The 144,179-nt window shown below is 39.9% G+C and overlaps 3 protein-coding genes and 1 pseudogene across 5 annotated transcripts; 1 reads left to right on the forward strand and 3 right to left on the reverse strand.

The window, feature by feature from the left end:
- Positions 1–21,417: 21,417 nt before the first annotated feature.
- Positions 21,418–51,683, reverse strand: ZNF354C (zinc finger protein 354C). Its single transcript, XM_082379343.1, has 5 exons — positions 51,674–51,683; positions 50,130–50,181; positions 29,411–29,537; positions 28,879–28,974; positions 21,418–25,739 (listed from the first exon to the last, which is right to left on the reverse strand). Exons 2-5 carry the CDS (start codon positions 50,160–50,162, stop codon positions 24,358–24,360), a joined length of 1,638 nt encoding a protein of 545 aa, XP_082235469.1. The 5' UTR covers positions 50,163–50,181; positions 51,674–51,683; the 3' UTR covers positions 21,418–24,357.
- Positions 51,684–58,783: 7,100 nt separating this feature from the next.
- ZNF879 (zinc finger protein 879) lies at positions 58,784–76,603 on the reverse strand (the record flags this gene model as incomplete). Its single annotated transcript, XM_082380458.1, has 6 exons — positions 58,784–67,529; positions 71,645–71,740; positions 72,195–72,321; positions 75,153–75,219; positions 76,178–76,336; positions 76,488–76,603. 6 exons carry the CDS (start codon positions 76,601–76,603, stop codon positions 66,082–66,084), a joined length of 2,013 nt encoding a protein of 670 aa, XP_082236584.1. The 3' UTR covers positions 58,784–66,081.
- Positions 76,604–84,149: 7,546 nt separating this feature from the next.
- Positions 84,150–91,490, reverse strand: LOC309624017 (transmembrane emp24 domain-containing protein 2 pseudogene; annotated as a pseudogene). Its single transcript has one exon. The product of its transcript is annotated as a transmembrane emp24 domain-containing protein 2 pseudogene (transcript).
- A 31,612-nt stretch (positions 91,491–123,102) lies between these two features.
- On the forward strand, positions 123,103–136,985 carry GRM6 (glutamate metabotropic receptor 6). 2 transcript variants are annotated; one of them, XM_082379922.1, is made up of 10 exons: positions 123,103–123,189; positions 124,124–124,340; positions 124,567–124,702; positions 125,359–125,513; positions 127,034–127,174; positions 127,277–127,481; positions 129,274–129,415; positions 129,508–130,131; positions 132,605–132,916; positions 133,665–136,985. In XM_082379922.1, exons 1-10 carry the CDS (start codon positions 123,160–123,162, stop codon positions 133,860–133,862), a joined length of 2,160 nt encoding a protein of 719 aa, XP_082236048.1. In that variant the 5' UTR covers positions 123,103–123,159; the 3' UTR covers positions 133,863–136,985. The 2 variants fall into 2 exon arrangements, with proteins under 2 accessions (XP_082236048.1, XP_082236047.1); XM_082379921.1 differs by having other exon boundaries at positions 123,162–124,340.
- Positions 136,986–144,179: the final 7,194 nt, after the last annotated feature.

The raw sequence follows: 144,179 nt of genomic DNA on the forward strand, positions 1-144,179 counted from the left end.
GTGGCTTTTACAAACAAAGATCTATGATCATTTGTGTATAGGTCTTTGTATGGTGTGTGTATTCCTTTAAGCAAAACACCTAGGAGTAGAATGGCTGGATCGTATGGGAGGTGTATATCTAACTTTTTCACTAGCAGCATACGAGACTTCCAGTTCATCTACACCGTCACCAACACTTGACACGGTCAATCTTTTAAATTTTAGCCGTTCTAAAAGATATCTAGTAGATATATCATTGTAGTTTTAATTTGCATTTCCTTACTGAATAATGATGTTGAGCATCTTTTCATATCCTTACTTGCCATAGGTAGATAAATCACTCGATCAACAAATAGATGTAGATTGATCAATAGATGATAGAGAGATATAGATTGACCAATCTTCTTTAGTGAGGTGTATGTCAAATCTTGCCAAATTTTCATTGGGTTATTTGTTTTCTTATTTACTTTGGAGAGTTCTTTATATATTATAAATACAAGTAATTTATCAGATGCATGCTTTGAAAATTTCTACCAGTTTGTGGCTTATCTCCTCATTCTCTTAACAATGTATTTTGAGGAGCATAAGTTTTTAATAAAGTTCAACTTATCAATTTGTTCTTTCATGGACTGTACTTTTCATGCTGTACTAAGAAATCTTTGCCTAACCTAAGGCCACAAAGATTTTCTTATATGTTTTGTTCTATAAGTTTTATACTCTTAGATTTTATATCTATATCTATGATATATTTTGAGTTAATTTTTATATATGAAGTGAAATATGGATCCAAGTTCACCTTTTTGCATATGGATATCCAAATGTTGCAACACTGTTTTTTGCAAAGATTATCCTTTCTCCACTAAATTACCAAAGGTCATGAAAATTTCCTCTTACTTTTTTTCCCTAAAAATTGGATAGTTTTTGCTCTCACATTTAGGGCTATGATCCATTTTGATTTAATATTTGAATGTGGTGTGACATTAGGATCTAAACTCATCTTTTTTGCATGTGGATATCCACCTTGCTGTATCATTTGTTAAAAGACTACCTTTTCCCTGTAGTCCCTGTTAAAAGACTACCTTTTCCTTGGCGTATTTTCCAAAATCAGGTTTTTCTCTAAATTCTGTTCCATTGATCTATATGTCTTTCCTTACACTAGTACTACACTGTCTTGAGTACTATGGATTTTAGTAAGTTTTGAAATCAGAAAGTATAACTCCTTTAACTTTGTTCTTCTTTTTCAAAATTGTTTTGGCTCTTCTGGGTCCTTTGTATATATTTCCACATAAATTTTTTTTTTATGATATATTTTTTTTATTTATTTATTTATTTATTTATTTATTTATTTATTTATTTATGGCTGTGTTGGGTCTTCGTTTCTGTGCGAGGGCTTTCTCTAGTTGCGGCAAGTGGGGGCCACTCTTCATCGCGGTGCGCGGGCCTCTCACTATCGCGGCCTCTCTTGTTGCGGAGCACAGGCTCCAGATGCTCAGGCTCAGTAATTGTGGCTCACGGGCCTAGTTGCTCCGCGGCATGTGGGATCCTCCCAGACCAGGGCTCGAACCCATGTCCCCTGCATTGGCAGGCAGATTCTCAACCACTGCGCCACCAGGGAAGCCCCAAATAAATTTTTAAATCAGCTTATCAAATTTGCAAAAAGGCTTCCTGGAATTTGAGAGGATTACACTGAATCTATTGATCAATTTGGGAAAAGTTGACATCTTGACAGTATTGTGCCCTCCAATCCATGAACACAGAATGTCTATTTAAATCTTCTATAATTTCTCTCAGCAACATTTTGTAGTTTTTGATATACAAGTCTTGCACATTTTTTGTTTATTTCTAAGCATTTTATTCTCTCGATGCTATTGTAAATAGAAATATGTTTTCTTAATTTTATTTTCAGATTGTTCATTACTAGTATATAGAAGTACAATAGTTTTTTGTTATTCTAATCTTGGGTTCTCCAACTTGCTGTACATGTTAATTAGTTGTGGTTTTTGTTTTTGTTTTTGGTGTGGATTCTTTAGTATTTTCTACATACAGGATCATGCCATCTATGAATATAGTTTTACGTCTTCTTGTTTCCATCTAGACTTCCTTTTTTTCATCGTTGGACTGGCTAGAACTTCCAAACAATGCTGAATAGAAGTGGCAAGAATGTGTATCCTTGTCTTGTTCTTGATCTCATGGGAAAAGCATACAGTTTTTCACCATGAAGTATGATGCTAGCTGTGGGCTTTTTGTAGATACACTTCTTTTTGACACATCAGCAAGGGGGACCTCTTCCCTAAATGGGACTTATCTATATTTAGAACCTCTCCACACTCTTCTTCCTATGATTTAAAAATTAGTAATGTGAGATATCAGCACTTCCCAATTTTAAAGTTTCCCCAGGACATGTAACTATCAGTAGCTGGTACCAACTGAACAGAGGAGGAAGTTTTCAAAAATTAAACACTGTTTAATTTTCTGCAAAGTCTTTACTTATGAATTAACAGTCTTTCCCTTATTCATCATTCTCAAGACAAATATAGAAGCTTGATCATGTATTGATAGTAAGAAAGCTGAATTTACTCTAAGAGGTTGATAAATTAAAAGGCCAAAGCTCATATATAATGTTAAGTTATACTGTGAGTCATGTGAGAAGCTGGGAGACAACCCCATTAACGCATCAGAACGCAGAACTTAGTCTCACAACTTCTCAGATACAAGTCCTCTCAAACCTTTTCCTCAAAGATTAACCTCTGAAAATAACCATGTGATTAGGATAAATGTTTGTCTCACCAATGGCTTATATGTTATTTCCTCTTTATTGTCAGTGGAATGGCATGGCAGAGCAGAGGTAAAGAGGTGTACAACCGGTTCTTAAGATATTAAGTCATAAAGTCCAGGGCTTCCACAGCATGACAACAACTTTCAGATGCCCACATCATGATAGCTGAAATAACAAGGCACAGCAAAGTTTAGAGCTGAGAGTCTGAAAGGCCTGCCTTGGTAGCTTTCTGCGATGTACCCAACAGACAGAGTCAGTAACAACTTGTCCAAGGCCCCAGTGACTATGGAGAACATGAGCTGAAGCCAGGAGTCCATCACAGAGCAAGGATTCAAATACACAGCTGGAAGCAGGCCCAGGAGCAAACACTGACAACCCTCTCACCAGTCCAGGGTAGAGATGCAGCTTTGGAACCAGGATGGCGGCTGGGTAACAAGTCTTGTTCTGTGCTCCACAACATCCTGGGGTGGGCTGGTCCTGGAGAAATGCTGAGACATGAGCAGGTTAGACCACTGGGTTTGAAGGAACAGACCTCAGTCTCCTTGGGCATCGTAGAGGACACTCAGCCCCCAGAGAACCACCGTCTTGCTCCTGAGGCCTCAAGGTCATCCAGTAACCTAGAAGCAGTTATCTTCTTCTGGTTTCTTAACATGAAAGCTTACATTTGTTTATGTTATTGATTTGAGACCCTTCTTGTTTTCTAATATAGGCGTTTACAGTTATAAAATTTCTCTCATGAACTATGTTAGCTGCATTCCATAAATTTTGATATGTTGTGTTTTCATTGCATTCAGTTCAAATATTTTAAAAGTTCACTTGTGATTTTTTTGGTCTGTGGATTATTTAAAAGTGCGTTTTAAATTTTCCAAATATTTGGGTATCTCCCAAATTTTTAATTCTGTTGATTCTAATTTAATTTCACTGTGGTTAAAAAAAGAACATATTTTGTATTATTTCAATCCTTTTAAATGTATTGAGACTTTTTTATGGCCTTGTATATGGTTTACCCATAGTTCATGTGTGTCTGAAAATAATGTGTTTTCTGCTATTATTGGGTAGAGTGTCCTGTTGATGTCAGGTCAAGTTGGTTGATAATGTTGTTTAAGTTTTCCAGTGGCCATGGTTCACCTCTCTGAATTCTAATCCTCTCCCTGATGTTGGCTAAGAATTTCTAAATATTCTTTTAGCTATTTGATGCTTTCAAGAGTTTTTTTTCCTTGTTCAGTCTTTTTAGTTGCTTTTAACAGGAGGTTTGGCCTGAATTATCTAATCTGACAATTCTGGAATCCCATTATCAATTTTTAAAACAGTGTTGTCTATTTTTATCTGTTGAAATTAGGCTAGGTACCATTTCTAATAACATTAGGCAAACTTTTTTTTTTTTTTTTTTGTTAGACAGATCTTTTTTTTTTTTTTTTTTTTTTTAGCTACTTTATTGATTGATTGATTGATTGATTGATTGATTGGCTGTGTTGGGTCTTCGGTTCGTGCGAGGGCTTTCTCTAGTTGCGGCAAGCGGGGGCCACTCTTCATCGCGGTGCGGGGACCGCTCTTCATCGCGGTGCGCAGGCCTTTCACTATCGCGGCCCCTCCCGTTGCGGGGCACAGGCTCCAGACGCGCAGGCTCAGTAGTTGTGGCTCACGGGCCCAGCTGCTCCGCGGCATGTGGGATCTTCCCAGACCAGGGCTCGAACCCGTGTCCCCTGCATTAGCAGGCAGATTCTCAACCACTGCGCCACCAGGGAAGCCCCTAGGCAAACTTTTAACACAAAGTTTTACTGGTAAAAGAGAAGAGAAGTCAAAGCCTTTAAATTCCTACCAAAGTGCCCAAATATAACAATTCTTTCTCTATTCCTAAATCAATTTAAACTAAAATTTTTATACATAAAGAATTATAATTCTATGTAGATAGTTGGCTTCCTACTACTAATGTTTCAAAAAACATTACTGGATAAAGAAAGGTCATCATATAAATATTATAAAAATGTAAAATTTCAATTAACCAGGTTAATACAGCAAAAGTTGTCATAACTTCAAGGAGAAATTGACAAAGCCTCCATCCTAAGGAGAACACTGAACATGTCTCAGTAATTAATAGATCAGTAGTAAAAAGAAAACAATAATATATAGAATATTTGAATAATACAATAAACAAGCTTGATCTAGGTAACACACATATATCTCTGTTCTCCCAACAATTGAACAACTCACATTCTTTTCAAATACTATGACATATTTATGAAAATTGATGATATATAGGGCCATTAAGGAAGAATAAGAAATTGAATAGATTCAGTAATTAATCTAACCTAACTACAGGTAATTAAATTAGAAATGAACATCTAAAAATTAATTTAAAACCTACATTTGAAATGCAAAAACTCACACTTCTAAATAACTCATAGGTCGAAAATCATATTGAAAATTAGGAAATACTTATAATTGAATACCACTTACCGAAACTTGTGAAATACAGTCAAGGAAGTGCTTGGAGGTTCTTATGGTCTTAAATACAAAAATTAGAAAAGAAAAAAGTTTGAAAATAAATTAATGAACTATGTAACAGAGTAAACCCAAAGAAAGTAGAAGGAAATAAATAACCGATATTATTTATAAGGATAGAATTTAATTAATAGAAAAGAAATTTTAAAAGATCAACAAAGCCAAAAGTTCATTCAATATTTACCGACTCTGGTAACAATGATCAAGGATTAAAGACAGGACGTACAAATCAACAACTTTAGGAATAAAAAGCAGAACTTAATATTGAAAAGGTAGAGATTAAAAGGTTTATAAATAAATAATATGAATAAATTAATGCCAAAAAATTGAAAATATTTAAAATGAATAAATTCTTAGAAAAATAAAATTTATCAACATTTACATAAGGAGAAATAGAAAAACTGGTTAGAATTATAATCATGAAAGGTATTGAATTTGCAATTCAAAATAGTCCACAAATAAAATACAAGGCTCAGACAAGCAGACAATTCTAACGTCATACAAATTCTTCTAGGTAATAGGAACAGAAGGAAGCATTTTTCAGTTTATTCCATGAAGTTAAGATAACTGTCTTACCAAAAATAGATAAGGGCCAGGAAAAAAAAAAAAAAGCACAAGAAAATTGCATGGATGCAAAAATCCTAACCCCAGTATCACTAGACCCTATCCAGTCATGGACCAAAAAGTTGCTCTATAAGACTAAGTTAGGTTTATTCCCAGAAATTAAGGATGATTTAACTTTAAACCTATTGATTTCCAGGCAAGATGGTGAACTAGCATGAGTTTCCAGCTTCCTCCCCACTGTAACTCTGGAGAAGGTACAAAACTGACATGGGATTAGTGATCTGATGAATCAACATAGATACTATGAGAATGCCTGAGAAGGCTGTTTTGAAGTGGTACAAGTGTGCCTGTGGCACAGGGTTAGTTTTCTGTTTTGTTGTTTTGTTTTGTTTTTTCAAAACTTTGGGGTGTGGAGCAGTCAGTTCCCTCAGTGAGAAGACAGTGTTAGGCGAGAGTTTATAACTTTTACGTCTTTCTTCCCATACCTTGCTTTGGACTGATCATTTTCTGCCGCATTCACCCAGAAATTATTAGCAATAGCTCAGGCTAGATGATGTCAGTTGTGACAAGTCAGGATAGCATTTAAACCCAACTAAAATGAGAAACTGGTGGAAAGAGGTGCAGATTGGTCAGCTCCCCTCCCTTCTAACCCTGAGGCAGCTGGACTGAAAGCTAAGAAGAGAGACTTCTGGTCTCAGCTCTGACATGTGAAGAGTTTGGAAGCCATCACTCCCATTCTCACAACCTCATAAAAGCTAAACAGACTGAAAATCAATGACTGTTCTTAGATCCATCAGAGAATTGAGGTCAGAGGGCACATTTTGTCACCCCGAAACTGAAGTGATAAGAGACTACAGAGAATGGCAGCCAAGATCAGCTTACTGGGAGCAGAAGCTTCTGGAGCCAGTAACTGATAGAAATATTTAAATGGTAGTTGACAAACTTCTAGAGGCAGTGTGTGGACTGGTTTAAGGGTGGGGTCCACAGTCTTAGGGAGTCCCCCACTCTCCTGTGTTTTACTTCCAGAAACCTCACCAGGTTCTCACAGTGAAGATGTGAGAAAAATCCCCTTGTGCTTCTGGCAGCAAGAAGGGAAAAGTAGTCCTTTTGAAATATGCCTAGGAGAAAAGTTACCATTTTGAAATACACCCATAGTGTCCTCTAAAATAGAGGTCCATCTTCAAGAGCAATACTTGATTAGAAACTTATCTGACCTGGAGAAAGGCAATTAGACAATGTCAGCCCCTTCCAGCCTCCTCTCTAGGGGGAGGAAGAAAAGGCTAATAATGTCTCTGAAAGTCACAGCCCAGGGACTCAGACCCACTAAGAAACAGATTTAATTAGGAGATTTTATTTATTTATTTATTTATTTATTTATTTATTTAGGCTGTGCCAGATCTTCATTGCAGCATGCAGGATCTTCACTGCAGCATGGGGATCTTTTTTTAGTTGCAGCACGCAGGATCTTTCAGGTGCAGCATGCGAACTCTTAGTTGCAGCATGCATGCGGGATCTAGTTCCCCGACCAGGGACTGAACCTGGGCTCCCTGCATCGGGAGCTCGGAGTCTTACCCACTGGACCACCAGGGCAGTCCCTAATCAAGAGATTACAGAATGCTTCCCCTCCCCCACACCTTCCCACCACATCATTAGGGCCCCAGTATAAAAATAGTGGATTACAACTGAGAGAGCTGCAAGACAGACTCTCCCTAAGAAGAAATTCTGAAGAAACCCAAAGACAACAGGGAAGCAAAAAACAAACAACACACACACACACACACACACACACACGTGGAAACTGGAGGAAAATAAAGCCTCTGGCACCTATAGCTACAGCAGATTAGAGGTCTAGGAGCCCAGCTCCTAGAGATTAACACAAAAACCTGTGTACCTCACTTCATTTTACCAGATACATCAAGTGCAGATTTTGTACCAGATACAAAAATTACAAGGCATGCTAAAAGGCAAGAGAAAACAGTCTGAAGAGAGAAAGCAAGTGTCAGAATCAGACTCAGAAAGGACACAGATTTTGGAGTTATCACATAGGGAATTTAAAATAACTATGATTTATATGCTAAGGACTCAAATTGAAAGTAGACAACATAAAAACTGATGCATGATATAAGCAGAGAGATTGAAACTCTAAAAAAAAAATCAAAAGAAAATGCTGAAATCAAAAACACTGCAGCAGAAGTGAAGAATGCCTTTGATGGGTTCAACAGTAGACTGGACAGAGCCAAGGAAAAGATAAATGAGCTTGAAGATAAGTGAATAGAAACTTCCCAAACTGAAATGCAAAGAGAAAAAAGAATGAACAAAATGGAATAGGCCCTTCTTATACAGTCTTCTTTCTGCATAGAACATGTCCTGCTTCTCAATTGCCTCAAGATCTCTGCCTAAGAGTATTTACTCAATGAAGCCCACTCTGACCTCATACCATGCTCTGGAGTACTTAAAATTTTCTAATCAATGCTTTTGTGATAGTCGGTGGTTTTCTTTAACAGCATTTATCAAAACTGTAATTTAAGGATTACTTCTGTACATGTACACTACCATCCACAATTATGAACGTATTACTACACTAGGCTTTCCAAGAAAAAGAAACTATACCTCTAGAAAAAAATTTTTTTTCAGATTTTGGACAACAGGCAACACTAACAGGCAATCCCTAAGTGAAAGGAAACAGAAGTAAGCCCTTAATAGCCCAGCTTTTTACCTGGAGGCACTTTCCAGACCATGGTTAAGAGAAAAAGAGCCCAATCAGAAAACAACAGTGTTGGGGCTTCCCTGGTGGCGCAGTGGTTAAGAATCTGCCTGCCAATGCAGGGGACATGGGTTCGAGCCCTAGTCTGGGAAGATCCCACATGCCGCAGAGCGGCTAGGCCTGTGAGCCACAACTACTGAGCCTGCGCGTCTGGAGTCTGTGCTCCGCAATGGGAGAGGCCGCGACAGTGAGAGGCCCACGCACCATGATGAAGAGTGACCCCCGCTTGCCGGACCTGGAGAACGCCCTCACACAGAAACGAAGACCCAACACAGTCAAAAATAAATAAATAAATTAAAAAATTATTAAAAAAAAAAAAAAAGAAAACAGTGTTACCGAGCTTAAAAGACATAAATCAAAGAGCTAGCTGCTGAGGTGTCAGGAATTTGTGGTGCAACTACAAGAATAGAAGGTAGCTGCAGAGAGACGTAGCTCCAGAAGTCTGCAGGGTTCTCGAGTTTTGGGCTGATATGCTGCAGATATGTGGTGAAAAAGTGCCTGAAGAAAACAAACAAGTCAAGTAGCTGGGAGCTGTGAAATAAATGAAGATTCTGGAGTTGACACAAGGCTGGGAGACACTGAAATTTCAGACAGCTGGAGATAAGAGACCTTGATGAAAGCCCAAGCATTCAGTTGATGGCTTAGAAGGACAGCCTCAGGAGCTTCTAGCCCTAAGTAAGGGGCACTTTAGACCCAACTCCTAGAGTCTGAATGTTTGTGTCCCTCCCCAGATTCATAGTCCCCAGTGTGATGGTATTTAGAGGTGAGGCCTCTGGGAGGTGATTAGGTCATTAGGTTGGAGCCCTCATGAGTGGAACCTTATAAAAGAGGTCCCGCCACCTAGAGGGGTGGGATAGGGAGGGTGGGAGGGAGGGAGATGCAAGAGGGAAGAGATATGGGGACATATGTATATGTATAACTGATTCACTTTGTTATAAAGTAGAAACTAACACACCATTGTAAAGCAATTATACTCCAATAAAGATGTTAAAAAAAAAAAAAAAAGAAATCTCAGGGATCTTCTTCAAACCTCCCACCATGTGAAGACACAAGGAAAAGACGGCCATCTGTGAACTTGGAAGCAGCCAGAAACCTTGATTTTGGACTCTCAGCCTCCAGAACTGTGAGAAATAAATGTCTGCCGTTTATAAGCCCAGTCTGTGGTTGTTTTGTTATAGCAGCCCAAACTAAGACATACCTTTAAAGGTATGTCAATGGACTAGAATAGGGCCCAGAGATAGAACCACACATACATAATCAATTTTTTTACAAAAAATCAGTACAAAAGCGGGCTTCCCTGGTGGCGCAGTGGTTAAGAATCCGCCTGCCAATGCAGGGGACACAGGTTCGAGCCCTGGTCTGGGAAGATCCCACATGCCATGGAGCAACTAAGCTCATGCGCCACAACTACTGAGCCTGCGAGCCACAACTACTGAGCCCACGTGCCACAACCACTGAAGCCCGCGCACCTAGAGCCCGTGTTCCACAAGAAGAGAAGCCACCACAATGAGAAGCCTGTGCACCACGACGAAGAGTAGACCCCACTCGCCGCACTAGAGAAAGCCCACGTTTAGCAACAAAGACCCAACACAGCCAAAAATAAATAAATAAATATTTTTAAAAATAAAAATGTACAAAAGCAATTAAATGTAGAAAGGATAGTCCTTTTCAAGAAATGGTGCTGAAACAGCTGGATATCCACGTGCAAACAAAACTAAACTAAACTGAGAAACAATAAAGCATTATATGTCTTATACCTCAATTTAAAAAATCAATGAAGCAATAAACAAACAAAAAAAGCCTTACACCTCACACCCTATATAGAAATTAACTCAGGGTGGATCATAGACTTAAATATAAAACACATAGTTATAAAACTGCTAGAAGAAAGTATAGGAGAAAATCTTTGTAGCATTGGGTTAGGTAAAAATTCCTTAGATATGATTTATAAAATTTTTTAAAGGATTTATGGACTTCTAATATCGGCTCCATATTTGTCACATGGCACACTATATTTTAGATATAGTAATCTGGAGCATTGGAAAAGATGGTTATTATTACTTATTATGAAATGTTCTTGGATCTTCTAATATAATCAGTGGATTACTTTTGCTTCGCTAGAGACACTTTAAAAATAAAAAGTGAAGCTGCATAACCGGGATAAGATATTTGCAAATCAATTATTTGACAAGCGATTTGTTTGCAGACTATATACAAACTCTCCAGCCTCAGCATTAAACAAAGAAACCCACAAACTGGGCAAAGATTTGAACAGACTCGTCACTAAAGAAGATGAATGGATGGCAAATAAGTACGTGAAAAATAATCAAAGTCATTAGTCATTAGAGAAATGTATTTTAAAACTACAATGAGATAATATTACCAACCTATTAGTATGATTAAAATGAAAAACAAACAAATAAGCAAAACAAATACACCCAGACATTACCAAGTGCTGGTAAGGATATGGAGTGATAATGCAAAATGGAATGACTAGTTGACAAGCAGTTTGGCAGCCTCCTGTTAGGTTAAACATTCATTTCCAACATGACCTAGCAATCCTATTCCTAGACAGTTACCCAATAAAAATAAAAATAACCTCTCTCTCTCTCTCTCTCTCTCTCTCTCTCACACACACACACACACACACACACACACACACACACACACACTAGAACAGGAGATCTAAGACTAAGAAGATCTAAGACGAAAAGTATAATATATGCATAATGGAAATACCAGAAGAAGAAAGGGAGAATGGAGCAGAAGAAATATTTGAAGTAATGGTGGCTGAGAATTTTCCAAAATCAAATGACAGACACTAAATCATAGACCAAGGAAGCTCAGAGAACAGGCAGGATCAATACCCCCAAATCTAACACCTACCTAGGCATTCAAACTGCAGAAAACCAACAAAAAGAAGGGGAAAATGCCAGAGGCAAAAACACATTATTTATAGAAGAACAAGAAAAATGATATCAGCTTCTCACAACAAACCATGAAAGCATGGAGAGTGGAGTGAAATATTCAAAGTGCTGAAAGAAAAAAAACCACCAATCTAGAATTCTGTATTCAGTAAAACTCTTATTTAAAAGTGAAGGAGAAATACAGAGTTACTCAGACAAACAAAAATTGAGATAATTTTTCACCAGAAGACCTTCCTTGAACAAAATGTTAAAAGAAGTTCTTTGAAGAGAAAGAAAATGATATAGGTCAGAAACTCAGATCTACATAACAAAAGGCAGAGCATCAGAGAAGGAATAGATGAAGGTAAAATAAAATCTTCTATTCTTCTCATTCTTAATTGATCCAACAGATAACTGTTTGTCCGAAGTAATAAGAGCAACAATGTATTGAGTGATTATAGCATATGGATAAGTGAAATAAATGGCAGCAATGTAATTAGGGATGCGAGAATATTGTTTTAATACTACATTGTGAAGTAGTAGTATAGTATTATTTGAAAGTGAACATAACATTAGTTGTAAACCTATATTGCAAACTCTAGGGCAACCTCTAAAATTTTTTTAAAAGTAGTACAATTGATATGCTAAAAAAGGACAGAAAATGGAATCATATAAAATGCTCAATTAAATTCAGAAAAGGCAGAAAAGAGGGGAAAATAAGAAATAAAGAACAAGTGCAATAAATAGCAGACAGTTACAAACATGGTAGATATTAATCCAATGATATCAATAATCACTTTCAATGAGAATAGTCTAAATCTACCAACTAAAAGACAGAGACTGCAAATGGATAAAAAACAAGACCCAACTATACATTGTCTACAAAGAAACCCACTTTAATTATAAACACACAGAATAAAAATAAAAGGATGAAGCATGATATACATGCTAACACTAATCAAAAGAAAGCTGGAGTAGCCATATTAATTTCGGACAAAGCAAACTTCAGAACAAAGAAAATTATCCGGAACACAGAGGGATATTACATAACGATAAAGGGATAAATTCTCAAAGAAAACATAACAATCCTTAATGTGTATGCACCTAACAATAGAGCATCAAAACAGGTGAGGCAAAAACTGATAGAACTGCAAAGAGAAATAGACATATATACTATTTCAGTTGCAGACCTCAACAACAGCAAATGATAGATCCAACAGACAGAAATTCAGTGTGCACATAGTTCAACTCAACAGCACCATCAATCAACTGGATCTAATGGACACTATAAAATACTTAATTCAACAACACAGAATACATACTCTTCTCTAGCTCACATGAAATAGTCACCAAGATGGATCACATTCTGAGCCATAAAATGCACCTTGACAAATTTAAAAAAAATAGAAATCATACAAAGTATGCCCTCATGCAAAACTTAATTAAACTAGAAATTGATAATAGAAAGACAGCTGGAAATTCCCCCAAACATTTGGAGATTAAACAGTGCACTTCTATAAAGAGCACATGGGTCAAAGGAAAAGTTTCAAAAGAAAATAAAAGTACTTTGAACTAAATGAAAGTGAAAATACAAGTTACCCATTTTGTGGGATGCAGTGAAAGAAGTGTTTAGAGGGAAAATTATACCTTTCAATGCATATATTACAAGAGAAGAAAGTTTAATGATTCAATAATTCAAGGTTTCACCTGAGGAAACTAGAAAACAGAGCAATATAAACTTTTATTGCAGAAGGAAAGAAATAAGAGGAAAAATAAACAATAAAAACTGGAGCAGAAGTCAATAAGATTGAAAACAGGAAATCAGTAAAGAAAATCAACAAAACCAAAAGCTGGTTCTTTGAAAAGCTCAATAAAATTAATAAACCTCTAGCCAGGCTGAGCAAGAAAAAAAGAGAGAAGACACAGTATTCTTGCTCACCGGGAAATAACGAAGAGAAGAATTTCTGACATGGAATATCTCATCACAGCATAATTTCTTCATGATAATTAAAAATTGAAAATGAGGCTGCAACATAAGTAAGTTTCTGAATGGATCATTTGTCAGTTAATCAAGGAAATCTGTTTACTGATGATAAGTTAATTAAATCACATTTGATTGCAGCAGCTAAAGAAATAATGAAACTTAAAAGCTTTGGCACAGCAAAGGAAACCATAAACAAGATCAAAAGACAACCCTCAGAATGGGAGAAAATATTTGCAAATGAAGCAACTGACAAAGGATTAATCTCCAAGATTTACAAGCAGCTCATGCAGCTCAATAACAAAAAAACAAACAACCCAATCCAAAAGTGGGCAGAAGACCTAAATAGACATTTCTCCAAAGAAGATATACAGATTGCCAACAAACACATGAAAGAATTCTCAACATCATTAATCATTAGAGAAATGCAAATCAAAACTACAATGAGATATCATCTCACACCGGTCAGAATGGCCATCATCAAAAAATCTACAAACAATAAATGCTGGAGAGGGTGTGGAGAAAAGGGAACACTCTTGCACTGTTGGTGGGAATGTAAATTGATACAGCCACTATGGAGAACAGTATGGAGGTTCCTTAGAAAACTAAAAATAGAACTACCATATGACCCAGCAATCCCACTACTGGGCATATACCCTGAGAAAACCATAATTCAAAAAGAGTCATGTACCAAAATGTTCATTGCAGCTCTATTTACAATAGCCAGGACATGGAAGCAACCTAAGTGTCCATCATCGGATGAATGGATAAAGAAGATGTGGCACATATATACAATGGAATATTACTCAGCCATAAAAAGAAATGAAATGGAGGTATTTGTAGTGAGGTGGATGGAGTTAGAGTCTGTCATACAGAGTGAAGTAAGTCAGAAAGAGAAAAACAAATACAGTATGCTAACACATATGTATGGAATCTAAGGAAAAAAGAAAAAAAAAAAGGTCATGAAGAACCTAGTGGCAAGATGGGAATAAAGACACAGACCTACTAGAGAATGGATTTGAGGATATGGGGAGGGGGAGGGGTAAGATGTGACAGGGTGAGAGAGTAGCATGGACATATATACACTACCAAATGTAAAATAGATAGCTAGTGGGAAGCAGCCGCATAGCACAGGGAGATCAGCTCGGTGCTTTGTGACCACCTAGAGGGGCGGGATAGGGAGGGTGGGAGGGAAGGAGATGCAAGAGGGGGGAGATATGGGGATGTATGTGTATGTATAGCTGATTCACTTTGTTATACAGCAGACACTAACACACCATTGTAAAGCAAGTATACTCCTATAAAGAAGTTTAAAAAAATTTATTCTGCTGTAAAGTCATGTCAACAACAATTAATATTTGAATCACAAGTAATGTTAAGGTGCTTTATACATGTTCCATGCTGTCAAAATTTAAAAGAAAAAGTGATATCTCCTCTCCCACAAATATTCTCTGCAGATATAGTTTCTGAGCACAAACTTCAGTTCAGCAGTGCTTTTTTTTTTTTATCTCAGTGCAGGTGCAAAGGAAATTTCTGTATTTCAAAATCCACTTAACAGTACAATGGAGGAGCATCCACCTAATCTTTTATTGGAAATAATTTGCAATGTAATGATACGTTAAAAGGAAAATATCAAACGAATAATCTAATGGATTATAAATGACTTTCAAGCAATGAATATGTGCAATTAAGATCATATGCTCGAATTGGGAGACTGGGATTGACACATATACATTACTGATACTATGTATAAAATGGACAACTGATGGGAACGTGCTGTATTGCACAGGGAACTCACCTAGTGCAGTGTGGTAACCTAAATGGGAGGGAAGTCCAAAAGGGAGGGGATATCTGTATGTGCATGGCTGATACATTTTGCTGTGCAGTGGAGGCTAATACAACATTGTAAAGCAACCATACTCCAATAAAAATTAATTTAAAAAATTAAAAACAATAAAATCATGTGCTGATGGACTGATATCTGTATTTGGCAATACCTAAATGTGAAAGAACATTTTCAAAGATGAAATACATAAAATTTCATTACAGATCAACATTCACAGATAAGCATTTGCAATCAATTTTTTACAACTTTACTAAGACAGAATTCACATGCCATGCAATTCATCTGTTTAAAGTGTACAATCCAATGCTCTTTAGTATATTTGCAGAGTTGTGCAACCATTAGTACAATCAATTGTGGAACATTTTCATCATCCAAAATGGTACTCCATATCCATTAGCAGTCACCTCATATTTTTCCAACCATCCAACCCCTTGGCAACCAATAACCTATTTTCTGTTTCTATGGATTTACTTATTCTTATCATCAAATATAAATGGAACTATACAATACGTGATCCTTTGTGACTGGCTTCCTTCACTTAATACAATGTTTTCAAGGTCGGTCCATATTGTAGAATATATCAGTGTTTCACTTCTTTTTCTTGCCAAATAATATTCCGTTGCATGAATATACCACATTTCACTTATTCATTCATCAGTTGGTGAATACTGGGTTGTTTCCATTTATTGACTATTATGAATAATGAGTATATATGTACAAATTTTTCAGAGGATGTATGTTTTCATTTCTCTTGGGTATATACTTAGCTGTGGAACTGCTGAGTCATATGGTAACTCTATATTTAAGCTTTCGTGGAAATGTCAAATTATTTTCCAAAGAGGTGACACCATGTTATACTCCAACCAGAAGTGTATGAGAGTTCCAATTTTTCTACATGATTGTCAACACTTTTTATTATCTCTCTTTTATTCTAACCATCCTCGTGGGTGCGAAGTGGAATCTCCTTGTAGTTTTGACTTACATTTCCTTGATGGCTAATGAGGTTAAGTATATTTTCATGTGTTTTTGGCCATTTGAATATTTTCTTTGGAGAATTTTCTTTTCAGATCCTTTGCCCACTTTTATTTGAGTTATTTGTCTTATTATTGAGTTGTAGTAGTTCTTTATATATTCTAGACAGTACATTACCAGATAATATAATTTGCAAAATTTCTCTTCCATTCTATGGACTATATTTGTACTTTCTTGATGGTGTCCTTTGGTCCACAGACATTTTAAATTTTGGCGATATTCAATTTATGCAATTTTTCTTTTGTTTTTGTGGTTTTGGTGTCATATCCATGAAACCATTGCCTAATCCAAGGTCACAAAGATTAATGCCTATATTTTCTTCTAAGAGTTCTATCATTTTGGCTCTTACATTTAGGTCTTTGATACATTTTGAGTTAATTTTCATATATGGTGAGGTAGGGATCCAACTTTATTCTTTTGCATCCAGTTGTCCCAGCACCATTTGTTGAAAGACTATTCCCATTGGATTATCTTGGTATAGTCAATTTTAATGATAGGGAATACTAACTTTAAGCAAAACAGTTATCCCCTCCCACAAAAGATTTGTAAAATATAACAACTGTACTCAATTGTTGTATTTTGAATTTCATCATTAAAATTTTGTGGAAATTTGTTTCTTTCTTGCAATACAATAAATATAAGTATCTACATAACATCCTTGATTTTGCTTCTTGGTCCACAAAACCTAGAATATTTACTACCTAGCCCCAGAAGTTTGCTGACTTCTGATTCCTGATCATTATACAATGTCTTCCACGGTGAATCTTAGACCAGCTACATGCTATAGGACTCAAATTAATGTATAACTTTTAAGTCACTATTGAATGACTTATGACATTTCAGAAACAACTCATATCTACAACACTAATAAATGCTTAGTATGATATACATGCAGTTCATTACAGCACAGCTATCAGCAATACTGTTTTGGAGCTCAAGTTGCAGAGCCATACACATTCTAGATCAAGAGGAGGATATTTCATATTGATGCTAGGTTGAGGACCAATAGGCAGTTGCACTGCTTGGGATAGCCTTTCACCCTATAAACTTTTTGTTGTGCTGGGATCCCAGACCCAGGGAGAGTGATATTGCCTTTCTTTTTCTCTGGGAGCAAATTCTTCCCTCGGTTTCATTACACTTGCTATCTTTCATCTCTTCACTGGTTGTAGGTGGGAGCAGATTGCCTCTTTGTCTTATAGGGGCAGTGTTATGCTGACCCTAAGAAACCAATTTTCCTTCCAGAGGGAGCAGCTTTTTCCAAGATAAGCATGGTTTCTCCTGCCTTTTAAAGGTAGTTCAACTTTTATCCCAGTCTAGGTTTTCAGAGTGTATCTCCAGTTTCAGCCCCTTCATTAACTTTGTTAAGTATCAATATAATTTATATAATATAGCAATATTATAATTTTGTTATAGTTATAAAACTATATGTTATTAAGTATAACTTATATTTAACAAAGAAAGCCCTTTAAAATATCTGTTAATTCTGGTGTGGTAAATGTGACTTCTGTGGCTGAAGGAAGAAATAACTGGGGGAAGTGGGTGGAGCAGTGGAGAACAATAAAAAGCTATCTATCATAGCAAACAGTGTTACAAGTAATCATACGACGCAAACTAATCTCTCTACAAGTTACTCTCCCAACAAGACATAAAAAGGCCACCAGCACCTTGTTTGGTGTACATCATACAACTCTTTATCTTTTACACCAGGACCTCCTAAGTACTAATTATAGGGTTGAGAGAAAGCGTTATTTTCATCCTGCATTTATTCTGACAAGGTTTATTTTCACCTATCCTGCCACAGTCTTCTTTAAAGATCTTTCTTATTAGAGGGAAGAGCAAGGGTTGGGATAGGGAATGGGAGAACTAATTCACTAGAGGACACAGGCTGTAGATCAATAAAAGTGAGAAAGCTTCTTGCATTAAGTAACTAATTGCTGGGGATTCAATGTAGGATCTTCTTGGTACAATAATGAGTGAAAATCACTCAGCAGAAACATAGACAGGTGAGGCAGTTTTCTTTGGTTTAGGATATTTCAGTGACATAAATGAAAATATTCTGTCAACTCCTCTGGTCCATACCTATATATCTACATATCTATATGTCTATATAGTTATTTTTACAGATATATAAAACTAGGATCCAGAAAGGGTATCAAACTTTCCCAAGTTCACAACAGTAAGTGGTAAAAACTAGCTCTTTTAACTCAAGTCTTTTGATTCTGAAACCAATTTTCCTTCTATATCTTAGAATTGTGTTTGAAACCAAAACATCTTCACAAAGTTTTTCTGTAGCTTCACTTGTAAACCCTACCATTTTCCCATATGGGCCGTGATATCCTTCACTTGTAAGATTTCTATTCTACCTTCATTTTTCCTCATTAGGTGTGGCCTTGCAGGGTTACAAGTGAACTCTATACCAACTAACTTCACTTTTCCATTAGCTATGAATTTTGATATAAATTCAGACTCATGTTTTTTTCTCTTGGTTGCTTTTGTCATATTAACTAAGGCACAAGATTCACCTCTTTGGTCTTGAAATGCCTAGCTCCTCCATTGTTCACCCACAGTATAATGCAACATCATGCAGACACACACAAACGCACAGGTCCTGAACAGACACAAATGTTTTTCTTGTTTTTAAAAGCTATGTTTAAAATTTACATACAATAAATTTGCATTTTCTTAGAGTTCTATGAGTTTTAACACTTTCACACTATAGATCCGTGTAAGTACTACTAACCAGGATATATAACAGTTCTATCCCCCAGAAAACTCTCTTGTGCTATTGTTTTCTAGTCAAACCCTCTCTTCACCCCTAGTCCCTGGCAACCACAGATCTAGTCTCTGTGCCTATAGTTTTTGCCTTTTACATAGTGCCATATAAATGAAATCATATAGAATATAAGCTTTGTGACAGGCTTCTTTCACATAGCATAATGCCTTTGACACTCATCCACGTAGAATGTATCAACAGTTCATACCTTTTTATTGCTAAGTGGTATTCTAATATATGGATGTACCACAGTCTGTTTAACCAGTCTATTTCTGGACTCTCTTTCTGTCCCATTAATCTACATGTCTATTCTTTCACCAATACCAGTGTCTTTATTACTGTAGCTTTGTAGTAAGACTTAAAGTTGAGTATTTTGAGTCCCTCAACTTTATTCTGCTTTTTCGAAATTGTTTTGGCTACCCTACTTCCTTTGCCTCTCCACTTAAATTTTAGAATCAGCTTGTCTGTATCTATAAAAAAACTCTACTGAAATTTTTATTCAAATTGTGTTAAATCTGTAGAATAAATTGATGAAAACTGCCATACTAACTATATTGTCTTCCAACTTGTAAACATGGTATGTCTTTCCATTTATTTAGATCTTTGTCATTCATCAACATTTTGTAGTTTGCAGTATTTTTATCTATGTACAATATTTCTTTACTTTCCACTCTTTTCCTTTCAGAGTTACTGCAAATGCAGTATCTTGTTTAAATTCATTTTCTAATTGTTCATCGCTAGTACACAAATACAAAAATTTTTACATGTTAATCTAGCATCTTGTGACCTTGTTAAGCTCATTAGTTCTAAGAGCTTTTTTGTTGATTCCTTGCGATTTTCTAAGTGGACAATCATGTCATCTTTGAATAGAGGCCATTTAATTTCTTCCTTTATAAACTGAATGCCCTTTTTTTTTGCCTGATTGCATTACAAGGACTTCCAGTATGAAGTCAGTTAGGAGTGTTCAGAGTAGGACATCATGACTTGTTCCTGATCTTAACATCATTCACTTGATCACCATTAAGCATGATGTTAGTTGTGAGTTTTTTGGTAGATATCCTTTATTAGGTTAATTTCTCTTTTATTTGTAATTTTCTGAGTTTTTGTCACAAATGGATAATTTTGTCAAAATTTTTTTCTGCATCAATTGATATGATCATGTATTTTTTTCTCTTTCTAGTTCAGTTTGGATATATGTCAACCTATCTTCAGTTTACTGACTCTTTTCCCTGTCATCTCTATTCTGCTACTAAGTCCTTCCAATGATTTTTTTTTTTTTTTGGTAAATTTTGTGACTGTAGTTTTCAGTTCTAAAATTTCCATTTGTTTCCTTTTAATATATTATCTATTTTCCTGCTGAGAATTTTGAAGTTTCCATTCAAGAATGGCCACATTTTTGGAAACATTTTTATAACACCTACTTTATAATTCCAACATTTGTGTCATCTTGGGGCAGTGCCTGTTTTCTTTTTCCTTATGAATTGTTGAAATTTTCCTGATTTTTATACTTTTTGCAATTCTGCATTATATCCTGTGTGTTTTGAATGAGACTCTGGGTCCAGATCAGGGGTGAGTCTGGGATTATATACACAACTTTATGAGATGGCTTTCCTGAGTTTTCTTTTCTATCACCACCCTGACACATTCCAGCTCCCAGGGGCCACTTCTATTCCTGGTCTTCTGGTTAAAATACCAAGGCTTTAGGTTCTCCTCTCTGGTACACACCTAACGGATATATCTACCTCCAGGTCCAAGTAGCAAAAAGATAGTGAGAGAAGAAAAGCAGTGGGGATTCTTCCAACCTTTTGGCCCACAGTTCCTCTGACCAGAGATAAGGGTTCTCCTCTCTCAGAGGTTTAGATGACTGTTCAAACACCAGTGTCCTCACCACAGGAATGTCTGGGAGTGCCAGATTGGTCTTATTTCAAAATCTGGTTTCCTTCCCAAATCTGCCTGCTATCATTACTTTTCAGGATCCTCAGGCAGCGGCTCCATGCATTCTCTAGGATTTTTAGTCAGATTTAGTGGGAGATATAAGGTGGTGTGTGCTTATTCCATAAGGTGGAACCAGAACCAACCAAAGTTATTTCCAATGATTATATCCATATGGGATAAACTCTCAAACAGGAAATTTATAAGTACAAAGGAAGAATATTGACTGGAAGTTTCATATTCATCACTTTTCCAATCACATTTTGCCTCAATTTTTTATTAAAATTTTAACATAGAGAAAAGTTTAGAGAATGACCAATGAACATAACTATATCCTCCACGAAGAGTCAACAACAGTTGACTAATTTTTGACATATTTATTTGAAAATATGCTGCAAACATCATGACTCTACAAACTTGAAAACTTTTGCATGCATCTCCTAAGAATAAGGATATTGTCCTTTATACCTCAATACCCCCATCATATCTAGGAAAATTAAACATACCACATTATCTAATACCAATTCTATCCTCGTATTTCCCCAAGTGTCCCCCCAAATGTCCTTACAGTTGTTTTTTCTGAATCAGATCCCAAATAAGAATCACACCTTGCATTTGGTTATATCTCGAGTGTCTTAATCTAGAAGACTCCATTTTTTGTTTTATTACATTGGCTTTTTGAAAAGTCCAGACAAGCTGTCATGTACAGTAACTCAAATTCTGGGTTTAATTCCTTACTATGTAATTCAACTTGTTCCTCTATTCCTTGTATTTCTTGTAAACAGGAAGATCAGTCTAGATAAGAGATTTAATTAGATTTTCATCAAAATTTTTTTGGCAAGAATACATCACAATGATCATGTGTACTTCATACTGCATCTTGTCATGAGTCACATGTCAGGTTGTCCCACTAGTAGAGAAACTCAGTTGGACAGCCAGATCTCTCCATTATAAAGGCATATCTTTCCTTTGCAATTGGTATCCGTGATCTTTTGACATCATGTAAATAATGTTTGTTAATTTTTTTTTTTCACCTAATAGGGTTTTCCCATCCATTGAACATGCCTGATTTAATTACATTAAGGGTTGCAAGATTTTTCTAAATCTATTACTCCATGTACAATGAACGATGACATTCTTCAAATAAGTACATAAAGAGCTTTTCTTTTTTTTTTCTCTATTTTTTCATTATAGGCTCATTTTAAAATAAAATACTTAGCATGTTATAACCAATTACTGTGATTATTCTTTTTGATGTTTAAATTGTCCTAAATTTGACCTGTGGGAGCTCCTTTAAATTGTCCCTGAGGTCTTTCTGACATTATCCCATTAGTCTCTCAGTGCTTTGTTTCATTAAAAAATATTCCAGGCATACCTTACATTTTCCATGTTCCAAATATGGAATCAGCCATTTCTCCAAGAAGCCCTAGTTCCTTTTAGTGGGAAATGGCATTTAGAAACCAAAATCTTCGTACTAAGTTTGGTCACTGCTATTGGGTAATCAAATATGTTTTTATCTAGAATATCTTGCAAATGGCTCTGTATGATGTTAAAAACTGGGGTTTAAAATCTTCATTTTCCTTATAAATACACTTAAATATATAGGAAAACACTTTTTTTGGCCGTGCCATGCAGCTTGCGGGATCTTAGTTCCCTGGCCAGGGATGGAACCAGGGCCATGGCAGTGAAAGCACTGACTCCTAACCACTGGGCCACCAGGGAATTCCCAAGAAAACACTTTCTAATGAGCTAAGACAAGTCAAATGCTGAATGCTTGAGTTTAATTCTAAAACCTTTCTCAGATAGAGAGTTCTAGATAATTTTACTAGAACAATTTTTTGAATGATACCAATTGTGAAAGTAAAATATAAAATTGGAGGAAGTAGGCCTGGGGGAAATGAAATCTTTCTAAAAAACATGGAAAATGTTTGGATAACCAGTTTAAACTGATGATTAGAATGTTTAATAATAAAATATTCATGTATCACTTTACACAAAAGAAGTCCTAAAAGATGTGTAACAAAAATAAACAAAAAGGCAATCTTGTATGTGGAACCCCCAAATGCAGTTTCACCATCCGGACCTCAGCTGGGTTTCAGGATTTATGTACAGTTACTAAAAAAGCAGGTATAATGAGGGACGTATAATAAAAAGGAAAAACATGATTGTAAGTCAATTATTAGGATTAAAGTCAGGGGGAACCTGTCAAACATAAAAATAAAACTGATTAAATTAATGCAATTGTGCCTAACCAGTTTACAAAACAAATAGCTTTGGGACTTGGACTCTTGGGATTTGAGGTTGGAAATGAACCTAAAATTACCACAGAAAACTGAAGACCTAGATTCTAGTCTTAACGCTACTCAATAAGCTAAATTTCTTCATTAGTAAAATGAAAGGCTATAAATAAACTAAATTAAAATCTCTCCTGGCTCTAATGAGCTACCAGGTGTATTATCAGATTCTGGAAATATATCCCTTCTGCAACCTACAAGAGAGTATTTGCATGACAGTCTCTCCACTTGTTTCAGTTTACTCCAACTTCTAAAGACTATTCAGCAATCATATCATATCAAATTAAGAAATAACAGGAAAAGGAAGAGATGTCACTGGGCAAAATTTTAATTTTCAAAACTAAATTCTAAATTAATAAAACCACATTTTTCAATTGTCAAAGACTTTTGGGAAAAATATACATATAATCCAAAATTCTGTGCATGTGTGTATATATACACATGCATACGTACACATTTATGTGTATATATGTATAAGTATAAATTGCTGGTAAGGCAGTTCATAAAAAGTGAGCTTGATTATTTCCATGTGAAAATCTAAAGAATTCCTTTCTATCTTTAGCTTCTCTTTATGAAAGAAAGCATGTCCTACGTCTGTCTGCCATTTTAGAAAATAAGGCTCCATACTTATTCACGTTATTAATAACTCAATGATTGTTTTTAAAAGAAAATTCATATTGAAGCTTACTGTTAGAAAGGGAATAAAGTCTAATGAAGGAAATAAAACTTATATTCCATTATTTTCATTTTTTTTGAACTTAGGCGTTTTACATTTTTCTATGAATTTAAAATTTTTATGTTTTTAGAAACCTTAGAATTTACTGGTTCTTATAAAATTTGACAAGTCAGTGCTCTTAATATTCGTTGATTAATTTTACCATTACTTAATGGTAACTATTTTCTCTAGAAGAAGAAAAAAAAAGACTTGATCTATCAGAAGTCTGTGCCCTATTTATTATTCTCCTGATTATTCTCCAATGAGAAATCTTAAAGTATTTGAGAGATGAATTAAACCTCACAAGGCTTATCTCCTCTAAGAAATTCTCTGATCCCATATTCCTTCCATTTATAGAGTTTTTCTTTATTGTGAACTTTTTTGTGTCTACAAAGGTTTGATCTGTAACTGTAGGCTTTCCCACATTCCATACATTTATAGAGTTTCTCTCCAGTATGGATTCTCTCATGTTCAGTTAGGAATGAATACTGGCTGAAAGCTTTTCCACACTGATTACACTGATAGGGTTTCTCTCCAGTATGAATTCTCTGATGCCTATAAAGGTTAGATTTGCAACCAAGGGCTTTCCCACATTCTCCACATGTGTAAAGTTTTTCCCCAGTATGAATTTTCTGATGTTCATTAAAGGATGAATACTGGTTGAAGGCTTTCCCACATTCATTACATTGATATGGTTTTTGTCCAGTATGAATCCGCTGATGTTCAATAAGGGTTGAGATGCGAGTGAAGTTTCTCCCACATTCCAAGCATTTACACAGTTGTTCTCCAGTATGAAGCCTCTGATGTTCAGCCAGGGATGTAAACTGGCTGTAACTTTTCCCACATTCACTACATTTATAGGGTTTCTCACCGGTATGGATTCTTTGATGTCTATGAAGTTTTGCTCTACAATTGAAGGCCTTCTCACATTCTCCACATTTATAGAGTTTCTCTCCAGTATGAATTCTCTGATGTACAGTGAGGGTTGAACACTGGCTAAAGGCTTTACCACATTCCTTGCATTGATAGGGTTTCTCTCCAGTATGCACTCTCAGATGTTTGATAAGGGTTGAACTACTGCTAAATGCTTTCTCACATTCATTACATTTGTAAGGTTTCTCTCCAGTATGAATTCTCTGATGGGCAAGAAGGGATGATCTGTGGCTGAAGGTTTTCCCACACTCATTACATTTGTAAGGTTTCTCACCAGTATGAATTCTCTGGTATTCAATAAGATGTAGACTCTGGTTGAAGCTTTTTCCACATTCATTGTAAATATGAGCTTTTTCTCCTGGGTAAATCTGGAAACATCTCATTAGATCAAAATTCTGTTTAAAATTTTCCCCAAAAGTATAATATATACTGGGTATCCTTTCTATAGGAGCACTTTGTTGTCTAACAAGAACTGTATTTATAAATAAGCCTTTCCCTAATTCAAGACTTGTCTGGTTTCCAGCTTCACTGATGGTTTTTTTGTGTGAGGCCATCATTTGCCTGAGAGGTTTCTTCTGTTGCTCTTGCTGTCTCCTGCCCTCAAATTCCAAAGCTTCTCCAAACATGACATCCAAGTGACCAAACTTAATGGATTTTTTCTTTATTATTCCCTGAGATGTTTCTTCTATAGAAATGTCCTCTTCAGGAGGCAGTGCTTCTATTTCAGGCCAGGTCTTGAAACCTGTAACAAATCAGAAGAATTAATGGCTCCTCTGTTGGAAGAGATAAACATGCATCAGTGGGACAAAAAAATTGGCAATGATACATATAAAAGAGGTTTGATACCATCTGATCTCAAATATAAACTTGAATCTGGAGAAAAACAAAATGGAATGGAAGGAGAAGTAAATAGGTTAAGGAATAGTGTGGGAGAATATAGTGGACAAATTAACAGTGACAGTGAAGACACTGCCACTTGAGAGAAGTAAAGGTAGGAATCTTTTGAGACTAATGAAAGTCTACAAGAGATGTGAAGTTCTGAAGTATGCCCAAGCCCCAAGCTCAGATCTGATTCTAAGTGAAAAGATTTAGCTTGAGCTGATTCTAAGAAACTCTGAGTTAACACTTAACTTACTTTAATCAATCCATGATTGAAAATATATTAAAATTAGATCACTGTAATTAGGTAATTGTATGTACTTAAATAAACTATACAACTTAAGTAAAATATAGGTTATTTATGTTAATAAAATCCATCCAGCTTTAGTATTAAAATATATTTTATTGAAATTAAATAGGAACAAGAAATATAGGCTATAAATCTGTATACAAATATAGATTTTTCTTAATGATCCATGGGAAACCTAACAGTTTGGATTTTCAAGGATCAACCAAGGTACTTTCTCTTTTTATCCTTTCCCACAATATGACCTTCCCTGCCCATCTAGAAACTTACCCTACTACTCTAATCTCATTTACTTACAGAAACTCAATTATTTAAGCCTAAATAATCCACCTCTTTCTTAGAATTTCAAAACACATTTTCAAAATATTTAATTACTTAACTTATATACATAAAGTCTGTGAAAATAATTCAAGTATTTGTTCAAGGAGAGCAGTGGATATGTCTTATGATGATTTGTTAATTCCTTATTGTATACAAGACAAGTACACAATTAGAATGTCTTAGATAAAAAAAAAAAATGAACGAGCACAGGGAGTGAGGTGCAAAAGTTATTCTGAAGGGCAGGTGACCTTGAAAATGAAGAGCTTCTCTCTTCTCTTACTGGACTCCTGAGACTCAATCAATCATATATTGAACAAATACTGAATAATCAGCAATGATAATATGAAATAATAAATGACCAAACAGTAATAGTTCATTTCTCCATGATGTGAGAAGCCTCAACTGCATAATTCAGGTTTGAGGTTCAGAGAATGAGGATACAAATATCAACAATATTAGTAAAGAATGGTTGTATGAAGGAAGATGGACAATAGAGATGGGCTGGATTTCAATAGAAAAAGAAAAGAGGACCCTGTGAGTCAGAAAGAAGGCCTGTCAAAGTCATCTGTGGGGAAAGTAAACCTATTTAGGGGAGGCTTATTGACAAAAGAAGGAAATCCAGGTTGGAATTAGTTAAAATTTTGGTTAAGCACAGTGAGGCCAAATATAGAGTTACTGAATAACTAGTAGAAGAATTTAGAAAAATCTAGATAACAGAAGGTGTTATAAGTTCTTAAGACAGATAATAATAAGACAAAAGTGGTCATATTTGGTAAACTGAGCAGCTTGGATCAGAGGAAGGACAGAATTGAATCTGAAAAATAATGTAGCTGCAATGATCTGGCTGGACTGAGTACTTTGAGCCTCACTGGCACTGAGTTAATCACAGAGGCAACTCAATTCAATTAAAATTGAATTTGAAAAAATTTTTAAATATTACTAAAGCCAATATATTAGATGCTAGAGGCACAAAATTCAAAGACCTGGCCTCTCCCTTAAATATGCACAACCTTATTAGAAAAATAACAAATACTAATAAATATAAACACAATAACTATAATTCATCATGATAGATACCATAATGAATGTGCTCAAAGTATGTAGAAAGTGATATATGAACACAAATGATGGAAAAATTAATGCTGACTGGGAAGTAGGAAAGATACGGAAAACCTACAGATAAGAGAGGCATTTTAGGTAGACAGATGGATCTTGAAGGATAAGTAGTCTTCCAGTGGATAAGATGGAAGAGGTGACTCAAGCTGAAGGAATAACACACAAATGATAATGAGTACGCAAATATGGCCAGAACACTGAGCTGAAGTGGAAGTGGCCGTTGATGAGACCATAAAGAATCACAGATTAAAGGTTAAACCACAAAGATGGATGCAAAATATTGGCAAATCTATGTCATATGGTGAATAGAAATGACATTGGTGATCTATTTAGGTTTCTTTCATCAGATTTCAGCTTTCTAGCTCTGTGACCAAAGTACTTTAAGATCTCTGATACTCTGTTTCTTCAGATATAAAAAGAAGTATATAAATTTGATCATCTTTAAGTGATCCGCCAATCCTGACAACCTACAGTTTTATGATAAAGACCAACTAAATTAGACTATGCTAGAAGACTGGTCAGCACACTATGGATCTCTGGACCAAATTCAGCTGCCACCTGTTTTTGTAAAGTCCTATTAGAATACAGCCACACCTATTCATCTAAGTACTGTCTCTGGCTGCTTTTGCACTACAACCACAGAGTTAAATGGTTGCAACAGAGACCTTATGGCCCCCAAAGCCAAAATATTTACTATCTGGCCCTTTATAGGAAAAGTTTGCTGACCCCTGGACTAGAAAGGCTACAGTGGTTATGTTAATGACAGCTGATTGAATATAATAGTGGGAGACGACAACCCAGTCTCCAAGAAAATAAAAGAGAAATGTTAAGAAATCAGAGACAAAGGAATGTTGACAATACTTGGAAATATGTGGGTGGTAAAAGAAATGAAAAAAATTATAAAAAATTCAAAATATGGCAGAAGGTGTAAAGTATTTAATATCTATCAGACATGAACATGTGTTAATGCAGATGGAAAGAAAACCATGAAGACCAAGAGGCCAAAGATGGTAGAAGAAAGTGAGTGAGGCTGCAAAAAAAGGGAAAAGGAAAGAGAATGCAGGGAGTGGTATGAGAAGGAAGATGTCAAGACAAGGACCTTCTTGATGCAAAGAAAACCATTACAACCAAGGAGCCTTGTCAAAGGGTCCTGAGCATTTCAATAAGGCTCAGAATTTCCAGGAAAGTTTTCAGAGCACTCCTCATGACCTGCTCATGTATAAAGACACTCGTGCCCACCCCCCAGTCACTTACTCACCTAGGCAGGTATCTTGAGGGATTTCTCTTTCCACCATACAGGGATCTTCTCCATGTTGCAGCTGGCATATCAACTTTGGCATTGAAAATGGAATCCCTGCCCATGAGTAAGGAAATGGAGTTTGAACAAATGGCATGAAAAGCAACCCCAGAACTCACTAACTGAAGCCTACAGGGCAGAGAAGCGGCATAAGCACTCCTGAGGGGGACTGAGGCCTTCAGGGGGATGGAGGAAACAATATAGGGCCCTGGCTATGAATCCCTCTAAGATGGGAGTCCTATATGTTTTTCAGAATCTAAACTGGGCTCTAGTCATTGGAGTAGGAGGGAACTGATCAGGAGGTGGGGCGGGAGGAAGGCAGAGGGTGAACAGTAGCATGAAGGGCATCACAACAAACAGGTACACTTTCAATTCTACAGAGATTTGTCCTTTCCCAGGGGCACACAGGATAGAAACCTGCAGACTCTGAACCCCAGAGGGAGCTCTCAAGTGCTCCCACGGCAGACTCTCCATGACAAGCAAGGCTCCTTACCCAGCGAGACCAGGGTGCTGTAGTTCTCCAGCATCACCTCCCGGTACAAGGTTCTCTGGGCAGAGTCCAGGTGCAACCACTCGTTCCGGCTGAAGAGCACAGCTATATCCCTAAACGTCACTGACTCCTGTAATGGCAAACCCATTCCTGTTTACCCAGGAACATCTTCTCCTCTGGAAGACTTGGTAAGAAGGTGACACTGGGATGTGTAGCAACCATTCTGAAAATGTCTCAGGATTCTAAATATTTCAAAGCAACTATTTATGTTATTTTTGGAACCACCCATCAACGATTAAACAAATATTTATTGAGTACCCACTTGAAGCAAAGACACATGGCATGTGCTGTGATATGGAAAAAAGGACAAATTTCCTGCCAAGAGGGAATTTATATCCCACCCTGGGATCTGTCAGAGTAACTGAACACATCCATTTACCTCCCTCCCACTCAAAATCCAAATTAAATGAAAGGAAAAAAACCAGAGAACATTTAGAGCAGTGCTGGAAAACTAGGGAAAATATCATTAGTAGAACAGAAATAAAAAGGAATTTCTGAGACATAAAGCAAATAATAAAAATAATATTAGTTAATGTTTATTGAATACTTACATGTTAGGGACTATGATAGAAACTTTGTATACAGTAACCCATTTAAGTTTCACAGACATTCTATTAGGAAGATACTATAATTAAACCATTTTGCAGATAAAGAAACAGTTCAGAAAGGTTACAAAATCTTCCCAAGGTAATACTGTTAGAGTGATGGAGTTCCTAACTGAATTCAGATAGACAGATCTCTAAGATATATTGTCAGATGGGTTTCCATTGACTATGAAAATTAAAAGAACCAAAGTACCTGCAAGACTATAGAGGTGCAAAAGGGAACTGCTGAGAAGGTACGTTCTTCCAAGAGAATCCCAGTTAAACCCCAAAATGTAAGAAAGCAGAGGTTGGACAGCCACCAATTCTTGTATGAAAGAGTCTAAGGGAGTAACAGCACCATGCTTAGTGGGTATTTTGTTGAGAATCTATCAAAATGTAAAAGGTATATTACTTTGACCTTGCATTTCTAAATACTTCTAGGATTCTACTACAAGGAATAATCACACACCTGTATAGGGATATTTGTTCAAGGACGTTAACTAAAACATTACTTTTAAGTTAATGGTTATGGCAGGCTGAATAATAAACCTGTAAACATTATACATATGACAAAGGGACTCTGAGGATCTGCTGAAGGGTTTTGAGAGGGGGCGATTATTCTGGATTATTATCCAGGGGGATCTATAACGGTCCTTATAAGAAGAACACAAAAGGAATCAGAGTCAGAAGAAGAGAAGGCTATATGATGATGGAAGCAGAAACTGAAGTGATATGCTTTGAAGATGGTTGAAAGGGCCACAAACCAAGGAACATAGGGGGCCACCAGAAGGTGAAAACAAGGCCAGGAAACAGATTTTCACCCCAGAGCCTCCAGAAAGAACCAGCCCTGCTGAGAACTGCACCTTAAGCCAGTGAAACTGATTTCACACTTCTGACCTCCACAACTGTAGGAGAATAAATTTATGTTGTTTTAAGCCATAGAGTTTGTGGTAATTTGTTACAGCAACAATGGGAAACTAATACAATGGTGAAAATTTGAAGACAACCTATGTTATCTATCAATAAGGGAATAGATAAGCAATTTATACTGCATATAGTCCATGAAATGTTATATAGCCATTAAATAGAATGAGGTAGATTTGTATGCCTGACCTTGGAATTTGACCGTGATATATTACTGATTCATATGAAAAAGCAAGCTGCCAGTCTATATGTGTTGAAACATTCTTTATCTATATATGCATATGTACATACAAAAATATCTGGAAGAATACAACAAGCTGTCCACCCAGATCATTCTTTGATATTTTAGAAAGGGACAGAAAGGCAACCTTTCACTTATTATTTTATACCGTTCAATTAGGCTTACGTTTTTTTACAGGGTGTATGTTTGTTTTGAAATTTTTTTAGATTCCACTTTAATTTACATGTTCACCTTTAGCTATACCTCTTTGCATTTTTAGTGGTTGCTGAGAATTATAATATACATTCTTAGTTCTTTATAGTGTATTTAGAGCTAATATATGATTTCTCATAGAATGCAAGAACCTTGCAAATATATGGTTCTTCTTCATGCTACAGTTATTACAAAGATTTTCTCAGTTCAGGACTCATCAGACAGCTCTGAGACTACTCATGGAAGGCAAAGGGTACAATGCAGCAAAATAAAGACTGTGCAAGAAAGTCTTTATGGAAGTCAGAGATATTCCATGTGCAATCTCCCCTTATCTGCACGCACAGACTATGCTGTGTCTCTGGAGCTATATAAGAAATTTTGGTTTGGGGGAGCTCAAAGGAGAAACGCTCGGCAGAGGCCTTGTGTGTATCAAGCAAGGCTTGTCAAACCATATAGGCCAGCTGCAAACCAGCAGTGAAGAAGATGACCCCGGGGGTGGTCAGTGGCATTTAAAGACCACATCCACTTCCCTTATCTTGGCCAGGAATCAAAAACAGCCATCCAGGCATCCCTGGAGACAAAGATAGAGCTTTTCCAAAGATAAAGATAGAGCTTTTCCAGTCCAGACATAAATGAATTCTATATCCACAGTAGTTATATGCACTTACATGATAAACTCCATAACACAGTATTATACTTTTGCTTTAAACAATCATATCATCTTAAAGAAACTGAGAAGAAAAATTAGTTATACATTTCTATAATATATTTATCCAGACAAATATAAATATATATATATTTATATTTATCTATTTCTAATACTCTTCATTTCCTTCTTAAGATTACATCTGGTATTATTTCCTTTTAACTTGAAGAACTTCTTTTAGAATATCTTGTAGTGCAGGCCTGCTGACAATGAATCAGCTTTGTTTTCTTTTACCTGAAAATGCCTTTATTTCATCTTCATTCTTGAAGAATATTTTCATTGGTTATAGAATTCTGGGTTGACAGTTTTTTTCTTTCAGCATATAAAAGGTCATTATTGTTTTCTGGCCACTGTTGCTTCTCATGAGGAGCCAATGGACATTCAAATATTGATTCTCCGTATGTAATGTGTTTTTTTTTCTGTCTGCTTTAAAATCTTTGGTTTTCAGTGATTTGTCTATGACTTCTCTGCCTAATATCATAGGCACTAGCCACATATGGATATTAAGTGCTTAAAATGTGGCTAGTCTGAATTGTGATGTGCTGTTATATATAAAAGACACACCAGAATATATACTAGAAAATATTTATATATACACAAGTACATATATATATACATATGATATTTCAATAATAATTTTGTACTCATTACATGTTGAAATAATAATATTTTGGGTATACTGGGTTAAGTAAAATATTAAAGTTAATTTATCTGCTTCTGTTTATTTTTTAATGTGACTACTAGAAAGTTTTAAAAAAATGTTTTAATTGAAGTATAGTTGATTTACAGTGTTGTGCCACTCTGTGCTGTACAGCAAAGTGACTCAGTTATACACATATAGACATTCTTTTTTATATTATACACATATAGACATTCTTTTTTTATATTCTTTTCCACTGTGGAATATCACAGGATATTCAATATAGTTCCCTGCACTATACAGTAGGACCTTGTTGTTTCTCCATCCTATATATAATAGTTTACATCTGCTAATCCCAAACTCCCAGTCCTTCCCTCCCATACCCTCCTCCCCCTTGGCAACGACAAGTCTGTTCTCTATGTCTGTGAATCTGTTTGTTTTGTAGATAGGTTCATTTGTGCCATATTTTAGATTCCACATGTAAGTGATATCATGTGATATTTGTCTTTCTCTTTCTGACTTACTTCACTTAGTACAATAATCTCTAGTTGCACCCATGTTGCTGCAAATGGCATTATTTCGTTCTTTTTTAAGGCTGAGTAGTATTCCATTGTATATACATACCACATCTCCTTTATCCATTCATCCGTCAATTGACATGTTTCCATGTTTAGGCTATTGTGAAGAGTGCTGCTATGAACATAGGGGTGCATGTATCTTTTTGAATTATAGTTTTGTCTGGGTATATGCCCAGGAGTGGGACTGCTGGATCATATGGTAATTCTATTTTTAGTTTTCTGAGGAACCTCCACACTGTTTTTCACAGTGGCTGCACCAACTGACATCCCCACCAGCAGTGTAGGAGGGTTCCTTTTTCTCCACACCCTCTCCAGCATTTGTTATTTGTAGACTTTTTAATGTTGGCCATTCTGACCGGTGTGAGGTGGTACCTCATTGTAGTTTTGATTTGCATTTCTCTAATAACTAGTGACGTTGAGCATCTTTTCATGTGCCTACTGGCCATCTGTATGTCTCCTTTGGAGAAATGTCTATTAAGGTCTTCTGCTCATTTTTCAATTGGGTTGTTCGTTTATTTTTGTTTTTATTTCTATTGCCTTGGGAGACTGACCTAAGAAAACACTGGTACAATTTATGTCAGAGAATGTTTTGCCTATGCTTTCTCCTAGGAGTTTTATGGTGTCACATCTTATGTCTATGTCTTTAAGCCATTTTAAGTTTATTTTTGTGCATGGTGTGAGAGTGTGTTCTAACTTCATTGATTTACATGCAGCTGTCTAACTTTCCCAGCACCACTTGCTGAAGAGACCGTCTTTTTTCCCATTTTGTATTCTTGCTTTGTTGAAGATTAATTGACTGTGTGAGTTTATTCCTAGGTTCTCTATTCTGTTCCATTGATCCATATGTCTGTTTTTGTACCAATACCACACTGTTTTGATTACTGTAGCTCCGTAGTATTGTCTGAAGTCTGGGAGAGTTATGTCCCCTGCTTTTTTCCCCCTCAGGATTGCTTTGGCAATTCTGGGTTTTATGGTTCCATATAAATTTTTGGATTATTTGTTCTAGTTCTGTGAAAAATGTCATGGGTATTTTGATAGGGATTGCATTAAATCTGTAGATTGCTTTTGGTAGTATGCCATTTTAACAATATTAATTCTTCTGATCCAAGAGCATGGGATATCTTTCCATTTCTTTGAATCCTCTTTAATTTCCTTTATTAATGTCTTATTGTTTTTAGCGTACAAGTATTTCACCTCCTTGGTCAGGTTTATTCCCAGGTATTTTATTTTTAGGGGGTGCTACTTTAAAAGTTTTTTTTTTTACATTCCCTTTCTGATATTTCATTTTTAGTGTACAGAAATGCAACCAAGGGACTTCCCTGGTGGTCCAGTGGTAAAGAATCTGCCTTCCAATGCAGGGGACGCAGGTTTGATCCATGGTCAGGGAACTAAGATCCCACATGCTGCGGGGCAACTAAGCCCGCGCACCACAACTACTGAGCCTGCTCCTCAACTAGAGAGCCTGTGTGTCCCAAACTACAGAGCCCACACACTCTGGAGTCCACACACCACAACTACAGAGCCCATGTGCCCTGGAGCCCACATGCCACAACCAGAGAGAGAAAACCTGCATGCCACAACTAGCAAGAAGCCCATGCACCGCAATGAAGAGCCCACACACCACAACAAAAGATCCCACATGCCACAATGAAGATCTGACACAGCCAAAAAAAAAAAGAAAAAAGAATGCAATGCAACTGATTTTTGAATGTTAATCTTGTATTCTGCTACTTTGCTGAATTAATTTATTAGATCTAGTAGTTTCTGTGTTGGGTCCTTAGGGTTTTCTATATATAGTATCATGTCATCTTCATATGACAATTTTACCTTTTCCCTTCCAATTTGGATATCTTTTATTTCTTTTTCTTGTCCGATTGCTGTGGCTAGGACTTCCAATACTATGTTGAATAGAAGTGGTGAGAGTGGGCATCCTTGTCTTGTTCCAGATTTTAGCAGGAAGGCTTTTAGCTCTTCACCATTGAGTATTATATTGGCTGTGGGTTTGTCATAAATGGCTTTAAGTTCAATATGTTCCCTCTATTCCCACTTTTGTAAGAGTTTTTATCATGAATGGATGTTGAATTTTGTCAAACGCTTTTTCTGCATCTATTGAGATGGTCATGTGGTTTTTTACTTTTCTTTTGTTAATGTGGTGTATTACATTGATTGATTTGCCAATGTAGAACCATCCTTGTGAAGCTGGGATGAATTCCACTTGGTCGTGGTGTATGATTTTTTTTATGTGTTGTTGGATTTGGTTTGCTAATATTTTATTGAGTTTTTTGCATCTATATTCATCAAAGATATTGCCCTGTAATTTTCTTTTTTGGTGGTGTCTTTGTCTGGTTTTGGTATCAGGGTTATGATGGCTTCATAGAATGTCTTTGGGAGTATTCCCTCCTCTTCAATCTTTTGGAAGAGTTTGAGAAGAATCAGTTTAAGTTCTTCTTTGTACGTTTGGTAGAATTCGCCTGTGAAGCCATCTGGTCCTGGACTTTTGTGTGTAGGGAGTTTTTTAAATTACAGATTCTATTTCACATCTAGTGATTGGTCTGTTCAAATCATCTATTTCTTCTCGATTCAATTTCAGTGGGCTGTATGTTTCTAGAAAGTTGTCCATTTCTTCTAGGTTGTCAAATTTGTTGGCATGTAATTGTTCATAGTATTCTCTTATGGTTTTTTATATTTCTGCGGTATCAGTTGAGATTTCTCTTTTTTCATTTCTTATTTTGTTTATTTGGGTTCTCTCTCTTTTCTTCTTGGTGAGCCTGGCCAGAGGTTTTTCAATTTTGTTTACCCTTTCAAAGAACCAGCTCTTGGTTTTATTGATTTTTTTCTACTTTTAAAAAAATCTCTATTTTATTTATTTCCTCCCTGATCTTTATTATTTCCTTCCTTCTGCTGACTTTAGGTTTTGTTTGTTCTTCTTTTTCTAATTCTTTTAGGTGGTAGGTTTGGTTGTTTACTAGAGACTTTTCTTGTTTTTTTGATGATGGCCTGTATCACTGTGAATTTCCAGCTAAGAACTGCTTTTGCTGCATCCCATAGGTTTTGTATGGTTGTGTTTTCATTTGCATTTGTCTCAAGGTATTTTTTTAAATTTTCTTTTTGATTTCCTAGTTGACCCACTGGATTTTTAGTAGCATGTTGTTTAGTCTCTATGTAGTCGTTTTTTTCTCATTTCTTTTCTTGTGGTTGATTTCTAGTTTCATGCCATTGTGATCAGAGAAGATGCTTGAAATAATTTCTATACTCTTAAATTTGCTGAGGTTAGTTTTGTGCCCTAGTATGTGGTCAATCGTAGAGAATGTTCTGTGTGCGCTTGAAAAGAATGTGTACTCCGTTTTGTTTTGTTTTGTTTTGGATGTAACGTCCTGAAAATATCAATTAAGTCTAACTGTTCTATTGTATCATTTAGGATCTCTGTTGCCTTACTGATTCTCTGTCTGGAAGATCTGTCCATTGATGTGAGTGGAGTGTTAAAGTCTCGTACTATTATTGTATTCCCACTGATTTCTCCCTTTATGCCTGTAGGTATTTGTTTTATGTATTTGGGTGCTGCTATATTAAGTGCATATAAGTTGATGAGGTAATATCCTCTACTTGTATTGATCCTTTTATCATTATATAGTGTCCTTCTTTATCTTTCTTTATAGTCTTTACTTTAAAGTCTACTTTGTCTGATATGAGTATTGCAACTCCTGCTTTCTTGTCATTTCTGTTTGCCTGAAATATCTTTTTCCACCCCCTCACTTCCAATCTACGTGTGTCCTGGGACTTCCCTGGTGGCGCAGTGGTTAAGACTCCACACTCCCAATGCAGGGGGACTGGGTTCAATCCCTGGTCAGGGAACTAGATCCCACATGCATGCCGCAACTAAGAGTTTGCATGCCACAACTAAGGAGCCCGTGTGCTGCAACTAAGGAGCCTATGTGTCACAACTAAGTAGCCAGTGAGCCGCAACTAAGGAGCCCTCGAGCCACAACTAAGGAGCCCACCTGCTGCAACTAAGGAGCTCACCTGCCGAAACTAAGACCCAGAACAACCAAATTAAAAAAAAAAAAACTATGTGTGTCTTTTGCTCTAAAGTGGGTCTCCTGTAGGCAGCACACTGTAGGCTCTTGGTGTTTTTTATTCAGTCTAACACTCTGTGTCTTTTGATTGGAGTATTCAGTCCATTGACATTTAAGGTAATTATTGACACATATGTATTTATTGCCATTTCAAACCTTGTTTTCCAGTAGATTCTTTGTTTCTTCTTTGTTCCTTTCTGTTTTTCTTTTTGTGATTTGATGATTTCCTTTTATTTTATGTTTGTGTTCTCTTCTTTTCAGTTTTTGTGAGTCTATTGTATGTTTTTGATTTGTGGGTTGTCCCATTTTTCAAGTATGTTAACCCCTTCCTATATCTGCTTGCTTTAGACTGATAGTCATACAGTCTCAAACATATTCAAAAAAAGAAAAAGAAAGAAAAGAATCTGCATTTTCTTACTCTCCTTCCCCACGTTTTATGATTTTGATGTCCCTTTTTACATCTTCATGTTTATCCTTTTGCTGTTCCTTGTGTTTAATCATTGCTTTCACAAATAGCTTTTTTTTTTCTTTTTGATCTGTATACTAGCTAATTTAAGTGACTTACTTTCCAATTGCGATTTCCTCCTTCCTATATCTTCTTGCTTCTTTTCTAGAGATGACCTTTCAGTATTTCTTTTAGGATAGGTTTAGTATTGCTGTATTCTTTTAGTTTTTGCTTGTCTGAGAACTTCTTTATTTCTCCTCCTATTCTAAATGATAATCTTGCTGGGCAGAGTATTCTAGGCTGGAAATTTTTCTCTTTCAAGCCTTTGAATACATTTTGTCACTTCCTGCTGGCCTGCATTGCTTCTGTAGAGAAATCAGCTGATAGCCTTATGGGGGTTCCCTCGTAATTAACTCTTTGTTTTTCCTCTTCCTGCCTTTAGAATCCTTTCTTTAACTTTTGCCAATTTTATTATAATATGTCTTGGTGTAGGTCTGTTTGGGTTCATCTTATTTGGGACACTCTGTGCTTCCTGAATCTGGATATCTGTTTCCTTCTTTCTGTTTGGGAGGTTTTCAGCCATAATAGCTTCAAATACATTTTCAATCCCCTTTTCTCTTTCTTCTCCTTCTGGAATCCCTACTATGTGTAGATTGGCCTACTTTATCTTATCCCATATGTCTCATATTGTTTTCATTTTTTTTCATTTGGCTTTTGTCTGCTGTTTGATTGGGTAATTTCCATTATTCTATCTTCCAGGTCACTTATTCTTTCTTCTGCATTAATCATTCTTCTTCTTTGCCTTGAGCTCAGCTTTCATCTCAGCAAATGAATTTTCTAATTTTTCTTGGCTCCTCTTTATAGTTTCTAGTTCCTTTTCACAGTAATCTGCATTTCTGTCAATAGCCTTTCTTAATTACTTGAGTATTTTCATTGTGTCCTTTTTGAACTCGTTGTTAGACTGAAGAGGTCTGTTTCATGGTTTGTTCCTTCAGGGGAATTCTCTTGGTCTTTAACTGAGAGTGGTTCCTCTGCTTCTTCCTTTTGCTTATATTTCTCTTACTCTGTGAGTTTAGGAGAAACAAATATCTACTGTAGTCTTGCAGGGCTATTTATATGTGGGAACTTCCCTGCATAGCTTGTGTGGGTTTAATATTTTTTCAGTGTGAGGGCTGTTTTTGGTTTGGATGCTTGCCATCTCTTTCCTCAGCATGTGCTCGCCATTATCCCCTTGATAGGGGGTGTGCAGGTGCATGGCCTGCGCACACGATCCCAGGAAGGCAGGGGCAGCGGTTGGCTCCCGGTCGCGGGTCCCTCAGCAGAGGCAGCTGGCTGCACATACTCCTGGGGAGGCAGGGGCAGTGGATGGCACTTGGCTGTGGTACTCTTGGCAGCTGCAGGAGGTTGCATGCACCCCTGGGGAGGTGGGGGCAGTGGTTGGCACCAGGTCACAGGACCCCTGGCATTGGTGGGCTGCACATACTCCCAGGAAGGTAGGGACAGTGACCTGCACCTGCTCATAGGACCCTTGGTGGTGTCAGCGGTCCACGCCCACCTCTGGAGTCTGAGATGGCAGCAGTGGCTTGTACCTGCCCCTGTAGCTTGTGTAGGCGGTGCCCTGCTGCCTGAGAGCACTAGGAGAAAGAAGCTCCTATGGTGGGCCTCCCCCTCTCCTCATATGCCCCCCAACAATGGTGTCTTGCCTCTCTGGTGGGCCCACGCTTCTTCCTGGACTCCCTTGGTTGTGGCGCACCACACCCTAGCCCCCTCAGGCTATCTTTGCTCAGCTAACCCTAGTCTTCTCCCCAGGGTCTGACCTCCAAAGCCGGAGTGTCAGCACACAGCCCCTGCCCACCCCAACAGACGAGCTTCTCAGGCTGGGGAGTGCTTGTCAACACCAATTGTCTGTGCAGGTCTGTCTCTCTGCTTTGCCCTCTGCAAACCTGCTGCTGTTCTCTCCTCTGAGGCTCCAAAGCTCCCCCTGTGTCCTGGCTGACCTCCCCACCAGTGAGGGGACTTCTCCATTTGTGGAAACCGTTCCTCTTTTACAGCTCTCTCCCAGTGGTGCAGGTCCTGTACCAATTTGCTTCTCTCTTTCTTTTTTTTTTTCTTTTGTCCTATCCAGTTATGTGGAGATTTTCTTGCCCTTTTGGAGGTCTGAGTCTTCTGCCTGCATTCAGTAGATGTTCTGTGAGAGTCGTTCCACATGCAGATGTATTTTTGATATATCTGTGTGGAGAAGGTGAGGTCCACATCCTACTCCTCTGCCATCTGGATCCGCTCCCCAAAAAGTTTTAAATTACATATGTGGCTTGCATTCATGGTTCACATTATATTGCTATTGCACAGCATTGGTCAATGATGTGCCTAGCTGTGGTTTCCTTTGTATTTATTCTGCTTGAGGTTCAGTGAGTGTAGTCAATCTGTAAATATATGTTTTTGTTTTTTTTAAACAAATTTGGGAAAATTTTGGCCATTATTTCCTTTCAATATATTTTCTGTCCCATTCTCTCTCTCTCCTCTTCTTCTTGAATTCCAACTACATGTATCTTAGACCTGTAACATTGTTTTACTGGTAACTGAAGCTTTTTATCCCTATTCTTCAGTTAGGACATTTTCTGTTGATATACCTACAAGTTTACTAACATTTTCTTATGTTCGCTTCCAAAGGTTAAGCCTATTCAGTGATTCTTTTTATGTTTCAGATATTTTATTCTTCAGTTACAAAAATTTCTATTACTTTTTCATAGTCTCTAGTTCTCTGCTTGGATTTCCTATTGACTTATTTATTGCACGCATATTTTCCTTTAAATCCCTGCACATAGTTGTAACAGTGGTTTTAAAATCTGCTGGCTGCAGAGAAAGACAAATATCATATGATATTGCTTATATGTGGAGTCTTAAAAAAGGGTACAAAGTGAACTTATCTACAAAACAGAAATAGAGTTACAGACGTAGAAAAAAAACTTGTGGTTACCAGGGGGCAAGGGGTGGGGGAGGGATAAATTTGAAGATTGGGATTGACATATACACACTACTATATATAAAATAGGTAACTAATAAGGACCTACTGTATAACACAGGGAACTCAATACTCTGTAATGGCCTATATGGGAAAAGAATCTAAAAAAGAGTGTATATATGTATATGTATAACTGATTCACTTTGCTGTACAACTGAAACTAACAAAACATTGTAAATCAACTACACTCCAATAAAAATTTTAAAAAATAAAAATAAAATAAAATCTGCCCACTAATTCCAGCATCTGAGTCATCTTGGGTTTGGTCTCTGCTGATTGCCTTTCTCTTGAATATTGGTCACATTTTCCCATTTCTTCATATGTCTACCTTATCCTGGACATTGTATAGTTTATAATGTAGACTCTGGATTTTGTTATGTTTCTTTAAGAAGTACTGATTTTTTTTTTTAAGCAGGTAGTTAATTTAGCAGTGCTCAAATTTCAAACTCTGTCATCTCAGTAACAGGCAGCAGCAAAAATCTCTCTTCAGTTCTTTCTTGGGTTACTGTGAGTCTGTCCTGTGCATGGTGTGGTTCAGAGGTCAGCCAGAGATTTGGGCAGAGTTTATGCACAGAATACAGGGCTCCCCATCTCTGGCTCTCTCCTTTTTAAGGCCCCTCCACTTTCCATATGCTAAGGTTGCCCCAAACTCTACCTTGTGATTCTTCATGATAGTAAGACTACAGGTTTCTAATCAAGTTTTAACCATTCTGTTGGCACTGACTGTGGCCTGCCCCTAGGCAAAAGCTGTAAAAACTAGAATATTTACCCTGTGACAGTCTCTTCAGCCAAATGTAGACAGTTGTCCAGTATTTGTCTGCTTTTGGTTTCTCTTCAATGCCTTCAGGTTCTTGTTTCTCATATTTTGTCCAGAGTTTGGTTCTCATCCACAGATGAATTGGTCTGATAGGAGCTATTTTTCTATTGTCAGAAGCTGGAAGCCCATGTATTACTTTTTAAGTATATAACAAAATATTCAGTGAGTCTAGGCAAGTTCATGAGATATTAAGAAATAACAAAATGATGGAATCCTAGAAATGCAGACCTGAAAGATATCAATCACCTAGACTTGTTGTTCTCATGAGTGTATGGTATCCTCCCCCTTCCCCAGGTTAAGTTTGGAGATGTGTGAGAGCCTTTTTGTTTCTCACAATGACTAAGGGAGGTGCTAGTGGCATTTAAGGGAAGGGATCAAGGTTGCTAATCATTTAAATATGCTCAAGACAGTCCTACACAATGAAAGATGGCTCCATCCAAAATGCTAAAATGAGCCCATTTAGAAACACTGGTGGGACTTCCCTGGTGGCGCAGTGGTTAAGAATCTGCCTGCCAATGCAGGGGACAAGGGTTCGAACCCTGGTCTGGGAAGATCCCACATGCTGCGGAGCAACTAAGCCCGTGCGCCACAACTACTGAGCCCAAGTGCCACAACTACTGAAGCCCTTGCGCCTAGAGCCCATGCTCCACAACAAGAGAAGCCCCCGCAATGAGAAGCCCGCGCACTGCAATTAAGAATAGCCCCCACTCACCGTAACTAGAGAAAAGCCTGCGTGCAGCAATGAAGACCCAATGCAGCCAAAAATTAAGTAAGTAAGTAATTAAAAAAAAAAGAAACACTGGTAATCTAAGCTGTATTTTAAAGATGTAAAATAAAACTCTGGGTTTCAGCAGGTAGCTTCATAAGAAGTATATCTGTCAAGTTTCTTCGGTTTCAAGCAACAGAAATGGACTTCGGCTCATGTACAAAGAAAATGGACAGGGGAGCTACCAAAGCATTGATAGTTACAGAACTAGGCTTGGAAAATGAGCATAAACCACGGAGGCCAGGCAACATTCTGGACTACAGTCAGGATCACACTAGAAAACCAGACTTGTGAGAACACTATTGCTATTGAAAAGTGGATGGTACAGCCTTACCACCACTCCCACACCCAGTAGACAGACTCTACTTTTGCTGAGCTCCCCCTCCTCCTTCCTCTACAAACTCAATGTTACTGCTGCCACCACAACCACCAGAGTGCACTCTACATTGTTCCTATTCCTTTACATTCCTAGCTTCTGACTTAAAGTCCAGGGTGAGTACAACTAAATGACCAAACTTGGATCACACACTTGTACTTGATGTATAAGGGAAGCTGGAAAATCAAGTATATGGTCATTTTAACCTCTCGAATGTGAAGTGGTCTCTCTTTCCTACTAAGACGGAAAAAGAGAAGAATTCCCCAAACACAGGAATATGGTTTAGATGTTATGCAGTCAAAAAATATCTGCTAGGGCTTCCCTGGTGGCGCAGTGGTTGAGAATCTGCCTGACAATGCAGGGGACATGGGTTCGAGCCCTGGTCTGGGAAGATCCCACATGCCAAGGAGCAACTAAGCCCGTGAGCCACAACTACTGAGCCTGCGTGTCTGGAGCCTGTGCTCCGCAATAAGAGAGGCCGTGAGCGATAGTGAGAGGACCGCGCACCATGATGAAGAGTGGCCCCCGCTTGCCGCAACTAGAGAAGGACCTCACTCAGAAACAAAGACCCAACACGGCCAAAAATAAAATAAATAAATTAATTAATTAATTTAAAAAAATATATATCTGCTGTATGCTAACTCTCTATTTACTTAAATTTCTAGTTCTGGGTCATGGCCTCCTTGAGAAGAGCTGCTTAGCTCTGCTGGGACCAGAACAGGTGACCTGGGTGTTTGGAACCAGGGTCAGCCATGGGCTCAGAGATTCTGCCTCAGCCTAGCCTTTATTAGGCTTACGGACCATGCACTCTATAATCCAGAGATCACAGGAAAGGCCTTACAGAGAGAGGCCAGAGAACTATGTCAAATATGTTTGAATTGAAAGAATGAATGGGATGGTAGGAAAAGCAATCTTTCTATAGGACCCAATGAAAGGGCTTAATTTTGAGCTGAATTATGTCCCTTCCACCCAATTCATATGTTTAAGTCCTAACCTCTAGTACCCTCAGAATATGGAGTTAAGGTCTTTAAAGAGGTAATTAAGTTAAAAGATGGTCTTTAGATTGGGCCCTAATTCAGTATGTCTGGTGTCCTTATAAGAGGAGATTAGGACACAGACAGGCACATGCACGGAGGTAAGACCATGTTGAGGACACAGTGAGAATGCGGCCTTCTACAAGCCAAGCAGACACGCCTCAGAAGAAACCAAACCTGCAAACATCTTGATCTTAGACTTGTAGCCTCTAGGACTGTGAGAAAATAAATTTCTCTTGCTTAAGCCTGTGACATTTTGTTACAGCAGCCTAAGCAGGCTTCTTGCTGCTGTAAGCAAAATACTCATGGCAACCCCATATTCTATCTTTACTTCCAGTCCCATTTCCCCGGGCCTTAGAACACTCCCACCAAAATGACATTCTTTTTCTTTTTAAATTTCATTAGCTTTTAAAAAAGTACACAGATTAAACATAAACACTTCAGAAAAATCTGAAAAAAAACTGAAAACAAAAAGAACAAAATATATATCACACTAAATCCTATTACAGACAGGTTTTATTCATGTTTTAAGAACATATTACAAAATTCATACCCAATTGCACATCCATGTGTTCTTTTGGCCATTTATTTAAACAAGAGGAAAACAGACACATGCTAAAGAATATGAAGAGCACAAAAGAGCACACAGTGATATGTTAGCAGCTCCATCCTATAGGTAACTGGTATCAAGTTTTTCTCCTTTCTTTCCAGAAATGTTTTGTGCAAATACACATATATATTCTTATTTTTAATGGAAAAATTCTGAATGTTTAACTTGTATCTTACAGATCTTGCCACATCTGCATATACAAACCTTATTGTTTTTAACAACTACATGATATATGCCATTGTACAGATACCAAAACTTATTTACCATTTCCTTAATTGATGGGTATTTAGATGGTTTCTGTTTTTTGCTGTCACATACAATGCACAATGACCATTCTCATGCAGATATCTCTGGGTATGTGTACATCTATATTTATAAGATAAACTGGTAGAGGTTGAACTATTGGCTCAAAGTATACGTGCATTTTTAATTCTGACAGATGTGGCAGATTGTACTTTCCCAAGATGACCACACCAATATACCTCCCATATCACATGCTCTTCTATAATGTGACACTGACACTTCTCCCACCAAGAAATGAGGTCTATGTTTACTTCCTTTCAATCTGTGCAGGGGATTCTAGGTGCCGTGACCAGTAGAATCAGTGGAAGTAATGTTATGTGACTTCCGAGGAAAGAATATGCTTTCCACCTGGCTCACTTGATGTTCACCTTTGGAATCTGGCCACCATATTGTAAGCCCAAGACACACAAAGGGACTACAAGTGGATGTTTAATCCAACAGCCCTAGCTAAGGTCTCAGCCAGGAGCTGGCATCAACTACTATACATGTGAGTGAAAGACACTTCAGATGATTCTAGCCTCTAACCTTTGAGTCTTTCAGCTGAGACCCCAGGCTTTGTACAGGAGAGATAAGTTGCCTCTGCTGCCTGTCTGCATTCCTGACCCAGAGAAACTGTGAAAAACAATAAATGATTATTGTTTCATGCCCTTAAGTTCCTTATTGATATATCATATATATCCTCCCATGTTAAAAATACATTTAAATTTGATCATTTAAAATTACTTGATAATTAGAATACCAGGAGAAGAAGAAAAAGAGAATAAAATAAAAGGAATATTTGAAATAATAATGGCTGAGAATTTTCCAAAATTAGTGACAGACACCAAACCACAGATCCAGGAAGTCCAGAGAATGCCAAAAAGGATAAATACCAAAAATGCACACCTAAGCATATCATATTCAAATGCCAAAAACCAAAGATAAGGAGAAAACACATGTTTACCCATACAGGAACAAGGATAAGAATTACAGTGGATTTTCTCATTAGAAACCACACAAATAAGAAGAGAAATATTTAAAATATTTAAAGAAAATGCCAATCTACAATTCCATATTCAAGGAATTCAAAAGGGATGAGAAATAAACTTTCTCAAACAAGCAAAAACTTCATTACCAGCAGACCTGCCATGCAAGAAAATGAAGAACCAAGTTCTTCAGGGAGAAAAGAAAATAATGCAGGTCAGAAACGTGAATCTACATTAAGGAAGAGTGACAAAGAAGAAATAAGTCAAGGTATTTCCTTATTCTTAGTTGATCTAAAAGATAACTGTTTGCTTAAAGTAATAATAACAATGAATTGGGTGATTATAGCATATGATGAGTAAAATGACTGATAGTAATGCCATAAGGGATGGGTGGGAGGAATTGGGATTACTCTATTACAAGGTATTTGTAATACCTAGGAAGTAATATAGTATTATTCAAAGGTAGACTTAGATTAGTGGTAATTTATATTGCAAACTGCAGGACAACCATTAATTTAAAATAAAAAAGAAGTATTACTGATATGTAGAGACAGTACGAAGATTTGTGATTGCCAGAAGTTTGGAGTGGGGCAGGGGAAGATGGTTGAATAGGTGAAGCAAAGGGAAATTTTTAGTGAAACTATTCTGTATGATATTGTAATGATGGATACATGACACAAGGCATTTTTGAAAACTCATAGAAGTTTACAACACAAAGAGTTAAACTTAATGTATGCAAATTTTAAAAAATCATTTAGGATGTTGGGGGGTCCCAGAATGGAACACAGAATCTGACACAATAATCTATATAATACAAATGTATGACAAACACCAATGAAGGAGGTGGTGGAAAAGGTGCTGACCTTACTAACTTTGGAAATGAGTGGAGTCTGTAAGACAAAAGGAACTGCACATAAGTACTGTACTCTGGTTAATAAAGTAGTTTTCTGGGCAGTATGGATTAACAATTCAGATACTACTACACATGCAGACTGGAACTGAATGGTTAAAGTCAAAGGATGGCAGATGGTGGGAGCTAGGTTTCTCACTGTTGTTGGAATGGCAGGTTATAGGTAAGGAAGGGGAGCAGGCTAGAAAGATCCGTGTGGTAATAAATTAGAGTTGGAGACATTAGTATGAACTAATATGTAGCTTAACACAGACACAAGTGGTTACATATAGAAATATACACACACACATACACACACACATGGTTACATATAGAAATATTTATACACACACACAGAGGTTAGTATATACATATATTCCCTTGCTCTGTCAGCTGAGAGGATCTAAAAGCAAAGACACCCCAGTAGCAATGAGTAAACCTAAGGCCCAGATCTTGCTTTCTAATACGATTCTCCAAGAAAAGAAACCAAGGCTACTAGAGAGATAGATGATTCTGGTACTGGGCCAGGGAATAAACAAAATAAGCCTAGAGCACCTTACAGTACCAAAAGTAAGGAAGTACTCCAAAATCAAAACAAAAAACTACACAGTGATAGGGGTATGTCCAAGGGACAGAGGAACAAACTGAAAGAGCTCCCACTGGCCAAAGATGGAACAGTTTGAGCAACAAAATAAAGCAGTACTAGATTATAACCCAAAATATAAAATAAGCATCTGTGAGTCTATACTGATATAAATGGGGGAGAAGCAACAATCTTCCATTTAGAATTCCAAATAATTTATGTAGATTCTCTGCCCTCAAGGAGATGGAGCGTAACTCTCTACTCCCTACCTGTGGGCTGCACATAGTGACTTCTTTCCAAAGAGGACAGTGTGGGAAGATGGAAAAAGAGAGGAAGTTTACCGTGGAGAAACCTGGCAAACACACTTCAGTCAGGTGATCAGGTCAATATCAACAGTGATGAGTCATGTTATTTAATATGTAGCTTTGATGATGTGATGAGAATTACACTTTACCTCTGCGGTCTTCCTCCCCAAAACCTATAACTTCAGCCTAACATTTAGAAAAACATCAGACAAATCACAATAGAGGAACATTCTACAGAACATCTAACCAATACTCCTCAAAACTGTTATGGTCATCAGAAATGAGGAAAGGCTGAGAAACTGAGAGCCAGGAGGAGCCTAAGGAAACATGACAGCTAAACATAATATGGTATCCTGGATGGGATCCTGCAACAGAAAAAGGACTTTAGATAAAAACTAAAGAAATCTGAATAAAGTATGGACTTTAGTTAATGATAGTATATCAATACTGGCTCATTAATTACAACAAATGTTTCATAATAATGGAAGATGTTAGTAATAGGGAAAACTGGGTGCAGGGTATACGGTAATTATGGTACTATCTTTGCAATTTTTCTCTAAATCTAAAACTATCCTAAAAAAATAATTAAAAAAAATAGTGACAATCACAAAAACAAATACTGATTTACTGCAAAAAAAAAAGTTAATTGACAAACTATGACTATAAATCAATAAACACCAAGTCCTATGTATCTTTTCCCCACAAGATAAATTATATGCTGCATGGAAATAGAAGAGTATAAGGAATATTTATAAAATCTGCAAATATCCTGTTTTTTCCAAAAATTGTTTATTTGCTATTTGATTTTTCTAACAGACAGCAGAGAGAAATTCACCTCTGAGGACTGTTAATGAGGAAAGAAGTTGATATTGAATATTACCACTGAACTGATTCAAATGGGGTAATGAGACCTGTGATTGGGTCACCTCGGGGTCTCTAAGAGACTTAATCAAAAGGGTTAGATACTGAATTAGTGGTCCACAAAAACCGGCTCTGAGTTGCAAACATACTTCTCTACATCTTCCTTTAGCTAAAATCAAGTCAGTCTCTCCAGCTTGGGAGTATGGGAAAGCTCAGACAGTGAAAGCTGGGTTTTGCTTTGCACTGCATTTTGCTGGTTTTATATTTTGGTTTCCTGAAACACCCATCTTCTTGTAATTAAAGAATCAAAGTAAAGTCTAGCTTAGTGAGGAGATATGTACCAAATTTGGCAGGTCCTAAAATAATGCTGCTGCTGCTGTTACTAATGGTAGTGACAGCCAGCATTTACTGAGATTTAATATGTACTGTGAGCTGTTCTTAGCACCTTACATATACTTTCTTAGAGCATGTTAACTGTATAGACTGTTTTGTCAGGGTTCAAAAGCCAGCTGTACTACCTTGATTAAGTTACTTGCTTCTCTGTGCCTCAGTTTCCTCATGTGTAAAATGCAGATATTAGCAGTCCTCTTGTAAGGATTAAATGAGGCATGTGTATTACTAACCACACTTACAAATGAGGAAATGAGGCACCGGGGGAGAAAATAACTTGCCCAGTCACATCTCTAGCCTGCATGTGAACTCATAAAATCAACTTCCAGAGTCCACATTTTTAACCTGTGGGCTACCACTACGTTTTAGAAAAGCAGCCAGCGACAAACAGAAGGAAAGGAAGCTGGTATTGGGGGCAAGATGGGACTTCCATGTGGAAATATTGCATAAGAGCTTGGGAATGACAGACTGGATCTTTAGGAAAAAGTTCAGGCCTGGGGAGAGAGATTTGAGAAAGATCCTCAGAAAAGTGAGGGTTAAGTAATGAAAACAGATCTCAAAAGGGGAAGACCAAAAAACAAGAGCCCAGGAGGGGAGTCTGCAATAGCAGGGAAAAAACAATCATAGAAGGAGATAGAGGCATCAGTCAGATAGATGAGAGGGACATTTGGACGGTTTAGCATCACAGTTGCACTAGACAGAGGAACTCCCAAGAAAGAGGGAGCCCTCTGTCCTCCCCAGTGCCAGTCTCAGAGCCCAGGCCACGTTGAACTCCTTCTGTGATGCCCATCAGGTATCAGTCCTGACCTTTAGTATTAGCTCAAAATAACTCCACTTCTTGAATCTCTTCCCTGAATCTTCTTGGACATTCATTCCTAAGATCAGGACCAAAAACTCCCTGAAGACAGAAATAACAACTTTCCTCTTTGTACCCCCAGTGCCCTACACAGTATCCTGTACGTTGTCATGCTCAACAAATATCTGTTGAGGGTGTCTCTTTTGGCCCTTCCATGGCTTTGCTCCAAGGGACACTATATCATCTGTGAAGATAAAGACTCCCTAATACTCCACACTCCTCACCAAGCACTTATCCTATCTGGAAGCCTATGTTCAGAGCTGACTCAATCTTTGGTCATGAAGTGACTTTGGGGTGAATTAAGAGTGACCTCTGTCTGGGGACAGAGGATGCGCATTCCTCAGCAACCCCTTGATAAGGCCAGGACCGTGGGAAAGACCTATCAGGCTCTGGATTCTCAATAGTTTTCACTGGAAAGCAAAGTACCTGGACAAAGAATGGAAATATGTCCACCATCTCTGAACACAGAAGGCAATTCATTAAAAAGACAAAATTTACTTACTGTCCTCTGAGCAGGCAGCAAATCCACAGCCATTCTTTCCTTCTTAGTTTTCCTGTCAAGGGAGAGCAGAGTGCTTGACAAGGTAGGTCTGCAGAGAGAAAAAGGTACGTGAAGAACTCTGGTGTCAAGGGATGGCTTGGAGAAAGGAAGTTACAACCACCCATAATGTCCATCAGGTCCCTACAAAGCCACCCCACATAAATGATGCAAACCAAGTGTATGCCTACTAAGCCAATGAAGTTCTAAGACAATTTGCCGACCTCCACCTCCTCCTTGTATTAACCATACTTCTAATTTCCATAAACTGATGCTTTAACATCCATCTGGGGTCTATTAGCTACATCTGAGCAAACTGTGACTCACCACAGATTTCTGGAGTCCTTAAGATAGCTTTAAACTACACACTCAGACAGTCACAGCGAGCGTGAGATTCCTGGGCTCCCACTTTCAAACATAGCTAGCCAATCCTAAGCCCATTTGCCCTGCCTCACCCTTTCCTTCCTGAAGAAACCACAATAAAGGAACTTGCCCACATGTGCCCTCTCTTTCTCTGCGGAATGACCAACGCAGGCGCTCCTGAGTGGCTCCTTCCTGGAGAGCTGTGTTCTTCCTAGGGAACTCTCACACAATGCACGCCATATTGGTTGCCACTCCTAAACACAAATTCCACAGGTGCCACCTCTTGCAGCATCCACAGCTCCAAATAGTCCTTTGCTCTTCATATACAAACCCCAACAGGGAAAGCAAGGTAAGAGGAGCAGCCAGACAACTGTCAGAGAAGAGCCGTGGCCACAGCTGCCTACATTGGCCGCCTAAGTTTGCAGCGGGTTCTACAGGTATAGCACCTGGCATGAAAGCTCAACAAGCTGAGTATGCTGTGTAAACTCAGCCAGGGCATGGAAGCTGCTGTACAAGTATCATAGTTACTCTATGATGCACATCTTCTGCCCACCAGGAATCTTGCATGCTTTACATGTATTATTTAATCCTCACAACGACTCTAAAAAGTATTGCTACTCCGTATTACGGACGTGAGGAAGACTGAGAACCAGGGAGTCTAGTGACTTGTCCAAAGAAACAAAACTGGTAAGTAGTAGAGGCAAAAAGTGATCATGGTCTGAGTCCAAGGCCCCAATTAAATGTAGCAAATTATCTGTTCACTCTGTGCCTCATTTTCTTCATCTGTAAAACGGGGACCTACCTGTTATCTGAGGATGAAATGAGTTAATTCATCCAAGGCGCCAGACTAGTGCCTGGCACACATAAAGTCTCCACAGGCATTAGCTATTGTTTTCATTGTCTGTTTCATTTAGAAGTCTCAGAAAAGCCAGCCACAAAAGACCCCCACTGATAGCAGTCCCGGGCCCGCCCCAGCTCACCTGGAAGGGGCGCTCCCTCCCCGCGAGTCTGTGGGGTAGGGGGGTGGGGAGGGAGGGAGCGACGCCCTCGAAGCACCGTGGCTCGGGCCTTGTAGACAGCCTCCAGACCCACCCGCCCGTGGCGTCTCCCTGGTGCCCCCGCGCGCGTCCCCGCCCGGCCCGCACACTTGCCAGCCCAGACGGTCACAGGCGCTGGCTCCGACCGCCACCCGAAAGAGGCAACCGGGAGATTCTCAGTCCCAGGCACGGTGCCCTAGCAGTGCCGTGATCACCCGCGCCAAAAGCCCCAGAAAGGCCGCGAGCCGTCCCCACCGCCCCGCGAACCCAGGAGAACTACGACTCCCGGCATGCCTCTGGCCCCGCGCCGACTACACTTCCCAGGGGGCGCCGCTGGCGCCGGCCACTTCCGAGAGGTGAAAGTTCTCGGCTCTGGGGAGCTCTTGGTCCCACGCTGTCCGCAGGGGCCGCTTTGCGAGGGAGCGTTCACGGGACGAATGAGGGGGTTGGTCTCCTCCAAGTGCTCGTTGCCTAAATCAACATGCTGACTTGTTTTGTTAGGCAGGCAAAAATTATTTGAATAAAAACCCTGAATTTTGACGCCTTTAAGATCAGTGCGTCGTAGCTCTCACCAGCTAGTTTTGATTATTTTAAATTATTTTAATGTGTACCCAGCGGATAGTGTATGTATAGGTACGTTTAAGAATAATAAAATTAACACCCACATACCCAACACTCTGCTTACAAAAGAGAACTTGATCAGAATTTTGGAAGACTTGTCCATGATGCTCCCCATTTTTCTAAATTTTGTTAAACATTCCCTTCATTAGCCTGATGAGTAGTAGGTCATATTGATACAAACCAGGGTTCTTGGCCTTCCCCAACCAATAGAAATTGACAAAAGGCCAGACAAGAAATTCAGGCAAGGCTTTATTGGGGCCCCTGCTGCAGCAGGGGAGAGCAAGAACAAGTAACAGGTTTCCTTGCTCACTTCCTGGGTGGGGGGAGGGGTAGCTTGTTCGTTATATGGGGTGAGGGTAGGGGTGTGTCCAGGGATCCAGCGGGAGGGGTGGCTTAGGTGGTTTGCCCACCCCTTAGATGGTGTTGTGTGCAGGGGACATGGGCAGTACCCTGCTTTTGCTCTGGGCTCTTCAAAAGTGGCAGTTGGGTTTTCTGGTCTCTTTATATCTTTTGTCCAGAATTTGTTCCAACTGCACATGCAAGCAGTTATTTTTAGTCCCGTATAGTTTCTTTGTATTTTGTTGCTGGAGGAGAGGTGTGTCCAGGTGCAAGCATTGCAGCGCTACAGCAAAAGGTCCCAGTCCCAGTCTGTCTCAATATGTATATGTCCCTAAAACAGTTAGTGTTTACTTTTGCAAGGTGTTTGATATTTATATAAACAGAATCTGCTATATGTTCCTCTGTGACTTACATGCTCAACATGAACACTTATTAGGTTCACCTATCTTGATGTATGAAAACTTCATTTCCACTGTTGTATGATTCCATTATTCATTCATTGAACAAAGAAAAGTATATTTAACACCTGTCTTGCGCCTGGCATTGTTGTAGGTGCTAGAAATAGACCAGTAAATAAACCTGGCAAAACCTCTGCATTCATGCAGCTTAAATTCTCATGGCAGAGAAAGAAGAAAAATAATAACAAAAATAACTCAGCCACAAAAAAGAATGAAATAATGCCATTTGCAGCAACATGGATAGACCTAGAGATTATTATACTAAGTGAAGTAAGTCAGGCAGAGAAAAACAAATACCATATGATATCATTTATATGTGGAATCTAAAAAATGGTACAAATGAATTTATTTACAAAAGAGAAACAGATTCACAGACACAGAAAACAAATTTATGGTTACCAAAGGGAAAAGGGGTGGAGGAGGGATAAATTAGAAGTTTGGGATTAGCAGATACAAACTACTATATATAAAATAAACAACAAGGTCCTACTGTATAACACAGGGAACTATATTCAATATTGTGTAATAAACTATAAGGGAAAATAATCTGAAAAAGAATATGTATAGCTGCATAGCTGAATCACTTTGCTGTACACCAGAAACTAACACAACATTGTAAATCAACTATACGTCAATAAAGTAAATAAATAAATAAATAAATAGTATGTGTTTGGAAAGTGATGAGTACTAACAAGAACAAGAAAGGGGAATAGGAACCTTGGTGGGAGAGGAATTTTACAATTTTACACAAAGTGATTACGAAACATTTGACCAGCAAGGTGACATTTGAAGAAGGACCGGCAGAAGATGAGAAGTGAGCCAAGCTAAATATCTGGGGTAAGGCTTTCTGATAGACTAACAAGCAGATGCCCTGAGGTAGGAGCATGCCTGGCCTGTTCAAGGAACAATAAGGAAAACAGAAATAAGGAGGGAAAGAGAAATAGGGGATCAGCGGCAAGAGGACTAGAATTTATAGGCTCTTATTTGTCATTATGTCACTGGATTTTACTCTCAAGAGAATGCCCTGGGCACTGGAGAGACATACTCTTATGTCCATTTTTTTTAGTGATCATGCTGACTGCTGTGCTGAGAATAAACTAAAAGTTCAAAGGAAGAAGTAGAGAGACTAGGACTAGTTAGAAGGCTATTGTGGTAAATCTGTGAGAGAAAACAGCAGTTTGGACTGAGTAGAAGTTATGAGAAGTGGTTGGAAAAAGTAAAAATTCAAAATATGGAAAAGATGAGGATGTTAAGAACATTGGAATATAATGTTTTTCAACTATGAATTATATATATTCCTTTTAAATAGTCCTGGTAATATTACACTTTAAAAAAATATTCTTTATGTTCTGTTTTTCTGGTTATAAAAATTAAGAATTAGCTTATCTCTTGACTTCCTTTTGTTGACCTAAAACAAATAGACTGCCAGTATTTTCTCCAGCAAAAATGTGTTTATTCAGGATTAGCAAAGAATTGCAATTTGGGATCTGTAAACATGGTTGTGCAAGTCCTCAGCAAAAATGGAGAGGAGAACTTTTTTATAGAGGGGAAAACGAAGTTGAGAGGGCTATAAAGAAAGAGTCCATGGCTTTTTCATTGGCTGAGTCCTGACAGACTCTCATTGGCTGAGTTCCTTCCAGGAAAGAAGGGGAAGTCTTTCCTTTTCCTGTTGGGCTCTTCCTGTTGTAGGGGTGAGAGCACCCCCTTCTAGTCTCCCATTTCTGTTTAATTGAGGTTTCTGTTTATTAATTTCTTACACTTTATACTTTAAACCAAATGCAATTTTATTTTCTGTCCCATTTAAAATTTTTAAAAATATGAGCTAATAGGCCTATCTAATTTTAGTACTTCCATATTCCATTTTCTCTCTCAACTATGAATTTTGGCAATTTCCTTGAGTTTTATAATTTATATTTAATCTGTTTCTCTATTGACCATGTCTATACCATCACTTCCTTAATTTTCTCTTTTGGTCTTGACATTTCTGGGTTTTTTTCACATTGTCACAGCCTAGGTTTGTTTTTTTTTTTTAAAGATTTCTGCTGCAGGTATGAGAAAAATCCTATTCAACTGGCTGAAGAACTAAGAACTTTTTTTTTATTTTAATGATTTTTTTTTTAACTTTTTGGGTTTTATTTATTTATTTATTTATTTATGGCTGTGTTGGGTCTTCATTTCTGTGCAAGGGCTTTCTCTAGTTGCGGCAAGTGGGGGCCACTCTTCATCGTGGTGCGCGGGCCTGTCATTATCGCGGCCTCTCTTGTTGCGGAGCACAGGCTCCAGACGCGCATGCTCAGTAATTGTGGCTCACGGGCCTAGTTGCTCCGTGGCATGTGGGATCTTCCCAGACCAGGGCTCGAACCCGTGTCCCCTGCATTGGCAGGCAGATTCTCAACCACTGCGCCACCAGGGAAGCCCACAACCTAGTTTTTATCTGCGTCCTCTCAGTTATTCCATGGGCCTCTTTTACTTAGTTTTCTGGAGATATCTGAGGCCAATTTGATTTTTCTTCTCTTGTAGGTAATCTTCTTCTGTTTATTTATTTCTCTACATTGACTTTTATAAATCCCCCCCTTTATTTCCTGTATCTTTAAGTATTTCTATTTTTTCCCCCTGTATCTAGCAATTGGTTTTTTCCATTATTATTGCCTGGGACACAAAGAAAGGATAAGATTCTGTTCTATTTTTTTCTGCTTTCTTCATTGGCAACATATTAAACTGTTATTCTTGATGTCTGGCTTTCATGACAGTGTGCAAACCTCACATTTAATTCTTTGTCCTTTCCTCCATTTTCTGGGAGGAATCTTCAAATTTATCTTCCAAGCTTACAGAATCCAATTTATAAAGTGACTATCCTTCCACTTTCTCTTTCTAATGTACTTTATTCTTTTAAAAGAAATGACCATCTACTTTGTTTGAAAAAATGTCTGCACTGCATACGATATCCATGAAATAGTAAGAAACCCAATATCCTGACCTAGCAGGTTCCTTGGGTCCATTGTGGTGTAACTGAAGGTGGACTATTTTTTCCCTTCCTTCCTCCCTCCCTTCCTCCCTTCTTCCCTTCCTTTTCTGTACAATGGGGAAATAAAAAGAATAATTTTAGAAAGGGAAAAATGGGAATTGTTCCCAACTATTCAAAATTTGAGGATATTTTTTTTTTTTAATTTTTTTTTTTTTATTTATTTATTTATTTATTTATGGCTCTGTTGGGTCTTCGTTTCTGTGCGAGGGCTTTCTCTAGCTGTGGTAAGCGGGGGCCACTCTTCATTGCGGTGCGTGGGCCTCTCACTATCGCGGCCTCTCTTGTTGCAGAGCACAGGCTCCAGACACGCAGGCTCAGTAGTTGTGGCTCACGGGCCTAGTTGCTCCACAGCATGTGGGATCTTCCCAGACCAGGGCTCGAACCCGTGTCCCCTGCATTGGCAGGCAGATTCTCAACCACTGCGCCACCAGGGAAGCCCACAACCTAGTTTTTATCTGCGTCCTCTCAGTTATTCCATGGGCCTCTTTTACTTAGTTTTCTGGAGATATCTGAGGCCAATTTGATTTTTCTTCTCTTGTAGGTAATCTTCTTCTGTTTATTTATTTCTCTACATTGACTTTTATAAATCCCCCCCTTTATTTCCTGTATCTTTAAGTATTTCTATTTTTTCCCCCTGTATCTAGCAATTGGTTTTTTCCATTATTATTGCCTGGGACACAAAGAAAGGATAAGATTCTGTTCTATTTTTTTCTGCTTTCTTCATTGGCAACATATTAAACTGTTATTCTTGATGTCTGGCTTTCATGACAGTGTGCAAACCTCACATTTAATTCTTTGTCCTTTCCTCCATTTTCTGGGAGGAATCTTCAAATTTATCTTCCAAGCTTACAGAATCCAATTTATAAAGTGACTATCCTTCCACTTTCTCTTTCTAATGTACTTTATTCTTTTAAAAGAAATGACCATCTACTTTGTTTGAAAAAATGTCTGCACTGCATACGATATCCATGAAATAGTAAGAAACCCAATATCCTGACCTAGCAGGTTCCTTGGGTCCATTGTGGTGTAACTGAAGGTGGACTATTTTTTCCCTTCCTTCCTCCCTCCCTTCCTCCCTTCTTCCCTTCCTTTTCTGTACAATGGGGAAATAAAAAGAATAATTTTAGAAAGGGAAAAATGGGAATTGTTCCCAACTATTCAAAATTTGAAAGGCTAAATTGAAGTATACGCATAGTGTTTAAAATTAAATTACAGCTCCTCTTCCATCTTATTCTCTTAATCAGCTGATGATCTTAACAACATCCATCCCTGTGTACATGTGGAATTGAGGCTGATGGACTGGCTAGATTGGGGGGACACAAGGGTGTATATTGTTTAAAATGCCATCCAGATACTACTGCAAACCTGAGTGATAGAAACATGCAATAAGTTATTTATATCTTCCTGTCCTGTATGAACTCTTAGAAGTTTAAACGATTTTTGTACAAACACATTTAAGAATGATTGCAAATATTTATTTAGAAAAAATAATCCCACTGACCTAAGTGAAGAAATGTGCAGGCTGGATTGTATTGAAAAACAGGAATCCAAGGTGTAATTCTATCCTGGTCTTTCCATCACAACTTTTATGGGGTGAGTCATGAAAACCTACAATTTTTTTATTGTGTATAATCTATTTGCTTGAAAGAAACTGAAGCTTTGCTAGCTTGTTTTGCTTTGCCCATATCTTGCTACTGAAGCAGAGATCACAAAGCAAATGTTGGAGCACTGGCAGCTTTTAGACTTCTTGCCACAGGCATGACAAGAGTTTGCTCTGTTACAGAAACAACAAACTTTTTTGGATATGGCACATAATAAGCACTTAAAGAATATTGTTGGAATAAAGAGAAATAAAAATCAGGTAGAAATTCTGTGGAAATTGGATAACAAAAATGTTTCTTCAGGTAATTCTTGGAGGTGAGGTAGCGATGGTGGCATAATCTAAAACTCCCATCATATCCTTTAAAAAAACAATAAAGGATATGCAACAGAAAAGAGAAGAGGTAGTGGTGTTCCTAAAATTGATATAAAACCACTACCAGAAAGAGAAAGTACAGCCTATGTGTGAAAATATGCAAAAGTTTACGGTATATAAGAGAACTACATATAAGTAAGTGCTTAAAAGTACATGCAGGATATATAAACAACTTCCATAGCTCAATAACAACAACAACAAAACAATGCAATTCAAAAATGGGCCGGGGACTTCCCTGGTGGTCCAGTGGGTAAGACTCTGCGCTCCTAATGCAGGGGGCCTGGGTTCCATCCCTGCTCAGGGAACTAGATCCCGCATGCATGCTGCAACTAAGAGTTCGCATGCCGCAACTAAGAAGACCACATGCTGCAACTAAAAAATATCCTGCATGCTGCAACGAAGATCCTGTGTGCCGCAACTAAGACCCAGCACAGTCATAATTAATTAATTAATTAACTAAAATAATTAAATGGTTAAAAAAACCAAAAAACAAAAATGGGCTAAGGGGCTTCCCTGGTGGCGCAGTGGTTGAGAAAACGCCTGCCAATGCAGGGTACACGGGTTTGAGCCCTGGTCTGGGAAGATCCCACATGCCGCGGAGCAGCTAGGCCCGTGGGCCACAATTGCTGAGCCTGCGCGTCTGGAGCCTGTGCTCCGCAGCGGGAGAGGCCGCGATGGTGAGAAGCCCGCGCACCGCGATGAAGAGTGGTCCCCACTTGCCGCGGCTGGAGAAAGCCCTCGCACAGAAACAGACCCAACACAGCCATAAATAAATAAATAAATAAATAAATTTTAAAAAAAATGGGCTAAGGTTTCAAATAGACAGCTCTCCACATAAGATATACAAATGGCCAATAAGCATATTAAAAGATGCTCAATATCCCTAGTCATTAGAGGAACACAAATCATAACCACAATGAGATACCACTTCACACCTGTTAGAATGGCTATTATATAAAAAAAAAAAAAAAATAGCAAGTGTTAACAAGTGTTGGTGAAGACATAGAAGAATCCACATTCAAACTAGAACCCTTGTACATTGCTGATGAGAATGTAAAATGCTGCAGCCGCTGTGGAAAACAGTTTGACAGTGTCTTATAAAGGTTAATATCCACTTCTCAAATGACGATGCAATCCCACACTCTTAGGTATTTACCTGAGGAGAAACTTAATGTTCACACAAAAACCTGTATGCAATTGTTTGTAGCAGCTTTATTCATAACTTCCAAAAATCGGAAATAACCCAAATGTTCCTCAAGTGGAGAATGGACAAACAAACTGTGGTACATTCATATAATGGAATACCACCCAGCAATTAAAAGGTGCAAAATACTGATACAACAACATGGGGGAATCTCAAATGTACTAGCCTAAGAAAAAGCAGCCAGACATACGATACTCTATAAAGGCAAAACTATAGGGAAAGTAATTGAAAGCAAACAGAGTCAAACAGATACTTGTATGCCAGTGTTCATGGCAGCATTATTTACAATAGCCAAAAGGTGGAAGCAACTCAAATGTCCATTGACAGATGAATGGATAAACAAAATGTGGTCTATACATACAATGGAATTTTATTCAGCCTTAAAAAAAGGAAGGAAATTCTGATAACATGCTACAACGTGGATGAAACTTTAAGACATTACCCTAAGTGAAATAAGCCAAACACAAAAAGAAATATATTGTATGATTCCACTTATATGAACTAGCTAGAAAAGGCAAATTCTTGGAGACAGAACGTTGAATAGAGGTTACCAAGGGCTGGGGAAAGGGGAAAATGGAGAGTTACTCCTTAATGAGTACAGAGTTTCTGTTTGAGATGATGAAAAAGTTCTAGAAATAGATTTTGGTGATGGTTACACCCACATTGTGAACGCACTCAATGCTACTGTACACTTTAAAATGGTTAAATGATACATTTTAAGCTATAAATATTTTACAAAAAATTTTTCAAGTACATGCAGGATGCAAGGAGGCATTAGTGGGAAGGTAATGCTTCGGGGGAAGATTGTTAACAGAAAATAGAGGTGTGGAAACCATGTTTCAAGGGGGAAAGTAGCAAGAGGAGGAAATATAAGATACTGCAGAAGAAAAAGAGAAAATCCCCCCACTTATTTTTGACCCCACAATTCTTCTCCCCAACCCTCAAGTCATCTAGTTAATAAATCATACTTTGCTACACAGAAAGAAGTAGGTGTACTTGAATTACAAATCTTGTACACAATTCCAAGCTTGTTGTGACAGAAAGGACACAGATACCAGCTTGCAGGGAATCTCAGAGGCCAAGTCTGCGACAATTTCAGCCTCAAAATAAATAATGATATTAGCAGATTACAGTCCATTGAATAAAATAAGAAACTGTGCTTCCAGAGTCACAGAAACAAATAGAAGATAAAACTCTTCCCTAAAGTAGAAAGCCAATTAATAAGTGTAGAAGGAAAGATGGAATCAGAAAATTTCCATTTGGAAACCATTATAATAACAATTGATTACAGCAAGTGCCATCAATAGATGCTAAAACTAGTGAAGGGGAGTCTGACCAGTAAAAATATATATGCATACACTCTAGGATTTCCTCTCAAGATACTAAAGATTACGATGAGAAAAACGGTAACTTTACAGTGGGAAATTAGGCAGATACCACCTTAACCAACAGAGCAATGTTAAATTTCCCAGGAATAGGTTAACTCAACATCACAAGACTCCTAATGTGATAATATAATGTACTGAGACGAATACAATATTACTTTGGTGACTTTCTTACCAAAAAGCAAAATCTAATCATGAGGAAACATTTGACAAATTCAATGGAGCGACAGCTGAGAAATAAAATGATCTATTCATTTCACAGATTTCTTCATGAGAAAACATCTGTTTGATAATGCAACCCAAAGTGCTTGAAAAGATGAATGAATATTTTAAATAATTTAATCACTTTGAACACTGTAAATATATCAGGCATGTCAATTATCACAAAAATTAAAGTATATTTTGCTTTTTCAGGCTGCTTTGAAAATGTTCTATTAAGAAGCTATGAAAATGGACATTTTTCTCTTCTGCCTAGATTCTGAACAAGTCTCTGAGAGTAAGAGAAATAAGGCAAAGAAAAACCTATCGACAGCTTAATGATGATTGTTATTCCTTTGCCTTGTTCTCTTATGATGCACATGTTTTGGTTTACTACATTTCCTTACTTGTGATAGGAACCAATATTCTCTTCCTCTGGTGATCTAGGGAGATGAATGAGAAGGCGAAGGTGCAGACAGGAGGGAGATGTTGATGGTTCTGTTAATGAGACACATTTAAATTTAACAGTGGCCTGAAGAATGTTAATCACTTTGGGATAGCCCTTGGTACAACATCTGAGGTCATTACATCTTAAACTTTATCCTAAACTTTATCCTTAAACTATTTGTTCCTTAAACTTTATCTTAAACTACATGTTCACTTTATCCAGGGTGATCAGGCATGAAGATGTCTGCTTTATTCTCTCTCAAATCACCCAGTACAGTGTTGGACCAAAAATTTATATTTAATTTTTACGGACATACACACTGGCCATCATTCTAGCTGGCCTGGGCAGCCTCTTCTTGACAAGGGAGCCTCTTTCAGGCATCAAGCAAGCTGAGGAACTCTCTGCTCCTTCCCAAGTCATTTCCTTGCCTCACACCCTGAGGTAATTACCATCCAGAATTTTGTGTTTATGTGGTAGCTAGTCACGAAATATGGTCACCCAATGAACTATGCCCCCTGGTATTAATGCCCTTCTATAATCTTCTCCCCTTGAATCTGGGCCAAATCTGTGAATCATTTTTGATCAATAATATTCAGCAGAATTAATGTTGTGACTTCCAAAACTGAGTTATAATATTTGCCACTTCTACCTAGGTCTCTCAGAATGCTTGCTCCAGGGACACTCCCTCTCAGAAACAAGCCACCTTTCTGTGAGAAGCCCAAGCCACACAGAAGCCCAACCATGCTCCCACCTGGCAGTCATCAACAACGGCCCGCCATCTTGGGTATCAAGCCCAGTTGTGCCTTTAGCCTCAGCTGCCACTTGAACGCAAACACATTAGACACTCTAAGTAAGAATATCCCAGCTGAGCCCAAACGTGGAACCAAGACAGATATTAATAACTTGTTTTTTAAGCCAGTAAATTTTGGGGAAAGTTGTTACACAGTAGTGGATAATGTGGACCATGAACAACGAAATGGAGTTACTTATGTCAAAGGGATCTAAAATGGAGCCAGGAGGCCATTAAGGAAGTAGAACTTACACACATCCACCCCCAGATGCAATATAAACTTTTGACACAGCCATCCTGAGACCATCTGGAACTTTTTTTTTTTTAATGGAACTTGTTTTCTTTTCTCCCTAGAGACCACAGCTTAGCAACCAATCTGCTGTTCCCAAGTGACTGAATGCCACCAATCGTAGTTCTGTAAAAATAACGTGTATATAATGCTACTGGGATGTTTTTGTCTGTTGCTTTTATAAACCCTAGCCATTTTTTATTTCCCTCGGAACATATTTGAGTTGCTGCTAGAATCTGTGCCTCTCGAGTTGCAATTCTTAGGACCTCAAACAAACTCTTTTTTCTTATTTGCAGTCTTCTGCATTGGGGGTTGACAATAACTAAAATACCATCTCATCCAATCACTTGCTGTTTTTTATGATCTTCACCACATGTACATATCACTTAGTATAAACTTAATTTTGCAAAAAATGATATACCACATGTAGTTTCCTATGACTTTAGAATTCAGCATGTTTTACAATTCATCAAAGTTTTGTATATAGCTTTGGTTCATCAATTTTCATTGCTGTTTACTGTGTTAATACTCTAAAATGTATCCATTCTCCTACTAATGGACATTCAGACTACTTCCAAATATTTGCTATTATGATCAGTATAAATGTCTTTACACATAATTCTTGGTGCTCATCTGCAAACATTTATCTAGCATGTATAGGTGCCTGTGTATTACAACAAGCAGGTGTTCAACTTTGCAAGATGTCATGACCTGTATCAATTTATACTCCCACTAGTAGAGTATGAATGCCAGTTATTCCACATACATTCCAAAACTCAGTATTGTCATACATCTTATATTTGCTCATGTATACTTTAAGATCATGCCTGTGGTCCTAATTTACATTTTTAAACTAATGAAGTTAAGCATCTTTTCATGTTTTTGGAAATTTGTATTTCCTCTTCTGTGAAATATGTAGTCATGTATTCAGATCACTTTTTTCTATTAAGTTTTTCTTTTTAATTGATCCATACAAATTATTCAAAATTTCCAGAAAACATATTGGGCATGCTGTGGAAAGATTTCCTTCTGTTTTGTGTCTTGATTTTTCCTTTTTGGTATATTTTGATAAGCATAAGTTCCTTATTTCAATGTGAGCAAATAATATAAACATTTTATATAGCTTATTTATATCCTATTTAAAAAATTCTTCCCTATCTTGTGGTCATAAAGTTATTCCTTACATATTTTTCCAAAATCATATAACTCTTGATATGGTGAGGGTAGGCATCCATTTTTTTTTCTATGTGCATGAACCATTTCTGCTTCTTAGAACCATTATTGGGTAGTTCATTCTTTCCCCATACTCGTCATGTCATGAATACTTCTAACCTTTTATCATTTTTTTCAGCAGGTTTTTTGGTAAATACCTTTTTATCCGGTTAGAAAGTTCCTTTCTACTGCTGCTTGGCTAAAAGTTTTTATCATGAGTAGGTACTGAGTATTTTGGGTTTTTTCCTACATGTATTGAGATGAACATATGGACTTCTGTTAATATTAAGGTAGTGCACAGCATCTGTAAGTTTCCTAATGTTAAAATAACCCATGCATTCCCATGAAAAATCTGTATTTATCATGTGTTAACTATGTTTAGGTACTTTGGTTTACATTTGCTAATGCTTTGTTTAGGATTTTTACATTTCTGCTGATAGATGATATTGGCCTGCAATTTTTCTGTCTTGTATTTTCCTTGTCTGATTTTGGTACTGGGTTATATTAGAATCATCATGCTTATAGATTATCTCCTCTGAAAGATCCTGCAAAAGACTTAATCTGTTACAGTCAAGTTTGATAGACCTCGCCTTAAAAATAACTAGGCTTAATATTTTGTGTGATTTTATTTAGATTTAATTTTTTGATGATTTTAGGACTATTGATACTTAGGGAATGCTGTGGTCTGAATGTTTGTGTCCCCTCAAAATTTATGTTGAAATTCAACCCCAAAGGTGATGATGGTATTAGGAAGTGGGTCATTGGGTGATGATGATCATGAGGGTACCTCCCTCATGAATAGATCAATGACCTTATAAAAGAGGCCCCTGACAGCTCCCTCACCATGTGAGGACACAGTGAGAAGTCACCAGAAATGAACCAGGAAGAGGGTTAACGACAATACAGCCATGCTGGTGCCTTGATCTTGGACTTCCCAGCCATAATCACGAGAAATAAATTTCTGTTGTTTATAAGCTACCCAGTCTCTGGTATTTTGGTATAGCACTCCAAACTAAGATAGGGAAGTTATGTGTTTCCTAGGAATTTTCCTTAGGTAATTAGAGAATTTAAAAGAATGGTTGTTGGGAAAGAGACATTGCGGGTAGAGTACTAAATGACCCAGAAGAGTTTGTTCCTCACAAGTCTGAAACAGTGAGACTGATCAGTCCCAGGAGGCAAAGCTGAATTCACCGATTTTTGCTTTGCTTAATCTCCACTCCAAATAATAACTTTTTGGAATTTTTGTTTTGTTTTGTTTTAGCACCTTGGCAAATAGAAAAAAACTAACAGTTTTTAAAATGAAATGAGTATTCCTGTCCTTAACTGCTTGTCTACTCTTGATAAAATTGGCAAAACTGGATGTTAACCTCTGAACTTCTGTGAAGCTCAACAATTTTAGTATGACTTGTTTTTAGCTTGCTCAAATTATTGTTCACATTTTAGAAATGCTTTACTGGGATAAATAACTTGTTAAGGGACATAGCCCATTTTTTGGAGGAAAAAGCATCTGAACTTAGAGCCTGAATTTTTGTCTAGTGGCCCTGAGACTGTGGGAGGGAGAGAGGATCATCTGATGGAGGTGAAGGTAGAATGTAAGAGTGAAAGTTATCCTGTTCACTTGACCTCCTAGGAGGACAACCCAAGTTCCATGTTGTTCCTGGGCCTTACTCGTGGCTGGTAACCAGAGTACTCAAGGAAGCAGGCACAACCTGGGGGCCAAGAGTCATACTCCCTATGGCTACATTGCAAGATGATTTTTAACAACATTTATCAGTAAATTAACTTGCAAAAGCAGTAGTTATCTAAACAACCTCTAATTCTCAACTTAATACAGCAAAGGTAATCACCTTATGAGAAAAACAAGTGAAATACCATGCCTTGTGTGATTTGAAATCATGTGACTTTAGATCTGATTCAGAGTTTGGAATAGTTGGGGAGAAAACTCACAGGACTTGCACCTGTGGTTTACAGAGTGATTCTATTTTCAGGTGAATGGCTTAGGAAGCAGGAGAGAAAGAACTCAAAAGTTTTAACAACCACCAAATACAGAAGTTGCTTTTAAACTCTTACAAAAACAAATTTTAGTGACAGTGAGGTAGCTCCAGGTCACCTGCTTACATTTCCTTTCCAACACATTCTTCTTAGTACAACTGGCTTGAGTAACACTCAATTGCAGTTTCAAAAAAATAGAATCCTAGATTAATCTGAAGTCTGGATTTTATGGCTGCACTTTTCCATAAATCAACATGCTTCCCAGTGATGCCTGTGAAAGCTGGTGGCTGTTTTCATACATCACTAGAAAGAAAATAAAATACTAACCCTTTGATCTGACAAATTTTCTATTTTATAGTCAGTAATAACTTAAGAATATATGAAAAAAACTTCTTATAGAAGCTTTCCTAATATTCCTAAGGTTATCTTGCATCATAAAGTCTCTGATGTTTGATGAGGTCTAAATTCTGAAGTTTAATGCACAATTAACTAATCTTCATGATTTTCTCCCCAAGATGAATTCTTTGATATTTCATGTGGAATTAACTTCAGTTGGAAGGTTTTTCCCCATGCATTTAACTTATAGTTTTTCTCCAGTATGAGTCCTCTGATGATTTGTAAGGGATGAGCTCTGACTGAAAGCTTTCCCACATTCTTTACATTTATAAGGCTTTTCTCCTGTATGAATTCTCATATGTGTCATAAGGGATGAACTCTGTCTAAAGGCTTTCCCACATACTTTACAGTTATATGGTTTCTCTCCAGTATGAATTCTCTGGTGCTGAATGAGAGCTGAGCTTTGGTTGAAGGCTTTTTCACAGTCATTACATTTATAAGGTTTCTCTCCAGTATGAATTTTTCGATGAGTATTAACTGCTGAGTGGGAACTGAAGGCTTTTCCACATTCCTTACAGTTATATGGTTTCTCTCCAGTATGGATTCTGTTGTGTATATTAAGCCGTGAAATCCAGGAGAAAGCTTTCCCACATTCATTACATTTGTAAGGTTTTTCTCCAGTATGAATTCTTTGATGTTGTATAAGAGCTGAGCTTTGGCTGAAGGCTTTCCCACATTCTTTACAGGCATAAGGTTTCTCACCAGTGTGAATTCTCTGATGTATAATAAGAGCTGAGTGGTAACTAAATACTTTTCCACACTCATTACAATTAAAGGGTTTCTCTCCAGTATGAATTCTATGGTGTCTACTTAGCCGCGATATTGAAGTAAAGGCTTTCCCACACTGACTACATTCATACGGTTTCTCTCCAGTATGAATTCTATGATGCTGAATAAGAGAAGAGCACTGGCTAAAGGCTCTCCCACATTCATTACACTTATAGGGCTTTTCTCCAGTATGAATTCGCTGGTGATTATTAAGGGATGAACTACCTTTAAATGTTTTTCCACATTCATTACATTTATAGGGTCTCTCTCCAGTATGCATTCTCTGATGTCCAATGAGAGATGTAGTGAAACTGAAGGCTTTTCCACATTCACTACATATATAAGGCTTCTCTCCAGTATGAACTCTCAGGTGCTGAGTTAGAGATGAGCTTTGGCTAAAAGCTTTCCTACATTCCTTACATTTATAGAGCTTCTCTCCAGTATGGATTCTCTGATGTTTACTCAGAGAAGAACTGTGGAGGAAGATTTTCCCGCAGATACTACACTTGTAACACTTACGCACTGTGTTGATTCCCAGCTGTTTAAATAGAATTGAATACTGCTGTGAACAGGGTTTCCTTCCTCTGGAAACAATTCTGGGTTTCCTAATAAGTGATAATTTTAGATCAAAATTTTTCCCAAGGTCAATACCTGTAAAGTTCTTCTCCTTCATACAGGTTTTCTTGATGGTAACTAAGACTTCCCTCAAAGGTCTGTTCTTTTTGCCTTGCTGATTCTCTAGTTTTTCCTCATTTATGTAGATTTCTCCCAACTTGAAGTCAAAAGGACCATCACCTATGAGTTGATTCATTACTTCCTGATTTTCTTCTTCAGAAACTGTGGTTTCAAACAAGCTCTCCCATCCTAAAATAAATGAAACATGTAAGTCTCTCGTGCACTGAGAATAAAGAAAAATGACATCAACATATACAAGGATGGCTAACAAATGTATCCTGGGAGTCCTTAGAAAAGGATGAAAAAAGAAGAGCAAGAGAAAGAAGCCGGATGGAAGATGTGCCTGGGTGGGAAAGGGTCTTAAGAAACCTATGTGTGGGCAGGCTAAGGAACTGAGAGGGCAGCTCTTCCAGTAGAGCCAGGCCTGATCTAGTAACAAAGCAGAGGTCAGCACGGTATACAGCATTTCTGTGTACAGCAGGTTGTACTGTTATTCAGCTTCATCTCCCAGGTCAGCCACCAGTGTACTCAAGCCAAATCCAAGAGAAAACTGCAGAGGGGCTACAAACAAAAAGTGGAAGAAGCACTGCCCTTAAAAGGCTCTTTGAAACACCAGACCTCAGCTACTGAACTTCTGGGACTCATTTGAGTGCTGTGCATAATGTTGTAATGAACTTCACTGACTCAATCAGACAGTATCTACTGAGTATCCACTATGTATTACCATGCAAAGGTCAAGACTCAGGGTTAACGGGGAACATGCCAGATAAGAGTCCAATTTTCACAAGGTTTACATTCTAGTAGCCAACACTGACAATAACCAAGTAACCAAATAAAGTATTGGGAGTAATGAGAACTGTAAGAAAATAAACAAAAACAAGGCAATGTGTAGTATGAGTGAACAACCTGATATTTTAAACTGGGTGATGAGGAAATAAAATTAAGCATGAGATCTAAATAACACACAAGAGCTGGCCATGAAAAAATGTGGGTATAAAGATGATTCCACCCAGAAAGAAGAGCCATTACAAAGGCACTAAGGCAGGAGTAAGCTTCGTGTGTTTGCAGATAAAGAACCAGTGTGGCCTAGGCAAGAAGGAACTGGGGGAGAGTGCTACAAGGGGAGGAAATGAGGTGGGCAGGGGCCACATCATGTGGCATCTTGTAAGATATAGGAATGTGTTTGGAATTTCTTCTAAGGATCACTGGGGGATGGTTGTGTGACAAATGGGCTGTAATTGGGGGCAGAGGAAAACAGAACAAAGACAGGTATAGAGCAGCCAATTAGGAGGCTGCCGCAGTCTTCCTGGAGGAAGGTGATGGCAGTCTGCACTGGCACGGTCGTAGAATCAGGCACACTGGCATATTTTAAAGGCAGAGATGACAGGTATGTTCACCTATGAATAGGGGGTACAGAATAAGTGAGAAGACTCAAGAATGAGGACACCTAGCTTTTGGCTTGGGGAACCCAATGGAGATGGGTGCCATATAGGAAATACTGGGAGAAGACTACATTTTTGAAAATGATTTTCTGTCTACCTTTTTGATCACTTAGGATACAGTGCAAGAAATGGGATCACTGATTCAAAAGAAATGAATGTACCTTATGGAAGAGCTTTCATTTTCTTAACTAAAAAGGAAATATATAATCATTGTTAAGAAAAATTAAGAAAATACAGAAAACTAAAAATGAAAATACAGTTCACCCATAAACACATCATACAAAATAATCACTGCTATATGTGGAATTCAGCTCACCAAAATTTTTCTGTATATAAAGAAAACATTTTTACTTAAAAAATTAAAGTGGTTAAATCTTCCCCCTCCCCCACTTCACTTAAAAAAAAAATCATGAACTCTCTCCATGTCCATAAATGTAGGCTGACACCATCATTTTGATGGCTGCATAATATTCCAGTACATGAATATATCATATTTAATAAATCCCCTCTGGAGTCATTTAGCTTTAGTTACTCCTAGTAATGCCTCATGTTATAACAAACATTCTTTTACACTATCTTTGCAACTTTGCACAATTATGGAATTATTTTCTTAAGATAAATTTCTAAGCCTGGGATTGATTTTAATAAAGCCAGAAAGACTTCCAATCAAAATCCCACTAAAGATACTGCTTATTGCTCAGAACAGTAGCAAAACACTGGATGTGTATTTCTTAACCTTTGGTAATATTTCCTATTAAAGAGAAAAATGGTATCTCATTGCTTTAGTTTGAATTTCACTGATGTATAATAAAGTTGAGTAGTTTTTCAATAAATCTTTTTAATCATAATGCTCATGCCTTTGTGCTATAATTATTCAGACCTTCTCCCCCTTATATTTACTTTTGTATTCCATAGCCATGACAGCAATATTAATAGGGAAAAATGGGAAACTAAAATTTCCAAAAGGAAGATCGTTTAATAAAATATGGCTTAACAATACACTAGAGTTCTTTCAATGAAGTAGACCTCTATTCAATGATGGCTAAATAACTGAATGACATTCATAATTAAAAACAGACTCAAGAACAATATGTATAATCAATCTGTTTCTCTGCGTGCTTGTGTCTTTCTCTCTCATGTACAAACACACTCAAACAAATATTCACAGTTTGAAAAGATAAATAGTAAAATATTAACAATGGCTCAGCACACTTGGTAAAATGTCAAGTGAATCTCCTTTTTTTGCTCCTCTGTCTTTTTTTTACAATACCATGCACACCTTAAACAAATTTAAAATAATTAATTTTTTTTAATGCTTGCAAAAGAAGAACACAGTCAATTTGAAACTAATGATTCCTTTGCCAACTAGAAAGCTCACAGCCAAATTTGAAACTCATCCTTGGCTACCATCCTGGTTCTTACAACAGATAAATTTATTTTCTACAGTTCTGATTGAATTTTTATTTTATTATATTGTTATTCTTATAGTCAGGCTTCTCCAATTGTCCATGGAATATGGCAGAATATATTTTAGTATGTGGTAGAAAAAAGATCCCTGAACTGAAAAAAGACTTGGGTCTTCAAAGCAAAGGGCCCCGTGAATGCTGAATAATATTAAGAACAAAAACAAAAAAGCCAAACCTCCTTGATATCACTTAATGAAACTTCTGAATTCCAAAGACAAAGAGAATATCTTATAATATTCTAGACAAAAGACAAAAAAGGGGGAAAAGGTTTTCTATACAGGAAATAGAGGGGAAAAAAACTCCAGAGGACTTTTAATCAACAATACTCAGTGCCCCAACACAGTGGAGCAAAGTCTGAACAATTCTTGGGAATAAAAACTGATGCTAGAATTCTAGATCCCAAACATAATTCCCACAGGAGAGGTAAAAGAATTGGTATTAGACATGCACAAATACAGCACACATGAACCTTTCTGAGAACATTACTCAGTAAATATTCTAGTCAAACCAAAGCAAAAAATCTGAAGACAGAGTTCATGAATAGAAACACAAGACTGAACTGACATAGAAAGGCTATCTCTTGCTATCAAGAGAAATAAATTCTGGACAAGCAGCAAAACTCAAAAAGCAAGCCATCCTCTGGTGTCAGAAACAAAGACAAAATTCAAAGTAGAACAGAAAGCAAGAGCTTATGATTCAGCAACCCACAGGGATTTTAGAGACTGAGAGATATGTCTTAGCAGCCAGGGTCTGGAACATAATAGTTTAAAATTTTTCACACAAAAGAATTAGGAAAAAGGCATGTTGAACATCTGCAAACCTTCTGCCCGAATTCAGTAATTGTTACCATTTTGCTAACCTTGCTTTCTCTCTCTTGCATAGTACATAAATATACATGCATCTTTTCTTTGTTTAGTTTTTTCTTTTTTTGTATTTTTTTTAGCTGAAACGTGTAAAAAGTTGCAGATAAGTCAAAGCAAAAACCCAAGATGGGACAATGAGGAATGCATTGTAGTGACAAAAGGTTTGTTCAGACCATAAAAAGAAAATAATTTAAGAAAATAATCAATCCAGTAAAAGCAAGAAAAAAGGGGGAAGATATGAATCACAAACCTTTACACATTACATACTGCATTACATATTCTGCATTCAAATTACAAAGGACATATGACAAAAGTGCAACCCATACTGGAAGAATTCAACTCTCCCTCTGAACCTGCTGTACCAAGTACTCAAAAAGGTCAAGTAAGGATATGCCCTTCCCAGCATTTCTCACCTGGCCTGGCACATCAAGGAGGGCCTTGGTCAGTATCTCCTGAGTGCAGCCTCCTCACTGATCAGCAAAGCCCAAGCAGTCAGAAGATGCTATACCCATTTCCCAATTACTGTCACTCACCTAGACATGTGCTTTGAGAAACTCCATTTTCCACCATCCAGGGGTCTTCCCCTTGCTCTAACTGGAGGATAACTTTTGGTTTGGAAAACAGAATCCCTGTTCATGAGCAAGAAAGAGAATGAATCCATGGTGCAGACATGAGTGGCCAGTCTGACACTCAGATCCAGCCCCAGAGCCTGGGACAGAGGGACAGTTGAGAGGAAAGAGATTTGTTCTGAGAAGGGCTTAAAATTGGGCTCCCAGAGGATGGCCAGGAGGTGGTCTCAGGAAGAAAGTTAGGGCTCTGGCTGTGCACTCCTCTAAGCTGGAACCTCCTGTGAGGCCCAGAGGGACAGAGTTCAGGGGGCAGAAGACAGGAAAAGCACAGAGAGGATGCCCATCACCAACTCTACCAAGCCGAGACTTGTCCTGGCGGCCAAGGGCAATAGCAACCGCTACTTTCTGAGTCCACCTGTGGGCTGAACCTGGCCATGCCCTCCAAATGTCCTCCTTGGAGAGGGCACCAAGGTGCTCCTCCAGCAGATTCTACATCACAAGGAAAGGTCCTTACCCAGCGAGAACAGAGTGCTGTAGTTCTCCAGCATCACCTCCTGGTACAAGGTTCTCTGCGCAGAGTCCAGATGCAACCACTCATCCCGGCTGAAGAACACAGCCACATCCCTGAACGTCACAGACTCCTGGAACAGAAACCCACTCTTGCTCACCCAGGACCATGCCCTCTGTGGGATGACTGGGCAGCAACACTGTCACCACTCTAGGCTCTGAGCATTTCAGGCTGAATGCTTCCTGACCACCCCTCAATTACTGATCACATATATATTTGTCACCTACCTACTGTCAGTGAAGCACTGTGTTCCCAGAAAAATGAAACACAGCAGCCAAGCAAGGTAAAGCACTTGAAATAATTAAATAAAATCAGAATGACGGAAACACTGAACTCTAGACATGGACATGTACAATCACCTAGACCAAACTCATTTTACAGGTGAGACATGAGAATTGGGTTTTAGAAGGTTTTAGAGCCTCCAGTACACTCACTCAAGGAGGAATAGGTGTGCTTGGATTCTGTCGTCACCGTGGGCCATCTGTGTCCTGGGCGAGAGGACACTGACAGTCACAGTAAGGGAGGCTCGGAGAACGCCCCAGGCATGGGTTTCCCAGGAGAGGGCCCAGCGTGGTGGGCTGCACAATCTTTGAAGAGCCAGGTGAGAAGGCTGCAGTTGGGACTCTCTCTCCCCACCCCAGAAGTCTTTGTTCTACCTCTCTCTGATACCAAGCAGGACCCTGTGGGGCCCTCCTGTATAAAAAGAGCCTTTCCATGTCCCCCATTTCTTGTTTGTAGGAAAAGGGCTTCAGCTTCCTAGACCTTCCTGAACACCAAAGAGCATATTCAAACAGTTGCTAATCAGGGAAGTGAGGGAATGCAAAAACAAAGGAACAGACAAAGGAAACTGTTTCTGTTGTCAAGAAACAACAGTGCAGCCAAAAAGCAGGGTCCTGGTTCCTGCTCAAGGGACATACATAACAATATATCTTTGAGTTCTTCTGCAGGAACTAAGGCCCCCATCCACATAGAGAATGTTACTTAAGGCTGAGCGCAAGAGTCCTGGAACACTGCCCTGTTACCTCACCACCAACCAATCAGAAGAAAGTCACACACTCTGCAGCCCTCACCCCAAATTTTCCCTAAAAAAACTTATCCCTGAAAACAGTCAGGGAGTTCAAGTTTTTTTTAACACAAGCCATCCGTTCTCCGTGCTTGGCCCTGCAATAAACCTTTTCCACTCCAAACTCTGACGTTTTGGTTAGTTATGCCTCACTGTGCATCAAGGACACGAACTTGCCTTCAGTAACATCTCCCACTTCACTGCATCACAAGTCATCTCTTTTAAAGTAGTGGCCCCTTTCTTTTATTATTAAGAATCTTTTTTTTTTAAAGCAAATTAGGAATAAGCAAAAGAAAAAGGAATGTTAATCTAACTTTCTACCACCAGAAACAAGGTTTATTAACTTCTTGCTGTATGTCCTTTCAGACTTTTACGTGATAATATGGCTCTAAATTTAAACAAAAATAAAATGTTACACAGGTAACTTTATCCAGCAACATTTTTTATTTGCTGCCCAGCATCTCACTGTATAGATTACTTATAGATTATTAGATGGTTTATTTAACTAATCTACTGGTGGGCATTTAGGTAACTAATCTACTGGTGGGCATTTAGGTTGTTTCCATTTTTGTAACCCTAAATATATTGGATTGAGCATCCCTGCACATCACAAAAAAGCGTGCAAAGCCTATTTCCTTAGGACACATTTCTAGAGGCAGAAATACTTCCACACTTTCTCTTTATCCCCAAAACCCAGAAAGGAGATCACAAGGCCAGGGATGTTCTCTGACTGATAAGGGCAAAAACAAATTAAAACTAAGAGGCTGCTGGAAATAAGTGAGAAGACTCCCACCGCAATCTCCATTTTCTTTCTGAATTTCTTTCTTCGTCCTTACCAAATGTATGTAAATCTTTTTAATAGCTAAATAAACCATCTGTCAGTCTCACAACTCAGGACTGTTTCCTCAAGGACCTGGTAACCATTTCTTTGAATGCGCCAACATTCCCAATTCCTGGGAGGAAATGGGCCTAACTTGTCACCTGACAAATTTCCAAATTGCAAAATTGGGTTATAGCACTTAGCTATACAAGAGTGAGTTTTCTGTCTTTGCACTATCTTTAGTGGATTGCCTGTGATGCACATTACATTCTGGCTTAATGTTTATTCAATAATAAAAGTGTTTTCTTTCTCTTCTACCTTTGTGGAAAGGTTTCCTGGGTTGGGAAGACATTATGTTTTTAATTATAGTTCCCCAAGTGAAAGGGCAAAGAAGGGAAAAAATCACTGTGAACCAGATGCTTCCCACCTCAGGGAAGGCTCACTTCCCGAATCTGTCCCTGCACACCACTGCCCAAATTGCGACTTCTTTTCCTTTCACCATCTGTAGGAGCCTAATCCTGCTTGCATGTGCAAAATCGCACAATAGGAGGGAGTATCCCTGACCACACCTGCTGACTCAGAGATCTTCTTTCTAGGATCTTCTTAGAAACTCACCTGGACCCTTACCAGGTATTACTGGAGTAGACTGGTTCTCAATACCTTGAGGATAGAGACCTTCCTCTTCGATTTCCTAGCGTTATGGAAAGATCTGACTCCCCCATGTCTCTGCCCTCCCCAAGGCAAAACAGACCTGGATCCCACACAAAACTCTGGGTGTGGCACTGGCATGGGACCTGTGAGCCCATTCATTTCCTAGTCAACAAGCACCAACTGTTACGTAGAAAATTCACAATGAGACTGGCCCTGCAGCAAGGGAAACACCTTCTTTCTGAAGTTCCTCAACTACCAGGCCTTCTGGTCCCTCAATGGGCTTCATTACCTAGAAAAGCTCAACAATGGATGAAGCACGTTCCCCACCTCTGAACCCAGAAGGCAGTTCAAGAAAGAAGCCTTCACATACCAGAGCCGGGGCTGGCAGCAATCTTGTGGCCATGTCTCCCTCCTGCTGCTCCTCTTGGAGAAGGCACCTGAAACGGAGAAAGAAACTGTGAGATCTCTCCATCCTGCCTGCACTCCCGTCCTCATCATGGTTAGACTAGGTTAAGAAGTCTCCACACACTGAGCACCCTGCCGAAGGAAACCAGAAGGAACCTGGAAGCCCAGGCATTCCTGAGTGGGAGGGGCCCTGTGCTTGACCACCAAAACCAGGAGTGGGCAGTAAGAAGACTGCCAGTCACTGGGCCTGCTACCTTTCAGCCAGTGGTTTATGAATAAAGAAGAATCAAACTAAGGGCTTAGAACCATCTGATATGCATTAACAGTGTAAAGGGCAGTCACACCGGGCTCACAGAAATGTTAAAATCATTGAGAAATGACATAAATATTCCACACACCTGCATTTAGGTACTCTGAGCTATAGTAATTATGATATAATAATTCTTCAAAAATCATTTTAAGAATTGGTGTCCTTTTCAGAAATAGTCAACCAAAAGTTAGTTGTGTTTTTGGAAATTGTGTTTCCTTTCGAAGAGTTATCAAAGCGCCTTAAACGTAAAAGGAAACATTACCTTTCCACCTTCCCTACTCCCACACCCCCAAAAATACAAGACTAAGAAGAAATAGCTTCGTTGGCTAGAAATGAATTTAAAATTTAGAGAAAAGGGAAGTAACTTTGCAAGCGGACAAAATTACTCTGAACAAAAAAGGAAACAGTTAAATCACTTCGGATTCACTCTAGGAGAACAATGTCAAAAAACAAGGTTGGCAAAAACGGATAAACATAAAGTTTAAACTCTAGTGGGGAAAAAACCAACCAACGGAAAAAGCCCAAAACAGCCCCAGGGTTCACGAACCCTGAAACAAGGCACAGCTTGCTGCAATCTCTTTTCGAGGGCCGTTTCTCCAGGAGCCTTGCTCCAGGCATAGGCCCCGCTGTCGGGCGGTGAGACCTCCCCAGGCAACGCCCCCTCCTCGGGCCGCGTTCACCTGCCAAGGCCGCCTGGGCTGGCACGCCCAGAGCTGGGATCGCGCCGCGGCTGGCCTTCTGTCCTGGCCCCGCCGTAGGAGGCGCACACCCCGGGCCCACTCTCACCGGCAGTCTGTACCTGGGCTCGCCGGGACGGGGACTCGAAGCGGCGGCCCTTACTGCAGGCAAGGGGAACACCTAGTGCAGAGATATTTGTTGTCGCCGCCGCCGCCAAGCCGCCGGACAAAAATGCGCGTGCGCACAGGAGAACCGCAGCGCTTTTCCTTTCGAACTATACTTCCCAGACGTCTGCACTGTACGGCCCTCTACGGGGTACGAGAAGGGCCAACGGCGGGAAGGTTAGAGAAAGCAGTCTTGCGAGAAGGCAGAGGAAGTTGAAGCCTCTGCTGTAACCACGTGTACTCTCGTGCACCCTTTTTATTCATAATTATGATGACAATGATAGTAAGAGGGAAAAGTGAATATGTAATAGAAAATGTGGAAGACTAGCCGTTTGCTGCTCCTTATTGGTTACTGAGAAAACTGTTAGAATCTAACAAATTTTTGAATTAAAAAAAATTGTCTAAATTTTGTAGCCTATGATAAAAGATATATTTTTTAACTGACACACTGGGTAAAAACAAAAACATAGACCTAGTATTGCCCTTTTCATGACACTCATTACTTCTTTTAAAAGGGTTCCTTTAAATTGTAAAGCTTGTCTTCCAGTATTGACTGTACTTCCCTTCTTTACAACTGCATCCTCATTGTCTGGCACTGTACATATCAAATAATACGTATTCAATAAGTGTTGAATGAATGCTTTTTAAAATATCCACCATTACGGTTTACAAAAACAGACCTAAAATCAAAGGGCATCTTAAGGTAGAAAATAAAGAGATGAATTAAGATATACCTGGAAAAACAATATGAAAAAGAAATCTGGGATCACAATGTTACAAAGACAAAGATATTTCAAAGTAAAAATAGTTAAGTTGGACAAAATGGGTTGTTATGTATTGATAAAAGATAACAATACACATTACTAACCATTAGGGAAATGCAAATCAAAACCACAATGAGTTATCACTTTACACCCATTAGAATAGCTGCTATCAAAACAAACAAAGACAAAAACGAAATAATACAGAAAACAAGTGTTGGTGAGGCCTTGTTGAAATTGAATCCTTGTGAATTGCTGGTGACGATGTAAAATGGCACAGCTGCTTTGGAAAATAGTATGGTGTGTCGACTTAAAAATAATGCACAACGTGCAAGTTGTGAATCAAGTTTTATTTGGGGCGAAATGAGGACTATAGCCTGGGAGACAGCATTTCAGATAGCTCCGAGAAACTGCTCCAAAGAGGTAGTGGGGGAGGTCAGTATATTTGTGATTTTGGTGAAGGGGGAGTACATGCAATCAAGCACATATTTTTTTGCAGGTTTCTGCTAGTCAGGAGGAGCAGTCATCACCATGAACGTGCTTAGTGCTTTTCTAGATATGAGGAGATGCAAGAATTGGACTCATAAAATTGTCTCCTGAAAATATCTGACTATCTGAAGACCTGTTCTGCCAGTTTTTCCCAGAGCACAGAGTGCCTCATTTCTGCTCTCCACCCTGAATTCCTTTCAGGGGGTGTTGAAAGTCAGCAGCTGCAGCAGCACATCTACCTTGTAGAGGTAGATGGCAAGTGCCAATGGCAAGTGCCAATTTGTAGTTGACAGGCGGTTGCTCAAAAAATTAAAAATAGAATTACCATATAATCCAGCAATTCCACTTCTAGGTATATTCCCCAAAGAATTGAAAGCAAGGACTCAAGCAGGTATTTGTACACTAATGTTCACGGCAACATTATTCACAATAGTCAGAAGGTAGAAACAACTGAAGTGTTAATGAATGGATAAATGGATAAACAAAATGTGGTCTATCCATACAATTAAGTATCATTCAGCCATAAAATGAAGGAAAATCCAATACATGCTACAACATGGATGAATCTTGAAGACATGCAAAGTAAAATAAGACACAAAAGGACAAAAATTGTATGATTCCACCTATATGAGGTATCTAGAAGAGCCAGATTCATAGAAGGAAAGTAGAATAGTGGTTACCAACGGTTGAAGGAAGAGGGAAATGAGGATTTATTGTTTAATGGGTACAGAGTTTCATTTTGGGATAATGAAAATTTTCTGGAGGTGACTAGTGGTGATGATTGCACAACAATGTAAATATGCTTAATGCTATTAAGCTATACACTTAAAATGATTAAAATGGTAAATTTTATGTTATATGTATTTTACCACAATAAAATAATAATATAAAATAAAATAATAATTATGAACCATTATTGGCAAGACAGCATTGAGATTTACAAAGTAAAAACAAGGTGGCAGACTGAATACACATAATTACCTCCTTTTTTCCTCTTCATATTCTTTAAAATAACAAAAACACATGTATAATTTGAAAAGTAATAAAAACCATACAACTCTAGAAAAATACCACCAGAACACCAGAAATTGATAATCTTGGAAGGCATGCAGCAGATATGTGCCCTGAGAGCCAAAGGCCACCTAACAGAGCCATATGTCTCCTTGCATGACCCTGCAATAAACCTTTTTCTGCTCCAAACTCCGACTTTTCCGTTTGTTTGGCACACAAACTTGTGTTGGGTAACGAAAGTATTTACACAGATTATAGTTCCTAGAATAGCTCTGATGGAATTAATTATGACTATAATTCATTACAAAATCAAAGAAAGTAAAATTTGTATGGATTACAAGAAAATGAAGTAAGTAAATTAATCAGTAAAACATCTGAGTCAAAATTAGTGTTGAGGCATATTGTGAGGGTAATTAATCATGAGATTAAAAACCAAAATGATTACAAAAGAGAGTGGCAAAGACAATATGGTAGCAGGTTAGTGTTCTTGATTATTCAGGAGAATGACATAATTTCATAAATAAGTTTTTAAAATCTTTAAATGTGTATGTTAAATATTCAATAGAACCCACTAGGCAAATCAATATATGAATATCTAACCAACCACTGCGTAATCTTTTTTTTTTTGGAGGTTCAAATCTTACTTATTTATTTATTTTTATAATTTTTATTGGAGTATAGTTGATTTACAGTGTTGTGTTGTTTCAGGTGTACAACAAAGTGAATCAGCTATACACATACATATATCCACTCTTTTTTAGATTCTTTTCCCATATAGGTCATTACAGAGTACTGATTAGTGTTACCTGTGCTATACAATAGGTCTTTATTAGTTATCTATTTTATAAATAGTAGTGTGTATATGTCAATCCCAATCTCCCAATTTATCCATCCTCCCCTTCCCCCCGGTAACCATAAGTTTTTGTTTTGTTTTTAAAAAGAATTGTTTATTTACTGGACCTGGGACACATTAGATACACAACCAATTTTAAATTTACATCTTTTAACTCAGTTTTGAAGTGTTTTCACACACACACACACACAAATTGGCATGCAACAGTTGTCCTAAGGTAAAACGCAGTCACCTCAAACTGTTGCAAGTATTTTCACCCAAGGTTGAAAAATTGTTTATCCTGAACATGAAAACCTGTAACAAATTTAAATTAATTATATTAAACTCATTACCTGTAGTTTTCCCCTTGCAAAGATCCAAAGAAAATGTACAAGTAACTAATATACATCAGTCACAACATAATCCTGGATCATCCCCACACCAAAACTAGATGCTCCTTTAATTTTAACCCATCATCAGAGGCCAAGAGAAAATCATTTTGTTTTATACGAAACAAAATTCACATGTGCCAAAAAAGAAAGACCCAAGAAAAACAAAAACAAACACCCTAGTACTGACAGTAATGTTCAGTACGCTAATTAAACAGTGGCCAAAATGCCACTGATCAAAAATAAAATAGTGGCTGTATATCACTGCAAAGAAATCCAAGAGGCTTTTAACCCTTTGGCATCAGAAATCCAGATTTTTCCAATTATGTGAACGCATACCTCCTCCGTGCTAAGAGTAGAGAAAGTGGATGTGCCACACAGAAAGAAAAAGAACTACCGTTCACTGCAACACCCAGAGAACTGGGTTTAATAGGGACTTCTTACAAGGTTAGGCAGAAACCCAAAACTGGTTATTAGCTGCTTCTGTCAGCAATTTTAAGTGGAGGTGATTGAGTTCTAAGGTTCAAAGTAAAACTTTAAAGGGGAAAAAGGTTGTTGGTTTAAGTCTTATCTTTAAAGCAAAAACAAGATAGACAAAGTATAAAAGTACCAACCTGGTAGCATACTCTAGTCACAGAGCTCTGCCATTAGGCTGGATAGAAAATGTCAAGATTCAGATTGTTGTTTCTGATAAGGACTCAACAAAATGAATCTTTAATGACTTGAACTGCAGGTTAAGGGATCCCAAGAATGCAGTCATTTTTAGTAAAGTACTATCAGTAAAGTACAATCCTGAAAAAACTGCATTTGATTATAAAAACAAAGGAAAGAAGATATAATAAGAACTATGCACCTATATTCCACTTACAGTGCTTGAGTTCTGGAAGGACCTGTATAATGGAGGAAGAATTCAAATATGAAATCATGCTAATCACATGTCAAATTTCACTGTAACTTTCCTAAAAAATGTTTCTCCCCAATATCTATTAATCACAAAGAAACATAAGCTGTGAATGTACAGTTTAGAAAATAAAAACACAGAAACTAATGACATTATTATGACCAAGATGTTTGGTAAACAGTGAATTATGAGTTTGGGATCATCAGGAAAAGCCTTTTTAAACAACCCTCCTGACTTCAAAAAAATCTCTTCAGGAGTGGAAGGACTTGCTCTCACTCCCTCTTGTGAGAGCACCAGAATCACAACTGGCTGCTGGACGATCATCGACAGGCAGACACTGGAGCTCACCAGGGAAGAAGCCCCACATCCAAAGACAGAGGAGAGGCTGCAGTGGGATGGTGGGAGGAGCGCAATCACAGTAGGGTCGAGTCCCATAACTGCTGGGTGGGTGACTCACAGACTGGAGAACACCTGTACCACAGAAGTCCACCCACTGGAGTGAAGGTTCTGAGTGCCACATCAGGCTTCCCAACCTGGGGGTCCAGCAATGGGAGGAGGAATTCCTAGAGAATCAGACTTTGAAGGCTGCTGGGATTTGATTGCAGGACTTTGACGGGACTGGGGGAGGCAGGGACTCCACAACACTATGAGACTAGAAATGAATTACAGGGAAAAAAAACGTAAAAAACACCAACACATGGAGGCTAAACTATACGTTACTAAATGACCAAGAGATCACTGAAGAAATCAAAGAGGAAATCAAAAAATACCTAGAGACAAATGACAATGAAAACACAATGATCCAAAACCTATAGGATGCAGCAAAAGCAGTTCTAAGAGGGAAGTTTATAGCTATACAAGCCTACCTCAAGAAACAAGAAAAATCGCAAATAAACAATCTAACCTCACACCTAAAGGAAGTAGAGAAAGAGGAACAAACAAAACCCAATGTTAGTAGAAGGAAAGAAATCATAAAGATCTGAGCAGAAATAAATGAAATAGAAACAAAGAAAACAACAGCAAAGATCAATAAAACTAAAAGATGGTTCGTTGAGAAGATAAACAAAATTGATAAACCATTAGCCAGACTCATCAACAAAAAGAGGGTGAGGACTCAAATCAATAAAATTAGAAATGAAAAAGGAGAAGTTACAACAGACACCACAGAAGTACAAAGCACCCTAAGAGACTACTACAAGCAACCCTATGCCAATAAAATGGACAACCTGGAAGAAATGGACAAATTCTTAGAAAGGTATAACCTTCCCACACTGAACCAGGAAGAAATAGAAGATATAAACAGACCAATCACAAGTAATGAAATTGAAACTGTGATTAAAAATCTTCCAACAAACAAAAGTCCAGGACCAGATGGCCTCACAGGTGAATTCTATCAAACATTTAGAGTAGAGCTAACACCCATTCTTCTCAAACTCTTCCAAAAAATTACAGAGGAAGGAACACTCCCAAACTCATACTATGAGGCCACCATCACCCTGATACCAAAACCAGACAAAGATACTACAAGAAAAGAAAATTACAGACCAATATCACTGATGAATATAGACGCAAAAATCCTCAACAAAATACTAGCAAACAGAATCCAACAACACATTAAAAGGATCATATACCATGGTCAGGTGGGATTTATCCCAGGGATGCAAGGATTCTTCAATATATGCAAATCAATCAATGTGATACACCATATTAATAAATAGAAGAAGAAAAACCATATGATCATCTCAATAGATTCAGGAAAAGCTTTTGACCAAAGTCAACACTCATTTATGATAAAAACTCTCCAGAAAGTGGGCAGAGAGGGAACCTACCTCAACATAATAAAGGCCATATACGACAAACCCACAGCAAACATCATTCTCAGTGGTGAAAAACTGAAAGAATTTCCTCTAAGATCAGGAACAAGACAAGGATGTCCACTCTCACCACTATTATTCCACATAGTTTTGGAAGTCCTAGCCATGGCAGTCAGAGAAGAAAAAGAAATAAAAGGAATACAAATTGGAAAAGAAGAACTAAAACTGTCACTGTTTGCAAATGACATGATACTATACATAGAGAATCCTAAAGATGCCACCAGAAAACTACTAGAGCTAATCAATGGATTTGGTAAAGTTGCAGGATACAAAATTAATGCACAGAAATCTCTTGCATTCCTATACACTAATGATGAACAATCTGAAAGAGAAATTAAGGAAACACTCCCATTTACCATTGCAACAAAAAGAATAAAATACCTAGGAATAAACCTACCTAGGGAGACAAAAGACCTGTATGCAGAAAATTATAAGACACTGATGAAAGAAATTAAAGATGATACCAACAGATGGAGAGATATACCACGTTCTTGGATTGGAAGAATCAGTATTGTGAAAATGAGTATACTACCCAAAGTAATCTACAGATTCAATGCAATCCCTATCAAATTACCAATGGCATTTTTTTACAGAACTAGAACAAAAAATCTTAAAATTTGTATGGAGACACAAAAGACCCCGAATAGCAAAAGCAGTCTTGAGGGAAATAAACGGAGCTGGAAGAATCAGACTCCCTGACTTCAGACTATGCTACAAAGCTACAGTAATCAAGAGAATATGGTACTGGCACAAAGACAGACACATAGATTAATGGAACAAGATAGAAAGCCCAGAGATAAACCCACGCACCTATGGTCAACTAATCTATGACAAAAGAGGCAAGGATATACAATGGAGAAAAGACAGTCTCTTCAATAAGTAGTGCTGGGAAAACTGGACAGCTACATGTAAAAGAATGAAATTAGAACACTCCCTAACACCATACACAGAAATAAACTCAAAATGGATTAGAGACCTAAATGTAAGACCGGACACTATAAAACTCTTAGAGGAAAACATAGGAAGAACACTCTTTGACATAAATCACAGCAACATCTTTTTTGATCCACCTCCTAGAGTAATGGAAATAAACACAAAAACAAATGGGACCTAATGAAACTTCAAAGCTTTTGCACAGCAAAGGAAACCATAAACAAGACGAAAAGACAACCCTCAGAATGGGAGAAAATATTTGCAAATGAATCAATGGACAAGGATTAATCTCCAAAATATATAAACAGCTCATGCAGCTCAATATTAAGAAAACAAACAACCCAATCCAAAAATGGGCAGAAGACCTAAATAGACATTTCTCCAAAGAAGACATACAGATAGCCAAGAAGCACATGAAAAGCTTCTCAACATCACTAATTATTAGAGAAATGCAAATCAAAACTACATGAGGTATCACCTCACACCAGTTAGGATGGGCATCATCAGAAAATCTACAAACAACAAATGTTGGAGAGGGTGGAGAAAAGGGAACCCTCTTGCACTGTTGGTGGGAATGTAAATTGATACAACCACTATGGAGAACAATATGGAAGTTCCTTAAAAAGCTAAAAATAGAATTACCGTATGATCCAGCAATCCCACTACTGGGCATATACCGAGAGAAAACCATAATTCAAAAAGACACATGCACCCCAATGTTCATTGCAGCACTATTTACAATAGCCAGGTCATGGAAACAACCTAAATGCCCATTGACAGATGAATGGATAAAGAAGTTGTGGTACATATATACAATGGAATATTACTCAGCCATAAAAAGGAACAAAATTGGGTCATTTGTTGAGATGTGGATGGATCTAGAGACTGTCATACAGAGTGAAGTAAGTCAGAAAGAGAAAAACAAATATCGTATATAAACACATGTATGTGGAACCTCTAAAAATGGTACAGATGAACTGGTTTGCAGGGCAGAAATTGAGACACAGATGTAGAGAACAAACGTATGGACACTAAGGGGGGAAAGCCGCGGTGGGGTGGGGATGGTGGTGTGCTGAATTAGGCGATTGGGATTGACATGTATACACTGATGTGTATAAAATTGATGACTAATAAGAACCTGCTGTATAAAAAAATAAATTAAATTAAATTCAAAAATTAAAAAAATATATTAGGACACACAAACTAGCAATACATAAAAATGGTAATAATATATGATAACCATGTTGGGCTTTTCCAGAATACAGATTATTTTAACTCTAAAAATAATGTGATTCACCACATTAACAGATTAAAGAAGAAAACACACACACACACACACAATCTCTTCAGGTAGTAGATCTGTCCCAATGTCATGGCAACTAGAACAAGAGCTTCAAAGAAGGATCAAAGGACCACTCTGCTGTTTGTGCTGTCATTGATTGCTCTGTGTATTCTCTCCCGAACTTCCATGTATTCCTGTTCATGCTTTACAGCTGTCAGCGCCACTGTGAGCTCATTAATCATTTCTTCTAGCTTGTTCTGGTGAGCTTCTGTTTCCATGTCTTGTCCTTTGGGGGCCTCCTCAATATCAGTGGTGAACATCACTATTTTTGGAGTCATGTTGGACATCCTTTTGCTAAAACAAAACTTACATGTTCCATCCATGTGAGCAGCAAATGTGTATTTCCCACTGGACTCCCAGTCTCCTTTATAAATTCCTTTATTATCAGGCCCTGTACTCTCCACGTCCATGTCCAGGAAGACGCCCTCAGCCACCTCGAAGATGAGGCCCATCTTGGTGCCCGAGGTGACCCGCTTGAAGAAGCACTCCTCTGCATGCGCGTCAGTGCTGACGAAGTAGTCCGAGGCCATGGCCAGGATGGCGGCCAGGAGCACCAGCAGCTCAGCGAGCGTCACCATATTGGGGTTGGGGCCGAAACCAGGACCAGGACTGCGACCTCCAGAGCCACCGTCACCGCCGCCACCGGGGTCATCTCAGCTGCCGCCACCTCAGCCCATAAGTTTGTTTTCTACATCTGTGACTCTATTTCTGTTTGTAAATAAGTTCATTTGTACCATTTTTTTTTAGATTCCACATATAGGCAATATCATATGATATTTGTCTTTGTCTGTCTGACTTACTTCACTCAATATGACAATCTCTAGGTCCATCCATGTTGCAGCAAATGGCATTATTTCATTCTTTTTATTTTTTTATGGCTTAGTTATATATCGCATTTTCTTTATCCATTCATCTGTCGATGGACATTTAGGTTGCTTCCATGTCTTGGCTATCATAAATAGTACTGCAATGAACATTGGGGTGCATGTATCTTATTTTATATTTTTAAAATTAATTTTTGTTGGAGTATAGTTGCTTTAGCATGTATCTTTTCAAAGTAGCATGTGTACTTTTCAAGTATATTCTCCAGATATATGCCCAGGAGTGGGATTGCTGGATCATATGGTAGCTCTATCTTTAGTTATTAAGGAACCTCCATACTGTTCTCCATAATGTTTGTACCAATTTACATTACAACCAACAGTGTAGGAGGGTTCCCTTTTCTCCACACCCTCTTCAGCACTTACTGTTTGTAGATTTTTTGATGATGGCTATTCTCACCGGTGTGAGGTGATACCTCTTTGTAGTTTTGATTTGAATTTCTCGAATGATTAGTGATGTTGAGCATCTTTTCATGTGCTTTTTGGCCATCTGTATGTCTTCTTTGGAGAAATGTCCATCTAGATTGTCTGCCCATTTTTTGATTGGGTCATTTTTTTTTATATTGAGCTGCATGAGGTGCTTTGTATATTTTGGAGATTAACCCCTTGTCTGTCACTTCATTAGCAAATGTTTTCTCCCATTCTATGGGTTGTCTTTTCTTTTTGTTTATGGTTTCCTTTGCTGTGCAAAAGCTTTTAAGTTTCATTAGGTCCCATTTGTTTATTTTTGTTTTTATTTTCCGTACTGTAGGAGGTGGATCAAAAAAGATATTCCTGCAATTTATGTCAGAGAATGTTCTGCCTATGTTTTCCCCTAAGAGTTGTATAGTATCTGGCCTTACATTTAGGTCTTTAATACATTTTGAGCTTATTTTTGTTTATGGTGTTAGGGAGTGTTCTAATTTCATTCTTTTACATGTAGCTGTTCAGTTTTCCCAGCACTACTTATTAAAGAGGCTGTCTTTTCTCCATTGTATATTCTTGCCTCCTTTGTCATAGATTAGTTGACCATAGGTGCATGGGTTTATCTCTGGAGTTTCTATAGTGTTCCATTAATCTATATTTCTGTTTCTGTGCCAGTAACAAACTGTTTTGATTACTGTAGATTTGTAGTATAGTCTGAAGTCAGGGAGCCTGATTCCTTCAGCTCCGTTTTTCTTCCTCAAGTTTGCATGGGCTATTCGGGGTCTTTTGTGTTTCCATACAAATTGTAAAATTTTTGTTCTAATTCTGTGAAAAAAGTCATTGGTAATTTGATAGAGATTGCATTGAATCTGTAGAGTGCTTTGGATAAGATAGTTATTTTGACAATATTGATTCTTCCCATCCAAGAACATGGTGTATCTCTTCATCTATTTGTGTCATCTTTCATTTGTTTTATCAGTGTCTCAGAGCTTTCAGAGTACAGGTTTTTTGCCTCCTTAGGTAGGTTTATTCCTAGCTATTTTATTCTTTTTGATGCGATGGTAAATGGGATTGTTTCCTTAATTTCTGTTTCTGATCTTTTGTTGTTAGTGTATAGAAATGCAGCAGATTTCTGTGTATTAATTTTGTATCCTGCAACTTTACCAAATTCATTGATGAGCTCTAGTAGTTTTCTGGTAGAGTCTGTAGGATTTTCTATGTATAGTATCATGTCATCTGCAAACAGTGATAGTTTTACTTCTTTTCCAGTTTGGACTCCTTTTATTTCTTTTTCTTTTCTGATTGCTGTGGCTAGAACCTCCAAAACTATGTTGAATAAAAGTGGTGAGAGTGGACATCTTTGTCTTATTCCTGATCTTAGAGGAAACGGTTTCAGTTTTCACCACTGAGAATGATGTGAGCTGTGAGTTTGTTGTATGTGGCCTTTATTATGTTGAGGTACATTCCCTCTGTGCCAGCTTTCTGGATAGTTTTTATCATAAATGGGTTTTGAATTTTGTCAAAAGCTTTTTCTGCACCTATTGAGATGATCATATGGTTTTTATTCTTTGTTAATGTGGTGTATCTAATTGTTTGATTTGCTTATATTGAAGAATACTTGCATCCCTGAGATAAATCCCACTTGATCATGGTACATGATCCTTTTAATTTGTTGTTGGATTCAGGTTGCCTGTATTTTTTTGAGGATTTTTGCATTTATGTTCATCAGTGATGTTGGCCTGTAATTTTCTTCTTTTGTGGTATCTTTGTCTGGTTTTGGTATCTGGGTGGTTTCTGAAGCTCATAGAATGAGCTTGGGAGTGTTCTTTCCTCTGAAATTTTTTGGAGTATCAGGAGGATAGGTATTACTTCTTCTCTAAATGTTTGAGGGAATTCGCCTGTGAAGCAATCTGGTCCTGGACTTTTGTTTGTTGGAAGTTTTAAAGTCACAGTTTTGATTTTAGTACATGTGATTTGTCAGTTCATATTTTCTATTTCTTTTTGGTTCAATCTTGGAAGCTTGTACCTTTCTAAGAATTTGTCCATTTCTTCTAGGTTGTCCATTTTATTGGTGTATAGCTGCTTGTAGTAGTCTCTTATAATCCTTGTATTTCTATGGTATCAGTTGTAACTTCTCCTTTTTCATTTCTAATTTTATTGATTTGAGCACTCTCCCATTATTTCCTTATGAGTCTAGCTAAAGGTTTATCAATTTTGTTTATCTTTTCAAAGAACCAGCTTGTAGTTTCATTGATCTTTTCTATTGTTTTCTCCATCTCTATTTAATCTATTTATGCTTTGACCTTTATGATTTCTTTCCTTCTACTAACTTTAGGTTTTGTTTGTTCTTCTTTCTCTAGTTACGTTAGGTATAAGGTTAGACTGTTTATTTGGGATTTTTCTTGTTTCCTGAGGTAAGATTGTATTTCTATAAACGCCCATCTTAGAACTGCTTTTGCTGTGCTCCATAGGTTTTGGATTGTCGTGTTTTCATTTTCAATTGCCTCTAGGTATTTTTTGGTTTCCTCTTTGATTTCTTCAGTGATCCATTGATTGTTTAGTAGCATACTGTTTAGCTTCCATGTGTTTGTGTTTTTTACAGATTTTTCTTATAATTTATTTCTCATCTCATAGCATTTTGGTTGGAAAAGATGCCTATATGATTTCAATTTTCTTAAATTTACTGAGGCTTGCTTTGTGGCCCAAGATGTGAACTATCCTGGAGAATATTCCATGTGCACTTGAGAAGAATGTGTATTCTGCTGCTTTCAGATGGAATGCTCTATAAATAGCAATTAAGTCCATCTGGTCTAATGTGTTATTTAAGGCTTGTGTTTCCTTACTGATTTTCTGTCTGGATGATCTGTCCATTGGTGTAAGTGGGGTGTTAAATTTCCCTGCTATTATTGTGTTGCTGTCCATTTCCCCGCTTATGGCTGTTAGCATTTGCCTTATATATTGAGGTACTCCTATGTTGGGTGCAAATATATTTACAATTGTTATATTTTCTTCTTGGATTGATCCAATGATCTTTATGTAGTGTCCTTCCTTGTCTCTTGTAACAGTCTCTATTTTAAAGTCTATTTTTTCTGATATGAGTATTGCTACTCCAGCTTTCTTTTGATTTTCATTTGCAAGGAATATCTTTTTCTATCCCCTCACTTTCAGTCTGTATGTGTTCCTAGGTCTGAAGTGGGTCTCTTGTAGATAACATATATATGGGTCTTGTTTTTGTATCCATTCAGCCAATCTATGTCTTTTGGTTAGAGCATTTAATCCATTTATATTTAAGGTAATTATCAGTATGTATGTTCCTATTGCCATTTTCTCAATTGTTTTGGATTTTTGTTTTGTTGGTCTTCTTTTGTTCTCTTCTCTTGTGATTTGATGACCATCTTTAGTGTTGTGTTTGGGTTGCTTTTTCTTTTTGTGTGGGTATCTATTGTTGTTTTATGGTTTGCAGTTCCCATGAAGTTTTGATATAGCAGTCTGTATATGTACAAGGCTGTTTTGAGTTGCTGGTCTCTTAATTTCAAATGCATTTCCCATTTCCTGCATTTGTACTCTCCTCTTTACATGGTTGCTTGTTTTGATATCATATATGTATATGATAATCCCCTACTATTACTTTATGTTTGCCTTTACTCATGAGCTTTCCCATTTGTGATTTTCTTGTTTCTAGTTGTGGCCTCCTTTTTTTCCCTCTTGCTTAGAGAAGTTCCTTTAGCATTTGTTGTAAGGCTGGTTTGGTGGTGCTGAATTCTCTTAGCTTTTGCTTGTTTGTAAAGCTTTTGATTTCTCCTTCAAATCTGAATGAGAACCTTGCTGGGTAGAGTATTCTTGGTTGTAGGTTTTTCCCTTTCATCACTTTAGATATATCATGCCACTCCCTTCCGGCCTGTAGATTCTGCTGAAAAATCAGCCAATAACTTTATGGGGATTCCCTTGTATGTTGCTTTTCCTTTGTTGCTTTTAATAATTTTTCTCTGTATTTAATTTTTGTGAGTTTGATTAATATGTGTCTCAGTGTGTTCCTCCTTGGGTTTATCCTGTATGAGACTCTCTGTGCTTCCTGGACTTGGGTGGCCATTTCCTCTCCCATGTTAGGGAATTTTTTGGCTATAATCTCTTCAAATATTTTCTCAGGCTCTTTTCCTTTCTCTTCTTCTCCTGGGACCCCTATAAGTTCAAGTTCCCTTGTTTCTCCTGGAATTTACCTCTACATTTCCAAATTAAATAAAACAAAAGCAAAAGCAAACATGTTGCTATTTTTCTACTTTAAGATATTAAATATTGACAATGTTTTATCCATGGTTTCATTTGTTTATTTTTTTTAAATTTAGGAAATATTTGGTACAATGGTTAGGAAGTATAACTTGGTCTCCTTCTTTGTAGAATGCAGAAAGTACTAGTAACTACCTATTGATTTGTGAGGATTAAATGAGCTAAAGTACAAAAAGCACTTAGAGCAGTGACAAATATAACCACTATACAAGTATTAGACATTATTATACCATTATTGTCATTATTTTTTTATCTCCGTTCTCAATCCAATCCTCAACACTCCCTCCACCCCACCCCACCCACCACCAGTGGTAACCATTCTCCTGGATTCATGTTGGTGTTTTTAATGTTGTCCCAGAAGTCCCTGAGACTGTCCTCATTTCTTTTCATTCTTTTTTCTTTATTCTGTTCTGTGGCAGTGGTTTCCACTGCTCTTTCTTCCATGTCACTTATATGTTCTGTCTCAGTTATTCTGCTATTGATTCCTTCTAGTGCATTCTTCATTTCAGTTATTGTGTTGTTCATCTCTGTTTGTTTTTTCTTTAAATCTTCTATGTATTTGTTAAGCATTTCTTGTATCTTCTTGGTCTGTGCCTCCATTCTTTATCTGAGATTTTGAATTGTCTTTACTATCATTACTCTGAATTCTTTTTCAGGTAGATTGCTTATCTCCTCTTCATTTAGTTGTTCTTGTGGTTTTTTTCTTGTTCCACTGTCTGCAACATACTTCTCCGTTGTCTCATTTTGTCTAACTTTCTGTGTTTGTGGTTTCCTTTCCACAGGCTGCAGGATTATAGTTCTTCTTGCTTCTTGTGTCTGCCCCCTGGTGGCTGAGGTTGGTCCAGAGGCTTGTTTAGGCATCCTGGTGGGAGGTACTGGTGCCTGCCCTCTGGTGGGTGGAGCTGGGTCTTTCCCCTCTGGTGAGTGGGACCATGTCAAGGAGTGTGTTTTGAGGTGGCCATGAGCTCAGCACGACTTTAGGCAGCCTGCCTGTTGCTGGGTGGGGCTGTGTTCCTATCTTATTGGTTGTATGGCCTGAGGCTTTCCAGCACTTGGAGTCTGCAGGTTGTAGGGTGGGGCCAGGTCTTGGTGCTGAATTGGGGACTCCAGGAGAGCTCAGGCTGATCAATATTCCTGGGGGCCTCTACTACCAGTGTACTTGCCCCCACAGTGAGCTACAGCTGACCTTTGCCTCCCTGGGCGACCCTCCAAAACCCCTAGGTAGGTCTAGCCCAGGTTCTTATGGAGGTACAGCTTTGTGCTGGGTCCCAGTGCACATGAGACCTTGTGTGTGCCCTCCAAGAGTGGAGTCTTTGTTTCCCCCAGCCCTGTGGGGCTCCTACACTAAAGCCCCACTGACCATCAAGTCTAAATGCTCTGGGGGCTCTTACCCCCAATGCCAGACCATCAGACACTCTTGGAGGGCTATTTTTATGTGAGAATGTCCCTGTGTAGCCTGTGTGGGTTTAATATTTTTTCGTGCAAGGACTGTTTTTAGTATAGAAGTCTGCTACTTCTTTCCTCAGTTTATGCTGCCATTATCCCCTTGATAGAAGGTGTGACTGATGTTGTGGTGACCAGAGCCTGCACTGGATATTGAGCAGGGCCTCCCTTTTGCTCTGTGGTTGTCACTGCCCTGTCAGGGGCTGGGTCTGCTCCCTAGTTGTTGGAATAGAGGCCCCCAGATCTGTTTCATAGCTGTGTTTCTGATCAGCAGTGTGAGGTAGGTGGGATTGAAGCACTCCCACTGGGAGAGAAGATACTGAGTATTCCTCCTCTGGAAATGTTCACCTGTGGGTGTGCTCTGTTGTGTCACCTTTCACCTGTTGTGTGAACTCTGATTACACTGTTGTTAGCACTGCTCTCGGCCCCATCTTAGCTGTGAGTATGCCAGCAATTGGTCCTGGTGTCTCTCAGGTGTTGTTTTCAGCAGACCACCAGTAGAGACCCACTGAAGTCAGGTCCCTGGATTGCAGTAATCATGGATCTAGACCTGCTCTGGGTGAGTGGGGGCAACTCAGACCCTAGCCTGGCCCAACCCCTGCATGTACGTGCCCACAAAGTCCATAGCTGCTAAAGCTAGACCTGTCTTGGCTGTGGGAGCACTCATTGTCTGTTCAGATGTTCTGCAGGTGCTGAGTTTACAAAGTCGGTAGCAGTGGTGTAAATCTGCAATTTGCACAGCCGTGAGATATTTCAGCTCTTCTTCCTTAGTTGCATGGCCCCTGAGGTTCAGCTGTGGTTTCAGCCCCACCTCTGCATGTCGGCCACCCACAGGCATCTACTCCCAAGGATTCCCTGGAGCACAAAAGCCCACCCTAGGGGGGATGGGGTGCGGAGGAGGAGGCGGCAGCCAGGGCCATGAGAGCCTGCCCTGGTGGGAGCCCTTTCTAGTGCCCAGGGAGGCAGGGGCCAGTGCATGGAGATAGAGGTTGCAATGGCAGCTCTGCCCTTTGCACATCATTCAGCAATGGCACTTTGCTTCTATGGCAGTCTGGACTTCGTCCACGAGCATTCCTGGTTGCAGAGCTCCTCACTCCTGTCCCCTCAGTCTATCTCTGTACAGCCAACAGCAGCCCTCTCCCTGGGTCTGCTCTCCAATCCCTGTGTTCCATCACCCAGACCCCATCCACACCAGCAGACACATGTCTCAGGCTGGGGCACACATGGCTGTGGCACAGACTATCTGTGTAGGTCTCACTCTGTCCTGCCTGCCACAGATTGGTTGCTGCGCTCTCCTCTGAGCCCTGGGAGCCCCTCTTCTGTTCTAGCTGATCTCCCTGCTGCTGAGGGGGCTTCCCCAGATGCAGGAACCTCTCCTCTCCTTCAGCTCCTTCCCAGGGGTTGAGGTTCCGTCCTGCTTCATCTCCTCTTCCTTTTCCCTTCTTCTTTTTTTCATCCTACCCAGTTACACGGGGATTTTTCTTGTCCTTTTAGGTGTCTAAGTTCCTCTGCTAGTATTCAGCAGGTGCTCTGTATTTTTCCACTTGTAGTCTTTTTTTTTTTTAAAGATTTAATTTAATTTTTATTTTTTTGGCTGCATTGGGTCTTTGTTGCTGCGTGCAGACTTTCTCTAGTATGGCAAGTGGGGGCTACGCTTCGTTGCGGTGCGCAGTCTTCTCATTACGGTGGCTTCTCTTGTTGCGAAGCATGGGCTCTAGGCGTGCAGGCTTCAGTAGTTGCAGCACGAGGGCTCATTAGTTGTGGCAAACAGGCTCTAGAGCTCAGGCTCAGTAGTTGTGGCGCACGGGCTTAGTTGCTCTGCGGCATGTGGGCTCTTCCCAGACCAGGGGTTGAACCTGTGTCCCTTGCATTGGCAGGTAGATTCTTATCCACTGAGCCACCAGAGAAGTCCCTGTGGATGTATTCTTGATGCATATGTGAGGAGAGGTGAACTCCCCATCCTCCTACTCCTCCACCATCTTGACTCCTCTGAGTAATCTTAAACTATATTCAACATTCTTTTTTAATATAAATTACTTTATTTATTATAGTAATTATATCTTTACAATCAAAGTTGTTTTATCACTATGTTCTGTTAACATGAAATTAAATGGTAGTTATAAGCAAATTTGGTTGCCTAGGAAACAATAATTGTATATTCAGTTTAACAGAAATAAAAGAATTCGTGTCTGAAAATGCAAGATTGTTTGTTACATAGCCTTTGGCCTTGCAATTACAGTACAAAAAAGTTCAATTTCAAAGTGACAATTACTTGTGCTGTTTGAGCTTTAAGGGTTGGAATGTTAAGTACAACATCAGCTCCTTAAAGAAAAAGAAAAGTGATCTATGTCTCCCCTGCAAGAGAGTATTTAGATTTACAATTAACATGAAAATCTTGTATCAGACTTCAGTGGGAGATTCTTCAGCATACCTTATCCAGCATATTCATAATCCTATACCTGGTACGTACCTTGCCAACCTCACTTTCCCACATATGGAAGTACAGGTTCCCACGTACACACGGTGATAGAAAATAGAATACACTAAGTTAGCACTCTAAATTTCAGTTCTAAGTCTCCTTGTTGATACTAGTATGTACGTATGCAGGCCATAATAAGATAGACTTGGACCTGGGACCCTTTACCAGAGTGCTTGCACTTGCACCTGGACAAAAGTCTCCTCCAGCAACAAAATACAAAGAAACTAAATGGGACTAAAAATAACAACACTCATGTGCAATTGGGGCAATTATGAACAATAAACCATAAAAAGGGCACAAATTAACAGCCACTTCTGAGGTTCCCTGAGCAAAAGCAGGATACTGGGCATGATCCCCGCACACAGCACCACCAAATGGGTGGGCAGACCACCTAAGTCATCCCTCTGGCTGGACCCACTGGTCTGCCCCACCCTCACTCCATTTAAGGAACCAGCTTGCTCCTGCTACCCTTTGGGGGGTGAGCAAGGGAATCTTTTACTTGTTTTTGCTCCCTCATGTCCCACCAGTCCCAATAAAGCCTTGCCTGAATTTCTCATCTGGCCTCATAAATTTCTATTGATTAAAGAGTTCAGCAACCCAGGCTGGTATCAGTAATACTACTCCACGAGATGCAGACAGCAAAAAATACATTCCAGGATTTTGGAGGTAGTTGAGGGGAAACAAAAGCACTGATGAGCTAGAATCAATAAGGATGTTAAGCTGCCAACCACTAAAGTGTTAATTTGTTCCTTGGCTGAGGTTTCTCGGCAGAGGCCTGTGGTCCAAGCCACTGGTGCCTTGGGTCCTGGTAGAAAAGTTCTCCTTTAGGGTGTTGCTTCACTCTCCCCAAGCCCACTCAAAGCCTAGTCAGCATTACCTCCCAAGATCTCAGGTCCATGCCTCCAAACGCAGAAACCCTGGGTGGGCTGGGATGTCCCAGGGCAGTGGATGGGCACTCAGAACTGGGGCTCCCTAAAGCCCAGCTCTTCTCCCCACCTGGAGCAGCTAGGCAGCCCTGGTGCCACACCCCCACCTGGATCCTGTGCAGAGGCTCAGGGCCCAGGCAAGACTTGTGGGGAATGTGGAGACCTCCAGGGCCGGCTCTCAATTATCTTATTGAGATTTTTTTTAATGTTACTTCAAAGAACTTAAGTGGAAAAGGCTTTTGTCTAACCTGTGAACTGGGAAATATCAGAAATCAAAGTTTGGTTCTCAAAAAAAAGGTTTTTCCTGTCTCTATCTACTGTAAAGGCCTAGAAAGAATGACAATCCAATAGCAATAACAAATTATGGTCTCTAAGTAGCATTTAATAAAAAAAGTTTCCATAGAGAAATGGCTGATTACAAATCCAAGATAGGGAGTTCACAAAATAAGTCCGATGCTTGAAAGCTGGAAAGCTATCCATGACTACTGGGTCATGACAAAAGGACATAGGGGGCTTCCCTGGTGGCGCAGTGGTTGAGAATCTGCTTGCTAATGCAGGGAACAAGGGTTCGGGCCTTGGTCTGGGAGGATCCCACATGCCGCGGAGCGACCAAGCCCGTTGGCCACAACTACTGAGCTTGCGCGTCTGGAGCCTGTGCTCCGCAACAAGAGAGGCCACGATAGTGAGAGGCTCGCGCACCGCGATGAAGAGTGGCCCCCGCTTGCCGCAACTAGAGAAAGCCCTAGCACAGAAACGAAGACCCAACATAGCAATCAATCAATCAATCAATCAATAAATCTTAAAAAAAAAAGGACATAGGAACCAACTTGAAGAGTTTCTGTTGGACAAAGATGGAACGATTTGGGCATCAAAAAAGAATATTAACTGCAATGGATTGAAATGCATCTGATGCCAGAAAAATCTGTTTACTTGTGCTTCTGGCTAAGACAGAGTAAAAGGAACTAGAGTTATCTTCCCACCTTAAACAACAGCAATAGCAACAAACACAGATGAAATATATGAAATAATATTTTCTAGACACAAGACATCAGGTGACAAAGGACATTGGTTCCTGAGAGACAAGAAACAAAGGAGAAGAGCCCTACAAAACTGTCCAAGCTTACTTCTTTGACAGAGTTTTCAGGTCAAGGCACAATAAAAGCATTTGCAAAACCCAACATCCATTTCTGATTAAAAACACTCACCAAACTAGAAATAGAAAGGAGCTTCCTCATCCGCAATGTTAACAGTAGGTTTTACAGCTAACATCGTGCTTGATGATAAAAGACAAAATGCTCTACAATCAGGAACAACACAGGGATGTCACTCTCATCACTTCTATTCGTCATTTTAGTGGAGGTTCTAGTCAGTGCAATAGGGCAAGAAAAAGAGAGAAAAGGCATCAAGATTGGTAAGGAAAAAGTAAAACTACCTTTATTTGCAACCAGCACATATTCTTTATAGGAAAATCTGAGGGAATCTACAAAAAGCTTACTAGAACTAGAAAGTAAGCTTAGCAAGATTGCAGTATACCACTAGGTTGCAGTCAGCCACTATAATTCGGAAAAGGCAAGGAAATGGATTCTAATCTAGAGTCAGCGTGAGTTCGGCTCAGTGAAACAAATTTTTTGGACTTCTGGCCTCCACAACTATAGGAGAACAAATTTATTTTTTTTAAGCCACTGAATTTCAACAGCAATACACCTATTACAATTATTTAAATAATTTTTAAAAAGATAATACAAAATGCTGGTGAAATGTGAGGCAACTAGAACTCTCATACTTTGGAAAGCAGTTTGTCAGTTTCTTATAAAGTTGAACATACAGTTATCATATGACTCAGAAATCTCACTTCTAGGTTACTCAATAGAAATGAAAATATATGTCCATACAAAAATCTGTATGAAAATCTTACAGCAGCTTTATGCATAATAACCCGTAATTGGAAACACAAATGTCCAGCCACTGATAAATGAATAAACAAACTTTGGTACACATTTTTCTTAAAAAAAACCACTACCGTTACATGCAATAATGTAGATGAATCTCAAAAGCATTATGCTAAGTGAAATAAGCAAGACAGAAAAAGGATACATAGTATATAATTCCCTTTATACAACAAACAAGAAAATGCAAAACTATATGGACAGAAATCAAATCAGTGGTTCCCTGGTGCAGGGAGTAGAAGGAGGAAGAAGGGATTGACTGCCAAGGGGCACAAAGGAACTTTTTGTGGTGATGTATATGTTCTCCATCTCGATTTTTCTGGCAGCTACATGACTGTAGGCCAAGATTCAACAAACTACATTGAAAATGGGTGTATTCTACTGTAAGTAAATTATGCTTCAATAAACCTGAATTTTAAAAATGAGTACATCCTTGAAAAAAAGCAATTAATATAATCACTCATATTAAAAAATGAAAGGAGAAAGGGACTTCCCTGGTGGTCCAGTGGTTAAAACTCTGCGCTCCCAGTGCAGGGGGCCCGGGTTTGATCCCTGGTCAGGGAACTAGATCTCACATGCCACAACTAAAAGATCCTGCATGCTGCAACGGGGATCCCACGTGCCACGACTAGGACCCAGTGCAGCCAAATAAATTAATAAGTATTTTTTTAAAAAATTAAGGGGGGCCCAGTCTTACCTAAGGGGCCCCACACTTTTAAAAAAATGAAAGGAGAAAAATCACATGGTCATCTAAATAGATGCAGAAGTTTCATGAAATTCAACATCCATTCATAATAAAAATTTGCAGCAAATTAGGATAGAAGGGAACTCAATCTGATACTGGAGTTCTATCAAATACCTCCAACTTACCACCATTCCAAATGATGAAATAGTGAAAAAAATTTTCCTTTTGAGATCATGAATAGGACAATGGTTCTGGTATCATCCCTTCTATTTGAGTTTTTTAAGAGCTCATAAACAATCAAGAGTGGTTAAAAAATAATTTAAAGGCATAAGGATTTAATGAAAGGAATCACATTATTTGTAGGTGATATGCTTCTGTAGATACACAATCCAGCATATTCTACTGATAATTATTAGAATTAATGAGTTAGTGAAATTGATAGCTATAAAACTGATATAAAATAATTTGTTTTCCTATATATCAGCCACAAACTATCAAAAAGTGAAATTAAAGAGACACCATTTACAATAGCATCAAAAATATGCAGTCCTTAAGAATAAATCTAACAAAGATGTTCAAGGCCTCGATGAAGAAAATTATAAAACTTTATCGGCAGATGTTCAAAAAATTTAAACAAATGGAGAGAGAGACCATGTTCACAAATTATAAACCTAAAAATTGTAAGTATGTTCAATTACCCCCAAAAGATTTACCAATTCAGTGCAATCCCAACAGGTTGTTTGCTGAAGTTAACAGGTTGATAACTAAAATTTGTATCAGCGTGCGTAAGGTCAAGAATAGCGAGGACAATAATGAAATAGAAGTATATGAGAGGAATTGCTCTCTAAGATACCAAGCCTTATGATAAAGATAGAATAGTTATGACATGTGTTGTTGCAAGATTAGATAAACAGATGAGTGAAATGAATTGAAGAGCCCAAACACATACCTATGTGTAATTGGCCACTTAATATATGACAGTTTTAGCATGGCAGATCACTGAGGAAAGCATGAACTAGTCAATGAATGGAATTTGGATAGTTGGATACCATATGGAAAAGAAAAAAATGAAACTGGATCCTGCATCAGTCTGTTTAGATAAAGTTATGCTATAGTTAACAACCCCAATGTCTCAGTTGTTCTCAAACTTTAGCTCACATAGGAATCATCTGGAGGACTAATTGAAACACATTTCTTGGCCTCACCCCCAGAGACACAAAAAAATGTTTGAATAAATAAGTAAATGGGTGAGAATAGATAAATCACTCATGCAGTTAATATAGAAACTCTGTCTTCAAGGAAGTGGAACATAACTTCCTTCCAAAGAGGACAGTACAGGAAGGTTTGAAAAAAAAAAAGAATAACTTGACAGTGGAGAAACATGGCAACACACGTCAGCCAGGTGATTCAGGTCAACATCAATAGTTGTAAATTATGTTGATAGTATGTACCCTTGAAACAATGTGATGAAAACAGCACTTTACCTCTGTGGTCTTCCTCCCAAAACCCCATAACCCCAGCCTAGTAATGAGAAAAACGTCAAAAAATTTACAATAAAGGGAGATTCTACAAAATGCCTGACCAGTATTCCTCAAAACTATCAAGGTCATCAAAAATATGGAAAGTCTGAGAGTGTCACAGCCAAAAGGAGCTTAAGGAGGACATGGCAACTAAGTGTAATGTGTCATGGATGGGATCCTGGAATGGAAAAAAGCAAAAACTTAAGAAATTATTCTGAATAAAGTATGAACTTTAGTGAAAAATAATTTATCAATATTGGTTCATTAATTGTGTGAAATGCAAGATGTTCATACTATTGAGTTGAGTTGTATGGCAACTGTACTATTTTTGCAACTTTTCTCTAAATCTAAACTATTCTAAAATAAAAGTTTATTTTAAAAATGAGGCTTGGCCCAATATAAGGAGTTAGCTTTAATTTTAGGCAGAAGAGCATTATATGTGTTTAAATATTTTCATAGAACAGTTAGGATTTCTTTGATTTATAAAACATTTTCTCATATTCTTATTTTCATTTATATTTCCTTTTTGTAAAAAAAAAAAAAAAATTACTCCTTTCTTTTCCTGCTTATCTCTGTAAGCTATAGGAAAAAAATGAGACAGACTTTGAAATGGACCAAAAAGTTTACTGAACGTCCTTCTGGGTTATTTAAGCCTTTCATTGTCTTTCAGCCATTTCACAGTTCTGAAAGTTGTAAAAAATTGTTAATAATGCAAGCTGTTCTTACTTACAGAAATGCAAATAAATTGCGTCTGGGGAATGCAATTGATTCTGCATTCCTATGAATAGAAACTTTGTGCATCTATTTGTAGATCCAGATTTCCGCATTCTGGATTTGCTTATATATGTGTGGTTCTTTGAATTTTCCTGTGAGTTGATTTTAAAATCTTACTTGTTCCCTCATTAGTTAATAAGTTAAATAAAATCCTTGGCATGCATTCATTTTATATTTCTATGAGAGCCATGGTCTTACCTGTTTTCTTTATTCCTTAACAAGGCCTTTGTGTTTCTTTCATTTTTTGAATCATTCAAATATTTTATTAGGCTTTTAATTTTTCTTATAATTTTTCATGATATTCAGAAATTTAAAATACTTTTGTAACTCAAGTATCACAATATTTTCTGTGTCATTTATGCCATTGCAGAAAACATAAAAAAACCTTTACCATTCAGAGACCAGCTAGATCTCACATATTTTTATTCTAATTATATTTTTCAGTAAATTCTTTCTATCAAAAAAATGCATGCATATAGTATATATGCCAAATGGGAGGGGCAAGTTTTATCATCAAAAGGCAGGGCCCTATACAACTCCTCCCTAAAATGGAGTACCACATCTAGAGGAACCCTCTTTCAAGTTCCCTTGTTTCTCCTGGAATTTACCTTTACATTTCCAAATTAAATGAAACAAAAGCAAAAGCAAATTTATGCTGCTATTTTTCTACTTTAAGATATTAGATATTGACAATGTTTTATCCAAGGTTTCATTTGTTTATTTGTTTTTAATTTAGGAAATATTTGGTACAATGGTTAGGAAGCATAACTTGGTCTCCTTCTTTGAAGAATGCAGAAAGAACTAGTAACTACCTATGGACTTGTGAGGATTAAAAGAGCTAAAGAATAAAAAGCACTTAGAACACTGGGAAACTGTAAACACTATACAAGTATTAGACATTATTATACTATTATTGTCATTACTTTTTTAATCTCCATTCTCAATCCAACCCTCAACACTCCTCCTCCCCTTCCCCCACACCAGTGATACCATTCTCCTGGATTCATTTTTATTATTCCATTGCTTTTTAAAAACAAATATTACAAATACATATCCCTAAAATATCTGCCTAGTCTCCCGTAGTTAGATGTTTTGCTCATCACCTTGTTTGGAAGCTTCATCTATCTTAATACATGTGACTGAAGTTCTTAATTTTCATTGTTCTTTGGGATGCCATTGTGTGACTTTACTACAATTTATTTATCCATTATTCTGTCAGTTGTCCTATGGTCCCCACTCCTACTACACTGCCTTTTCTCTCACAGCCTGCACCCATGGCTTCATAGGGAGTTCACATTTGTGTCCATGTGAATGCTCACCAAAGGGTGACCTCAGCAGAGGAGAATTTCACTAATCAAGTGGATAAGATAACCTGTTCTGTGGAAACCAGTCAGTATCTTTCTCTAGCCACCTCTGTCATCAACCAATGGGCTCATGAACAAAGTTGTCATGGTAGCAAAGATGGGGGTTACATGTGGGCTCAGCAGCATGGACTTCCACTCACCAAGGCCGACCTGGCTATGGCCATTGTTGAACGCCCAATCTGTCAGCAGTATAGGCCAACACTGAGTCCTTGATATAGCACCATGCCCATGGTGATCAGGCAGTTTGATGCCTTATCCACCATTATAGTATTCCACACAGCATTGTTTGTGATCAAAGAACTCACTTCACAGCAAATGAAGTGTGGTTATGGGCCCATGCTCATGGAATTTGTTGGTCTTACCATATTTCTCACAATCCTGAAGTAGCCAGATTGATAGAATGGCCTTTTGAAGATCTAGTTACATTGCCAACTAGGTGAATACCTAGCAGGGCTGAGGCAAGTTTCTCCCTAAGGCTGTATATGCTCTGAATCAGCATCCAATATAGAGTTCGGTTTTTCCCATAGCCAAAATTCACAGGTCCAGGAATCAAGGGGAGGAAATGGGAAATAGTGACACCCCCCACTATTACCCCTAGTAACCCACTAGCAAAATTTTTGCTTCCTGTTACTGCAAACTTACATTCTACTGGACTAGAGGTCTTTGTTCCAGAGGGGGGAAAACTTCCACCGGGAGACACAACAATGATTCCATTGAACTGGAAGTTAAGATGGCCACTTTGAGCTCCTCATGCCTCTGTATCATCAGGCAAAGAAGAGTTATGATGTTGGCTGGGTGATTGATCCTGACTACCAAGGGGAATTTAAACAGTTACTCCCAATAGACATAAAGAAGAGTATGTCTGGAATACAGGAGATCCCTTAGGATGTCTTTAGTATTACCATGTCCTGCAATTAAGGTCGGTGGAAAACTACAACAAGCAAATCCAGGCGGGATTACTAATGGCCCAGGCCCTTTAGGAATGAAGGTTTAGGTCACCCAACCACGTCAGAAACTGATACCAGCTGAGGTGCTTGTTGAAAGCAAAGGGAATACAAAATGGGTAGTAGAAGATTGTTATAAATACCAACTATGACCAAGTGAAGAGTTACAGAAATGAGGACTGTAATATTATGAGTTCATTTTTTGGTTTTGAATATGTTTTCTTCCTTATCTTATGCTCTTATCATGTAACATAAGATGTATTGATTTTATATCATAGTATTTAAGTTACAAGATATCAGGAAGAGTAAACATTCCTCAAGGACATTACCTACTCTTTTGTGGAAGGGCTTAGTGAGTTTTTGATTGTACACAGGATACTTGTATCATTTGGGTAGAAGTATGACCTTGTTACTATCTTTATTTAGAGATTGAGTATGGTTTAAAGAGATGCATATGGAGGCCAAGTTGACAAAGTGTGGTTAATTTATTGTTTCAGTTTGAATAGGCCATAGAGCGCCCTGATATTTGGTCAAACATTATTCTGGGTGTGTCTGTGAAGGTGTTTCTAGATGAGATGAACATTTGAATTGGCAGACTGAGTAAAGCAGATTACCCTGCATTATGTAAGTGGGCCTCATCCAATCAATTGAAGGCCAGAATAGAAGAAAAAGGCTGATTCTCCCATGATGAACAAGGAACTTCTGCCTGACTATCTTAAGATGGAACATTGGTCTTTCCCTGCCGTCAGATTCAGACTGAAACATTGGCTCTTTTTGGATCTTGAGGCCCCTGGTTTTTGTTCTGGAATTTTTACCATGGGCTCTCCTAGTTCTCAAACCTTTGGAATCGAACTGAAACTACACCATCATCTCTCCCGGTCCTCCAGCTTGTCAATTGTAGAGCTTGAGACTTCTCAGCCTCCATAATCACATGAGCCAATTCCTCCTAATATAGTCATGTTCTGTTTCTCTGGAGTACCCCCGAATAATACAGAAGACAATCATATCTATAAATGATGAGAGTTGTATTTTTTTTTAATTTTTGAATTTTATTTAATTAATTTTTTTGTATAGCAGGTTCTTATTAGTCATCAGTTTTATAAACATCAGTGTATACATGTCAATCCCAATCGCCCAATTCAGCACACCCCCACCCCCACCCCACCGTGGCTTTCCCCCCTTGGTGTCCATACGTTTGTTCTCTACATCTGTGTCTCAATTTCTGCCCTGCAAACCGGTTCACCTTACCATTTTTCTAGGTTCCACATACATGCATTAATATACGATATTTGTTTTTCTCTTTCTGACTTACTTCACTCTGTATGACAGTCTCTAGATCCATCCACGTCTCAACAATTGACCCACTTTTGTTCCTTTTTATGGCTGAGTAATATTCCATTGTATATATGTACCACATCTTCTTTATCCATTCGTCTGTTGATGGGCATTTAGGTTGCTTCCATGACCTGGCTATTGTAAATAGTGCTGCAATGAACATTGGAGTGCATGTGTCTTTTTGAATTATGGTTTTCTCTGGGTATATGCCCAGTAGTGGGATTGTTGGATCATATGGTAATTCTATTTTTAGTTTTTTAAGAAACCACCATACTGTTCTCCATAGTGGCTGTATCAATTTACATTCCCACCAACAGTGCAAGAAGAGGGTTCCCTTTTCTCCACACCCTCTCCAACATTTGTTGTTTGTAGGGTATCTGATGATGCCCATTCTAACTGGTGTGAGGTGATAGCTCACTGTAGTTTTGATTTGCATTTCTCTAATAATTAGTGATGTTGAGCAGGTTTTCATGTGTTTCTTGGCCATCTGTATGTCTTCTTTGGAGAAATGTCTATTTAGGTCTTCTGCACGTTTTTTGTTTTCTTAATATTGAGCTGCATGAGCTGTTTATATATTTTGAAGATTAATCCTTTGTCCGTTGATTCGTTTGCAAATATTTTCTCCCATTCTGAGGGTTGTCTTTTCGTCTTGTTTGTGGTTTCCTTTGCTGTGCAAAAGCTTTAAAGTTTCATTAGGTCCCATTTGTTTATTTTTGTTTTTATTTCGCTTACTCTAGGAGGTGTATCAAAAAAGATGTTGCTGTGATTTATGTCAAAGAGTGTTCTTCCTATGTTTTCCTCTAAGAGTTTTATAGTGTCCGGTCTTACATTTAGGTCTCTAATCCATTTTGAGTTTATTTTTGTGTATGGTGTTAGGGAGTGTTCTAATTTCATTCTTTTACATGTAGTTGTCCAGTTTTCCCAGCACTACTTATTGAAGAGACTGTCTTTTCTCCATTGTCTATCCTTGCCTCCTGTGTCATAGATTAGTTGACCATTGGTGCGTGGGTTTATCTCTGGGCTTTCTATCTTTTTCCATTGATCTATGTTTCTGTTTTTGTGCCAGTACCATATTCTCTTGATTACTGTAGCTTTGCAGTATAGTCTGAAGTCAGGGAGTCTGATTCCTCCAGCTCTGTTTTTTTCCCTCAAGACTGCTTTGGCTATTCAGGGTCTTTTGTGTCTCCATACAAATTTTAAGATTTTTTGTTCTAGTTCTGTAAAAAATGCCATTGGTAATTTGATAGGGATTGCATTGAATCTGTAGATTGCTTTGGGTAGTATAGTCATTTTCACAGTATTGATTCTTCCAATCCAAGAACATGGTATGTCTCCCCATCTGTTGGTATCATCTTTAATTTCTTTCATCAGTGTCTTATAATTTTCTGCATACAGGTCTTTTGTCTCCCTAGGTAGGTTTATTCCTAGGTATTTTATTCTTTTTGTTGCAGTGGTAAATGGGAGTGTTTCCTTAATTTCTCTTTCAGATTGTTCATCATTAGTGTATAGGAATGCAAGAGATTTCTGTGCATTAATTTTATATCCTGAAACTTTACCAAATTCATTGATTAACTCTAGTAGTTTTCTGGTGGCATCTTTAGGATTCTCTAGGTATAGTATCATGTCATCTGCAAACAGTGACAGTTTTAGTTCTTCTTTTCCAATTTGTATTCATTTTATTTCTTTTTCTTCTCTGACTGCCGTGGCTAGGACTTCCAAAACTTTGTGGAATAATAGTGGTGAGAGTGGACATCCTTGTCTTATTCCTGATCTTAGAGGAAATGCTTTCAGTTTTTCACCATTGAGAATGATGTTTGCTGTGGGTTTGTCGTATATGGCCTTTATTATGTTGAGGTAGGTTCCCTCTCTGCCCACTTTCTGGAGAGTTTTTATCATAAGTGGGTGTTGAGTTTGATCAAAAGGTTTTCCTGCATCTACTGAGATGATTATATGGTTTTTCTTCTTCAATTTGTTAATATGGTGTATCACACTGATTGATTTGCATATATTGAGGAATCCTTGCATCCCTGGGATAAATCCCACTTGATCATGGTGTATGATCCTTTCAATGTGTTGTTGGATTCTGTTTGCTAGTATTTTGTTGAGGATTTTTGCATCTATATTCATCAGTGATATTGGTCTGTAATTTTCTTTTCTTGTAGTATCTTTGTCTGGTTTTGGTATCAGGGTGATGGTGGCCTCACAGAATGAGTTTGGGAGTGTTCCTTCCTCTGCAATTTTTTGGAAGAGTTTGAGAAGGATGGGTGTTAGCTCTTCTCTAAATGTTTGGTAGAATTCACCTGTGAAGCCATCTGGTCCTGGACTTTTGTTTGTTGGGAGATTTTTAATCACAGTTTCAATTTCATTACTTGTGATTGGTCTGTTCATATTTTCTGTTTTTTCCTTGTTCAGTCTGGGAAGGTTATACCTTTCTAAGAATTTGTCCATTTCTTCCAGGTTGTCCATTTTATTGGCATAGAGTTGCTTGTAGTAGTCTCTTAGGATGCTTTGTATTTCTGCGGTGTCTGTTGTAACTTCTCCTTTTTCATTTCTAATTTTATTGATTTGAGTCCTCTCCCTCTTTTTCTTGATGAGTCTGGCTAATGGTTTATCAATTTTGCTTATCTTCTCAACGAACCAGCTTTTAGTTTTATTGGTCTTTGCTATTGTTTCCTTTGCTTCTATTTCATTTATTTTTGGCCTGATCTTTATGATTTCTTTCCTTCTACTAACTTTGGGTTTTGTTTGTTCCTCTTTCTCTACTTCCTTTAGGTGTGAGGTTAGATTGTTTATTTGCGATTTTTCTTGTTTCTTGAGGTAGGCTTGTATAGCTATAAACTTCCCTCTTAGAACTGCTTTTGCTGCATCCCATAGGTTATGGATCATGGTGTTTTCATTGTCATGTGTCTCTAGGTATTTTTGGATTTCCTCTTTGATTTCTTCAGTGATCTCTTCGTCATTTTGTAACGTATTGTTTAGCCTCCATGTGTTTGTGTTTTTTACATTTTTTCCCTGTAATTCATTTCTAATCTCATAGCGATGTGGTCAGAAAAGATGCTTGCTATGATTTCAATTTTCTTAAATTTACTGAGGCTTGATTTGTGACCAACAATATGATCTATCCTGGAGAATGTTCTGTGTGCACTTGAGAAGAAAGTGTAATCTGCTGTTTTTGGATGGAATGTCCTATAAATATCAATTAAATCTATCTGGTCTATTGTGTCATTTAAAGCTTCTGTTTCCTTATTTATTTTCACTTTGGATGATCTGTCCATTGGTGTAAGTGAGGTGTTAAAGTCCCCCACTATTGTTGTGTTACTGTCGATTTCCTCTTTTATAGCTGTTAGCAGTTGCCTTATGTATTGGGGTGCTCCTATGTTGGGTGCATATATATTTATAATTGTTATATCTTCTTCTTGCATGGATCCCTTGATCATTATGTAGTGTCCTTCCTTGTCTCTTGTAACATTCTTTATTTTAAAGTCTATTTTATCTGATATGAGTATAGCTACTCCAGCTTTCTTTTGATTTCCATTTGCATGGAATATCTTTTTCCATCCCCTCACTTTCAGTCTGTATGTGTCCCTAGGTCTAAAGTGGGTCTCTTGTAGACAGCATATATATGGGTCTTGTTTTTGTATCCATTCAGCAAGCCTGTGTCTTTTGGTTGGAGCATTTAATCCACTCACGTTTAAGGTAATTATCGACATGTATGTCCCTATGACCATTTTCTTAATTGTTATGGGTTTGTTTTTGTAGGTCCTTTTCTTCTCTTGTGTTTCCTGCTTAGAGAAGTTCCTTTAGCATTTGTTGTAGAGCTGGTTTGGTGGTGCTGAATTCTCTTAGCTTTTGCTTGTCTGTAAAGCTTTTGATTTCTCCATCGAACCTGAATGAGACTCTTGCTGGGTAGAGTAATCTTGGTTGTAGGTTCTTCCCCTTCATCACTTTAAGTATATCATGCCACTCCCTTATGGCTTGTAGAGTTTCTGCTGAGAAATCAGCTGTTAACCTTATGGGAGTTCCCTTGTATGTTATTTGTCGTTTTTCCCTTGCTGCTTTCAATAATTTTTCTTTGTCTTTAATTTTTGCCAATTTGATTACTATGTGTCTCGGCGTGTTTCTCCGTGTGTTTATCTTGTATGGGACTTGCTGCATTTCCTGGACTTGGGTGGCTATTTCCTTTCCCATTTAGGGAAGTTTTCGACTATATTCTCTTCAAATATTTTCTCTGGTCCTTTCTCTCTCTCTTCTCCTTCTGGGATCCCTATAATGTGAATGTTGTTGTATTTAATATTGTCCCAGAGGTCTCTTAGGCTGTCTTCATTTCTTTTCATTCTTTTTTCTTTATTCTATTCCACAACAGTGAATTCCAACATTCTGTCTTCCAGGTCACTTATCCGTTCTTCTGCCTCAGTTATTCTGCTATTGATTCCTTCTAGTGTAGTTTTCATTTCAGTTATTGTATTGTTCATCTCTGTTTGTTTGTTCTTTAATGCTTCTAGGTCTTTGTTAAACATTTCTTGCAGCTTCTCGATCTTTGCCTCCATTCTTTTTCCAAGGTCCTGGATCATCTTCACTATCATTATTTTGAATTCTTTTTCTGGAAGGTTGCCTATCTCCACTTCATTTAGTTGTTTTTCTGGGGTTTCATCTTGTTCCTTCATCTGGTACATAGCCCTCTGCCTTTTCATCTTGTCTATCTTTCTGTGAATGTGGTTTTTGTTCCACAGGCTGCAGGATTGTAGTTCTTCTTGATTCTGCTGTCTGCCCTCTGGTGGATGAGGCTATCTAAGACGCTTGTGCAAGTTTCCTGATTGGAGGGCCTGGCGGTGGGTAGAGCTGACTGTTGCTCTGGTGGGCAGAGCTCAGTAAAAGTTTAATCTGCTTGACTGCTGATGGATGGGGCTGGGTTCCCTCCCTGTTGGTTGTTTGGCCTGAGGCAACCCAACACTGGAGACTACCTGGGCTCTTTGGTGGGGCTAATGGTAGACTCTGGGAGGGCTCATGCCAAGGAGTACTTCCCAGAACTTCTGCTGCCAGTGCCCTTGTCCCCACGGTGAGCCACAGCCACTCCCCACCTCTGCAGGAGACACTCCAACACTAGCAGGTAGGTCTGGTTCAGTCTCCCCTGGGGTCACTGCTCCTTCTCCTGGGTCCTGATGCACACACTGCTTTGTGTGTGCCCTGCAAGAGTGGAGTCTCTGTTTCCCCCAGTCCTGTCAGAGTCCTGCAATCAAATCCCAGTAGGCTTCAATGTCTGATTCTCTAGGAATTCTTCCTCCCGTTGCCGGACCCCCAGTTTGGGAAGCCTGACGTGGGGCTCAGAACCTTCACTCCAGTGGGTGGACTTCTGTGGTATAAGTGTTCTCCAGTCTGTGAGTCACCCACCCAGCAGTTATGGGATTTGATTTTACTGTGATTGCACCCCTCCTACCGTCTCATTGTGGCTTCTCCTTTGTCTTTGAATGTGGGGTATCTTTTTTGGTGAGTTCCAGTGTCTTCTTGTCTATGATTGTCCAGCAGCTATTTGTGATTCTGGTGTTCTCACAAGAGGGAGTGAGAGCACTTGCTTCTACTCTGCCATCTTGGTTCAGGCTCCTCTCTCCGTGAATGGGACATCCTCGACACTGCCCATGGAATAGCAGTTGTCTCCAGGGATGACACCTCTGGTGAAGACCTGATGCAGATGCATCTCCGGAGCCCCGGCCCGCCAGGCAAATGCACTAGAGACTCAATGAGCCCCGCTTGTGGGTTCTGCCCACGAGGGTGCTTCCCGCTCTGCCTCCCTCAGGACCCACCCTGCTGTGGCTCGGGCTTAAGGCCTCGCCCCCCTTTTGCCTTCCCCCGGCCTGGTCCCAGACATGGGAGCTCCTTGACTGCTGCCGCCACAACTGCTGCCACCACCAGGATCACCACTCGGCTGCGGAAGTGCCCAGATGCTCCCCAAGAGTTGTATATTTTTTAATTCGATTATTATGCTTATTTTTCTTGCACTGACTAGTGCCCCCTAGAGGGGGTGATAATTGGAATTACAGCTGACCCTTGAACAACACAGGTTTGAAATCATGGGTCCACTTATACACAGATTTTTTTTTTTCAGTGAATTCATACTACAGAACTACACAGTCTGTGGTTGGTTCGATCTGTGGATGCAGATCAGTGGTTAAACATAAAGTTATACATGTGAAGGGGGTCAGCATCCCTAAACCCTGTATTGTTAAGGATCAACTGTATTGTCTTCTTCTGGTTTTAAAGGAAATAAATACTTGAAATGACTCGTCACTGAATACAATATTTTCTGGAGGATGTTGGTAGATAATTTTATCAGGTTAAAGAAGATCCCTAGATTACTAAATTTTTAAAATTATGAGTGAATATTGGATGATCTCAAATGTTTTTTTCACATCCATTTAGATAATGTTTTTTCCTTTAATCTGTTAATGCCGTGAATTACATTAATAATTTCCTAAGTCGTTAATCTGCTAAAGTGCATTTCTGGGACAAACCAGACTTGATTATGATGTTTTTATGTTCTTCAGCTTGTAAATGTTTGACAAGGATTTTTGTATTTGTGCTCCTTGGTTTGGCTGTAAATTTTATTTCTTGTCCTAGTTAAGTATTAGTCACATAAAATATATTGTAAGATGCTTCCTTTTGTCTATTATGAATTTTTTGTGAAGAATATGTTCTGCTGCAACAGGTGCTTCTGTATTATGGATCAGTTTAGTGTGATGTGGAAGGTTTCTTGGTTCATAGGAGATTTTTTCCTCTAGCACATTAATATGTTAGTATTCAACTAAGAGGATTCTGAGTGCAGGTAAACCAACACAGCAGAGAGCAGTACAATTGGAGAAAATAGGACTGTTCCTGATACGCCTTTAACTCTCACAATCTCTCTCCTAACTCAGTGTGGCCACCTGCTTTCTCTCTCAGAAACACTTCTGAGTCTTCATGACTCAGTGGCATCAACCCTTCATCAATTTCTCTTTATCCAACGTACTTTCACCCTTTTTTTTTTTTTTTTTTTTTGGTCGCACCACGTGGCTTGCAGGATCTCAGTTCCCTGACCAGGAATTGAACCCCGGCCACAGCAGTGAAAGCGCTGAATCCTAACCACTAGACCACCAGGGAACTCCCACTTTCACCTTTCTTAATAGGAGAAGTTTTCTCTCTCTCTCTCTCTCACTTTCTCTCTCTTTCTCATGCGTGTGCATATATAGGTATCTAATAACTAATCATGTCTTTTAAATTATGCTGTTATTTTTTATTAGGATTGTTCCAAACCTGCTAAGGTTTGAGTGTTCTGTTCAAATCCTATTCTTCCCATAACTCCAGTTATTTTTTTGTCTGCATTTTTACTCAACAGAAGATTTTTCAGAGATATATATACTGTACTCCAGCAGAAGCACCTATATTCATTCCTTGATTAATTTGTGCCACCTGTCTGTACCTGGAGTCTCCAATTGCTGTCTCCTCTGCCTGGTAGATATCAACATTGCTTTTTCACACTTTTCATTCAGTTTCTGCCCAAGTATCACCTGCCATAGAGATCTACATATCAAACTGGATATCCACTTGCAAAAAACTGAAGTTGGACCTCTGCCACACCTCTGAGGCATACCTCAGAGATATCACAGGTTTGGTTCCAGACCACTTCAGTAAAGTGAATATTGCAGGAAAGCAAGTCACACAAGTTTTTTGGTTTCCCAGTACATATAAAAGTTTTGTTCACACCATATTGTAATCTATTAAGTGTGCAATAGCATTATGTCAAGACAATGTACATACCTTCATTAAAAAAGACCTTATTGCTAAAAAATGCTAAACATCATCAGCCTTCAGCAAGTCATAATCGTTTTGCTGGTGGAGGCTCTTGCCTTGATGTTGATGGCTGCTGACCAATCAGGGTGGTGTTTGCCGAAGGTTGGGGATGGCTGTGGTAATTTCTTAAAATAAGGCAATGATGAAGTTTGCCACATTCATTGACTTCCTTTCATAAATGATTTATCTGCAGCATGCAATGATAATGCAATGATAGCATTTTACTTGGAGTAGAAATTCTTTAAAAATTGGAATCAATCCTCTCAAACCCTGACACTGTCTTATCAACTAAGTTTATGTAATATGTAATATTCTTAATCCTCTGTTGTCATTTCAACAATCTTCACAGCATCTTTACCAGGAATAGATTCCATCTCAAGAAACCACTTTCCTTGCTCATCTATATGAAACAACTCTTCCTTCATTAAAGTTATACCATGAGATTGCAGCGATTCAATCACATATTCAGCCTCCACTTCTAATTTTAGTTCTCTTCCTATTTCTGCCACATCTGCAGTGACTTCCTCCACTAAAGTCTTGAACCTCTCCAAGTCAACCATAGGGTTGGAATCAACTTCTTCCAAACTGTTGTTAATGTTGATATTTTGACATCTTCCCACGAATCACAAATATTCTTAATAGCATCTAGAATGGTGAATACTTTTCAGAAGGTTTTCAACTTACTTTGCCCAAATCCATCAGAGGAATCACTATTTATGGCAACTATAGACTTGCAAGGCGTACTTATTAAATAATAAGACTTGAAAGTTGAAATTACTCCTTGTTCCATGGGCTGCAGAATGGATGTTGTGTTAAAGGGATGAAAACAACATTAATCTCATTGTACATCTCCATCAGAGCTCAGGGGTGACCAGATGCATTGTCAATGAGCAATAATATTTTGAGAAGAATCTTTTCTTTCTGAGTGGTAGGTTTCAACCATGGGCTTAAAATATTCAGTAAACCGTGGGGTAAATAGATGTGTTGCCATCCAGGCTTTGCTGTTCCATTTATAGAGCATAAGAAGAGTAGATTTAGTGTAATTTTTAAGGGCCCTAGGATTTGGGGGATAGTAAATAAGCTCTGGCTTCAACTCAAAGTCACCAGATGACTGATTCTTCCAGCTCCGTTTTTCTCTCTTAGGATTGCTTTGGCTATTTGGGGTCTTTTGTGTTTCCATACAAATTAAAAATTTTTTTTGTACTAGTTCTGTGGAAAATGCCATGGTAATTTGATAGGGATTGCATTGAATCTGTAGATTACCTTGGGTAGTATAGTCATTTTGACAATATTGATTCTTCCAGTCCAAGAACATGGTATATCTTTCCATCTGTTTGTGTCATCTGGTTTCTTTCATCAGTGTCTTGTAGTTCTTGGAGTATAGGTCTTTTGCCTCCTTAGGTAGGTTTATTCCTAGGTATTTTATTCTTTTTGATGTGATGGTAAATGAGATTGTTTCCTTAATTTCTCTTTCTGTTCTTTTGTTGTTAGCATATAGAAATACAACAGATTTCTGTGTATTAATTTTGTATCCTGAAACTTTACTGAATTTACTGAACTAAAACTAACAAAAACACATAACTTAAAAACAAAACCAAAGCAGTGTGCCAACTGAAGAATAAAGCAAGGAAACAGAACAAACAGATAAAAATGATTTAAAAAAAATAATAAAATAAAAAGGGAAAAACACAGGACAACAGAAAAGCAAAGTAGAAATATAAATATATATATATATATATATATGAAAGAAAAAGAGGAAGAAAACAATAAAGGAAAAAACACAGAACAACAGAAGAGGAAAGTAAAAATAGAAATGTTTGAAAAAAATTAAAATATGTTATAAAACACAGAGATCCGAAAAGAGTAAAAAAAAAAAACCACTAAACAACAACAAACAAAAAAAGAAAGAAAAAGAAACCAAAAAAAAAAAAAAAAGCTAGATCAAACAAGAGAATGAATCAAACCATACAAAAATTAATAGTAATAATTATGCTTCCCTGGGGTCTCTGCTGTAAGTGTCCTTGCACACACCACAAGCCACAGCCCACCTCCATCTCCCCTAGAGGCTCTCCTCTGCCTCTGGGCTGGTCTCTGGACCTGCTGTGGGCCCTGTGGGCACCATTCAGACTCTGATCGGGCCCAGTTCCTGTGTGTGCTTGACCCCAAAGTCCACAGCTGCCAGAGCTAGACCGTTTTCACTTGTGGGAACACTCATTGTCTACTCAGATATTACATAGACACAGGGTCTACCTAGCTGATCACAGCAGGTTAATCTGCAGCTTGTACAGCTGATGGAAAGATTTTCGATCTTCTTCCTTAGTAACCCTGTCCCTGGGGTTCAGCTTTGGTTTTATCCCCACCTTTGCATGTGGTCCACCCACAGGAGTCTGGTCCTGAGGCTGCCTTGTAGCTCTTGGGTCTGCCCCTGTGAGGACCAGACACAGAGGTGGTATGACTGCTTGGATCGCAGGAGCTCCAGTGGCACCAAATGCACAGGGAAGCCAGCGGCCACAGGCACAAGAGATATGGCCCTAGTGAGAGACTTTTCTGGTGCCCGGCGTAAGGCACATGAGGGCCAACCCAAGCCGGGGTTTTTCTGGCACCCAGCAGCAGACATGCAAAGGCCAGCCCTGAGAGGGCTCTTTTTTTTTTTTTTTTTTAATTGCCCTGCAGCTGGCACGTGAGGGCCAGCTCTGAGGGGGCTATTTTTATTGCTCAGCAGCCGGCGCACAAGAGCCAGCCCTGAGCAGGCTTCTTTTATTATCATCGGCAGGCAACGACATGTGGGGAGAGAGAGGTTACAATAGTGGTTCCTCCCCCTGCGTGTGACTCAGCAGTAGTGCCCTGCTTCCATGGCAGTCCAGTCTTCCTCCATAGGCATTCCCTGATGCAGATTTCCTCCCTCCCATCCCATCAGTCCGTCTCGCCACAGCCAACAGCAGTTCTCGCTCGGCGCCTGTTCTCCAATCCCCACACACCAGCTCCCAGCCCCCTTGAACACTTGTGAACACATGTCCCAGTCCGTGGCACATAGGGCTGAGGTACGGACCGTCTGTGTATTTCTCAATCTGTCCCGTCTGCTACAGATCAGCCGATTCACCCACTTACGACAGCCTCAAATGCTTCCCTTCTGTCCCAATCCATTTCCCCATCGGAGAGGAGGTTTCTCTGTCAGAGAGGGGGTTTCCGCGAATTCGAGAATCTCTCCTCTGCTTCAGCAACCCTGTCCGGGGGTGCAGGTCCCATCCCGCTTCCTCTCCTCCTCTTTCTCCCTTCTTTTTTTTCCATCCTACCCAGTTATGCAGGGATCTTTATAGTCCTTTCCAGTGTCCAAGGTCTTCTGCTAGTTTTCAGCCAGTGTTCTGTGAGAATTGTTGCATCTATAGATGTATTCCTTATGCATCCATGGAGAGAGATGAACTCCACGTCCACCTACTCCTCCACCATCTTGAATCTCCCCATACTTTGGGAGAACAGTTTTTAACCTAATATTTCCCCTTGCATATAAATCCTACTCATGTCTCATAAATTTTTCAGATGTTGCATTTTCCCAAAAACTTCCTCCAATACTGCTTGTATTAATCAAGGTTTTCCAGAGAAACGGAACAAACAGGACACGTGCATGCATGTGTGCACGCACCTATTTCATCTTAATTGTTTGCATCTTCTCCCTTTTTTTCTTAGTCTAGCTAAAGGTTTTTGAATTTTATTGATCTTTTCCAAGAACCAACTTGTGGTTTTACTGATTTTTATCATTTTTTTCCTATTTTCCATTTCAATGATGCCTGCTCTAATCTTTATTATTTTCTTTCTTCTTTCAATTTAGTTTGCTATTCTTTTTCTAGTTCTTTAGTGTGTAAAATTAGGTTATTAATTTGAGATTGTCTTCTTTTTTAATGTAGGCATTTACAATGATAAATCTCCCCCTGAGCTCTGTTTATGCTGCATTCCATAAGTTTGGTTATGTTGTGTTTTCATTTTCATTTCTCTCTCATGTTGGTATCCTTGGTGGTATCCCACAGACCTCTGGGGCTCTGTTCATTATTCTTCATTCCTTTTCTGCCCCTTCTTCCTTACCCTGGATAATCTCAATTGTCCTATCTGCAAGTTCACTGATTCTTTCTTCTGCTCTCTCAAATCTGTTACTGAGCTTTTCTAGTGACTTTTTCATTTTAGGTATTATACTTTTTAGCTTTAGATTTTCTATTTGTTTCCTTTTTATAATTTCTATCTCAATATTGATATCTTCTATTTGGTGAGGCATTGTTCTCATGCTTTCTTTTAGTTCTTTAGATGTGGTTTGTTTTAGCTCTTTGAACATTTTTAAAATAGATGATTTAAAAGCTTTGTCTAGAAATTTCAATATCTGTTCTTCCTCAGAAACAGTTTCAGTTGATTTATTTTTCTTTCCCCCATGAATGGGCCATACTTTCTTGTCTTTGCATGCCTATTTTTTCTTGTTGAAAACTGGATATTAAAATATTAAAATGTGATAGCTCTTAGAATCAGAGTTTCCCCTCCCCCAGGATTTGTTGTTTTCATTTGTTTGTTGTTCTTGTTTAATGACTATTTTGAACTAGTTCTGTAAAGTCTGTATTCTTTATTGCCTGTTGGCGAGCTTAGTGATCAGTTAATGACTGGATGGAGATTTCTTCAAACACCTGGAACAAATAATCTCCCAGTCCTTGCCAAGAGGCTCTGGGTACATGTTGGCGCATGCCTTCATCATTCAGGCAGTTGACAACTCTGCCTTACCTTTGCTTCCTGCTTCTGCAGAGCCTCAAGGTCAGCCAGAGTTGAGGGCTTAGTGCTTTCTCATGTCTTTCCTCAGTTATGTGCACAGGCTACACATGTGTGTGGACTCTAGATTCCCAGGAATATGTCAGAGCCTTTCAAAGCTCCAGTAGTCATCTCATTTGTCAGTTTTTAGAAAAATCCTTATTTGGCTTGTCTATTTTTTGCTCCAACTGTTATCCATCACCTTAGCCACAATATTATGACCTTTGCTTGCAAATTTTTTTCACAAGTGTTCCCTAGGGAAAGACTTTTAGCACTGGTTGAGCACCAAATCAGGTAAAATAAAGACAAGTCTTTCAAGTAGGGTCTTCCAGGGAACCATCAGATAGGTCAGACAGGTACACAACTTTGGGAACACAACTTTGTACTCTTATGTTTTAGGTGTGTCCCTTAAAAGCAACCCAAACTGGATTTTGTTTTACCCAACCTCAAAATTTTTTCTTTTAAAGGAAGCACTTAGTCCAATTACACTTATTCTAATTACTGATATATTTCAATTTAGTTCCCACATCTTACTTTTCCTATCTAATTGTCCTACATTTTCCATGTTTTAATATCTTTTAATTGTGAAAAATAACACATAAATTTTTAAAATGCAATTTTAAAGTTGCATTCCCTATTACAATCCTTGCTTGCATTTATTTGTGGTTTTACCACTGAAGTATGTATCTCTAAACACTATGATTTACTTTGCCTACTTATGTATACTATGTAAAATGGAATCACAGTGTATGTATTCAACAATATGTAAGATGTGTTGTTATGCATAGTTTTGGCTCACTCATTTTTCTATGTAATATTCCAGTCCATTGCATGAATATACCACAAGTTATTTATTCACTTTACTGTTAATGCAATTTTGATTTATTTTTATTTTTTTTCTCTAATGAATAATAATACTTTGAATATTCTTTTGTATGCATCTATGCATTCATTTCTCCAGGGAATATACCTAGCAGTAAAATTGCTAAGAAATAGGGCATGTATATCTTCAACTTTAGTTATAATGCAAAACTGTGTTCCTTAGGATTATATCAATTTATCCTCCTACTAGCAGTGTCTAAGAATTCCTATTACTCCCTATCTGCATTAACACATGGAGTTTTCAGTTGCTAGTTGGCCTGCCCTGCTTATTGTAATTTTAAGTTAAATTTTCCTAATTTTTAATGAGGTTGAATATCTTTTCATTTGGTTTTTCATATTTTGATATCTTCTTTTGTGAAGTGACTGCTCAAATCTTTTGCCCATTTTTCTCATGTGTAATTTGTCTTTTTATTACCTTCTGAATACAGTTATTTGTTGGTTATATGAGTTTTAAATATATTCTCCCACTCTGTGGCTTTCCTTTTCACTCTCGTTTTGTTGTCTTTTTCTCTTGTTTTGTTTTATAGAGAAAATAGTGTAATAAACTCTCATAAACCTATCACTTATCTTCTATAATTATCAACATTTTATCCTTATATCTTTTGATAGAGTTCTTAATTTTAAAGTTGTCGAGTTATAGTTATTATGGTTAGTACTTTTCATGTTCATTTTATGATATCTTTCCCTAAGGTCATGAAACACGCTCATATATAATCTTTTACCTGCTTTATCAGTTTCCATTTCCTATTTAGGTCAATAATGCATCTGGAATTGATTTAGGCATCTGGAATGAGGTATGGTTCAGGTTCCATTTATTTTCATATGGACACATGATTTTTCCACATTATTTACTGAAAAGATTGTCTTTTATCCAAATCTCTGCAGTGCCACTTTCCTCACTCTCTGTCTCTCTTTCTCCCTCTTTCTCTCAGCCTCCAGCTGGCCCTCCAGAACCCAAATCAGGCCTACTAGTTGGGGTTCCTGACCCAAGTTGATACAGAGAAGGGGAATCCCATTCACACAACCAGCTAGTGCCTTGTTTGCATTCCTGGCCATGACCCTGAGGCTGACTCTGGGAACTGTCTGTGACTGTTTTCACACCACATCAGCAGAGTTGAATACTTATGACAGAAACTGTATGGTCTGCAAAGCCTAAAATATTTACTACCTGGCCTGCACTAGTTTTCTATTGCTGCTGTAACAAATTACCACAAACTTAGTTATTTAAAACAACACAAATTTATCCTCCTACAAAGCTGTAAAATCAGTATCACTGGGTCAAAATCAAGGTGCCAGCAGAACTGTGCTCCCTCAGGAGATTCTAGGGGACAAACCATTTCTTCGTCTGTTCCAGGTTTTAGGGCTGTATTCCTCAGCTTGTGGCTCCTTTCTGCATCTTCAAAGCCAGCATTTAGCATCTTCAAATCTCTCTCTGCTTCTATCTTCACATCACCTTCTCTCTTATAAGGACCCTTACGAATACATGGGGCCCACCAGGATAATCTCTCCATCACAAATCCTTAATTAAATCACATCTGCAAAATCCCCTTTGCCATATAAGGTAACATTCACAGGTCCTAGGGATTAGGACTTGGACAGATTGAGGTGGGGGGGATGCATTATTCGGCCTACCATATGGCCCTTTTAAAAAAAGTGTTTTGCTGTGATCATCATACCTTGACACTGTGTATTATGGAGAAAATTCCATTAAATCTAAGTTCCATTAATTAAAAAAATTTTTTTCTGACTGCTGTTCTACACTATATCAGGGATAACTTCTCTGAGATTCATTCTATGGCTTTCCTCACTTTGATTTCTCTAATTTTGAAGAAAATGTATACTCTGGTTAAAGGTTTGCCATCATAAACAACAACAATTAGGCAGTATCTCCCAATGAATACCCTGCTATTTAGCAAATAGTTCCCTTAAAATGAACAGTTTCTCAAGTATATTTCACACGTGAGTAATATCACTGAGTCCACAGTGTCAAATCCTTGGCTCAAGCTGCCTCTACTCACCTCACAACTCATGTTATCAGTTATTATTGTCCCAAAGCAAAGGACTGGCAGACTACGAAGAAAGCTCATTTGCAAAGTTTTTCGAGGTGTTATGGGCTGATCTGTGTGTGTCACCCCCTGCCCCTCCGCACCCAAATTTGTATGTTGAAGTCCTAACCTCCGGTACCTCAGAATGTGACCTTATTTGGAGATAGAGTTGTTACAGAGGTAACCAAGGTGAAATGAGGTCTTTAGGGTGGGCCCTGTTCCCATATGATTGGTGTCTTTATAAGAAGTGGATTTGGATGTACAGAGGGAAACAATGTGGAGACACAGGGAGAAGCCAAGCCAAGAAGAGAGGCCTGGAACAGATTCTTCCCTCACAGCCTCCAGAAGGAACCAACCCTGCTGACACCTTGACTTCAGATTTCCAGGTTCCAGAACCATAAGACAATAAACATCTGTTGTGTGTGTGGTACTCTGTTATGGCAGCTCTATCAACTTAATATATGTGGTGAGAGACTCTTGCTTCCAAAGGAATTCCAGAGTTGGAATTCCCCAGGAACCAAAAAACCACACGTTCAAAATAAACAAATTGTAATTTCTGTAATTTCTGTAGCACTCTCTTCCCTTTCTGTCAGGATTACATCTACAACAAGCAGGGGCGTGGTGGGAGGTGCAAAGAGAAATGTATAGTTAGAAAGATGTATATGCACTGATGTCATCTGTATAGCCCAGTGAGCAATAGCCTAGTTCAGAGTCAGCCTGACTTGGCTTCACTATCCCAACTCTGTTACTTAATGTTTGTGCAATCCTGGGTAAATTAGTTCCTTACCTCTCTGTGCTCCTCAGTACCTCAGTTTTCTCATCTGTAATATGGGGATGATACTGACACCGACTTCACAGAGAGTGTTGTGAGAATGAAGGAGATTTATATATATATATTTCACACAGTAAGTGTAAGCTTTTAACACCCATTGTAATTACTTAATTACTACTCTCAACACTTCCTATAAGCCCCAGAAGAGAACATTATGGAGTCTAGACATTGGTACTCAAAACATTGAACTGAAATTTTTAAACTGTGGAATCTGCTGTATTAAATTTCCCCCTTTACTGAATCTAACCAGGAGCTTGACCTATCCTTTCAAATCTCAAATGAAATTCTTGGCTTTCCTGTGTCCAAAACCAAAGTCTTGGTTTCTGCCCTCCTCTGACCTGCTCTGCCCTGGTCCTGGTCCTCACATGCTCACGGGTGGCTACTTCCTCCTCCCAGATGCCCCAGCCATGATGCCTCCCTCTTCATCCTCAGAGCTGGTTCTTCCCCTTGCCAGGAACTCACCTACTTCTCTCCCCTTCCACCTCCCGCACTCTGGTCAGACACTCACCTCCCTCCTGCACCACAGTGAGGGCTATTGCCCCAGCTCCCTGGTGGTCCATCCTATACTCAGGGAACCAGTGAGATGCTCTCATCCTGTGAGTCAGGAACCTGTTTTGTGAAGTCAGCTGTGGCCCTGTCTAACCTGTCCTGAGCAGGGGAGGGCTGCGGGGGGCTGTGTGAGCCCAGCGGCAGGAACCTACTACCTCAAATGCCCAGTTTGTACAGACTTCTGCAACGTCAAGCTTGGGGCCTAGCACCAGCTAAGTGCCCCATGCTTCCCAACCTGTAAAATGGGTGAAGGCCAAGCTGGGCCTCCCAACTCTGCCAAGGACAGGTGTCTGGACAGCTCTGAAAACAGAGACAATCAGGGCCCTTGGATGTGGTGAGGGAAGGGAGAAGGGTGACACAGCTTTTGCTTGCTCCCTCTGCCAGCTTTGCCCAAATCCCTGTGACCACCCTAATCCACCCTCTCTAATGGAGCCCAAGCCAGCTCAGCCCCCCTTAGCACGAACTTGCTAATCCCTGGGGCTCAGAGCTCACCACCTGTCTCCAGGATGCACTTTGCTCTCAGTGTCAGAAAGGCAAATCCAGGACCTCAGATGGGGATGGTGGTAAAAGTGTCCATCACCTTGGCCCAAAACCTGAGATGAGGAAACTCAGGTACCAAGAGCCTCACACAGTGTGTCACTGCTTCAGACCCCAGACCCAGGAAGGCTTTATGAACCACCAGAAGAGCAACTCCTTAGGGTTCCATCATCAGATGCAAGAGGCAGGGGTGGGAACTGCAGGCCAAGCCTGCCCTGTCCCCTCCCTCCATCAAAGGCAGTGAGGGCTGCTCGTTTCACACCAACCTGAGTACAAATCCTGATGCTGACACATGTCCACTGTGTGACCTTGGGCGAGTCACTTAACTCCTTGAGGTCTCTACTTCCCCAACTGCAAAATGGGTCTGATGGTAGAGGTCTCTTCTTTGTAGGGTTGTGTGTGTGTGATAAGCAGAGACCTTGCTACCATTAAAGGTCTGCTTGCTCCTGCCTTCTTCCAACTCAGCCCTGTTCTCCCTCCTCCTGTTCAGGTGCAATCCTGTTTGCTCAGCCCGTGTTCCTTTCTCACTCCACTCACAGGTTTATTGCAGGGATTTGCAAGGAGGAAGCTGGGAAGTGCCTTAAGCAGCCTGAGCCAAGACACTGGTGGCCAGAAGAGAGAGGAAGAGTAACAGAAAACGGGTAAGAGACAGAGAGAGACAATGAGAGAAAGGGACACTGACAGAGAGAGATAGAATGAGACCGAGGCAGAAAGAGAAGAAAGAGAGAAGGGAGAGGGGTGGGTAGAGAAAGCCGGAGACAGAGATGAGAAATAGAGAGACCAGAAGACAGAAAAGGACAGAGTGTGTGTGTCAGACACATATCCAAAGACGGAAAGAAACAGACCCAGGGAGTAGGAGAGGGAGGGAAAGGAGATGTGGAGAGAGCCAGTCCTGCGCACACGCCTTGCTCAGGACGGGTCTCCGCCCTCAGGGCGGCCTCTCATCCCTTCCCCAGAATCCTTAAATCCTCTCTTCCTCAGGGCCCTCGGCATCTGTCACTGTCCCGTCCTGAACCGACAGCGGCTGGCGCAGGTGAGTGTGGCTACAGAGGGGGCCTGGGTGTGCGCTGGGGATGGACTCCCAGAAAGAGCGGCCCAGGGCTGTCGGGGAGGGCAGGGGTAGGACTGGAGCGGTGGAGACAGTGGTCGGGCAGGGGGGACCCAGGTGATGAGGTTCAGAGGGTGTGAGAGCCAGGTGGCCCGGGAAAGCTGGCCGAGTTGATGCTTCCTATCTTCTCCAGCTGGCTCGGCCAATATTTATGTACTGCGCGCCTCCCCTCTCCCCAAGGCTTGGGGCTCCCTCGCCTTTCCGCCAACCCGGGTCCTTCCTCTGCCGGGCGCTCAGAGCGTTCTCCCGTTCTGTTCCCGTCCCCACCCCGTCTTCCTCCCGCAGCCCCCGAGCCGATGGCCGGGGTCCTGGCGCTGCTGCCGCTGCTGCTGGCGCTGGCGCAGGCGGGCGTGGCGGGCGCCGCGGGCTCGGTGCGCCTGGCGGGCGGCCTCACGCTGGGCGGCCTGTTCCCGGTGCACGCACGGGGCGCGGCGGGCAGAGCGTGCGGGCCGCTGAAGAAGGAGCAGGGCGTGCACCGGCTGGAGGCCATGCTGTACGCGCTGGACCGCGTGAACGCCGACCCCGAGCTGCTGCCCGGGGTGCGCCTGGGCGCGCGGCTGCTCGACACCTGCTCGCGGGACACGTACGCGCTGGAGCAGGCGCTGAGCTTCGTGCAGGCGCTGATCCGCGGCCGCAGCGACGGCGACGAGGCGGCCGTGCGCTGCCCAGGCGGCGTCCCCCCGATGCGCGCCGCGCCCCCTGAGCGCGTGGTGGCTGTCGTGGGCGCCTCGGCCAGCTCCGTCTCCATCATGGTCGCCAACGTGCTGCGCCTGTTTGCGGTGAGGGCCCGGGGGAGCTCCCGGGTTGCAGCGTCTCTCCCTCGTCCTTTCCCTGGGCGTGGCTGAGGTCTGGTCTCCTTGCGAGAATCACTCTAGTTCGCAAAGAAACCTTGTCCCCTGGGCCAGACGCAAGCCTGTCTGGGAAGGTTGTTCGGAACATTAAAGCGTCTAGAGTGCCCGAGGTAACTACGGCGTCCATTAATTGCACCGTAACCCATGAGTGTTTCTCTGCCTCGTTTTCTCTCATTTTCCCTCTTTCTTTGTCTTTCTTCTTGATTTTCTCTTTCCATCTCCCTGTCTCTCTCTTCCCCCTTCTTCCTTCCATCTTTCCTTCTCTCTCTTCTCCTCTCCTTTCCGTAACGTCTTCACACTCCACCCTTCCTTTCTGTTTTAGCTTCAAACATCTCTGTCTTCCCTAGACCAGCTCCAGCCCGCTTCTTCCAGAACCTCCCCCTCTCTGCTCACCTTCATACCAGCTCCCACCTGCTCCCTTTTATGTGTGTTTTTGTTTTCTTTTCCTTTTTTTTTTTTTGCTCATGAGTCTTTCTTTAACATGAGGGATACACCCTCTTCTGTGCTAGCCGCCCTCTTCCCAGCCTCCCCAGCCACCATTCTCCACTCTGCTTTCACACCTACTGCCCCCACTCCTTCTCCTGGATCAGCTCAGCTGTAATCCTCGCTATTAATCACTCTAATACACACAGATAAACCCAGTTCCAAACAGGCCCCTCCATTAGGCCAGACACAGCCTTCAATCAAATAACCCCTCCCCAGCCCTCCTGCCTGCTCTGCCCCTCCTGGCCTCTCTATGTGGCTGTTCCAGCTTGCCCCCAGCACTCTAACCCCAAATGTCCATGTCCTGGGTCCTCATTGCCCTCCCTCCCTAGGGTTACTGACCCTCCATCCACAGCCCAGGTGTCCTTCCCCACTCCAGATCCCCCAGATAAGCTACGCTTCCACGGCCCCTGAGCTCAGCGACTCCACACGCTATGACTTCTTCTCCCGTGTGGTGCCACCTGACTCCTACCAGGCCCAGGCCATGGTGGACATCGTGCGGGCATTGGGATGGAACTACGTGTCCACGCTGGCCTCCGAGGGCAACTATGGCGAGAGTGGGGTTGACGCCTTTGTGCAGATCTCCCGAGAGGCTGGTGAGCTTGGGGCAGGGGGGTCTGAGGCATGAAGGAGCCTAGAGAGGGTCCGTTGGACAGGGCGTAAGCAGTGAGTTAGGGCACTGGGTTCATGATGGGGAGCCTGGATGGTGCCCCCTGTGGGGGTCCTTTGAAAGACTTAGCCCCTGCCACAGTCATGAGTGGTGGTGGCCCTGGTGGGTGAATGGGTGGGACCGCAGCTGACTTTGGCATCTCCGACACCCAGGGGGCGTCTGTATTGCCCAGTCCATCAAGATTCCCAGGGAACCAAAGCCAGGAGAATTCAATAAGGTGATCAGGAGACTCATGGAGACACCAAATGCCCGGGGCATCATCATCTTTGCCAACGAGGATGACATCAGGTGGGACAGATGGCATGTTCAATCACTGTGTTCTTCAGAGGCTCTCCTTGAAGACCCTGCCACCTCTTCTCACATATCCCAGCCAGCCACGTACATCGTCCTTTCCCTCTTTCTCGCCTTCCCTTCCCTTCCTGCCCCCACATACCTTTTCTACTGCCACCTCTCTGTCTGGTGCCCCCAGAAATGAACCAGGCCTGGTCTGGGTGAAGATGCTCCAAACCTTGCCAGGGAAACACAAGAATATGTGTCTGTTTCTATAATTAACAGTGGGGGAGAGACTGGTGGGCACATGTAAGTGCAGAAAATGAGCTGTCAGGGAAGGGCTCCCAGGGGTAGGAGGGTATCAGCAGAAGGCCATGGACCCCGGCCTGAGCCCCAGCAAGAGAAGGTAGGCCCTTCTTAAAGGCAGCGTGCAGTGGACTACGGTGCGTAGAACAAGAGGGCAGGCCTGGGGTCAGAGCCTGGCTGGACCCTTTACTACCTGAGAAACCCAGGGCAAGTGTCCTAACCTCCCTACATCCTACTTTTCCCGATAAACAAAGGGTCTGATGAGTGATGCAGAATGGGATAGATGGAGAGAGAAGAATGGAAAGTGACCAGAGTTAAGTTGGAGGAGGCTCTCCGGCCCTCACTCACCCCTACCCTATCCTTACCAGGAGGGTCCTGGAGGCTGCACGCCAGGCCAACCTGACCAGCTACTTCCTGTGGGTTGGCTCAGACAGCTGGGGAGCCAAGATCTCACCCATCCTGAACCTGGAGGACGTGGCCGTGGGAGCCATCACCATCCTGCCCAAAAGGGCCTCTATTGATGGTGAGTGGGGGGACGCCCTTCCCCACTGCATCTCCCACCCATATTTATCCTTCCCCGCGATCCCCTCTCGGGGGGTGCTCATTTTCCCCTTCTATAAAATTGTACCGTGATCCAGGGTCCCTTCTAGGATTCCCAGATTCTAGAATTCTGAGGTTCTGTGAATACATCCCTCCAAGCAGTGTTTGAATGAATTGGCAAATGAGGAATTGCACATCCCACTCTACAGGGTGAAGAATTGTTAGGTTTTGTTTGTTTGTTTAGTTTTGTGTTAATTCAATGCCTGTATTCCTGGTTCTGCCAAAGGCACTCTAATTTGAGGGTGACTGTGGGAGGGATAGAAACCAAGGATGTGGGTCATACTGTCCTGTTGATCAATTAATGAGGCCTTCCTCTCCACCCCTCCTCCACCATCCCGCGTGTGAATATCTGGAAGAATGCAGGAAAGATGGCCACTTTACACTAGGATTGCTCATTTCCCCAAAGGCTAAACTGAAGATGCTTTGATGAGGCACTTCGGGGCTATTTTGTGAAGCACAGACCCTTGTAAATGCTGAGCCCTGACTCCCAGGGGCTCCCAGCCTTTTGGAGGGGTACACCCACCCTTACACTCTTTCTTTCCCATAGAATGCATTCAGCTGCAAGCAACAGACTAGACTGAGAGTGGTTTTAGCAATAACGGCGTTTCATTACAAGACAAGAGGTTTCAAAGTAGGGGCAACTTCATGTTTGGGGCAGTGAGTCAATGATGTTCTCAGAGCCCTGAGCTCTGTCTCCCCTTCTGTTCCACCATCCTCTGTAGTTGCCATATGCCTTCTTTTTTTTTTAAAGTCAACCTGTTTTTGTTTTTGTTTTTTTTAATGAATTTATTTATTTATTTATTTTTGGCTGCGGTTGGTCTTTGTTACTGCGTGTGGGCTTTCTCTAGTTGTGGTGAGCGGGGGCTACTCTTCGTTGCGGTGCACGGGCCTCCCATTGCGGTGGCTTCTCTTGTTGCGGAGCACAGGCTCTAGGTGTGTGGGCTTCAGTAGCTGTGGCATGTGGGCTCAGTAGTTGTGGCTTGCAGGCTGTAGAGCTCAGGCTCAGTATTTGTGGCACATGGGCTTAGTTGCCCCGTGGCATGTGGGATCTTCCTGGACCAGGGCTCGAACTCGTGTTCCCTGCACTGGCAGGCAGATTCTTAACCACTGCACCACCAGGGAAGTCCCATGTGCCTTCTTGATTGTGGTGTTTTATTCACAAAGTGGCTGCTGAAGCTCCACCCATTACATCTTCATAGCAGCATCCTAACCAGGAAAGAAAAGGCAGCAAAAAATTCTCTCATGTGGTGAGGCTCTGAGCTTGTATCAGGTTGCAAATTTACCATGGAGTCCCTAGATGGCTTTGAACTCATTGGCCAGGCCAGAAATTGGTCACATGGGTATCCCCAGCTGCAAAGTAAGCAAGCAGTGAAGGGACACAAGTAGTGAGCTGTGGCTGGCTCAGACTATTGCCAGCCCCCTCCCTCCTTCCCTGTCTCTCAGGATTTGACCAGTACTTCATGACTCGCTCCCTGGAGAACAACCGCCGGAACATCTGGTTTGCTGAGTTCTGGGAAGAGAATTTTAACTGCAAACTGACCAGCTCAGGTACCCAGTCAGACGATTCCACCCGCAAATGCACAGGTGAGAGCTGCCCAGGGTGGCGAGGGTGGTGAGGGAGAAGGTGGGAGGCCCGGCTGGGCATCTGGGAGCCAGGCACACTTCCTCTGGGCATCCCTAGGACAGGTGAGGAACGCATCGGCCGGGACTCTGCCTACGAGCAGGAAGGGAAGGTGCAGTTTGTGATCGATGCTGTGTACGCCATTGCCCACGCCCTCCACAGCATGCACCAGGCTCTCTGCCCCGGGCACACAGGCCTGTGCCCCGCAATGGAGCCCACCGACGGGCGGATGCTGCTGCAGTATATTCGAGCTGTACGTTTCAATGGTGAGTGGGAGCCAGAGCCCCTACGTGAATGAGGGGAAACCTGCTGGGATGGAGTTCTCAGGACCTGGGACGACTCAGGATGGAAGGAATGGGAGAGCAGAAAGGTATAGTGGGAGCATCTGGGCCTGAGAGCTGGAGGCTCAAGCCAAGTTCTGGGGAACAGTTTTTAACACTCCTCCTTCTCCAGCCTTCAGTACCTCCTGCCCCAGGCTGCAAATTCCAGGTGTTGGGGAGCTTCTCTGTGACCCCTTCTGCCTGGATCCCTCAGAGGGTCACACACAACTCTCCTCTCCATTGCACAGAGTTTGGAGTCGTCTGGTCTCTGAGGGCACGCATGGGGCACAGTGCAGACTGTGCAAAGGCACTGCTTGCACAGTGGACAGGCAGCCCACTCCGAGTCTCAGGCCTCCGAATGCCTCCCCAGCCAGGCCCTGTGCTGCCTGAGCACAAGGCATGAGTCTGTGTCCCCCCAATATGAGTGGAGGGCCTGGCACATGGTCAGGGCTCAGAATAAGGGTTTCTGAAAAGGCCCAGATGGACTCAGCCGTGCTTATGGTTTGCTGGGGGGGCTTCACATTGTGTTCAATTACAATCCTTTAGTAAATTAAGAACTCTCTTCTTCCACCAAATGTTGAGCACCTTTTCTCTGCCAAGCTCTCTGTTAAAAGAGCATGACTTAGGGATTTCCCTGGCGGTCCAGTGGTTAAGACTCTGTGCTTCCACCACAGGGGACACAGGTTCGATCCCTGGTCAGGGAACTAAGATCCCTCATGCCGAGTGGCCAAAAAGTTATAAATAAATAAATAAAGAGCATGACTTAATAGCACTCCAGAACAGCTCTGCAAGCTGGTAGAACAAGCTTCTAAAAGAAATAAAGCTGATTGTTCAAATCAGTACCTTTGTAAGTCTGAACTCATCCTCTTGCCTGCGCAGTTAAGCTCTTTCTTATTCTTTTTAAATTGTGGTAACATGCACATAGCATAATATTTACTATCTTAACCATTTTTAAGTGTACAGTTTAGTGGTGTACATTGTTGTGCAGTCAATCTCTAGAACTCTTTTCATTGTACAGAACTGAAACTCTGTACCCATTAAACACTAACTCCCCATTTCCCCCTCCCCCAGCATTCTACATTTTGTCTATGAATTTGACTGCTCTAAGTACCTCATATGAGTGGAATCACACAGTATTTGTCCTTTTGTGACTGGCTTATTTCACTTATCATAATGTTCTCAAGGTTCATCCATGTTGTAGAATGTGTCAGAATTTCCATCCTTTCTAAGGCTGAATAATATTCCATTGTATGTATAGACCACAATTTGCTTACCCGTTCATCCGTTGATGGACGCTTGCGTTTATTCCACGTCTTAGCTACTGTGAATAATGCTGCTGTGAACATAAGTGTACAAATATCTCTTTGAGTCCCTGCTTTCCATTATTTTGGGTATATAGCTAGAAAAGAAATTGCTGGATTGTGTGGTAATTCTATGTTTAATTTCTTGAGGAACCACCATATTGTTTTCCAGAGTGACTGCATCATTTCGCATTCCCACCAGTGAAGTATAGGGTTTCAATGTCTCCGTATACTTGCCAACACTTACTTTCTGTTGTTTTGACAGTGGCTATCCTAAATGGGTGTGAGGTGGTATCTCACTGCGGTTTTGATCCAAATTTCCCTGATGATAGGCGATGCTGAGCACCTTTTCACGTGCTTGCTAAGCTCTTCCTTTGTCCCGGCTGGGCCTTTGATGGGCTCGAGAACCAGCTGAGGATGACAGGCTCTCCTTCCAGGCAGCGCAGGAACCCCTGTGATGTTCAATGAGAACGGGGATGCACCCGGGCGATACGACATCTTCCAGTACCAGGTGACCAATGGCAGTGCGGGCAGTGGCAGCTACCAGGCTGTGGGCCAGTGGGCAGAGACCCTCAGGCTGGATGTGAGTGGCACAGGATGCGCTCTGGGCACAGGGAGGCGGACTCACCTTCCTGGAGGCGGGAGTCGCAGGTCCCGGTGTTCCCTGTGTCCCAGGTGGAAGCCCTGCAGTGGTCGGGAGACCCCCGAGAGGTACCCGAGTCTCAGTGCAGCCTCCCCTGTGGGCCGGGGGAGCGGAAAAAGATGGTGAAGGGAGTCCCCTGCTGTTGGCACTGTGAGGCCTGCGACGGGTACCGCTTCCAGGTGGACGAGTTCACTTGCGAGGCCTGCCCCCGGGACATGAGGCCCACGCGCAACCACACGGGCTGCCGCCCCACGCCAGTGGTCCGCCTGTCCTGGTCCTCGCCCTGGGCGGCCCCGCCCCTCCTCTTGGCCGTGCTGGGTATCATGGCCACCACCACAGTTGTGGCCACCTTCGTGCGGCACAACAACACGCCCATCGTCCGGGCCTCCGGCCGCGAGCTCAGTTACGTCCTGCTCACCGGCATCTTCCTCATCTACACAGTCACCTTCCTCATGGTGGCCGAGCCCGGGGCGGCTGTCTGCGCTGCCCGCAGGCTCTTCCTCGGCCTGGGAACCACCCTCAGCTACTCTGCCTTGCTCACCAAGACCAACCGCATCTACCGCATCTTTGAGCAAGGGAAGCGCTCGGTCACGCCCCCGCCCTTCATCAGCCCCACTTCGCAGCTTGTCATCACCTTCAGCTTCACCTCCGTGCAGGTGGGTCCTCGGGGCCCCCAGGGTGACGGGGTGGGCAGACGGGGTCGGGGCTGGGGGTACGGGCACTGACCTCCACCTTAAAAATCAGAGTCCCTCTTCTATTTTGGCCTCTATGTTAAAAAAAAAAAAAAAAGTCCCAGGAGATAGGGCGCTACTGTTTCTGTAACTAGAAGAACTCATTTAGGAGCAGCTGTTTCCTCCTGCTTCATCCTTGGAGGAAAATGGATCAGTAAGGTGGGGAGTGCAAGCATCCAGTTATTTTTCTGTGAAACAGTGAAATTATTTTCAGAAAGTGAACATGCTCTTCCATAGTTTGGCTCCCAGAGCAAAGAGAATCTGATGAATTTCCCCCAAGCAGAGAATCTGTTTCCATAAAGGGAGTTCCTACTGCCCAGTCACTGGGTAACTTGGATAAGAGGCACAGGGTCTAATGATATTATGTGGAGTGAAGCATCCAATTCCATAGATGGCCAGAATTTCATGCTGTATGTGCAGCAAAAGCAGAGTTCCTTTAGGGTTTTCTCTGAGATGGTAATATTACAACATTGGAAATGGCTCCTGTGGTCTGGAAAGCACTGGATGTTTTCTATGTAAAGGGTGCTAAGAGACAAGTGTGTGTGACATTGTATGACATTGCAGAGCCAGCCCAGTTCTCAGGGCCAGGTGGATGGCCCATGCTCAGCTCATTTGGACACGGCTCACCCTCCACCCCAGGAGAGCCCTTCTTCCTACCCAGCTCTGCATATATAACATGGTCATTCCCACCCATAGGCCTCAGTCCATCCAGTTCTTCACAACTGGAAGGTGCTGCCATTTTCTGGTACATAGCAGGGTCTGAGCGTCCTCTGTCAGGGCCGGAATCTCAGTGCGCAGCCCATCCTCGAAAGCACCTCACTGCTTCCTGCCTGAAACCCCCGTGGCACCTCTTGCCTCAGGATAGAGATGTTTAGATTGCATTCAGTGCCCCCCTCCGGCTCACCTATGGACTTCCCACATTATACCTCCCTTTCTAGAAATCCCAAATCTTTTCAAAGATGCACACCTTCAACTTTACAAGGTTATTCAGCAATATGATGGATGTGAAATGGTATCTTATTGTTTTAATTTGTCTCTACTTACTTGTGCAGCTAGCCTTTGTACTTTCCTCTTCTGTGATGTGCCTGTGCCTGTTCCTGTGCTTTGCTCACTTTCTATTATTTTGTAGGCGTTTACTACCTGTACGGGATGCTAGTTCTTTTACCAAGTACGTGGGTTGCAAATTCAGTGGGGCACATTTTGGTTGCTACTCCCGTGTATCATAGGCCTTGGGTTTTAGTTTCTCTTGGGCAACTTTTCCCCCCATCTAGAGGAGTTCTAAGAAGAGCCTCCATGCTTCCTTCCTGGACAGTGGGTGGAGTTTTATTTTATTAGTCCCTTGTTCATGGAGCTGCTGCCTTTGGGAGAATCACATAAAGGTGCTCCTTCTGGGTGTACAAATTATTTAAAAAGCATCCTTTCCTCTAGGATCACATAGCCCTACTCCAGGTGCACAGTATGGCACTGAAGTGTTGGCTAGGTTTCAGCCCTGCTCCTCCCAAGTCAAGCATCTTGTGCAGTGAACGACCTGCACAAATGTAGGGGACGGCCCTTCCAGGGTCCCACCTTTATGCAGGTGTCTTAGTTCCTACTCCCCAGCTTCCCTTGGCTCGAGGTCATGTCTCCCCTCAGTGTGAAGGAATTCATACTCCATCTTCTCCTTGTTAGGGCCTGTCTGACTCTGACCTCCCTGGCCACCCGGCATCAGTTCACATTCTTACTGCTCTCCATCCAGTGCCTCTATATTTTGAGCCACACTATGCATTCACACGCAATTTCATTATATCTTGTTCAACAGTTCTCTGGATCTGGAGAAGGAAGGGGGTCCTCAGGAACGTGGTTTGCCATATTGCTAGATTGGATCAAGCTAGTGTTTTCCCACCTACCGAATACATGATACTGCGTCCCTGGAGGGTTGTGAAGAGGAACATCTCTGCTGGGCCTGGTTCCTAATCAGTGGGACATGCACTGACTCTTCCCCCAAGCTGGCATCATGTCCTCACAACAGATTATGAGGGTTCCCATTCAGTAGATAGAGGAGATGTGATTAGGGTCACCGTTCCAGAGCCTCTGCCTGCAGTCACTGCACCTTGCTGGCCTCAGTAAATGGTGCTGGTAATGGCTGAAATACAGGAAGAGGACATCCAGGGCCCCTTCCCCAATCAGCCCAGATGTCCCCAGCACATACTTCCACTGCAGCCCCTTCTCTCCACCTGCCTGTGTCACAGGCCTTTGCCCAGGCAGTCCCCTCCTGGACAACCCTCCCCTCTCCACAGTGGCTCTCAGGCCTGAGCATCCCACTCAATAGGCCAGGAGCCTAAAAGCAACCCTAACCTGCCAGAGATCTCAGGCGAGGGTGAGGCTGAGTGTGTCCTTGATACCATGTTGGCTCCTGCAGGTGGTGGGAGTGATGGCCTGGCTGGGGGCCCAGCCCCCACACAGTGTGATTGACTACGAAGAGCAGCGGACGGTAGAACCAGAGCAGGCCAAAGGGGTGCTCAAGTGCGACATGTCGGATCTGTCCCTCGTCGGCTGCCTGGGCTACAGCCTCTTGCTCATGGTCACATGCACGGTGTACGCCATCAAGGCCCGTGGCGTGCCTGAGACCTTCAATGAGGCCAAGCCCATTGGCTTCACCATGTACACCACCTGCATCATCTGGTTGGCTTTTGTGCCTATCTTCTTTGGCACTGCCCAGTCAGCTGAAAAGGTAATCTGGGTCCCCAGTCGGTTTCATGACCTCGTTTGTTTCCTGCCTGTCCACGGAAGGGCTCGATTATTCCAAGAGCTGGGCCACCCATATGAATGATTGCTTGGTTGGCTGATTCATTCGTGTACTCATTTGTCTTTCCAGTCTCCCTCCGGTTGTTCTCTCAGTCCCCTTTCCATTGTTCATTCATTCATTTTTTTCATCCATGCTTCTTCCAACCATCAATTAACTTTCTTTTATTCAATTATCTTTTCATATACTTTATATCTGCCAATCCATTCATCTATCGGTCTATTTGTTTGACAGTCATTTATTCATGTGTACAGTGGAGCATTTGTTTATTCACCTCCATCCTCCCTTTGTTTGCCTACTTGCTCCTTTATTCAGGTTTGGTTCATCCATTCATTTGTACATTTGAAAACATGTTCATTCATTCATTAACATGCTCTAGCACTTTTTAGGCATATGGACCATTTCCCCAGGTGTCGCTCTGTGAATGAACCTCTCACTTCCCTTGGTCACATGTCCACTCAGTGCTGTGTCGTTTACCCTTCTTCCTGCCTATACCAGAGCCACACTGTGACTACCAATTCTTCATGCCACGAGGCCTTTGCTTACACTGCTCTCCTTTATTGAGTGCTCATTCCCAGTCACTGGACTGAAATAGACTCACCTCCAGGCTGTGTGGGGGTGGAGGGCGGGAGAGACCTGGGCTGAGTCCCACCTGGTCCCTTCCTCCGTGGCTTAGATCTACATCCAAACCACCACACTGACTGTGTCCTTAAGCCTGAGTGCATCGGTGTCCCTCGGCATGCTCTATGTACCCAAAACCTACGTCATCCTGTTCCACCCGGAGCAGAACGTGCAGAAGCGGAAACGGAGCCTCAAGACAACCTCCACAGTGGCAGCCCCACCCAAGGGTGAGGACACAGAGGCCCCCAAGTAGCAAATAGGGGATGAATGGGACAATTGCTCCCCGTCCTCTGTTCTTTTCTTTCCCTCGCTTCATGGTGGAAGCTGTGAAGAGTCCAGATCTGCAGTGAGCAATCAGGGTGGGGAGTCCACAAAGGCTACGCCCAGCAGGATGGAGCTGGCCTGGACCCACATGACACATTTTTCTGTTTTTCTGTGCATGATGGCTTCATACTTCCTCTCTGCAGACCAGAATTTCTACTCCTGGTGGGAACAGCCACCGAGAGAATCCTACTCTGGAGAGGGACTAAACTTACACTCACTGGTTTGAAGTTCAGAGATCATGATGAAGCCTTGGGCTTGGTCCAGTGTGAGTGGATTTCCACCCCTTGATCAACCACCAGAATTTGGAGATTGGGCAGCATGTGAGAATATGTAGACCCCAGAATGAAATTCAGGGTTGGAGTCAGGGAGGAGCAGTTTCCACAAGAGCTCTGTGGGTCGGTATTTTGGACTGAGTACTTGGGCTTGGGTAAATATTTTGCTGGTACAGAGGGATTGAGCCTTGGGTGAGAGCCCTGTGAGAGAAGATGGGCCTGCACAGGACAGGGGGATGAGCAGAGGGAACTGGGATGCTCCCGTGAGATTATTTGTGGCAGGGTCTTTTCCTCGAGATCTTTTCTCCTGGGATCTGGGAGATGTCACTCTTAGAGAACTGCTTTTTTTTCCCTTTCCCATGTGTATTCCCTTAAAAGAACCCTGAACTTTAAGAAAATCAGATAAACTTGTGTGGTGGTAGGGGTGTGAGAATAAACTAGCAAGGGTGGCGTTTGCCCTCCTCTGATGCCTGTAAGGGATGGTGTTCACAAGTTGTAGGTTGGGACCAGTGACAGAGAGAGTTGTGTCCATGGCAAAGATTAATTCCAAGTGGATAACTTAGGATGAACATCAAAACTGTTCTCTTCCAATATTTCCTGGGGAGGTCCCCTTTGAAAGTCAAGCATGAGGCATGGGAAGGAAGATGCTTGGACTTCAAATGCATTTTTCAATAATCTTTTTTTAACAAAAAGTTCAGTTTAAGTTAATGGAATTTTATTTCTCTAAGGTAGAATTTAAATTTGTTAAATTGACTCTTTTTATTTATCAGTATGAATTCTGTAGTATCTAATGTCTGGAACTGATTTTGAAGATCAACCACACTTCATACAACATGGAGACTCTTCCCTAGACAGAGTCTCTGCATAAGAATTTTGACCTTGGGACTAGGTGTTTCTGCATTCTTTAATAGGGCTTCTCCTCAGAATAACATTTTTGGTGTACAGATTCTCCTTCCTCACATTTGTTGCATTCCTAGGAAATCTCCACAGTGTGAATTATGACGTTTCATATATTGCTGGATGCTTACCAAAATTCATTATTTCATACAGCTTCTCTCCTGTGTGGGTTTCCTGATGTACAATGAGGTATGTTTTCTTGCTGATGGCATTTCCACATTAGTGCTTTGATAGGGTTTTTCTCCTATATTAACTCTTAGAGAGCAATGAGCTCTGATCTCCAAATGAAGGTTTTCCTGTATTTATTATTTTCTTGGTGTTTCTCTCAGTATGAATTCTCTGATGTACAGTGAGTCTTGACTTCTAGTTGAAAACTTTTCCACAGTTTTTACATTTTGTGGTTTTCCCCACTCTGAACTCTGTGACTTAGATTTTGAATGATTTCTTAGTAAAAGCTTTTCCACATTTAGAGGTTTTCTCCCCATGTGAAGTTTCAGACTTAGAGCCCTGGCCTCCTGCTGAAGACTTTCATACACCCACACGTTCATTCAGACTGGTCTCTCTGATGTGGATTCTTTGATGCACAGTGAGTTCTGTCGTCTTCTTCTGGGTCTTCTCACATTCAGGTCACTTGTAGAAAATGCATGCACCATTTTGTGTGCAGTGGGGGCATCCTCTATTGCTAAAGGCATTGTCATATTTAGTACATTTGTGAGATTTCTCTCCTTTCTGAATTCTCTAATGTGTACAAAGTTCTGACTCCTGGAAGAGGGCTTTTCCACATTCAGTGTGTACATAAGATCTCTACCTTGGATCATTTCTTTGATGTTCAGTGGGGGTTGACAAATCCTTGAAGGTTTTTCCATGCTCTTTGCATGCATAGTTTGCCTTCTCCAATGTCCAATCAATCAATTTGAACCCCTGAAAAAAGTTTTTCCCCCAAATTTGTGGAATTTATAAGGCATTCTGCCTGTGTGTTTCATTTTCTGTTGAATAAGAGCCAGGCTATACCTATAGGCTTTCTCACATTCATTGTCCTTGAATGATTTCTCATCAGTATGGATTATATATTCCAGTGAAAACCGGGTTCTGGTTGGAGGCTTTTCCACATTACAATCACAGTATTTCTCTCCAGTATGAGTTCTCTAAAGCAGAGTAAGATTACATTTTGTTATAAGCTTTTATTCACCATGTTCAATGTGTTGAGACTTGTGCAGGAGGGATTTTTTTATATTACTTATATTCTTATGCATTTTCACTAGTGTGGTTTTTTTGGACACATTTATAACATTTATTACAACTTTGTCACATTTATTACATTTTGTGATCTTTGGAAATTTCTCCCAAATTCATTACATTCATTGTCTCTCACTTTATTCAGTAATCTCTCCGTAAATAAATGTAACTTTTCCCAAACGTTTGACTTGGGTTTTCTGTTCCTTTTGTATATAGTTATTGATTTGCAGGACTCCCTCTAAAATGGAATAAAATGATAATTCCAAGTGAATCTTTTCACCATCATTTTATAGAAGGAAACCTCTTCAGGAATACTCTGTTATATTGACGTCTTTGCCGCTAAATATGAAAAATTCCTAAACGTAAACATTTCCCACCTCTTGGGCTTTGAGGGGGGAAATCTGCTCAAGTGTGGAAAGAGCAGAGTACTGAAAGCTATGACAAGTAGGTTGGGAGTTTCAGAGATGGCATTTTAATCTGTGGAGCAAAAAGTTGGAATCAAGATGGGCTGCAGGTCTGAAAGGGGAAGACTGAGTGGGAGGATTGGATGGAAAAGGCAAAGAAAGGTGTAGAGAGGCACTAATGGTGATGGGACTGGGTTTGGACGTTTTTAGCCTCATCACTTCATTCATGGATTACTATCGCAAGACTTTTTTTTTTTTTTTTAATTTTATTTATTTATTTATTTATGGCTGTGTTGGGTCTTCGTTTCTGTGCAAGGGCTTTCTCTAGTTGCGGCGAGCGGGGGCCTCTCTTCATCGCGGTGCGCGGGCCTCTCACTATCGCGGCCTCTCTTGTTGCGGAGCACAGGCTCCAGACGCGCAGGCTCAGCAGTTGTGGCTCACGGGCCTAGTCGCTCCGCGGCATGTGGGATCTTCCCAGACCAGGGCTCGAACCCGTGTCCCCTGCGTTGGCAGGCAGATTCTCAACCACTGCGCCACCAGGGAAGCCTATCGCAAGACTTTAACTAGTCTTTCTGCTTTCTGTTTTTTCCCCCTTTTCATCCTACACACCAGTATCAAAATCATCATGCCAGGGCACCAGCTCCCCACATTTATAGGAACATTGCTGTGGGTTCTTCCCTCTCCCAACACCTGCATCAGGCTGTGATTCATTCTCACATTTACCTGCAGACTCAGAGGCAGAAATCGCAGGAAGGGTGCATTAGTCTAGAGAATCATGGCCTCATGCACTGTTCACTGATATAATCTGACAGGTTAAGCATCATTAGGTTATTCTACCAGAGCTCTTGAGTACTGAATTTACCTGTAGTATCAACTTTCTAGTTTTTTCCCCATTCTGATTTGCTACACAGGGAAAATTTCCAGAATCCACAGACCTTGTCTTGCCCCTGCCACTGTATACTTCCTTCAGTCAGCTTTCACATCTTGACTTGTACAGCACTGAAGTTAAGACATCTTGCGATCAATTCCAGCTCTGCCACTTACTAGATGGGTGACTTTGGGCAAGATAATTAGCCTCTCCCAAAGCCAGTCTCCTTAATGATCTCCACAGAGATGCCCAAATCATTGACCCCATTTACCTACTACTGACCCTCCTAGTCCTACCAATCACTGTCCATGCAGACCCCATTCATTAAGCGAAGTCCTCAGCTGACAAGTCCCAACACCCCATCTCAGACCCACTGGCTCTCTGATTCACTGATCTCGACAGACTGCTCATTCGTTGTTGCTCCAACAATTAACATTGGATGTTTCCTCTGTGCTAAGCACCTGGGATACATCAGTCTATAAAATAGACAAGGATTGTCTCCTTCATGGAACTTACATCCTAGTTGTGGAGACAAACAATAAACAATATATAAGACAAATAAATTATGAAATATGTTAGGAGGTGGTAAAGTGCTGTGGAAAAAAGGAAATATAGAAGGGTAGGGAGAAAGGGAAAGACTAGAGGGGATGGGCTGCAATTTAAATAAAGTGGTTAGTGTAAGCTTCCTTGAGAAGGTGGAACTTGAAGGAAGTGGGGAGTGAGCCATGGAATTATCTGGGGTAAGAAGGGTCTAGTGGATGGAGCGGCCAGTGCAGAAGCCCTAGGGCAAGGGCATGCATGTGTGCCTGAAGACCCAGTCAAGAGGCTGGTGTGATTGCAGCAGGGCGAGTGGAGGAAACAATGTGAGAAAGGTAGGTGAGGTATATCAGTCAGAGTTCTCCAGAGAAGCAGAACCAATAGAACATATTGGTTTCTCTGGAGAACGCTCATAGGTAGATTAGACAAAGAGATAGAGATATAGAGAATATATAGTATGTATAGATATAGAAAAGCTAACAAATAGATGGATAGATCTATCTATCTATCTATCTATCTTATCATCTTTCTATCTATCTGTCTAACTTATACCCAATAGGATGGGTATGTGTGTGTGTGTGTGTGTGTGTGTGTGTATGCATAATGTCAAGACATATATTTTAAGAAATGGCTCCCAGATTGGTTCAAGATGGCGGAGTAGAAGGATGTGTGCTTACTCCCTCTTGTGAGAGCACTGGAATCACAAATGACTGCAGAACAATCATTGACAGAAAAACACTGGAACTCACCAAAAAAGATACCCCACATCCAAAGACAAAGGAGAATCCACAATGAGATGGTAGGAGGGGCACAATCACAATAAAATCAATTCCCATAACTGCTGGGTGGGTGACTCACAGACTGGAGAACACTTATACCACAGAAGTCCACCCACTGGAGTGAAGGTTCTGAGCCCCACGACAGGCTTCCCAACCTGGGGGTCCAGCAACGGGAGGAGGAATTCCTAGAGAATCAGACTTTGAAGGCTAGCAGGATTTGATTGCAGGATTTTGACAGGACTGGGGGAAACAGAGACTCCACACTTGGAGGGCACACACAAAGTAGTGTGCACATTGGGACCCAGGGGGAAGAAGCAGTGACCCCATAGGAGACTGAAGCAGACCTAACTGCTACTGTTGTAGGGTCTCCTGCAGAGGCGGGGGGGGGGGTGCGCTGTGGCTCATCATGAGGACAAGGAGACTGGCAGAAGTTCTGGGAAGTGCTCCTTGGCATGAGCCCTCCCAGAGTCCGCCATTAGCCCCACCAAAGAGCTGGGTAGGCTCCAATGTTGGGTCACCTCAGGCCAAACAACCAACAGGGAGGGAACCCAGCCCCACACATCAGCAGACAAGCAGATTAAAGTTTTACTGAGCTCTGCTCATCAAAGCAACACCCAGCTCTACCCACCACCAGTCCCTCCCATCAGGAAACTTTCACAAGCCTCTTAGATAGCCTCATCCACCAGAGGGCAGACAGCAGAATCAAGAAGAACTACAATCCTGCAGCCTGTGGAACAAAAACCACATTCACAGAAAGATAGACAAGATGAAAAGGCAGAGGGCTATGTACCAGATGAAGGAACAAGATAAAACCCCAGAAAAACAACTAAATGAAGTGGAGATAGGCAAACTTCCAGAAAAAGAATTCAAAATAATGATAGTGAAGATGATCCAGGACCTCAGAAAAAGAATGGAGGCAAAGATCGAGAAGCTGCAAGAAATGTTTAACAAAGACCTAGAAGAATTAAAGAACAAAAAAACAGAAATGACCAATACTATAACTGAAATGAAAACTACACTAGAAGGAATCAATAGCAGAATAACTGAGGCAGAAGAACGGATAAGTGACCTGGAAGACAGAATGGTGGAATTCACTGTTGTGGAACAGAATAAAGAAGAAAGAATGAAAAGAAATGAAGACTGCCTAAGAGACCTCTGGGACAACATTAAACGCAACAACATTCACATTATAGGGGTCCCAGAAGGAGAAGAGAGAGAGATGGGACCAGAGGAAATATTTGAAGAGAATATAGTCAAAAACGTCCCTAACATGGGAAAGAAAATAGCCACCCAAATCCAGGAAGCACAGAGAGTTCCAGTCAGGATAAACCCAAGGAGAACCACACCGAGACACATAGTAATCAAACTGGCAAAAAATAAACACAAAGAAAAATTATTAAAAGCAACAAGGGAAAAATGACAAATAACATACAAGGGAACTCCCATAAGGTTAACAGCTGATTTCTCAGCAGAAACCCTGCAAGCCATAAGGGAGTTGTATGATATATTTAAAGTGATGAAAGGGAAGAACCTACAACCAAGATTACTCTACCTGGCAAGGATCTCATTCAGATTTGACAGAGAAATCAAAAGCTTTACAGACAAGCAAAAGCTAAGAGAATTTAGCACCACCAAACCAGCTCTACAACAAATGCTAAAGGAACTTCTCTAAGCGGGAAACACAAGAGAAGAAAAGGACCTACAAAAACAAACCCATAACAATTAAGAAAATGGTAATAGGGACATACATATTGATAATTACCTTAAACGTGAATGGATTAAATGCTCCAAACAAAAGACACAGGCTTGCAGAATGGATACAAACACAAGACCCATATATAGGCTGTCTATAAGAGACCCACTTCAGACCTAGGGACACATACAGACTGAAAGTGAGGGGATGGAAAAAGATATTCCATGCAAATGGAAATCAAAAGAAAGCTGGAGTAGCTATACTCATAGCAGAAAAAATAGACTTTAAAATAAAGAATGTTACAAGAGACAAAGGAGGACACTACATAATGATCAAGGGATCAATCCAAGAAAGATAATAACGATTATAAATATATATGCACCCAACATAGGAGCACCTCAATACATAAGGCAACTGCTAACAGCTATAAAAGAGGAAATCAACAGTAACACAAATATAGTTGGGGACATTAACACCTCACTTACACCAATGGACATATCATCCAAACAGAAAATTAATAAGGAAACACAAGCTTTAAATTACACAATAGACCAGATAGATTTAATTGATATTTATAGGTCATTCCGTCCAAAAACAGCAGATTACACTTTCTTCTCAAGTGCACATGGAATATTCTCCAGGATTGATCACATCTTGGGTCACAAATCAAGCTTCAGTAAATTTAAGAAAATTGAAATCATAGCAAGCATCTTTTCTGACCACAACACTATGAGATTAGAAATCAATTACAGGGAATAAACCGTAAAAAACACAAACATATGGAGGCTAAACAATACATTACTAAATAACCAAGAGATCACTGGTGAAATCAAAGAGGAAATCAAAAAATACCTAGAGACACATGACAATGAAAACACCATGATCCATAACCTATGGGATGCAGCAAAAGCAGTTCTAAGAGGGAAGTTTATAGCTATACAAGCCTACCTCAGGAAACAAGAAAAATCTCAAATAAACAATCTAACCTTACACCTAAAGCAACTAGAGAAAGAAGAACAAACAAAACCCAAAGATAGCAGAAGGAAAGAAATCATAAAGATCAGAACAGAAACAAATGAAATAGAAACAAAGAAAACAATAGCAAAGACCAATAAAACTAAAAGCTGGTTCGTTGAGAAGATAAGCAAAATTGATAAACCATTAGCCAGACTCATCAAGAAAAAGAGGGAGAGGACTCAAATCAATAAAATCAGAAATGAAAAAGGAGAAGTTACAACAGACACCGCAGAAATACAAAGCATCCTAAGAGACTACTACAAGCAACTCTATGCCAATAAAATGGACAACCTGGAAGAAATGGACAAATTCTTAGAAAGGTATAACCTTCCCAGACTGAACAAGGAAGAAACAGAAAATATGAACAGACCAATCACAAGTAATGAAATTGAAACTGTGATTAAAAATCTCCCAACAAACAAAAGTCCAGGACCAGATGGCTTCACAGGTGAATTCTACCAAACATTTAGAGAAGAGCTAACACCCATCCTTCTCAAACTCTTCCAAAAAATTGCAGAGGAAGGAACACTCCCAAACTCATTCTATGAGGCCACCATCACCCTGATACCAAAACCAGACAAAGACACTACAAAAAAAGAAAATTACAGACCAATATCACTGATGAATATAGATGCAAAAATCCTCAACGAAATACTAGCAAACAGAATCCAACAACACATTAAAAGGATCATACACCATAGTCAAGTGAGATTTATCCCAGGGATGCATGGATTCTTCAATATACACAAATCAATCAGTGTGATACACCATATTAACAAATTGAAGAAGAAAACCATATGATCATCTTAATAGATGCAGGAAAAGCTTTTGACAAAATTCAACACCCATTTATGATAAAAACTCTCCAGAAAGTGGGCAGAGAGGGAACCTACCTCAACATAATGAAGGTCATATATGACAAATGCGCAGCAAATATTGTTCTCAATGGTGAAAAACTGAAAGCATTTCCTCTAAGATCAGGAACAAGACAAGGATGTACACTCTCACCACTATTATTCAACATAGTTTTGGAAGTCCTAGCCACGGCAATCAGAGAAGAAAAAGAAATAAAAGGAATACAAATTGGAAGAGAAGAAGTAAAGCTGTCACTGTTTGCAGATGACATGATAGTATACCTAGAGAATCCTAAAGATGCCACCAGAAAACTACTAGAGCTAATCAATGAATTTGGTAAAGTTTCAGGATATAAAATTAATGCACAGAAATCTCTTGCATTCCTACACACTAATGATGAAAAATCTGAAAGAGAAATTATGGAAACACTCTCATTTACCATTGCAACAAAAAGAATAAAATACCTAGGAATAAACCTACCTAGGGAGATAAAAGATCTGTATGCAGAAAACTATAAGACACTGATGAAAGAAATTAAAGATTACCAACAGATGGAGAGATATACCACGTTCTTGGATTGGAAGAATCAATATTGTGAAAATGACTATATTACCCAAAGCAATCTACAGATTCAATGCAATCCCTATCAAATTACCAATGGCATTTTTTATGCAACTAGAACAAAAAAAATCTTAAGATTTGTATGGAGACACAAAAGACCCCGAATAACCAAAGCAGTCTTGAGGGAAAAAACCGGAGCTGGGGGAATCAGACTCCCTGACTTCAGACTATACTACAAAGCTACGGAAATCAAGACAGTATGGTACTGGCAGAAAAGCAGAAATATAGATCAATGGAACAGGGTAGAAAGCCCAGAGATAAACCCATGCACATATGGTCACCTTATTTTTGATAAAGGAGGCAGGAATATACAATGGAGAAAAGACAGCCTGTTCAATAAGTGGTGCTGGGAAAACTGGACAGCTACATGTAAAAGAATGAAATTAGAACACTCCCTAACACCATACACAAAAATAAACGCAAAATGGATTAAAGACCTAAATGTAAGGCAAGGCACTCTAAGACTCTTAGAGGTAAACATAGGCAGAACGCTCTATGACATAAATCACAGCAAGATCCTTTTTGACCCACCTCCTAGAGAAATGGAAATAATATCGAAAATAAACAAATGGGACCTAATGAAACTTCAAAGCTTTTGCACAGCAAAGGAAACCATAAACAAGATGAAAACACAACCCTCAGAATGGGAGAAAATATTTACCAATGAAGCAACTGACAAAGGACTAATCTCCAAAATTTACAGGCAGGTCATGCAGCTCATGCAGCTCAATATCAAAAAAACAAACAACCCAATCCAAAAATGGGCAGAAGACCTAAAGAGACATTTCTCCAAAGAAGATATACAGATTGCCAACAAACACATGAAAGAATGCTCAACATCATTAAACATTAGAGAAATGCAAATCAAAACTACAATGAGATATCATCTCACACCAATCAGAATGGCCATCATCAAAAAATCTACAAACAATAAATGCTGGGGAGGGTGTGGAGAAAAGGGAACTCTCTTGCACTGTTGGTGGGAATGTAAACTGATACAGCCACTATGGAGAACAGTATGGCGGTTCCTTAAAAAATGAAAAATAGAATTACCATTTGATCCAGCA

The sequence above is a fragment of the Balaenoptera borealis genome (assembly GCF_965194805.1).
Source record: "Balaenoptera borealis genome assembly, chromosome: 2".
In the NCBI taxonomy this organism is placed as follows: Eukaryota; Metazoa; Chordata; class Mammalia; order Artiodactyla; family Balaenopteridae; genus Balaenoptera; species Balaenoptera borealis.

Bases quoted from the DNA above. Each gene is read 5' to 3' on its own strand.
- ZNF354C (XM_082379343.1), bottom strand. From the start codon at position 50,162: ATGGCTGTGGATTTGCTGCCTGCTCAGAGGACA. The intron at 28,975-29,410 runs GTAAGGAGCCTT...ACTCATGGGCAG, and splicing joins CAGCACCCTGGTCTCGCTGG to GGATTCCATTTTCAATGCCA. The intron at 25,740-28,878 runs GTGAGTAAGTGA...GATTTGTTACAG, and splicing joins CCCTCAAGATACCTGCCTAG to GTTTCAAGACCTGGCCTGAA.
- GRM6 (XM_082379921.1), top strand. From the start codon at position 123,998: ATGTGGCTGTTCCAGCTTGCCCCCAGCACTCTAACCCCAAATGTCCAT. The intron at 124,703-125,358 runs GTGGGACAGATG...TATCCTTACCAG, and splicing joins GCCAACGAGGATGACATCAG to GAGGGTCCTGGAGGCTGCAC. The intron at 127,175-127,276 runs GTGAGAGCTGCC...TCCCTAGGACAG, and splicing joins TTCCACCCGCAAATGCACAG to GTGAGGAACGCATCGGCCGG.